This window comes from Strongylocentrotus purpuratus, unplaced genomic scaffold (assembly GCF_000002235.5).
Source record: "Strongylocentrotus purpuratus isolate Spur 01 unplaced genomic scaffold, Spur_5.0 spur5_scaffold_3, whole genome shotgun sequence".
NCBI lineage: Eukaryota > Metazoa > Echinodermata > Echinoidea > Camarodonta > Strongylocentrotidae > Strongylocentrotus > Strongylocentrotus purpuratus.
Genome location: NW_022145609.1, coordinates 33,928,287 through 34,058,999, shown reverse-complemented (window position 1 = coordinate 34,058,999; position 130,713 = coordinate 33,928,287). Strand labels below are relative to the sequence as shown.

Here is a 130,713-nt window from a genome sequence, read left to right as displayed (position 1 = left end):
CCCCCCCCCCCCTCTCTACACACAGATGTAAATATATTTCAGCTGGTGTTAAAGGGTGTTTGAACCCACATCAACAGCTCTCTGCACTCTTCTCAAACATGATAACGTCCCCCTGCCCTCCCCCCTACACAGAGTGTCATCATATATCAGCTGGTGGTAAAAGGGTGTTGTGAACCCACATCACACAGCTCTCTGCAATCTACTCAAACATGACCCCCCACCCTACACACAGGTGTAATCTTATATCAGCTGGTGGTAAAAGGGTGTTGTGAACCCAAATCACACAGCTATCTGCACTGTTCTCACATGACAACCTCCCCCTGCCTCCCCCCCCCCTACACACAGATGTATCACATTTTCAGCTGGTGTAAAAGGGTGTTGTGAACCCAAATCACACAGCTCTCTGCCTCTTTTCAAATGTGACAACCTCCTTCTGCCTACCACCACCCCCCCCTCTCTCTACACACAGATGTAATATATTTCAGCTGGTGGTTAAAGGGTGCTGTGAACCCACATCACACGCTATCTGCACTGTTCTCAAACATGACAACCTCCCCCTGCCTCCCCCCCCCTACACATAGATGTGATCACATTTTTAGCTGGTGGTAAAAGGGTGTGTGACCCACATCACACAGCTATCTGCACTGTTCTCAAACATGACAACTTCCCCCTTCCTCCCCCCCCCTAATCTTATATCAGCCCATACCACAGGTGTAATCTTATATCAGCTGGTGTAAAAGGGTGCTGTGAACCCACATCACACAGCTATCTGCACTGTTCTCAAACATGACAACCTCCCCCTGCTCCCCCCCCCCTAAACAGAGTTGTCATCATATATCAGCTGGTGTAAAGGGTGTTGTGAACCTACTTCCACACAGCTATCTGCACTCTTCTCAAACATGACAACCTCCCCCTGCCTCCACCCCCCCCCCACACACAGATGTCATCATATTTCAGCTGGTGGTAAAGGGTGTTGTGACCCCACATCACACAGCTCTCAGCACTCTTCTCAAAGATGACAAACCCACCCCCCCTCCCCTACACACAGGTGTAAATATATTTCAGCTGGTGGTTAAAGGTTGTTGTGAACCCACATCACACAGCTATCTGCACTCTTTTCAAATGTGACAACCTCCCCCTGCCTACCACCCCCCCCCTCTCTACACACAGATGTAATATATTTCAGCTGGTGTTAAAGGGTTTGTGAACCCACATCACACAGCTATCTGCACTGTTCTCAACATGACAACACCTCCCCCCAGTCTCCCCCGCCCCCCTAAACAGAGTTGTCATCATATATCAGCTGGTGGTAAAAGGTGTTGTGAACCCAAATCACACAGCTCTCTGTACTCTTCTCAAACATGACAACCCCCCCCCCCCCCTACCCACAGGTGAAATCTTTTATCAGCTGGCGGTAAAAGCGTCTCTCAAAATGACAACTTCCCCCTGCCCCCCCCCCCACCAACAAAGAGGTAAACTTATATCAGCTGATGGTAAAAGGGTGTTGTGAACCCACATTACACATCTATCTGCACTGTTCTCAAACATGACACTACCCCTGCCCTCCCCCCCCCCCCCCCTACACACAGATGTTTTCATATTTCAGCTGTGGTAAAAGGATGTTGTGAACCCACATCACACAGCTATCTGTACTGTTCTCAAACATGACAACCTCCCCCTGCCTCCCCCCCCCCCTACACACAGATGTGATCACATTTTAGCTGGTGGTAAAAGGGTGTTGTGAAACCCACATCACACAGCTCTCTGCACTCTTCTCAAACATGACAACCTCCCCCTGCCTCCCCCCCCTACACAGAGTATCATCATATCACTGGTGGTAAAGGGTGTTGTGAAACCCACATCACAGCTATCTCCACTGTTCTCAAACGTGACAACCTCCCCCTGCCTCCCCCCCCCCCCCTAATCTTATATCAGCCCCTACACACAGATGTTTACATATTTCAGCTGGTGGTAAAGGGTGTTGTGAACCCACATCACACAGCTCTCTGCACTCTCTTCTCAAACATGACCCCCCCCCCCCTTCACCCAGGTATAATCTTATATCAGCTGGTGGTAAAAGGGTGTTGTGAACCCACATCACACAGCTATCTGCACTGTTCTCAAACATGACAACCTCCCCCTGCCTCCCCCCTAAACAGAGTTTTTCATCATATATCAGCTGGTGGTAAAAGGGTGTTGTGAACCTACATCACACAGCTCTCTGTACTCTTCTCAAACATGACAACCCCCCCCCCCCCCCCCTAACCACAGGTGAAATCTTTTATCAGCTGGCGGTAAAAGCGTCTTCTCAAAAATGACAACTTCCCCCTGCCCCCCCCCCCACCAACAAAGAGGTGTAAACTTATATCAGCTGGTGGTAAAAGGGTGTTGTGAACCCACTTCACACAGCTATCTGCACTCTTCTCAAACATGACAACCTCCCCCTGCCTCCACCCCCCCCCCCCCCCTACACACAGATGTCATCATATTTCAGCTGGTGGTAAAGGGTGTTGTGAACCCACATCACACAGCTCTCAGCACTCTTCTCAAAGATGACAACCCCCATCCCCCTCCCCTACACACAGGTGTAAATATATTTCAGCTGGTGGTTAAAGGGTGTTGTGAACCCACATCACACAGCTATCTGCACTCTTTTCAAATGTGACAACCTCCCCCTGCCTACCACCCCCCCCCCCCCCCCTCTCTACACACAGATGTAAATATATTTCAGCTGTGGTTAAAGGTGTTGTGAACCCACACCCACATCACACAGCTATCTGCACTGTTCTCAAACATGACAACCTCCCCCTGCCTCCCCCCCTAAACAGAGTTGTCATCATATATCAGCTGGTGGTAAAAGGGTGTTGTGAACCCACATCACACAGCTCTCTGTACTCTTCTCATACATGACAACCCCCCCCCCTGCCTCCCCCCTAAACAGAGTTGTCATCATATATCAGCTGGTGGTAAAAGGGTGTTGTGAACCCACATCACACAGCTCTCTGCACTCTTCTCAAACATGACAACCTCCCCCTGCCTCCCCCCCCCCTACACAGAGGTGTCATTATATATCAGCTGGTGGTAAAGGGTGTTGTGAACCCACATCACACAGCTATCTGCACTGTTTCTCAAACATGACAACTCCCCCTGCCTCCCCCCCCCCCCCCTAATCTTATATCAGCCCTACACACAGATGTTTACATATTTCAGCTGGTGGTAAAAGGGTGTTGTGAACCCACATCACACAGCTATCTGCACTGTTCTCAAACATGATAACCTCCCCCTGCCCCCCCCCCCCCTACACACAGATGTAATCACATTTTAGCTGGTGGTAAAAGGGTGTTGTGAACCCACATCACACAGCTCTCTGCACTCTTCTCAAACATGACCCCCCCCCCCTACACACAGATGTCATCATATTTCAGCTGGTGGTAAAAGGGTGTTGTGAACCCACATCACACAGCTCTCAGCACTCTTCTCAAAGATGACAACCCCACCCCCCTCCCCTACACACAGGTGTAAATATATTTGAGCTGGTGGTAAAAAGGGTGTTGTGACCCAACATCACACACAGCTATCTGCATTGTTCTCAAACATGACAATCTCCCCCTGCCTCCCCCCCCCCCCTACACACAGATGTGATCACATTTTAGCTGGTGGTAAAAGGGTGTTTGTGAACCCACATCACACAGCTATCTGCACTGTTCTCAAACATGACAACCTCCCCCTTCCTCCCCCCCCCCTAATCTTATATCAGCCCCTACACACAGGTGTAATCTTATATCAGCTGGTGGTAAAAGGTGTTGTGAACCCACATCACACAGCTATCTGCACTGTTCTCAAACATGACAAGCTCCCCCTGCCTCCCCCCCCCCCCCTACACACAGAGGTGTCATCATATATCAGCTGGTGGTAAAAGGGTGTTGTGAACCCAAATCACACAGCTCTCTGTACTCTTCTCAAACATGACAACCCCCCCCCCCCCCTACCCACAGGTGAAATCTTTTATCAGCTGGCGGTAAAAGCGTCTTCTCAAAAATGACAACTTCCCCCTGCCCCCCCCCCCCCCCACCACAAAGAGGTGTAAACTTATATCAGCTGATGGTAAAAGGGTGTTGTGAACCCACATTACACATCTATCTGCACTGTTCTCAAACATGACAACCTACCCCTGCCTCCCCCCCCCCCCCTACACACAGATGTTTTCATATTTCAGCTGGTGGTAAAGGGTGTTGTGAACCCACATCACACAGCTATCTGTACTGTTCTCAAACATGACAACCTCCCCCTGCCTCCCCCCCCCCCTACACACAGATGTGATCACATTTTAGCTGGTGGTAAAAGGGTGTTGTGAACCCACATCGCACAGCTCTCTGCACTCTTCTCAAACATGACAACCTCCCCCTGCCTCCCCCCCCCCCCTACACACAGATGTAATCACATTTCAGCTGGTGGTAAAAGGGTGTTGTGAACCCAAATCACACAGCTCTCTGCACTCTTTTCAAATGTGACAACCTCCTTCTGCCTACCACCCCCCCCCCCCCCTCTCTCTACACACAGATGTAATATATTTCAGCTGGTGGTTAAGGGTGCTGTGAACCCCATCACACAGCTATCTGCACTGTTCTCAAACATGACAACCTCCCCCTGCCTCCCCCCCCCCCCTACACATAGATGTGATCACATTTTAGCTGGTGGTAAAAGGTGTTGTGAACCCACATCACACAGCTCTCTGTACTCTTCTCAAACATGACAACCACCCCCCCCCCCACCCGCAGGTGAAATCTTTTATCAGCTGGCGGTAAAAGGGTCTTCTCAAACTGACAACCTCCCCCTGCCCCCCCCCCCCCCCACCACATAGAGGTGTAAACTTATATCAGCTGGTGGTAAAAGGTGTTGTGAACCCACATCACACAGCTCTCAGCACTCTTCTCAAAGATGACAACCCCACTTCCTTCCCCTACACACAGGTGTAAATATATTTCAGCTAGTGGTTAAAGGATGTTTGTGAACCCACATCACACAGCTATCTGCACTGTTCTCAAACATGACAACCTCCCCCTGGCTCCCCCCCCCCCCTACACACAGATGTTTTCATATTTCAGCTGGTGGTAAAAGGGTGTTGTGAACCCACATCACACAGCTATCTGCACTGTTCTCAAACATGACAACCTCCCCCTGCCCTGCCTCCCCCCCCCTAATCTTATATCAGCCCGTACACACAGATGTTTACATATTTCGCTGGTGGTAAAAGGGTGTTGTAAACCCACATCACACAGCTATCTGTACTGTTCTCAAACATGACAACCTTCCCCTGCCTCCCCCCCCCCCCCCCCTAAACACAGATGTGATCACATTTTAGCTGGTGGTAAAAGGGTGTTGTGAACCCACATCACACAGCTCTCTGCACTCTTCTCAAACATGAAACCTCCCCTGCCTCCCCCCCCCCCCCCTACACAGAGTAGTCATCATATATCAGCTGGTGGTAAAAGGGTGTTGTGAACCCACATCACACAGCTCTCTGCACTCTTCTCAAACATGACCCCCCCCCCCCTTCACCCAGGTATAATCTTATATCAGCTGGTGGTAAAAGCGTCTCTCAAAAATGACAACTTCCCCCCTGCCCCCCCCCCCCACCAACAAAGAGGTGTAAACTTATATCAGCTGATGATAAAAGGGTGTTGTGAACCCACATTACACATCTATCTGCACTGTTCTCAACATGACACCTACCCCTGCCTCCCCCCTCCCCCCCCCCTACACACAGATGTTTTCATATTTCAGCTGGTGGTAAAAGGGTGTTGTGAACCCACATCACACAGCTATCTGTACTGTTCTCAAACATGACAACCTCCCCCTGCCCCCCCCCCCCCCCCCCTACACACAGATGTGATCACATTTTTAGCTGGTGGTAAAAGGGTGTTGTGAACCCACATCACACAGCTCTCTGCACTCTTCTCAAACATGACAACCTCCCCCTGCCTCCCCCCCCCCCCTACACAGAGTAGTCATCATATATCAGCTGGTGGTAAAAGGGTGTTGTGAACCCACATCACACAGCTATCTGCACTGTTCTCAAACATGACAACCTCCCCCTGCTTCCCCCCCCCCCCTACACACAGATGTAATCACATTTTAGCTGGTGGTAAAAGGGTGTTGTGAACCCACATCACACAGCTCTCTGCACTCTTCTCAAACATGACCCCCCCCCCCCCTACACACAGGTGTAATCTTATATCAGCTGGTGGTAAAGGGTGTTGTGAACCCACATCACACAGTTATCTGCACTGTTCTCAAACATGACAACCTCCCCCTGCCTCCCCCCCCCCTAATCTTATATCAGCCCGTACACACAGATGTTTACATATTTCAGCTGGTGGTAAAGGGGTGTTGTAAACCCACATCACACAGCTATCTGCACTGTTCTCAAACATGACAACCTCCCCCTGCTTCCCCCCCCCCCCCCCCCCTACACACAGATGTAATCACATTTTAGCTGGTGGTAAAAGGGTGTTGTGAACCCACATCACACAGCTCTCTGCACTCTTCTCAAACATGACCCCCCCCCCCCCCTACACACAGGTGTAATCTTATATCAGCTGGTGGTAAAAGGGTGTTGTGAACCCACATCACACAGCTATCTGCACTGTTCTCAAACATGACAACCTCATACCTGCCAACCTGAGACAAGAGAAATTAGGAGTAAATTTTTCTGGATGGACTACGAGGTCGCGAACCACCGAAGGATTGGGGTAGTAGCCCGTAGATTGGGGGGGGGGGGGCAGAGATGCCAACCCTATAGGATGGCTGTCAGTAACATTTACCATATTTGTCCGTAACAAATGGGGGTCTTTCCGTAACGCAAGACACCGCAGCATAATTTTCGCGCAAAACGTACACAAACACCCAATCACTCTTAGTCTTACTGCATTTCGAACCTACCATATTCAAGTCCAAAATAAAGATGTGCATCAAAACGTTTTTTAAAAATCTGTTTCCAGTCAAAGGATCTCCTTCTCGGGTACTCGCTCTTTTGAGTGAATCCATGATAATATTCAGGAAGAAAACACCTCGTTCAAGCGTCGAATGGCAAATTTGAATCCACAGTCAAATGGCAGAACTCGTATTCTACACACGCACACGTACACTCACCAGTACCACAGACACACCAGCCCAGGCCGCTAGGCCCGGCGTTCATGAACAACAACACACCGTATACCGCACTGCACTTGCAATGCGCCCGCTGAATCACCGAAGTCTTCGCTTCTATATTGCGGGCGCCATGCGCACGATCATCTACCCCCATGCTCCCCTCAAAAGGCACGAACGCACGTAGCATACGTAGCGGCCGTGTTGTTTTGGAATTAAACAAGATGGCGGCGGACGGACCATGTGCGCGAAAGTGCCTATCCAGTGTAGTCAAATTCAGTGAAGCTATGAGTGAATGCGTGCGACATGCAGCGCTGTGTGCGGAGGCTATGTGATAAGGCGGCATTCGCTATATAAAGTACTTTTGTTTATCGTTTCCCCGTAAGGCGTGATCTGGTTATCAGTGCTGTGTTATGCTTAAGTCTTATGCAACAGTCGTTTGTTTTAAAAAATATTTTAAAATTTAAAAAAATCGGAGTTTTGAGGCATGCAATCGGAATTCGGAGTGGGTATGAAAAAAGCGGAGTAACTCCGCCTAAATCGGAGTGGTTGGCAGGTATGCAACCTCCCCCTGCCTCCCCCCCCCCCTACACACAGAGGTGTCATCATATATCAGCTGGTGGTAAAAGGGTGTTGTGAACCCACATCACACAGCTCTCTGTACTCTTCTTAAACATGACAACCACCCCCCCCCCCCCACCCGCAGGTGAAATCTTTTATCAGCTGGCGGTAAAAGGGTCTTCTCAAACATGACAACCTCCCCCTGCCCCCCCCCCACCAACATAGAGGTGTAAACTTATATCATCTGGTGGTAAAAGGGTGTTGTGAACCCACATCACACAGCTCTCAGCACTCTTCTCAAAAATGACAACCCCACTTCCCTCCCCTACACACAGGTGTAAATATATTTCAGCTAGTGGTTAAAGGATGTTGTAAACCCACATCACACAGCTATCTGCACTGTTCTCAAACATGACAACCTCCCCCTGGCTCCCCCCCCCCCCCCCCCCCCCCCCCCCCCCCCTACACACAGATGTTTTCATATTTCAGCTGGTGGTAAAAGGGTGTTGTGAACCCACATCACACAGCTATCTGCACTGTTCTCAAACATGACAACCTCCCCCTGCCTCCCCCCCCCCCCTAATCTTATATCAGCCCGTACACACAGATGTTTACATATTTCAGCTGGTGGTAAAAGGGTGTTGTAAACCCACATCACACAGCTATCTGCACTGTTCTCAAACATGACAACCTCCCCCTGCTTCACCCCCCCCCCCCTACACACAGATATAATCACATTTTAGCTGGTGGTAAAAGGGTGTTGTGAACCCACATCACACAGCTATCTGCACTGTTCTCAAACATGACAACCTCCCCCTGCCTCCCCCCCCCCCTACACACAGAGGTGTCATCATATATCAGCTGGTGGTAAAAGGGTGTTGTGAACCCACATCACACAGCTATCTGCACTGTTCTCAAACATGACAACCTCCCCCTGCCTCCCCCCCCCCCCCCCCTACACACAGGTGTTATCATATATCAACTGGTGGTTAAAGGGTGTTGTGAACCCACATCACAAAGCCCTCTCCACTCTTCTTAAACATGCAGGGGTGATAGTGAGTACTAAAAAAAAAATAGGTTTTTTGTTTTCCCCTCAACCACGCCCCCCTTGAGTAAAAATAAAAGAAGAGGATTCGCGTGGAAAAAATGGCATCCAACAACATTCCCCCCTTTCGAGTAAGAAAATTGGGACAAAAATAGGGCAAAACATGGAAGAATAGAGAAAATAAGAGGAAAATCAGGATAACATAGGGAAGAAAAAAAAAAAAAAAAATATATGATTTTTTTTTTTTAAATCGGGAAGAAAGAAAAAAAATCGGGGAAAAAATCTTGAAAAATAAAAAAAAAATCTGGAAAAATCAAAAAAAAAATCAGCAAACTGATTTAAATCAGGTTTTTATCAGGCCTGCCCTTGTCCCTATGTTTTTCCGTCATTGTATTCCTCGTCTATAGATTCCCTGGCCTGTTGTTCTGTCACTACATTACCCCGTCGCTTTCTTCCCAGAAGTTATGTTCAGTCAATCCTGCTTTAGTGACTACTAAAGAGACATATTACTTGCCTGAGAAGACCACAATTTTCATTTCCTCTGAAATTACGTTTCTTATAGAAAGAACATGTTTAAGTTAACCACTACATAAAGACAACCTACTACCCATCCTCTCCAACCGGTGCTTTAGTTCTCCTTAGAATTATAAAATCAAGAAATATTACCAACAGACTACCAACAGTCCTTTTCTTCCCCCACTCTCTCTGTGTAAAGACGACCTGTTTATAAAGATCGCTCTTTGCGTCTCCCTTGGAGGTCTTTCTACACAGGTTTTACTGTCTTTTCTCATAGACATTGGCTCAAAACAGCTACTCACATCTTCCTCCTTGTACTTGAGGAAGCCTTCTAGCTCCTCACGCTGCAGGGTACGAAGCTTCTCAGCCAGGCCGCTCAAGAAGGTGGCCACTGTCTCTGGTGTCTTGGCCATGCGCATCTCAAGGATGTACTCGGCATGGGTGGAGTAACCTAGTAATTTAGCCAGCTGTAAGAGAGGAGAAAGAGATGCAGAATTCATCAGTTTAGGTGACATAACAAGCTGCCAAGACCATTTATTTCAGGGGGGATTTGTCTCATTCTCGTAGTTCAGCATTATTTGAAGAGTTCTTTGGCCATGTGTGTCTCATTTTTTGTCATAATACATGAGAGAAGATTAAGATACAAAGTCCCTTAAATTGAAAACCTCAGTAATGGGTCAGACTGCCACAATTTTTTCTTATTTTCTTAAATACAATGCAGACATGAACATAGCTATGAAAAAGATATCTATATACATTTAGGAAAAGCAATCTACAAGGGTGATCAATGAAAATGTTACATATTAACTGTTATTCAAGCAAACTAAAAAGCTGGGGATATAAAGGAAGAACCTATGAGAAGTCAACTACAACACTTCTGCTCTTACCTTTGCACGTATCTCCACTAGTTCTTCCAAGATTTTGGTGTTTTCCACCTTGCATCTGTAGATGAATAAAGTACAAGTTGAGTAATGGACAGCCATTGCTACTTGATGCAACTTAGAAAAATGCTTTTGTAAATACCGCTGGTCATTTTGGAAGAGAAACCAACATTGGCCCCTGTGTTAAAGGTCCACTCTTATATACATGTAGTCTAATTTTTTAAGCAATATATAGTATTTCTAACGATGTATTAATAAGAATATGCCCTTCTTATATAGCACATATCATAAATACGTCTCTATGAGCTGTAATGGAGAGAAGGAACTACATTACATCACATACACATTACTAACTCAGCTAATTTGAAGAGCCCATACCAATAGTGGTTGAAACTTTAAAAATAATCACAACTTTTTCAATTTATGTCTGATTATATTCAAACTTTCACCAGTCTGCCTTTTTATTCTTCTGCTTTCTTCTAGAGCAGTTTGCTTCAAGATCGATTACCCTTTAATATTCACCGTTATTATGAATACGAGAGCATTAGTTATTACACTGACACCAATCAAAGAATCCAGAAATATCTCTTCCAACCATTTTGTTTTTCTTTAAAAGATTTTGGAGCTTTTCAAAGACCTACAGGGACCGTTCCAGTATACAAATGATGCACAGGTTTGAGTGCGTCGGTAGGGATTGTGTGCAAATGGTACCTTTGAATGGTTTTAGACCAAATTCAAAGGTACCGCGTGCACACAATTCCACCGACCCACAAATTAAACCTGTGCATCATCTGTTTTATAAGATGGGGCCCAAAATTTTCAAAAATACAAAATGATATTTTAAAGATTTACCAGATGCATGGCTAAATCATTCGTCCGGTAATTAAAAGACGCATGATTTTTAAATTTACATTATTTGTCTTTTGTTACTTAGTGCAATGGATTTAAACAAATATAGAATAACTTAGGCCTAAACCTCAACAAAATAAAATCAGGCCTAACTGACCTTTACATGAAACCATAACAAAAGAAAGTCATTAAATCAATAAAAACTTATTTTGCATTCAATCTAAATTAGAAGAGGTCTGGATCTTGTCCATATCAAGTACAGAAATTGAGGCTTTATGTGTGGTGCTTCCTGGCCCCTCTCGCTTCAGTTTCACCAACACAGCCTCGAGAAATTGAAATTTGTTACAGATATCTAAAGTACAGTGATCCAAAAAGTGGCGTTGTATGCCACAGCGAAGGTACTAAAGTCTAAGTTTACAACTCACCGTCAGTCTATGTACAGAAGCATAGAACTTAGTTTAGAACGATAACAGTTTGTCCAATTCTGGCATAAAAATATCTCCTAAATTGACGTTCTTGATCTGTGCAAACTTTTCCAACTTTGAGAAGCCATACTTTAATTGAAATTTTTATGCTAGTCGGATCTGAATCATCCAACAATTTAGATAATTCTTCTTCTTATAGAAACTGGAAAATCAAATCGCCGCTGCGATTTCGCCATCTTGTTTTGGGTTTGGTTGTTTTTCTTAGTGGAGAAGAGAGAAAGTGCAAGCAATCGGGATATTGGTGTTATCGATTCCAATATCGCATATATCGTGTTGATATCGCGTGCATCCAGTAAAAATAACTACACGGTAATTGACCAATCAGCTTGCAGGAATTCTTCTAACCATCTTATAATATATCATAGATTATCAAATCCCATTATGTATTTATATATAAGCATTGACTGGAAGCCAGTCAATCATTAAGATGTACATGCTGTAGACTGTACCTTGAATTGAAGGCAGTCTCCACCTTGCGTCTTGTCTCTGGGTTGTGTGCCTTTCTCATCACGGGGAAGTAGTCAGGGTACTTCAAGGTTACCTTGCATTTTCCTTCAGGGGTCTAGAGAAGAACGTGTAAGAAACAAAGTAATACGACAGTTAACATCTGAATTATTCATACCCCTTGTTAATTTTGTGTTTTTTGTAACTCAAGAATGAAAGTAACCCTGTAAGTTGGGGCTTTGATCGGATCGGAAGATCGGAGCGACACCCTCGCACCTGTGATCGGTATCGGCAAAAATCAGCAAAACATGCGGGCCGCCATCTTGGATTATAATGTAGGCATGCATTATAATCCAAGATGGCGGCCCACATGTTTTGCCTCTTCTGTTAGACCAATATTATTAATTTCAAAGTCACAGAAAAGGCACTAAATATCAACAAACATGGTCTACATCTTCCAAATGACAAAATAATCCTGGCCATGAATTTTTTTTAAAGCATTTGACAGCTAAAAACTTGAAAATTTTCAGCATTAAAAAAAAAAAATAAATAAAAAATAAATCCGATCATTTTTATTGAACGCGATCGGAAATTATTATCCGATCACCCCTGATCAGCTCATGATCGGCCCCCGATCCAACGATTGGTTACAGGCCTAAATGAAAGGTGTACTGGTTTAATTATGGCCTTTGTTGAATACTTTGAGACGTAAGATGTAAATTGTGTCGCGTTCTCGAGAAACCTAAATCGGGACGAATCAAATTAAGCAAATAAGATACTTACCTTTTCAAGACGCTTGATGATGTCATCTGGTAATCCACCTGCAAGAATCAGAGGAAACATCAAAACCTGTCAACTGCATCCACATGCAAAGTGTCAACCCTTTTCTATACCTCTAATCCCTGACTAAAACATCTTTTCCATCCTTAGATTCCTTTTTGAATTCAGATATTTTCATCAAGGTTCTAGTTGGAAGCAGTGCTCTGTGATTGGATGCTCCACATGTAGCTTCCCTTTTTACTATGCTCTTGCAGCCCAACCACACAGACAAGATTGGCCAAGAATAGACAGAACGAGAAAACAAATTTACTCTGAATAGCCAAGGTTTCGTCTTTTGGCATAGTTACTGAGGTATTACAGGATAATTTACTCAGGTGTCAAGTTGGAATTAATTACAGCAGAAATTTTTCTGAAAAACAGATCAGCGAAAGTCAATATCCTAGACAAGTCAATGCCAATATGGTTGGTCATGGCCAATGAAAATATTCATATGCAAGCTACTATTATTATCATTTATTTATTGCAACCATAACATGAAGTTGGATTTAACAGAACCTTTCAGTTGATTGATAAGCTTTTAACAATTCCTGAGCATTCCAAACCCGTTTCTCTTACCTAGCTCAGCCTCTGCAAACTCCAGGATGGTGTTCTCATCGTTGACGTTCTTGTTGTAGTCAATGCCAATGTCACTGGCTCTCTTCTTCAAGGCCTTGACCTGATCCTGGACGTCCTTGGGTAGATGCAGACCTAGAGGATGACAGGAGATGAACATGTTTAGCCTTCCCATATCCCAATTACCCATAGGTATTTCCAAAGAACCACCTCCTTCCTCCATCTGTTAAAACTGCGTAACTCACTGTTGAGCCTCTTAAGTCTCTGAACCATTTCTGTTACTCTGTTTTATCTTGTACTCCACCTACACAAACCTCTTAGCTTTAGATTTTCACTCATTCTCTGATTATCAAAACTACATTTTCAAAACCCCTCACTCTCCGTACCCCTGAACTATTTGTGCAACTCTGCTTAATCTAGTTCTCCACATACCTATTAACTGCAGGCCTGCCTACATTGGTTCTCTGAAGATAAACACCACTTCAAATAATTTCCACTCTCCTTAAACCCTAAAACTTGTCATTTCTGCGACCAACCATTATTTTCTTCTCAAGGTATCTCTTAGTTTCACGCTTCAGACTGCTCACATCAGTCATCTTATTACCTATTCCTCATGTCCAAGCAACCCGCTCTGCTAAAACATCTGAACACACCATTCCTGTGACCCAGTATGAACTTCTCCTACAGATGTATCTTTGCTTCAGGTTTTCACTCATTTCCATGAATACCTACACTGTATTTCCAAATACACCCACTCTCTCAGCCCCTCAACTATTTGTGACACTATGCTTGAACTTCAGGCCTGCCCCACATTGGTTCTCTGATGTTAAACTTCACTTCCAATAACTTCCATTCTCCACAAAACCCTGAAACTTACCGTTTCTGCGACCAAGCTTGATCTTCTTCTCAAGGTATCTCTTAGCTTCATGCTTCAGACTGCTCACATCCGTCTTCTCTTGGAATGCAACAAGGTTGTCAAACACATCTTGACGCATACTGAAACATGAACAAAAAGCATGTGCATGAAATTTACAATGTAATTTTAGTGACCCCGACATTTGCTTTGGTAACAACTGCTTTGGATTTCATTTCATCAAAGATCAAGACTGAACGGAAACAAAATGCAGACAGGAAATGATATATATTTAGAAATTAGAAAGAGAGACAGACAAATGGGGGAAGGGGGGGGGGGAAGTGTGAGGTGGGAAGAAAGAGAGTGAGTGAAAAGGCTGCACAAACAGGAGAAAACTATATCAAAATAATGCCTCGAGCTACTTTGTAGCGGAGACACACAAAAAAAGGAGGAACTGCAAAAAGGGCACTACTAAACGAAAAATAAAATAAAACAAAATAGCATCTAAGGTCTAAACCACAAAATAGTAACACTCACCTCATTTCGACATCAAACTCTGAGAGGACTTTATCTGCATCGGTGCTTGCTTCCCTCAGCTCTTTACTGGGAGCGACATGTTGAGGAAAGTCCAGCATGTTACGCATAACACCATACTCACAATCATTGTTAGCCAGGGCCTGAACAGAAGAAAGAAATATAAAACATTTACTTTAAAGGTGTCCTAAATTTTGCGAATCCAAATTAAAGAATAAAATATCTCACTAAATTGTTCATCTTAATACAAATCTTCTATTACATGAAGCTTTGAAATTTATGAACCCATCTAAACTTTCATAAAGAAAAAGATTTTTTTTGTTCGAAATAAAAGATATTTCAATCAATCATGAGCATATTTACATGTATTGAAAATTTATTTTTAATGTTTGACAAATTGGCACATCAGAATTTTTCATAAAGAGTAGGGATATCATGTTTATTCAGGGCAGAGCTGGCTTTTTGTTTGTCTGTCGTCATAGCAGGATATTATGAAATTGAAAATGAAACTTTTGGCAGCACTCTGCTACAACAAAGGCTTTCTACAAGAGTATGTACGCTTGTACTTTGCTTCTACAGTTCTCACATGTCATACAAGCTCCATTGATTGTAATGATCAATACAGTTACAGGTATAATAGCTGGCTGGCTGACTAGTCAAACAAAAGCCACTGAAGAGGGGGAGAAAGGGACCCATTCCCCGACCATAACAAGAATGCAATGGAGCATAACATGACAGAGCATTTAAACCCAACGGGCTCTCTGGCATATAGTGTGCGTACACAGTGCGTAGAGGGTACTTGTGTGCACCAGTGGAACTTCTACACTGAGGAATACATCGTATCGGGAGTACTACCATGGAGACAGCTGCCCAGTTTACATTGTTGCTATGGTTACCCATTACTGTCCTTGGCTCACGGTGAAATGCATCTATTGTCTTGGTGATACAGACTCACAATAGTCTCTCATTCATATAGTAGGACAGGCTACGAGTGTCCTTATGAAAAAAATATTGATAATGAAATACTACTGTATGCACTGCATAAGGAAATGACTCATTTACACACAAGAATAAAGTCCAAACCACCATTAGTGGCATTTGCATACCATGCACACAATTGTGTGGATAACCTGAATTGTTAGAAGGATGGATTATAGTTATCTCTGCAAAAATGTGTAACCTATAATTTTTGTTTAATTGCTTGTCAGGTAAAATGGCTTTCTGACAGGTGCTGGCTGCTCCACAATATCTTTGCATGTCCACAAGGTTCTAAATATATACAAGTAATGAATCGAACTTCTTCATTGTTCTTCTATCTGTAGTGTGATTTAAAAGGCCAATGGAAAACAAATATATGTTTTGAAACTGTTACTTAAAAAAGAGGAAGTAAGAAGCTAATTGTTAAAATTATTTTTTTTAAGGGGGGGGGGGGGGGGGGGGGTAAGCGACATCTACTCAATACTAACAATGGCTGTCCGCAGTTTTATATCTTAAAAAGAGAAGTGATACACACAAAATACACAGGAAACACGTAACTTGGTTTCATACTTCATAGACCTTCATTACCGACTAGGGCTGCGACGTGTAGTCGAATTCTCGAGTATCCGCACGGTTGACAACTACTCGGGTACGATTTCTTGTAACCGAATATTCGGCCGCAAAAAAAAAAAAAAAAAAAAAAAAAAATCTGTCCAGGCCGACGCTTACCCGTGCCTGGGTGAGCGGCAGCCGCTGGCATGGTGCCGTCGGTAAAAATGTTTCCCAACTCAAGCACTGTCAAACTCACCACTCAGAAACTGGGACCAAATGTCTGGATTTCTGTTTGGACATGTAGGAAAATGATTATTCTGCCATCTTTGGTTTTTAAAACAGCATTGTTTACCGACATTTATTACCGACATTCCCAATTTCTTATTTTTTCTTTCACCCTTTTTGTTTTCAGGATATATATTCTCTGAGCTTCGGGGAAGGTATCAATAAAATGAAATAAAACGGGGACTGACACAATTAAGGGCGTCATGTCCGTCCTTTGTTTTCTCGAATAATTTCTATCCATTTTACTACCCTCTTTAGAAGAAAAAAAATTGGATTAAATTATGACTTTTTAATATTTAGTTTTGTCTTTTAGTTTTTAAGGGGGGGGGGGGGGTTCAGCGATCATTTTCTTGATGCATTTTACATGCCTGCTTTGTACAGAGACTTTCACATTATGGGCGATAAATCCTCGGAAGGACACACACATCAAAAGTAGACGGTGAACTCAGAGTTACCAAGTATCACGCATGCCATTTGGCGTGATATCACGCATTTCGAGGGTCTGAAAATGTGCACAATGCGCGCGCTAGATTTTGAAAAAACGCTATATCTTATACCCTCGCACTTGCGCTCGTGCGCCGAATCATGAAAATGTCACGCATTGCCGATATTTGAACTTGGCGTCTCTGTGAACTGTTTTTTCGTTTTTCACATCGCCATCGCACGGATACGGAAACCAAGACGTGCAGAGCGCCGAAGAATTTCCATAAAAAGCTGAAACTCAAAGAGTTTTCTTTCTCCAAAATTTACCATTGTATACATGTAGACCTATTGCACCATCACGAAAATAAGTTGACATGTGCGGCGCGGCCGGTGAGCTGAGCACCTCCATTGCATCGCGCGGAGTGCAGTGCCACTCTACGACTACCGAACAAGATAGGAACTCATGGGGTAGCTAGCCGCGTGCCCACGCTGCTGCAGTGGTTCTCCAGGACCAGCTGTGCCCAACTTCTCTACCACCACTTGTTCACGACACAATACTCACTTGAATAATGTTTTCATACGTCACATTTTCCTTTGAAACACTTCCCACAGCATCGTAAACAGCTTTCGTTGTTACTTTGAGCTCTTCAGCACGGGTTTTGATGTCACTTGGGCTCAAATCCCAGCGAAGACGGTTGGATGAGAGATGTTTCGCCATTTCTATCGAGTCTGCATTCACCAATGTGGCTTGAAACTCGGCGGCAGCTAGCGCAGCACGTGTAATGTGATTGCGATTCGATTGGACTGGCCAGCGTTTCTCGAAACCGTCATAACTACAAGTTCACCGACATCCCATTGAAACGCGTGTATTAAGTTTAACACGCGTTTCAACGGGATGTCGGTGAACTTGTAGTTATGACGGTTTCGAGAAACGCTGCCCAGGTTGCCAAACGGACACAGCTGATGATGGCGACAACAGAGGCGGCCCTCCGGGGGGGGGGGGGGGGGGGGGCACAGTGCCCCCCACTTTTTCAGATTTTTTCAGATTTTCAGATACCCCAAAAGTGCCCCCTTTTAGATAGGAAAAGTGCCCCTTTTATTTTGTAAGAAGTGCCCCTTTTACATAGGAAAGGTGCCCCTTTTACTTTGACAAGTGCCCCTATTACTTAGTAAAAGTGCCCCTTCCCCCTTTTCACCTCTGACGAGTGCCCTTTTTATTTTTGACACGTGCCCTTTTTCCTTCGACATGTTCCCATTTTCCTTTGCAATAAGTGTCCATTTTCCATTCTCATCAATCTTGAAATTATCTTGAATAAGTGCCCTTTTTAATCTCTAGTAAGTGCCTCTTTTCAGGTACGAGAAGTGCCCCTTTTCACTTTTAATAATTGCCCCCTTCACCTCTGATTATTGCCTTATTCAAAACTGAGAGGTGCTCCTTTTAATTTGACAACTTCCCCTTTTTTCCTTTGTAAGAAGTGTCCCTTCTCCTTTTAATAACTACCCCTTTTTTAAACTCGGATGAGCACACCTTTCATTTTAACATGTGCCCCTCTTATTTTCGAATAAGTGCCCCTTTTCCTTATGATAAGTGGCCCTATTAAAAAGAGAGAGCTCCTTCCCCTTCTCACAACTACCCCTTTCCCTTTCTAATAAGTGTCCCTTTTCCTTATGATAAGTGCCCCCATTAAAAAGAAAGAGCTCCTTCCCCTTCTCATAACTGCCCCTTTTAAAAATCTGAACAGTGCCCCCTTTTCATTCACCAAATGCACATTTTCCTTTATTATAAGTGCCCCTTTTACATTTTCATAAGTGCCCCTTTTCATATCTGGTCAGTGCTCCTTTTAACTCTGATAATTCCCCTTTTAATAATGATACGTGCCCCTTTTCCTTTCTAATAAGGGACCTATCCCCTTTTCACCTCTTATAAATGCCCTTATCAAAATCTGATGGGTGTCCCTTTTCCGTCAACAAATGCCTATTTCCCATTTTCGTAAACGCCTCTTTTTCATCACTGGTGAGTGCCTCTTTTCAGGTGAAAAAAATGCCTCATTTTCACCCTTATAATTATCCTTTGTACTTTGACACGTGCTCCTTTTCTTTTCTAATAAGTGTCTTATCCCTTTCGATAATTGTCCCCTTTTCATGTAATCATTAAACGTGCCCCTTATTTAAAGCGAATAAGAGCAAAAGTTCGCTCGCTGCGCTCGCTCGCATTTAAAGATGATATAATTATGTTACTTATCAAAGGTCTTTTCAGTCTTCCGTTATGAGAATGTGCTTATAACCCCATCACGATTGGCTTTTTTCCTCTCTATAAGATGTAATTTTTCACACTGCGACCTCACAGATCTTTAAAATTTTTCTCGCTCGCTTCGCTCGCTCGTAAATGCATATTCAGACATCACACCCAACTGTAAAGTATGATGCTTAAGCGATATCTTGTATGATGTATGAAGAGAAACAAATATTGAAATCATCCCTGATAATGTAATCACAATGTAGGGGTATATACCAATGTCTAAAAAATTGTATATTTTCGCTTTGAGATTTCCCACTGTAGGTGCCCTTTTTTCCAGAAAGTGCCTTTTTTGTTGGTGCCCCCCCCCCCACTTTGGAAGTCGCTCGGCCGCCCCTGGGCGACAACGTCGACGATGAAGGCGACGACGAGGAGGAAAACGACGAAGATAATAGTGATGATCAACAACAACAACGACAACAATTTTTTTTTTAAACACAGTTGTGGCGTCAATTTATTATATAATATATTGGCCTAGTACCGGTAGCCTATACATTTTTTTTTTAGGAGGGGGGGAGGGGGCCGGGGGCTGATTTATCTCAAACATGTAGTCAAGCCACAGAAACAGAGTATGAAACCGACAAAATGTAAACACAAGGCCAAGCAAAAAATGAAAAGGGTAATTACATTCTAACGGCACTTGAAAGATAATGGTAATTTACAACTTCCCGATCCAAACGAAAGGGCTTCAATGTCGGAGTGGATAACATCTAATTATGTCATGTATATGTCCTTTATCTGTGAAATTTAAACGTTAGCAGGGTTCTTATATTCAAATTATGCAAGGAAACCCGTTTACTTGCTGGACTTTATGCACTCAGTGTCAGACACTATTGAGTGACTGACTGGCTTTTTCTTCCTCTTTGGTAATAACATAGTACATAAAATGAGCTGTAAAGGGTACATGAGTATTTTGTCGATCTTCATCAATAATCCACTTCTTAATTGTAATGGCCAAAATTAAACTGATTGAATCTTTGCGCAGCATAAAACGTAAGACCATTCGGTACAATGGTCTGAAAATCAGACTATTCCTTACTGGCTCTATAGCTCTTAAGTTGAATCGACAACTAATAGTCGTTATTTTCCCACTTAAAGACGTTTTCAAGCCCCCCCCCCCCTTTTTTTTTTAGGGAAGTTCTAAATTGGTATAGTTATCTTTCAACTGCCGTTGGAATTTAATCTTTTCATTTTTATTGGCCTGCAAATGGGACATAGTACCTTTAAGTGGGAAATAACGATCATTAGTTGTCGAATCGACTTTAATGATTGCCATCACTAAAGTAATAGTCTAATTTTCAGACCCTTAATTGTACCGAATAGTCGTACGTTTTGTGCTGCGCTCTATAAAGCTGCTCTCTCTCCCTCTCTCTCTCTCTCTCTCTCACACACACACACACACACACTCTCTCTCTCTCTCTATCTCTCTCTCTCTCTTTCACTCTCTCTCACTCTCTCTCTCTCTCTCTCTTCCTCTCTCAATATCAACTGGTCTATTAGTATTAATTAAGCAAATAACTACCGTTGGTGAAGGTGATGGGACAAACTATCACTTCCGAGGCGATCTGGATGTAGCTATCTTTCCGAAGCGAAGCTGAGGAAAGATAGCGTATACATTCTGATCGACGAGGAAGTGATAGTTTGCCATCGCCTGAAACCAAAAGGTGATTATTTCCGGGGATTATTTGCTTTCTATCACATCTAAAACTATTTAACTACAAAAAGAAAAGGACGTGTATTCATCTACATAAAAGACAGCTAGGACCAAATTCTCACCAAAAAAGTTAAAAGTTTAATCCAACCTCTTGAGGGTACGGTGCGCGCATGTGTTTTCTTTAATTGCGCCCATTGGTAATGCGCGCTTAATTACGCCTGTTTCAGTGCGCTTTTGGATAATCTTCAGTGAAAGTGCGTTACCCTGTGTAGATAGTACCTCTATCTTCTGTGAAAGTGCGTTGCACTGTACTATCTACACAGTGTAACGAACTTTTTGCTTCTCCCATCAATAATGGGCGAACTATCTTTCATCACGTGATTTACTTTTGACCAATCGTAGAGCAAGATTCTTAGTATGTGGAATATAACTTGAATTATCTTAGTAAAATGAAATAACAAGTCTTGTGGGGCTTCGTTCTGATATCGTATAGCATGTATGATGTATCAAAGAGTGGGAGTTGAAATAACTCACAGATTGCATTCTCGCCACTTCAAAATTAATTAGCTGTCAGTCATCAAAAGAATATCTATTTCAAGTTTTTTATCGGATGATTCCACTTGGGAGACCTAGACGAAGTGCATCTCTCAGGTATCAATCAATGGCTCCTCGAGAATGTGCTAATTGTCTTGTAAAACCAGAAAGCTTGGAAAAACAACCATCTTGATCTTCAGCTGCACAATTACAAAATACTGCAAGAACACTTTTTACACAATTACAAATTTAAAATACAAGTACTTCAATTGTTTTTCGCGAGGGCTAGGAAGACAATTATTTTGTAGTTATTTGTGATGCATTCCTGGGATGATTAAAAAGCGTGTATAGCATGGGGGGAAAGGGTTTTTATTTACAGAAAGGATCTTGATTTCGCAGCCATCTTGATCGGCGATGAATTTGAGATAATGTGAATACTAAATCCAATAGCCCTAAAAGAAAAGGTTAGGGAAGTTATAGGTCTTATGACTCCTTCGTTTGCCTACATTATATCACTCATTTGATATTCTCATAATCTTCTTTCTCTATTATGATTTTCTAAGTCTCTTTGTCTCTTCACGCTCTCTCTTTCAATCTCTTCAATTTCTCTCCTGACGAGAATTTCATGAGGATACCAACTAATTTGTATTTTACCTGTTTATATGCTTGTGTATTTATCTAGTTTGTTTGTTTTATTCTGACCAAAACAGGGCCTCACGGAAGACCACCAAATTGGTGATAATTATGTGCCACCCTGTATAACTATCAGAAATAGAATAAATAAATGTAGGGCGGATCTAAGCGGAGAGGGGGAACTTTTTTGTCGGAAATTTTAGGGAATTGACCCCCTTTTTAAGTTAAATAAACTTTCCATTTTTTTAATTTCTATTTTTGTCCTCTCTCTTTAAGATTTTGTTGACAATTTTACTCCCACTTTTACATAATCCTGCATGAATCCGCCCCTACCCCCGCTTAGAATATTAGTGTACGTCATCAGTCATAAAGCATAAAAATCCAGTAAAACATACGTTACAGTTTATTCATATCACAATGACGATGTGCATTATTTAATAATGATGGAGATAAATAGAAGAAGAATCAGAAGAAAAAGAAAAAGGAAAAGGAAGAAGAAGAAGGAAGAGGAGGATGAGACGAAGGAGGAAGAGGTAGAGGAGGATGAGAAGAAGATTAAGAGAAAATAAATAAAGAAAGAAAGAAGAGAAAGAAGAAGAAGAAGAAGAAGAAGAAGAAGAAGAGGAGAACAAGAAAACTGAAGCAAAATAAGAAGCTGAAGGCAATGAAGAAAAAGAAGAAGAGAAAAAAGATTAAGAGGAGGAGGAGGAGAAGGAGGAGAAGGAGGGGAGGAGGAAGAGGAGGAAGAGAACATTTGACTGTTATCACATAACATGTGACAGGTTGGTTGATTCATGAAAATTGTCACCGTCATGCGAAAACTGACGTTCCGGATGTCAAGACCTTTTAAGTTCCTTGAACTGATAAACGTGCAGTACGAGATGGTATTAATGGTTTTTAAAGAAATTTAATCAACACCCTGATCAGCGCCAGGCTGGCATAATTATGTTGCCCAAATATCACATTTCTATATGTTCCTAATGTCGCGAACTTGCGAAGCGAGCTGGCGTACAACAATATTGCGACCCTTTTATAATGCCATCCAATTAGGTTGGCCTATTTTTATATCAGTTGATAACTTTTTATTTGATTCGTCATTATAATGATAATATTAAAGATAAAAAAACAATACAGAGACAAGAAAAAGTGTCGATGCCTGAATATCAGGTGACTCATGACTGCATAGTGGTAAATTGGATAATTTAAGGGGGGGCTGCAGTTTTTCCTGCTCCACCTCGTTTGCACAGTCATATTGTAAAAGCTTTCGTGTACGCATAAACGGTATAAATGCAACATATAAATAAAGGCCTAGGCAAGTGTATTCGTGACGTGAATTTATTCAAACCTACTGTGAAAACGTACATAAATACAAATCATTACATCAACAATTCATCATAATGTGTATAGGCCTATTACGAGAAAATGACGTACGCAATAATATTTTAGTAAAAAGTAAATTGTTCGAAATTGCGTAGACAATTAGAAGAATACCTATATAACACTCGTATAAAAGTCCAACAAACTTTTCAAACCCGCAATTTCGATTTAGTTTTAATACAGAGCAGTAGCCTCGATTGGTAAAATGTTTGCTGTCATTTTGCAAACTGGACGTCCTTACTGGTCAGAAATGGTGTAAGTTTTAACAGAACATGTGAACATGATAACCCAGTATCTATTTTTGTCAAAAACTCCACGATACATCAACACAATAAATATCTTCTTACCATAATGGTTTTGGAATAATAGTATATTTGGGGGTAAGATAGGTATGACATTGTGACCATAATAATTCTGTGAAACAAACACATCGCATTATTTCCTTTTAACTTTCAGTTTGTTCTTTGTGTAACACTTAATAATAATGATAAAAAAAATAATAGAATATACGGTGTCTTGTGAAATGTAATCCTTTTTACGAGTGAGGGTGATTTTATATGTTTAAATAGACACAGTCACAAAGGAGACATTTATTCGGACGAGAGGATGTCAACGATTTGAACAGTACGAACATTGCGTTGAATAAGTGGAGCACTGCCGCATTGTATTTAGCGCATTCGGAATGACGCATCGTGACTAGGCAACGGCAATTGAATTATGAAGAGATAAAGTGCATGCGCCAGTATTTCAACACAACGTTTGCACTGCATTCAATATCGTAGGATGTCAATCTCACTTGGTGCGTCAAAGACTGCATGCGCCAGGTGTTGACGCAATCCTATATTATATGTCAGCAGTTGACGCCTTGTATCCAACGGGTATACCACAACGTGTCATCTGGATTGCGTTATACCTACATTTATTAAGTCTAATGTGAAGGAAATAAGTGCATGCGCTAGTTCTTCAAAACAATTTTTGCATTATTCATTTTGGATTTCTCTTTTTTTTGTGCGATGTAACTCTCATACTGGTGCGAGAAATGACCTAGAAAATAGTGCCATGCAGCGTACGTTACACAGTCCTCCTAAGATCCGATTTTTAAAGAAATGGCAATAACATTAGACATGAAAACAAATATAACCTTCCAGATTTAGTTTCTGATTGATGAGAAGAGTACTAAGAACCGGAATTTCAGTGCCTTAAAGCCTTATAATCAGAATTTAAATCGTAAGCCATCACATACATTGTCTGACGTCACTTCAATTCTGAGAAGAATTAGCTTCAATTACCATCTCAAAAGAAGCTTGAAATCCCTTGAATTTTAGACATTATAAATTAGACTATTCAGATCCTCGATCATTCTGATTTTAAAATTTGACTATTCATATTATATGCTGTTGCAAAATTCTTCCAGGATCGCAACGTAGTCGGATCGTATAGTGTGCGATGGGCTATACACAGACTGTTCACCAGACATGTGCATTTGTCATAATTTTGGTATATTCGTTCTGAAATGCAATTATTTTTGGATTCGTTCGATGAGGGTGTACAGAAAGGGATTAAGAGAAGAATTGATTGGGAGCACAAAGACAACTAGCCAGGCATAAACGTCAGAGCTGAGGATGATGATGTCAGCTTGGACCAGGATGCCCAGGACAATGATTGGCATCCAACAGAAGAAATCCGTCCCGACGACCAGCAACATCTTGAAAGCCATCCTGACGTCGTCCGAGGAGCCAGCGGCCTTGCGTCCGACCTCCTGACGGGTGAGACGCACCTTGAAGAAGATAGCGATGTAGCTGACGAGAATGACCAAGAAGCTGATCAGGTTCAGGCCAAGAAACACGGCGATGGAGAACTGCCAGGTCGAGATGGAGGATGAAGCGACGATGTTGTATCGGGTGTGACCGAACTGGGAATACGTGTAGGCATCGATCTCGGAATTGAGGTCGGTGAGCTTGCGGATGAGAGGCAGGCCGACGCAGACATCGCTCAAGCTATACGCGTCTGGGTTGAGTTTGTTGACGAGGATGGAGCCGACGGCGAGGAGAATGGATGCGATCCAGATCATAAAGACAGCCAGACGGGCCGATCCTACGGTCAAACGTCGAAGGGTGAAGGGAAAGATGATGCAAATGAAGCGATCAACGCTGATCAGGGTTACCAAGAAGACGGATGCCTCGCTGCTGAGGAAGGACATGAAGCCTGCTATCTGACAAGAAAGGCTAGACCGCCACTCCTGGGCCCTGCCTTCCCAGAAATACGTATCACCAATCACCAGATCCATGACAGCCAATATAACCATGTACACTCCCATGAGGAAGTCCGCCGCGGCCAAGTTGGTGATCAACGTGGATTGGATGGACGCGATGGCCGACGACTTGGATTTTCCGGTGAGTCGCATGTAGATGACTATAGCGTTCCCGATGAGGGCACTGATCCCTAATATCCAAATGAAGACTTTGACGGTGTTGTTTTGGAGGAATGTTTTACGGCAGGTGAAGAGAGGATGGGGTGGCTCAATGATGGTACAGGTTACACCATCAGGCATGATACAGCACATCCGAGGGTCAAAGACAAGTCTATATAAAAAAAAACATATTAATGTCATTAGCCTGTGGCTGTGAAACATGCATTTTCGAACGGGCATGTGATGTTCTCTATTTTACCAGTAGCACAGGGGGTGTACATTCCATTGCGCCATTATTCTAATGCCACTAATTTACGGGAAATATCTAGGCGCAACCTATAGCCTCACAAAAACTTTGGATTCGATTTAAATCGACATCGACGAAACAACCAACGAGGATGGGCGCGGCAATGTGTGTGCAGCCGTCATTATCTGTACATGGCCTAAACTGTCAACTGTTCACAGAGGCACCACTGAATTTGAAAATGATTATAAGCGTAGTGGAATAACGCCTCGTGTGCTAGGATCGAACCCAAGACTTAGAGCTCTTACCTAAAACCACAGTGCTACCACATCAAAAAGAAATATGAAATGGTACTATAAGAAAACAAAGTGACGTCATTTTCCGTATTTTTTGCATTATTTTACTGCAGTGAGCAAGGTCAATCTGACGTAATTGAAAAACAAACAAACCAGTTACGTCCAGGGCCCTCGGGTTGATGCGAAAAAGCATCTATAATGATGCCTGAACTGTAAGCAATTTGCTCACTTTAAGCGTCATTCAAGACACGGTATTGGCTGATGCGTTGACCAGGGTCCAGGGGAGTGTTTCACAAAGACTAAGATTGACTTTAAGTTCGACTTATCTATAGTAGGCCATTCATTCCACGGGTTGCTCTCCCCATTGCTCTCTCAATTCTGATCTTTAGATAATATTTTTCCCTTCAATAATGAACTATCAAAAAAGGTAAATTCTGTAGAAATGTGACCACGATTTATACATTCCTTGAGAGACCAACACCAGTAAATGGTGAGAGCAAACAGTGGCATGAACAACGTGCCATAGTTAACTCCAACTTAACGTCGATCTTAGTCTTTGTGAAACACACACCAGGAATGGAAACCGTCATTTTCATGGACATTCCATTGAAACGCGTGCTAAACCTGTAACACATGTTTGTATGAGGTATCCGAAAAACTAAGAGGTATGATGGCTTAGAGAAACTAGGCCTTGAGTTGAGTCAGAATGCTTTCGCCATTGAAATGGACGGAATAACGCTTTAGCAAACTTCAAGTGTTTCCGAAGAGGTTTTTCCATTTCATTATCATGTTTTCCGTAGCAAAAATATTTTGTATTGAACTTACACTGTTTGAAAACTCGGGCCGAATTTGAAAATTTCCGGATAAAGACTGATGGATTTCGCCGAAAGAAGGTGTCTGCGACGGAAAGGAAAAGAAGAAAAGATAACAAAGTAAACTCGGTGCGAACACAATTTTAATGATTCGTTTAAGGTATTGACTAACTGGGCCCCGTCTTACAAGACTTACGATTGATCCAAATCAATCGCAAGCTTGCAGTCTCATATCTCTAATATGTACATAGTTGCGATTGATATCAACTCTTTGTAAGACGGGGCCCTGATCTTTAGAAAGGAACACAAAACAAGCCATGATGAATTGGATGCAAGAACCGTGCGTCACTGACACGTCAAAGTCGTTAAGACCGTTGGACAGGAGGCGCCATTTTCATTATGTTATTAGTACGCTAATCATACCTATGAAGGCAATTTGCCTATGTGCCAGTAATGAAACGCAATATTCCCTCTATTCATTTAGCATTCAGTTTTTGTTTGATATCACTTTACATGGCAAAGCAAATTTTCCGTATTAGTCACAGCCTCGTAATGTAGCAGGCATAACATCTTTAAAGTTTTAACTATTCTATTAGCCTTTTATGTTATCATACATAATTACAGTTAAAATCCAATATAAATTTTAGGCAGGAGGATTATCTGCAAAAATGATTGATATCAACTCGAGAACAATTATTTTGGTTTAATCGGTCATAATCCGTACTCCATGTGGATCGGTAGGCTAACAAAATTCGACTTTTTCTCATTCGCTTTTAAGCCGGATACTTTGTGAATGTTTTGCTCGTATCACCCAAGGTTATTCATTCATACCTTTCCATTTTTTTACTGCTATGATTTCATTTTGGAGAATAATGGCAATATCAAATGAATATAATGTAGTCTTAAAAATTCTAGTTTCAGGAAAACCAACTTACATGTCCTCGAGGGCTTGCATTTGCGTAAAGCTTTCCGGGGCGATTTCCACGATCGGATTCCCTTGAAAATTCCTGGTTAAAAGAAGTGTATGCAAGAACGTCGTTTTTAAAACATAGTTTTAATTTTTTTTAAAGTTAAGTCATTAAAAGTATGTATTGTCTAATATGTCAATTTAAAAAAAAAAATGCTGAGGATAATATCGAGGGGTCGTGACACAAGACGTAACTTCATTTTGGCCATTTTGAGAAAAAATAGTTTATGTGTCACTGAGCACTTGGGCCTTTAGGAGTTAAGTCTATGTTTCACTACCCATTGACTTCAATCGGGTGTCGAATGGGGTTCAGTTTTTGTAATTCCTGGAAAGCCCACATTTTTATGAACATTTTGATATCAAATACTCATTTTGGCAAAATATGGGGTTACGTCTTTGTGTCATTGAACCCTCGATATAATATTAGCTGATTTCATTCTTGTAAATTCTATTCTATTACAATGTTGTGGTAAATTCATCCTTGAACGAAATACAAAACAAACTGATTAAAATGAAACGTATTTTCTTTTAAGCTACACAAAACTCATAGTATTTCAAGTTCTCCTTTCTAATGTTAGGGTGACAAGCACTGTTTATGGATATCGCAAACTATGTTTATCAATAATAATTCAATAATACGAAACATATCTATAGCGCTTGTGACATATAGAAGTTTCAAAGTGCTGTATACAAATAAAGATTACTTCAAGAAAAATCAATATTACTAATGGAATTAACATTACTTAAATTACAAGAAAATGAAATATTACTAACATAACTGAACAAATAAGCATTACTTAAATTACCAATAAGATTACACATTTATCAACTGAAAAACGAAGTTTATCGAGAAAAAAAATCTGCTCATCGGGGGATAATCATCGTTTGTCAGAATTATTAGGCAGCAAACGTATCACGGGCAGCTAACGACCATATTGCGCTGAAACAATACTTCATTTCAACATGCTAGAATGATTCGCAAGCATGCCCTGTACTGTTCTTAAAACGCCGTCTTGCAACTGTCACGATGTGTGTTGAGCTCATCACGTACTTGGTACTTTCCAATATTGCAGGAACTTCAAATTTGTTAGAAATCATATCTGAGAGCGTAGAAACTACTTACACAACCTGCAGTACATTTTCGAGTCCTGCCAGCAGAGAGGAGTTGATGGATCTGATCAAGTTGGCCTCTAAAGCTCTAAAAACATTCACGAATACAAATGTCTTAATATTATTCAAAAATGGCCCGTTTCCATTTGCCGTATGTTCATTAAAGTTCCTTTTTTGAGTCGGTAAAAACTTTTAACAGGATCAATGATAAATCATATTAACATATTTATGAATGAGGAAGCACGAACTATTCTTTTCTTCTCGGCTGACAACCTTCACCTAAGCAATAAAAAAGTTGTTCAGAGGTTTGGCTTAGATAGGCCTAAATACCTTTGAACCCTATTTTGTCTGTTCCTTAAATAAACAATTATCTATCCACTTTTCAAAAGAAGAATAAAAATGCATTATTAAACAATGACGAAAGATTTTATAGCTGTTTTGATTTAATTTAAATGCCTCTTTATATTTCTTAAGTTGGAAACCCAAATGGAACTCCATCAGAACAACGCAAATAGAGCCAACAAAGGCTAATTCGAACAGGATGTCAATGAACAGACAATTTCTGAAAGAGGGATAATGATTATGGATATCTAGCCATGCTGCAGCCTATTTCACAAAAACATAAACAATCTAGCTTATACTTAAAAATTGAGAATATGAAAATAAGTAAATAACACTGTCTTTGTTATCATGTTTGCGTGAGACAACCACAATCAATTCATGTCATCATTCGTAGGTCAGTCCCAGGTGGAGGGGGGGGGAGGGGGGAAGGGGGGGGGGTGAAAAGGCCGCCCCATTAAGAAAAAAGTGAGACAACAAAAATCGTATTCTGAGAAAGAAAAAAATTCGGGATCTTGTTTCTTTATTTTATTGCTCCTTTTTTTGGTCCTAGCCTTTTCTCCCCCATAAAGAAAGCTTAGAGATAGATATAAATCATACATTATAATGGCTGGGAAAAATTTATGTCAGGAAATCTTCACCACTCCCCCTTTTCCTGATAACCATGGATTTGCCCCTGCAGTAACGATATTTACAGACGTTCCAAGGAGCCACCCAAATCCTCAAAGGTTCCATGTCTCAAATCGCTCAGTTTGTTGCTCTCCAAATCACTGAAAAGATGGAAAAAAGTGAAAACATAAAAGAAAAACGATACTTAAAAAGGAAAGAAGATAATGTACCACCGTAATTGAATATCACTCCCTAATTTTGGACTCAACGATTTTTTTTTCTCTCACAGAAACCAAGTTACAAAATTTTCTGCGAATATTCAGTACTGAATAAAGATGTATGGAAACCCCTATATATTAATGTAGAAGAGCTGTTTTGAAGGAGCAAGGTGAGAATATCTAGATGGCTTTCCCGACCAAAAGAAACAATTTCATAAAGGGCTACGCGCTCGACATTACGTGTCTAATTCAATCTGCTCCAATATATGTTTACCATATTATGATTACAGACAGTGGAAAGACATGATTTAATTGAAAATATATGACAACTTCTTGTAGTTTTATCCAGCGTCATATTCTCCGTATTTTACTAAATCAATTCAGTTGAACCCGACTGCGGGTCTAAGTCGTGCGCGTTTAAAGTAGTCATCCGAAGAATCAAAAGTGTTTTGAATTGATGCAAAATTCATATCATTGCGAAGGGGAAGCCTTACTGATCAAATATACTAACTTCCCTCTTCAAAATCCGTTTGGGGCTTGCAGTAATCATCTCTCAAAAATGCTAATTTTGAGATCCAGATTTTCTGCCTTCAGTGGTCGTCCGTAGAGCTTCAAGATTCGTGACGTCACATGCGAGACACAGCATTATACGACTTTCCATGATATTTATATGATTTTCAAGCAAATTATTCGTGCTTTTCAAGAGAAAATCTGTCCATCCATATATAATTTGTCCATAACTATCAGTTGTCGTGAATTTTCTTCGGGTGACTACTTTCAGAGAGAAAATCTTAGACCTCATTCAAATTTCCCTTACTAAACTAAGACCGAGTTTAGACCCATCATGGAGGTGAAATGCTATATAGGAGAACACCGGCACATGAGTATAACTACTTCACTGTATTGACTTGCTTGTTCGAGTGTGTGTGTGTGTGTGTGTGTTGGGTTTTTGGACCTTTAACGTCACCATCCGAAAGACGTGACTCGGTTTCGAACCTGCGTCCTAGGCTGCGTCCGATGACTTGTTGATAATAAATAGCCTCTTTAAATGGCTTTGAAATCAGTCAGTATTCTTGCTATATGAACAAAATAAAACGATATTCACGGGACGAGTGAAAGAAAGTTTCTTACAAAATGAAGACACTATGGAGACCTCGGAAGCAGCCTTCATCCAATCTTGATATAAGGTTATGCTCCATATACCTAGGAAGTAAATTAAATGCAGTGTTTTGATAATTTACGGAGTTCGATCGAATACCTACCAAGGCACTTACATGTACGTCCAAATTGCCACCATCACCATCATCATTATTAACACTATTACCATATAAAGGCCCTACCATGAAAACACGGCCCTACTATGAAGAAGAAAAAAATATGCGTGAAAATATTGAAACTTGGTATGGAGTCTAGCAAAAATCACAATATAAAATTTCAAAAATTATGTAAACCGCACAGAAAATATAAATCATATCATATTTGAAAACAAGATGAATGCGACTTCGTCTCTAATATTATGCATCCGTCTGTATGATCACTGATTGGTTTGAATTGCTTCAATACTTTCCAAGCTATCGCGGTAACGAAATATTTTTCTGGCATTCTTCAACACTTTTATGACCCTGTGACCTATGAACTTTCCCGCCCAAAACCTAACCTTCTTTCTCAGAGCCCACCAAATCATGACTCCTCTACCAACATGACCAAGGAGCTAACACTCCTTTCCTTTTCATTCTAACTCAAAAAGAATTCAAACTATGTTAGAATGGCCAAATAACAATGAAGCCTTACACTAGTTGCAGACCTACACCTGTATGGTACATGTATACACATATTCAATTCAACCACTGCAACTTGTGTAAGCCATGACTTAAACAATGGTCAACACTTAAATGAGCATGCATGGGCATGGATAAAAGGACATGGACAGTGTATACAGAGAAGGTATGCATTAACCTGCCTAAACACCTGTAGTCATTTCATTACATTTACACAAAACGCAATAACAATATCTCTTAAGAGTTTGCTGTACATGTATATAACTGAGAAGAATTTGAGTATCTTACAAGGCACGAAGATTTGTGAGTCCTTCAAATGTCCCGTTTTCGAGGTAAGTCAGACTATTATTGAAAAGTGCCCTGGATGAAAAAAAGAAAGAAAGAACGATTAAAATGGTGAAGAAAGAAGAAGAAAAGTACTGCCTCCACCACAATCACCAACAACAGCAGGTTCTCCAAACAACACAGCGCTGATTAGATACAGTATCGTATATTTCATTTTATCTGTTACCTTTTACTGTGCCATCCTTTTGTGCGGCTTAATTCGAATCATCGGTTCATCGCGACGGGTCGGGTGATCACGTTACCCGACTTTTAGGCTCGTTTATTCAATAAATGTCGGGAATAATTATTGTGAAATAAACTCCACCTCGGCTACTAATTGTCTGGTATTATTTCCCCGATACTTTGTGAAAACCCTACGGCAAATCTATGAAAGGTCGTGTCCTTAATGCGGTGGTCACATCCCGCCGTACTTGCAAGTGCATGCTGTCTACGTGCAAAAACGTGGGCAAAATGTGGGTATCCGTACGCGATGAGTACCGCCTCCGTACGGATTTGGGAGCACGCAGACACACGGTAGCACTTTTAGTGCACGAGGAACTTTCGCTGCGTTCGGGCTGCTTTCGGGCTACCGATTCACCCCAGTGCGTGTGACGTGCGTGCCCGGTACTGCCAACGAGCGCACAACGAACGCACAGCGCACTGACTCCGTGCGTCTTTTAAAGGCGCACGTGATTAGTGCGTGGTCCGTGCTTACTCGCCACTTCCCCAGTTCAGCTATCCAGTGAGCACGCAGAACTCACGTGGACCGCACCGAGTAAGCACTTACAACGCACGTTGTTCGCACTGATTTATGCAGTATATAGTCTCTTCGGTGGAATGGGCGGCATCTTGAGGCAGCAACAGCTGGGACTTCTGGAGAACATCGGAATGTCGTCATATATAAACACCGAGTTCATCGCACGTGCACGCACTTACAACATGTGAGTGAGTAAGTTTTTCTGAAAACGTAGGGAGGGAGTAGCAAAGGCAGGGAGGGAGTACCGGCGACGCGCGTCACCCGCACTGTGTAAGTACGTGGCCCGCACGACACGCCTGGCCGTGAACAGTTGCGTGCATCGTACGTTGCGCACGTGGTAAGTGCGTTGTACGTGCTTACAACGTGCTTACAACGTACGGACTCCGTGCGGTTGCCACGTTATCGTATGGAGGCCGTACTTACAAGTGCTGCTCACGTACGGTGTCCTTACTCACTCGCATGTTGTAAGTGCGTGCACGTGCAATGAACTCGTGTTCATATAGGACGACATTCCGATGTTCTCCAGAAGTCCAGGCTGTTGCTGCCTCAAGATGCCGCCCATTCCACTGAAGAGGCTATCTACTGCATAAATCAGTGCGACCAACGTGCGTTGTAAGTGCTTACTCGGTACGGTCCACGTGAGTTCTGCGTGCTCATTGGATAGCTAAACTGGGGAAGTGGCGAGTAAGCACGGACCACGCACTTATCACGTGCGCCTTTAAAAGACGCACGGAGTCAGTGCGTTGTGCGCTCGTTGGCAGTACCGGGCACGCACGTCACACGCACTGGGGTGAATCGGTAGCCCGAACGCAGCCCGAACGCAGCGAAAGTTCCTCATGCACTAAAAGTGCTACGGTGTGTCTGCGTGCTCCCAAATCCGTACGGAGGCGGTACTCATCACGTACGGATACCCAAATTTTGCCCACGTTTTTGCGCGTAGACAGCACGCACTTGCAAGTACGGCGGGATGTGACCACCGCATTACGTGCATCTTCACACGATATTCTGCTTTCGTTTTACAAAAGGTTGTGCAACGCGATCACCCTACTAGACGCAATAACCCGATTACTCAAATTAAGCCCTTTTGTGCCATCAACTCTTCAAAAAAGGTCTAAAAATATCATTTAATGAGAGAAGATTTCACTCATAATGTTGTCGTTTTTATTGTTAACTTTCATAAAATATTGCAGATTATCCACAATAGCTGTACAAATAATTAAGAATTATTCTTTGTTAACAAAATATTTGAAACGATACCAAATGGCTTCAATGCAAAAATTGGTTACAGTATAGTGACAAGGTTGATGTTCCTCATGAGCTAAGCATACTTCAATGTCTAAATACTTTTTTGTTGTTGAAAATCTATGGATTAATGAATGAATGCATGAATGAATGAACTAATGAATGAACGAATGAATATTCGACTTCAATGGAAATGAAAGGACAAATTTTTGGGAGAAGAAGAAGGAGAGCTTACATTCGCCAAACTCGATTCTGATCTCGGAATACCCCTGGGGGTAAATACTCCAACTGACAGGAATCCAAGTAGCTGAAATAGATTGAATGATATTAATACATTATGATTGTCTTTCACTATTTTTCACTACGTTGTGTGTTCACGTCGCTTACGTTGTTCTCCACAATTTTTTTGATCACAGACACTTTTTAGTAGATAGTGGTCTAATAGATACGTCAACAGATTATGCATCACACGGTTTGCGGTTCGCCCCTGCAGTAATGTCCTGTAACAAGACATTAAATCTACATTTGCCTCACTCAACCCAAGCGTAGTAAGTGGGTACATGTTAAGAAGAAATTCCGCCGGGAAATTCCTTATGGTAGATCGGCTAAAGTCGGTGTAATAATATCATGACAGGGCCTTCTGGAAGAATAGTATTCAAGTGACTCGGTAACATTATTATAGGTTGAAGAAAAAACTGTGTCATTTTTGTATAAAATGTTACTAATTATATTCCTTCTACTGTACTTACCCTCTAACAGAAAAAAATCCTGAGAAAATTCTCAAACCACAAAGATATTTATGGCTTTCTTTGAAAGCATCACTGTGCAACACCCTGATAAACAGTAAATTTTTGCAACCATTTTTGAATTTTCCCAACCGTTTACCTTGAAAATAAGAAAAAGACAGGCTTTTCAAAAACGTTCAACACTTAAATGTCTGGGATGGTATATAGAGCCAATTCATTGCTTTGTGATGATTTACAGTCACCTAAAATATAATGAAATTGTAATGATATAGTTGGGAGAGTTAAGGAGCCGATCAGATCAGTTTTTTCAAATTTTTATCATTAATCATGGCCCGTTTTCACTCAAACTTTCAGATTATCTTTAATTGTACATCTAGCATTGAAGTCACTACCTTAGCACCAGATTATCTCATCTGAATAATGTTACAAAGTCCCTTTAAAGTTGATGAGGCGACAACAAGACATATCAACACATTCAAGAATTACCATAAATCCTGTACGTAGTAGTTTTAGAATGTGTTGTACAGGATTTTTTTGTAATTCTTTGTGAATGGATTTCAAACAGAGAAAAACAGTAGCACTTCGGGCCGTATGGAGTATCGTCAAAAGGAGGAGAAAAAGGAAGAGAGTTTGAAATGTTTTAAACTTGGAGGGTAGAAGCTTTTGACCTTAACATAATCGGCTTTCTAAGAGTATGAATTTATTCTTCAAAGGGTGGGGTCGGCCCTTACCCCCCCTGCATATAATATGCAGAAGATGGATGGTACCAATTTGATCATCTGCACAAAGTCTGTAAATAGTTTATGACCAGTTTAACCTGAGGACACAAAAAACATACCAAACATAAGATGCTTAATATTCAAGTATCAGCGGGTAATGATTGCGATATTGATTCACGCACAAAAAAAGTGATGGGAAATAGTTCAGCTTCACCTTGAATGTGTGATATATTTCTTATGATCAATGGCGCCACTTATCCGTATCTTAGTAACAAATTACGGTGGTGTCCGCTTTTTAGCAACACAAAACAATCTCTCTCTATTCTTTGGAATTTTATTTATTTTATTTATTTATTCTAATCTTTTGACAGGGTAGCCCATTCACCTACAAGTAGTGCTCTTCCATGGGGCCCTGCATAAACATGAACATATTTACATCGTTTATAACGTTTATTTCAAGTGAATTAAATATCATTCTTAAAAATTCACACTTATTCGTATTTACTACAAGATCAATCATTCAGAATGACTTCTAGCCAGCTTTTTTAACTCTAAAAAAGCATGGGCTGTACTCAAAATTTTGTTCCGGTAGAAGTAGAAAAGACTTCGACTTACAAGGCATGGAGCTGATGGAGACCGTAGAATGATGATACCTCAAGGTTCTCGTATAACGGCGTGCCACTCAGATTTCTAGAAGGTGTAAGATTGGATCACATTATGCCCTTGAGGTTCTAGAAGAATCCCCCAGGCTTGGGCTACCACTTGGACATCTCCCAAACGGTTTGATATTATATCATTTACCTCATATTTCGTTTGATACAACAATCATATGTATATACACATACAGTTAACAACTAAATAAGTGAACGTGATGTATGTGAACAATTGATTTGTCCCGATTTATGTTTCTAGAGAATGTGACATATTAAAGCTTACATGTAAAGGTATTCAACGGAGGTCATATGTCAAACAGTCCACCTTTCCTTTTTTAGTTTGGAAAATTACCCCCATATTTACAAGGGGTAGGATGATTTACTTGTTTGCTGTTTATCGATTGAAATAGAAATAGAAATACATTTACTAATATAATTTTCATGTTGTCGGGAACGTATTGGACAAAAAAGATCTGGGCGAGCTACATTTTATATTGAACATGTTGTAAAAATGTAACAAATGACAGGAAGAAAATAAATCCTACTTTGAAGGAATGAATTAAAGTAAAGAGGCAAATGAAATAAACAAGCTCGAAGTTAGCTCATAATGTTAAACATGAATCAAAATATCCACAGATCCTTTGAACATTATGGAGAGGTCTCTCTTTGTGCCTTTCAGAATGATAACTCTCAAGTTGCTGAAGGTGCTTCATAAAGGAAGCCTTTGTTTCACTTGAAATAATTTTCTATCAATATACCATACACGAATGAATGATTCCCTACGTAGCTTTAATAAGCACACATTAAGTAATTGCATGGATATTCTATACTTTGATTCAACAGACACATCACTGAAATCGACGCAGACCCGTTTCACACGAGGCGTTGGTACCTACGCTAAACAACCCTCTGGAAGCAATCATCTCATACTTCGGCAACTTCAACGCAATTTTGGTCATTTTCGAATTTTACAATTAGTGTTGTGACTTCAGTCTCCAGGATCACAATGCTGTAGCTCACGTAGGCCTTTTCGGTCAGAGATTCGCTGGGCCCAAGTTTCTGGGTCATTCTATGTTAAAACTTCGTCGGTTGTCGAGTGGTGACAAATCTGAGAATAATGACTTATATTCTATAATATTCTTTCATTTCTTGTGTTCCATTCTTTGTCAATTTGTGTACATTTCTTTTTGATTAAGCACTATGGTCGTAATGAACGTTAATTCAGTCGTATGAATGCGATAATGGATATGTAGTTTTCAATCAAATCTTTCAATAACAGAACCATTGTTTGTGGGCCTACAGTGTTACCCTCACATGGTGCTGGAGTGTCTCTGACGCAGTCCTTCGCCAGGTAGAATAATGACGCTTCGTGCGCAACCGGCACTGTTACCAACTAAAAACATTTTAATTTAGCCGATAGTACTAACATTTGACCTGACATTTATTTCCCTTATTTTTTAAAAAGATTTATAAACTCACATGACAGTCGATTTAATCGCAGTATTCTTGGCATAATCTCCGTTCCAGGTGTTGCTACAATTAACCCAGAACGACAGCCATGTTGGTTTGCTACAGGGTTGCGACTGGGGCCCATGGCCTTCATTGAAAGGAGACTCGCCACAGGAGCAACCAGCGGGACATTTTAACGTTTCTGCAGAGACACCGTAGCAAAAAGAAAGTACGACAATATGATAGAATATCTATCCCAGTTAAGACTTACGTACAAAAAGACTTTATCAAGACTAGATACGCCAATATTTTAAAAAAAAAGTATTGTATCGTAATCCTGGTACGGTCAGTATTTGGTTATTCAAGAAATGCAGTGGATGAGTGCAAAGTGATAGTACGCAAACTGTGGCTGATAGTGCTAATTTTATTTTGTGAATACAACATTTATAATACACCAACGGCCTTTAGAGAGTATATTTTTGATGGATGACGGAGAGAGAGAGAGAGAGAGATAGACAGAGAGAAAGAAAACGGGAGAAAGACCCCGTTTTAATTGACAGATCTAGGAAACAAAAGAAATGGTGAGACACAGATAGAAGCGAGATGACACACACACACACGCAAATAGAAAGAGAGAGAGAGAGAGAGAGAGTAAGAAAGAGAGAGAGAGAGAGAGAGAGGATGGAGAGAGATATACAGAGAGGGGGAAATGAAGTTAGGAAAGACTGGGAGAAATAAAATGAGAAAAGGGGGATTGAGAGACAAACAGAGAGAGAGGGGAGAGAAAACGAGGAAGATAAACAAAAAAAAAGAGAAAGAAGGTTTTGGTTGCGAGTTAGAGAGATACATGTAAAAAGCGATATGGAAGGACAGAAGTTCAGAGGTTAATCGGAGCCGCTTAATTACCGCATATCTCCTCGTCATCTCCATGCGGGCAGTCTTGCCATCCATCACATTGAAGTCCAGGTAGGATACAGACATCAGTCTCTCGGCAATGAAAGCTGTCATCCGGGCAAACTGTAATATTCAATACACACTCGGGATTATCATCCTAGCCTGTTCACACCCACACTAACCACCCCACGCTAACACCCAACGCACAAAACACACGCACACATACACACGCGAACACCCACACAGGCGCACACACACACACAGAAAGAAGACAAAAATGTGCACAAATTTTGTCGAAGCAAGGACCTGAAAGATGTTAGAACTAATTTTTGCTTGTCATAAATTTAGCCCCCCGAAATCAAGAGTTGAGAACATTGTAAATCAATTTCATTAACAGTAAATTGCTTGTCTGAGATATTTCGCATAAAAAGGCATTTCAGATTTTTTTTCAATTTTTTTGTCTTATTGCCCTATTATATATTCTCCCCCATCTTTACAAGAGAACCCTGGACCCCCCCCCCCCCCCCACTGAACGTCACTGATTTAATAGTCATCACAGATGAAGAGAATTCCTTACCACCACAACCAACTTCGTCGGAAAAATCATGACAGTCCACAATCATATCACATCGGGAGCTATAGGAAATACTCTGTGTTTCTGATTCACAGATGAAGTCGCCGATATCGCTCTCGTTTGTAGGAATGTCTGCAAGAAAAATCAGAAGTATTCAAATTCAAAATCAAATTTATATTATATTTCAAATTTAGTGCATAGATAAAATTCATACATAAAGGTTCATTCTCAATTTTCAATTTATTAAAGACTCAAAGAACATACAAATTGTACAGTCTAATTGTTGTATTCATACGGTAAAGAGCGTATCTGGACACCTACCCCGTTGACATCCACCCCCGGATAACCACGCCGGTCAATTCCCCCTAGGACATCGACCCCCTAGGGTAACCACCCTCTAGGACGATAACCCCCCGGACAACTTCCCCCAGTCAACTACCCCCTAGGACAACTACCACCTAGAACAAGTACCCCCTAGGGCAACCGCCCTCTGGGACGACTACCCCGGGACAACTACAATCCGGACAACTATCCCAGGACAACTACCCCCTAGGATAGTAGTCCGGGGGGTAGGTGTCCTAGAGGATGGTTGTCGTAGGGGGTAGTTGCCTGGGGGGGGGGGTACTTGACCTGGAGTATAGTTGTCCTAGTGGTAGTTGTCGGGGGGGGGGTAGTTGTCCGGGGGTTGTCATCCTAGAGGGTGGTTACCCTAGGGGGTAGATGTCCTAGGGGACAGTTTACTGGGGTGGTTATCCGGGGGTGGATGTTCACGGGGTCGGTGTCCTAGAACCGGTAAAGAGACAAACAATTAGATACACATCAGTATATACAATATACATATTAATAATGATAGAGTTGAATGAATTGTAGACCTGGTACCCATTTGCCACACCCGTTTTGCAATTTCGATTTCATCTTACAATGACTTACAATATGTATTTTAGTTTTGTATATGTTTATATCTCTCTATATTTTTAATTTGTTTGTTAATTGAACATTTTCAGCCTGCGAGCTGCTTGTTTAATGTGATTTCTTAATAAACCAAACCAATTCAATTCAATTCAACATATCATATAGAGATAACAAAATTCTTTCGTTCACTTACGATTATCTGCGGTAAAGATATTCAAGGCAAAACCATTCAAATCCAGGACTCGGTCACTACAAAAATGCACGCTGAGGTGGCCACTCGCCAAGGACAGTGATGTCACTGCGTTCGTGCCCAGTCGATATGATGTAACAATATTGTCTTGGTGTGAAATGTGGGTAAAACTGAGCATGTCCCAAAACCGTTCGAGCTCGAGTGAATATAGTAGAACGGTCATCTGATTAAGATACCAAAACAAAAACACCTTTGAGGTAAGGTATTTGCCACTCAACGATCGTCGGGTTAATAGATTTAGCTCTTTAATCAAAAGTCCTTCACTTTGTTGTATTGTTCTACGAAATATTTGGCTTTTAATCACAATTCTATACACTACTCACTTTTAACATAATAACTTCATAAACTTGAGTACTTATTTCAGGAAAATTGTATAATTGTACACCATTTCAACTTAGATTATACATTTTATTAATGCCATTCATTCTGCTTTATCCAATAAGAGGTTTAAGAATTTCCGCGTTCTATTAAAAAAAAGATCATGAACCTTGCTCGTATTAGGTATGTGATCACCCTTCCATTTTCAAATTCAAAATTAGACTATTAGACTATCTGTATAAAATAGCCACAAATAATGATTCATGGTTTCAATACATTGAGAATATTCCTGATCTAAGAGGTGCATGAAGACCGGGTAACTGACATTCTACCTTTTCATCAGGTGCGGTTTCCAGGATCCATTCTTGGGTTGTGTCGTAGGGATACGGGTCGGGATAGTTGGGTGATACAAGAGTGGTCAGATACTTCATCTCCCCCACGTCAGGGTTTGCCACAGCCCCTGTCCAAAAATAAAATACAAACAGACACATGAACCCAGGGCATTGAGTCTGAGAGCTGAGATGGAAGAGCAGTGGAAGAGTCGATGTGATAGTGCCCTTTGGTAAGGCATCAATCCTCATTACCAAGTCCCTTGGAGAGAACTCAAATCGTCAGTTCCTGGTTGCCTACTTAAACCTACTTTTTACCTGTAAAGAAAATCAACGCAAGTGTCAGTAGTAATTCAACGTTATGTGTGAGCTGTCCAGTTCACATTCTCCTTCATTTAGGGCTTAATATTAAACAGGGGCGAGAAAAGAAAAAGATCCGACATTAACTTAACCGATGATTTCGGGAATCCATTAGGCCCTCTTAAAGTAGCTGTTCTAAGATTTAAAAAACAAATTTTATTTTCATTATTGCTAAGGTGAAACTTTGATTGGACAATTTTATCAAAATTCAATGTTTGAAACATTCAAAGTAATGATTATTATCAACTACAATACGATTAAATACAACCCTGGCATAGCACCCGAAGAGCTCTACGAACACTGATGGTATATGTGTGACATCACAGGTTGGGCATGATTTGCACAAGTAGACGCTGTCCCATGACACCTCACACATTTCCAGTGCCTGTTTTGATTTGATTTGATTTGATTTGATTTATTGGTTTCTGCATCTTCTTTTTTTCTTCTTTTTTCATCATACATTTTCATGAACATAACATGGCTTGATACAATATTTCAAGTGTATATAATTTTATACAGATAATAAACGATATTAAACAAATATATTGAATTCAAACAAATATATTAAATGCATAATTAAATTCTCTTACTTCACTACCGTCAGGCTAAATGTTTAATCTATTGCTCTAAATCCCTCGGATGGTATTATTTTGATGATAAATGCAGCGATGAAAAATTTAGGAATCCGTCGCTTGTGAACAAAATAAGACGCCATTGTATTTTGGCTGCATACACCGCGGTTTGTTCGGCATTTTGAGAGGGAACATGCTATCATTCCGGGTTTTTTTTTCAATTTGAAAGTGTAGTTTCTTTGATTGTTCATTAACCCTATCCTGTGTATTTACAAACAAAATATTTTAGTTATCAGAATCGGTTTCATATCCCTTTTTGAATTATGTGAAATGCCATCACATTTATATATACTAAATTCATTATAATTTGAGAAATAATAGCATTGCAACTACACTGTTGGTCATAACGGTGGAATAATTATTTTTACCCCAATTTATGGAATGATTTTGACAATGATTTATACCTAGTAGATCTAGATAATAGTATACATTCTCAAATTTTATTGAATATTAATTTGTGAGTGTTTGTTTCGCGTAAATGCTAAATCATGTGTGTGCTAAAATGCTAATCTAGGGGACTTATGTCCTTTAGTCATAACTGACAGTCTCTCTCTCTCTCTAAGTGCCATATCGTTTGACTTTGGCGATCATGCTGTTCCACAACCCTCGGCTCGGCTAGCCATCTGTATTAGTGCCACTCCCAGTTCTTTCACTCCTCTCTCTTCCAACAATTTCTGCAGACTGTCCTTCCAAAGTATCCTCCTTCTTCCCCTACTCCTTCTTTCCACAGTTTTCCCTGTCAAAGCAAGATTCTCTAGGCCTTCTTTACGTGTAATGTGACCAATTAACTTCAACTGCCTAATCAACATCTCACGTATCATTTTCCTTTGCACTCCAGCTCGTGTAAGAACTTCCCCATAACTGACTTTGTCAGTCCAGGGGAGTTTCATCATTTTTCTTAAAAACCACATTTCGCAACTTTCCAAACGCTTTTTAGTATCAGAGGCTAAAGTCCATGTTTCACTACCATACATAAGTACTGGGTAGATGTAACAATTCAATACTCTTATTCTGTTCCTCATACTCATTGTTCGATTTGTCAGAATTTTGCCTAACTTTGAAAATGCAGATTTAGCGAGAGCTATCCTTCTCTTAATCTCTGTCTCACATCTGGCATCCTCGGTGATCATGCTGCCGTTAAATGAGGAGACTTGTTTAATAATCTGTTCTTTCAGTTTCAAGTTACATTTTGGACTGCTCTTCTTGGATACCACTAGGCACTTTGTCTTGGTATAGTTGATCTCTAGTCCCATTCTCTCACTTTCTTTTACAACTACATTCAGGAGTCTCTGGAGATCTCTCTCCAGTGACAGCAATGAGAGTAATGACAGTAATGAGCATTAATGCCTCATAAAAGGGCACTAATAAAGCACATCGACACGGTTTTGATTCTGGGGGCTCACAGTAACGACGCCATTGCTTAGCCACATCAAATCTACAGACCATTTTCGTTATGTAATCGTTATGTAAGTGCCTCGGTACAAATTATTTCATTTCATTTACCGGCTACGAATAATTGTATTAATTCAATGGCCAGAATGGGAATAGCTTACATTCCGTGTTGTTAGGTAGGACGAGCCATACATGTAATTGTCCTACCTAGGAAATATTAATGTATGCAATTCGCATTCCGACGATTTAAATATTTTTCTTGTAACTGGTGAATGATATAATTTATAACATAGCACTTGACAAGATTAATGAATTACATTTGATTGGATAACGAATATCGTATATAGCTTCATTGGCTTCAACATCAGTCGCAAGGCCGATTTTGCAAACAAAACCGTTTGGTAGAGGTTGATTTTTTTCTTTCTAAATTCAAGAATCATTCAGTTTGTTTCAGATCGCGTGTGTTACATGTAACGCTCGTATTTTGAACTTAAAGCCTATTTGCACTACTTTGGCCTGGAGGGATTGGACCTCCCTGCGTGGCCACTGACAGGTGGTTATCTCATCAAATTAGCTCTCAATTTACATAAGAAAAAGGGAATCATGAGGGACCAACGGGTACCGCTTAGGCATTGATTGCTAGAGGGTGCAAGTAGCTACAAGTAGTGCAGTCCCGCTTTAAAGGGCCACTCTTACCCAACTAACAAAGCCTTTCAAAACATGAATACACCTCTACTTATTAATATTCCAGCCTCTGATTTTTCAGAAAATCTCTAAATTGACCAAAATATTAAAATAACCATCCATTTTGCCAGAAATGTACTGGGATTATCAAGTACATATTTCTTTTCCGGTAAATGTCTTTTTTCCAATTAATATCATAGCTTGCCCTTTTAAAGATATTTTAATGTCTAAATCACCCTCCTTTTCACCGGAGAGGTGCCTGCAGTGACGTCATATTCATTTTCACAGTTCTCACGCTTGTTGGGCTACGCCCCTCGAAAAAAGGTTAATACGGTCTCGTGGCCTTCATGACGCATTTGACGTCATTGTGGGCATGTCCGATTTGTCCTGCAACTAAGGATCTTACGTTAGGAATGACGAAATTGCCAGAAATGTACTGGGATTATCAAGTACATATTTCTTTTCCGTTAAATGTCTTTTTCCAATTAATATCATAGTTTGCCATTTTAAAGACATTTTAATGTCTAAATTACCATCCTTTTCACCGGAGAGGTGCCTGCAGTGACGTCATATGCTATTGCGCAATACAGCTCTGAAACACTTTTAAAGCTACATTCAAGAATTATTGCAGATTTCTAAGAAAAATCATTGTCATGTTCGGAATCTCCGTCAAAAATTTTCTACACGTCTTTTTTTTCCTCATTTTTTTTTTTTTTAGCCCGTTTTGGTTAGAGTGGCCCTTTAAGAGGAGCGCTCGATTATTTCATTAAAATTTGTGACTCAGTTCCTATATTCGGAGGGGGATCTTAAAACAACATTTCTTTTTCTATAGAACGTTGTATTGATACACTTTTATGTTTTTAGCCTGCAATAGAGATGCAGTACGTTTAACGTTACTTCACAGTAGTACAACGGAGAATAGTATAATCAAATGATTTATATTTTTTCATGAACCACGTCAACATCCTAATTTAGATGTTTTATTTCTAAGTGTAACAACGCAAAAACGATAAAAACAAACAAATTCTGCAGTCCTCGTAAACCTTAAACATTACCACAAAAATATTGTACCATCGTATACAATGATGATGAGTTGAAATCCGTAATCGCTCGGTAATTTCGAATCATTTTAGTATTTAATATTTATTGTCCATTTCTGGATATTTGATTTTCACTGGTGTAACATATACAGATTAACATTTACTAATAAATTTACAATTTTGTTTAGACATTAACAATAAATAAACAAAGTTTAACATATGATTAAGCACATTTTATAAACACAAATTTAGGACAATAGTTAACATAGTGATTAAAGCAGAGCAAGAGGAGGTGTCAGGTGATCAAACGAATCAACACGTGAGATAGATATACTGAGGAGGTCAGGTATACATGCATTTACGTCTGAAACCAATTAGGGAATTATTAATTGAATATTATATTAAAGAACAACACTGGGTCTTCGAGACATTCCGTTGTACATGTGGATGGAGTTTGGTATGAATGGTTGCCGAGTTCTCACTTGAGCAGACCTGGGCACACACAAACGAAAGCATGACTTATTGTAAATGTATAGTATGAAGCGGGTGGGTGGGGGTCGATCGTTCATGATTCGTTTAAATTTAGCAACTACTCTTTCTTCATATGGTGTGGATACTGCGTGTAGGCTACTGCCAATTATCCGTTGTGCCACTCTCCTCGTACTGTCTAACTTCTTCGTATCTTTTTGAGTTGCATTCCCAAACTAGCATATTATGTTGTATATAGCTATAGTCTCTACCGAGTCTATATCAATGATCTGTAAAAAAAGAATCAGAATTGTTTTTGTCTCCATGCATCTTTCTCATCATTCTCAAGAAGTACTGATTACGTTTTTTTCTAAGCAAGGTAACATTAGATGACCAATCAAGTAAATCAGATACCGTTGTTCCCAAGTACTTATAACTGTGAACTCTTTCCACAGCCGACCCCTGAATAGTAAGCGGTGGTCTTGCTTAAGGACTTCTCCGAAAATCTATAATCATTTCCTTTGTCTTCGAGACGTTTAACTTGAGATAATGCCGTTCACACCACTCAACATACCTTTGAACACTAGTGACACAATCTTGTTCACTTGTGATGTCTGACATAAAGCCTGAGATTATAGTATTATCTGCATACTTAATCATTTGACAGTTTGAGAATGTGCTTACACAATTACTTGTATAAATAGAAAATAATACTGGAGAGAGAACACAGCCATGAGGGGCTCCTTTGTTGATGAATTTAACTTTAGAGTTTGCATTTCTCAAGTGAACATATCGTTGCCTTTCATTTAGAAAATCCTGTATCCATAGAATGAGGGTAGGGTGTGCTTTCATTTCAAGTAGTTTATTAATTAGTATGTGCGGTACAATTGTGTTGAATGCACTTGAGACATCGACAAACATCTTACATAATTACCAACGTGGTCGATGTTATAATAGATATTATGTAGGAATGTCTAGATTGTTTTTCTATCACTTCGAGTCTTAATAATTTCTCTATTACTTTTTTGACGCAAAAAGTTATGGTTCTCTGAGAATAATCTGAATATAATATCTTTCCTGGATTATAAGGATTGTCGTATGAAACTGTCATTTCCTGTTTTGTCAGAATGCTTTTACTGTTGTACATATTGTCTGCTAGCACGTAAATGCAAGGTTCATAGCTTGAGTCCTATTTAATGATAATCCTCAAATACTAACTACTACTGAAATGAGGTTGAGTCTATCTTTATAGAGCAAAGCCCAGCAACTGTTGGAAAAAAAAAAAAAAAAGGCAGATGATTCCCAATACCTAATAGTTACTAGTTTGAATAGAAATATAGAGCCAGACAAGACCGTACAGGTGGAGGAGTTGCCTTATACGCTAAGCATGCATTCAAACCAAGACAGCTCCCCGTTAACGTCCCAGATGATATTGAAGCTTTATGGATCCTCATGAGACCATGTAGACTATACCTCGTCAAGTCTCATGCCTGATTATTTGTGTTTTGTACTATCCACCATGTCATCCAAGTGCTGAAGCTTATATCGATCACATTGTTTCCACAATAGATTCCCTACTTTTGCAGTATCCGGTAGCAGGAATATCCTTAGTCGGTGATTTAAATGACTTATGCTATGGTCACATTACCCAAAAGTAGCCTGCTCGGCGGCCGAGCGGCGGCCGCCCAGACACAGCTTGTTTTTTAGGCATCGCTCGGTCGCTACTGAAGTTTTAAGTGACTCTCACACTCTGCCGTGTAGGCCTACCGTGTGCCACCGTGCGCGAAAATGTCTGCGGACGGTGGAGAACGGCGAGGGCACACGGTGGTTCGTTATCAAAGCGGGCAACACGTTAATAGGGCGTTGGCGCTTATTTACACCCGGTGGGACCCGGCGAAAGTTTTGGGCATGTTCAAAACTTTGGCCGGCTGGCACCGGCCGCAAGTAAGCGGCAAGAGGACGGTGTTGAACGGTATGAGGACGGTATGAATACGTTATGAAAACGGTCACACTGTATGAACACGTTCACAACACGCTCATAACCCGTTGCAGAACGGTGATGGAAAATGGAGAGCGGACTGACCGTTGCCGTTCAAATCGGGGTATTTATGGCAGTCGTGTCATGACGTCAACAGTCCGGGGACTCGCTCACAGGACGCTCCGAGCGGTGAGGGGACGCTAAGTGACTGGTAGGTGGCTGCTACAAACCCGGTGCACACGTTCGAGACCCGGTATGGGCCCGGTATGGAAACGGCCAAAATTTTCAACTAAAGTCAATCTGGGCGGTGAAGACGGTAAAAGCACGTTCAACACCCGGTATGCGCCCTGTGAGAACGGTCAGAAGATGGCAACGAAACGGTGAAAAGATTAATTTTTATGAATTTTTTTTTGCGGCCGGGGACAAGTTCGCTCAAAACCCAACGTTCTGGACTGTTTTTTTTTTAATAGCCCGGCAGGCGGACGGTAGGCCTACACGGCAGAGTATGAGAGCTCCAATAGCGCGGATTTAAAATTCGGGCGGCGCCTGCTCACTTTCACTCGCCACCCAAACTACGCTCGGTGACCGGGCGCCGACCTAATCGAGCGTTCACTTTCGAGCGATTGAGGTCAAAAATCGAAGCCGCTAGGTCAAAGGCTGTCGAGCAGTCGCTGCCCGGTCTCCGCCAGGTCGCCGCTGGGAGATCAGTCGGTCGGCAGCCTTTGACCTAGCGGCTTCGATTTTTGACCTAAATCGCTCGGCGGCGAACGCCCGATTAGTTCGGTGCCGGGGGGCGAACGGCCGGGCACCGACCGTATTTTGGAGCCCCGCCGATTATTGGCCGGCCGCTGTGCAATATCTTTAAAATCATCCGGCGGCCGGTGGGAGACTGCTCGGGAATCGATGGGTCAGCGGTCGGTCTCTGCCGGGACACCGCGCGGAAAAGCTCCGCGATTTCGCTCAGTTTTTACCTAAAAACGACCGGCGACCGACGGGAAATCGACAGGGCACCGCCTGGTCATCGCTGGGGCTCTACACCCTGCTCGACTTCTCCAAAAATCGCTGGGCGATGCCTAAATTTCAGCGGCGACCGAGCAGGTTACTAATCGGTCGGTCGCCGCTCTGATTTGTGACCATAGCTTTAGACGTACAACAAATTCTCAACAACCAACAATTTACGCAGGTAGTCACCCAACCTACGAGAGGCCATAGGACAAAATTATCACGAATTATTCTAGGGTCTGTGCAAGCACAATAATTCTACCACCCATCGCCTCTAGTGACTATGATTGTGTAATGTGGATGCCTGTGAAAAATACAGAAATTCGCAATACTATTCGGAAAAAAATTGTAAGACCCTTAGCAGATAGCGGCCTCCGGGCATTCGGTAGTTGGATAACTAATCATACTTGGGAGGATGTCCTGCAAGCTGACAATCCATCTACAAAGTGTAATATGTTCCTGAAGGAGATCCAATCCCATCTTGAATTACATCTCCCACCCAAGATTATCCGTTTCCACGAAAGCGACAAACCGTGGATTAATGGTGAGATTAAGTCACTTAAACGTCAAAGACAACGGGCTTTTACAGATAAGAAAGAAAATAATTGGCGTTATCTGAGGAACAAGATTATCCAATCCATAGCTGCAGCCAAGAAGCACTATTACAATACAAGAGTTCGCAACCTCAAGGCTAACGATCCCGCAGCTTGGTATAGGAGAATCAAGATACTTACCAACAGTTGCAAAAATTATGTCCCAAGTACGAAACCGGGAGTAAAAGATAACAATTTAAGTTCATGTGAAATTGCAAACCTCATTAATGAACATTTCTGTACTATAGCTGCAGACTTACCAAAGCTTCAGAGATCACACTTACCTGCATTTTCCCTGCCCAATACAACTGTCCCCTATTACAACCATGGCAAATGTATAAATACCTACGTTCTCTTAGTCAAGGTAAAGCCGGAATTACTGGGGATATTCCTGTTCGGATCATTCGCGAATTTGCCTATGAATTGTCAGTCCCACTTACAGATATTCTTAATGTATCATTCCAACAAGCTGAGGTTCCATTACAATGGAAACAAGCAGAAGTAGTTTCTGTTCCTAAGGTGCACCCACCGAAACTTTTGGACCTTAGACCAATAGCCCTGACAAGCTATTTTGCTAAGATAGCCGAATCGTTTATTGCCAAGTGGCTGTTAGAAGATTTAACCAAAAATCTTGATCCTAATCAGTTTGGAAATCGTAAAGGCTTACCGCAACACATTACCTCATTGGTTTGATACACCAGATATTGTAGAATGCAGAAAAGGTGAAATATACATCAACGATATTGACTACATATTATTCGAAAGCCTTCGATAGAAAAAAAACCACAATGTTTTAGTTAAAAAAATCCTCAATCTCGATGTCAGATCATGCCTTATTAACTGAATAATGAGCTTTTTGGATAATCGATTGCAGTGTGTGAATGTAATGGAACAAAATCAAACCGGAATGTCATAAATACAGGAGTTCCACAAGGAACAAAACTTGGACCTTTATTATTTTTTATACTAATGAATGATGCTTGCCAAGATTCCATTATATCGTATTTCAAATACGTAGACGATTTGTTAATGGTAGAAAGCAGGAGTTTATGTAAAGCTTCAACATTACAAGATGAACTTCGCAAACTACAGGAATGGTCTGATAGGAATGATATGAAACTAAATGCCTCTAAATTTTCAGTTATGCAGATCTCCTTTTGTAGGCATGTTCAGTTATGCAGATCTCCTTTTGTAGGCAACCTGTACAACAGGCGGCCTTGTTTATTGATGATACCCAACTATGTAATGTAGAATCTCCCAAAATATTGGGTTTAATCGTACAGAGTGACCTAAAATGGAATAAACACGTGACTGACCTCTGGAAGAGAAGTTATAAGAAGTTATACATACTCAGGAGACTGAAATCATTTAAACTATCCATTGTAGATCTGATCACCATATTTAGAGGATATACAGTGCGTCCTAGATAAAACGAAACCGAGAAGTATCGATGTTCTATCATAACTTAATCACAACTATAATTAATGAATGGTACATATTTGGAAAGCTTAGAGTCTCCTCTTTCATTTGATGCTACTCAGATAATGCATATTTTACGCATGAGGGATTAAAAGCAATTTGAAGGAAGGAAACCAAAAAGACATTTGGCGGGCGGTATCTGAATTTCGAAGAAAAATTCACATTTCTAGAAAGTTGAGTTTCTGCCCTTTTATATGACACCTCAATCAAGAAAAATGAGCTAGGAATGACAAAGTTCTGTTTGTTTAAAGTGGTGCTTGCATTTCCATAATTTATTAAACGAATTCGTTTTCACTGGCTGCCTCCCGTATCAATAAACGAAATTAACAAAAGACTTAACTCCGTTTCGTTGACAATCAGCCGTAGACGAGAGTCTTCATACATGGCTGATTGTCAACGAAACGGAGTTAAGTCTTTTGTCAAATCTGCTTTTTGTTACGGCAGGCACCCAGTGAAAACGAATTCGTTTGTTAAAATTATGAAAATGTAAGGGCTACTTTAAACAAATAGAACTTTGTTATTCCAGGCTTATTTTTCTTGATTGAGGTATCATATGAAAGAACAGAAGGTGAAATATGCATCACGTGAGTAGCATCATCTAAAAGAGGAGACTATAAGCTTTCCAAATATGTATCATTCATTAATTATGGTTTTGATTAAGTTATGATAAAACATCAATACTTCTCGGTTTCGTTTTTTCTGGGACGCACTGTATAAGACCGATTGTAGAGTACTGTGCCCCTGTTTTCAACGGAGCTCTTACAAAACATGCACTTGAATCAATTCAGAAGAGAGCATGTAGAATAATTCTGGGTAGTAGTTATACTTCATACAATGTCGCATTAGAAACATGTAACTTAGTGACTCTTGAGGAAAGAAGAAAACAATTATGTCTTACGTTTGCTCATAATCTGGAAGAAAGTCCCTTTTCATCGAATTGGCTACTTAAAGTCGCTACTGCCTGAGGACAACAACAAAGTACACCCAGTACCATACCTTATAGATCTTCTAAATAATGAATAATTGAAATGCATTTTTACATAATGTATATATTAACAATGTTTGATAAATATTTTTATAATTATCTAATGTTTTAATATGTACCCAGGTATAATTTAGTTTTAACGTAGGAAACTAAATGTTTTACAACCTACTCTGGAATATGTTTATCATTTAACACAGACATAAATTTATAATTATGTACTTACCGTTGATGAACTAGCAACATTTTAATTTTCAATAAATATGAATTGTCAAGGACACAGGTGCAATAATTTCAGTATTAGTATGTTAACTTATTTGTATGTTATGTTTTTAATCACTCATGCGTGATATATACATCATATGAGTTGCATCAAATGAAAGAGGGGAATGTAAGCTTTACAAAAATGTGTCATTTATTTATTATAATTGTGATTAAGTTATGATAAAACATCGATAATTCTCGGTTTTTTTTTTTTTGGGGGGGGGGGGGGTCGCACTGTATAACTACATATTCAATCATAATTTGTTCATAATTCTTTCTTCTAAAAGATAACTCTTTTCATTAAAGGAAATTAATAACCAATTTAATTAAACAAATATATACATGAACTTTAAGATTTAAACCATATTTAAAGTTGAAATGAATTTTATTATATTTATATTTTACACTCAAAAATATTTATATGCAATTTGAATTTTCATTATTTCTGTGCTTTTATCAGTATTGTAAATCAATCGAAATTCAGTCACTACCTGTGGTGAAATGATAATGAACCTTTCAATTCAACTTAAAAATTGTTCTTCTTTATAATAATCAATCATACCTGTTAACAGAGCCGCAAAAATCAGACTTAGCAGTGTCACAGGCATCTTTGTGTGATCTTGAAACCGGCATCAGATCGGATGTAACACTATCCGGATGTTTGCTCCTGCTTCTCGGGATTCGATTGTTTCATCTGTCCTCAATCACGTGAGACAGAGAGAACCGGACTACCGTCAATGGGGAAGAAGAAAAGAGAAACAGACACTCCGAAATGTCTACAAATAAATGGTTAAGTACGCACAAAACACGAAGATATAAGTCTCAATTCATGGTGCTCTCATGACTGGCCGAAGCATGCATCAAGAATAATAACGCCTACGTACGCCTACCCACGATTGGCTGCTGAATATACGTCACGGTCGTTGAATAATAATTTTAATTTCACTTTTAATTTCCATTATTTTATTAAACGAATCCGTTTTACCAAGGAGTTTTAAGAGCTGGCGGCCCAACTGGCAACAATTTATTCCAAGCAGCTGCTGTTTTCTATGGTTGCACAATAGAATCTACTAGTGTGCCGTACCTTTGATGTCCGAGGTTCGAAGCCTCCAATATAATTGGAAAGCTTGAGTAGTGATTTTTGTTCACAAAGAAATATCCTTAATATTTCACTTTTTATTTGAACTAAAAAGGGGAAAATCGAACAGATGATAAAATATGAATAGAAAAGCCTAATTGTGTCAAGAAATTTGCTTACATTGTATGATAACAGTTTTATTTGTGAAAAATAGTAAAATGTTACAGTCCTAAAACCTGTAATTTGACATTTTCCCGATTACTTTCGGCTCACAAAAATAATTAGTAAATTTGTTCATGTACAGTTCTTTATGATGTTATATGTCAGATTAGTGCCCAACACATGCCCAGTCGAGTAATTTTGATTAATATTATAGGAAATTTTCTCCATTTCCTTTAGCTTGCCTCCTGTAAAGGTAAACACTGTGTACAGCTCGTATTATCAGACCAGTGGTAGCGAAAAGTAGTTGTCATTACAAAAGCATATTTCCCTTTGAAAGTGGCGGTTAGTTTGCAGCTAAGCAATATTTTTTTTATCTATGTATCTGCAAGGAAGATTCAGTTAAGCACATGCCTGACATATTTTTTTCCTGGCGGCATCGAAGATGTTAAAAAAGGAACGAGCTAGATATGACTCCATCTCTTAAAACTTCTTGGTTTTACTGGCTGTCTGCCCTAACAACAAAGAAAACGAAAGACTTCACGCAAGGCTGATCGTCAATGAAACGGAGTTTGTTGTTTGTTGCTACGGCAGACAGTCAGCGAAAACGAATTCGTTTAATGAAATAATGGACATGCAATCATTACTTTAAACAAACAAAACTTTGTTATTCCTGGCTCATTTTCCTGATTGAGGTGTCATACGAAAGGGCAGAAAATGAACTTTCAGGAAATGTGATTTTCGCTTTGAAAATGAGATACAGTTCGTTTAATGACTTTCTGGTACCCTTTCTTCAAATTGTTCTTAATACCTCATGTGTAAAAAATGCATCACATGAGTTGCATCGATTGAAAGAAGAGGATCTAAGCTTTACAAATATGTGTCACTTATCAATTAAAATTATGATTAAGTTATGGTAAAATATCGATAATTCTCGGTTTCGTTTTTTCTGGGACGCACGGTAGATACAATTGTATATACTCAGCGAAAAAAGAAAGTGGAAACTCTTTATTGTTCATAATCTGTATCATGATACAGTAATGTTTAGTATTATATCACTCAGATCAAGGCACACGTTAGTGTAAATAGTACAAAGAAAAATACACTGTATTCCTTCTGTTGATTTGCATACAGATCGACAGTTCACCAATAGATTTCATGACGTGCGACTGCCAAAGCGCCGTCATACACTGTTGCCAATATAGATGGTATCATATTTTCCATATCCACTCTTTTAACGGGCGTAATGACAATATATTATTCATCATTGATAGATAAAGTTTGTATCTTCTCAGAAACTTTACTGCTCAATCTCTATGATCCTATAGATTGATAAATTAAGTTTTGAGATCTGGTGTAAAATTCATCTATCAAGAACAATTCATATTTTCAAAATCAATTCATAAAGAGATGTTAAAGAACTTTATTTAAACTTTATGGGCAACAGCATAGATACGACATTTGAAAATTTGCTGCGCTTACTTAATATTCACTGTCTTATATCTGAAGACTATTATCATGAAAGCAAGTAATTCTGTTAGTTCACTCAAAACAGGAATTAAAACAAACAACAAAATGAGAAAGAAACAAAGATGTTGTTAGGAAACATTATTTTTTGAATAATATTTTTGAAGAAAAACTTGAATAAAAAACAAACAGGGAAAAATATGTACAATTATGATATATAACATTCTTTGTCACAACAAGAGCTACAGAAAAATGCAAGTTGTATGCCAGTTGACATGTAACTGCCATGCAATTGCTCTTCGGCGTGAAAAATAACCCCTTGAAATAACCCACTATGTACACAAAACAATAAGAAAAACATAGTGTGGTATGCCGTCTATTAACTTCAACAAGTTTGGCAAGACGTCTTCAGACAAAATAACATTATTTGAGCTCATGCTTATTAACTTTTAAAGCACACTTGAAGCTCGAGATAATTTCAATATCCGATAATCATGAGAAGTTTCGTGATTAGCTGTTTGATTGTCTTCTGAAATGGTTATGATTCACGTAGATTAGAGAGAGCTAAGTTACGAAAGTTTGCTGGAAGTCACGTTGGCCATGCGTGATGTAACCATTATCAAAGCCATATATACACACAGATCGGGCAACTTTGTTACAGTTGGTCACAAAATATGGCATCTATTCTTTTGTTTTGTGCTTGCCCAACAAAGCAGAATTTGCCATATTGTGCCCAACTCGAACCGGTAAGTTGGCCAAACTCTCCTCCATTGTTTTGTACTCAAATCGCAAAAAGTTTTCTGCATTCTCGAAGTGGACCCAGTATTACTTTCGCGGAGGATATGTAAAACTACATATGTTAAGCAGAAGGTCTACTTCACATCTAATCGTATTGAATGCAAAATTTCGTCGAAAACATTATTCGTTACTCGGAAATCCCATGACACTTCTGGTCAGTTTTACCCAAGAACTTCTTAAAAGAATGACCATATATTTCATGAAGTTAAAAAGAGACCGAATATTACATCGAGAAAGGGTTTCCAGACCCCCTAACATCAAAGAGTACTTTGAATAAACTTTGGCTGCCCCCAATATTGGTGTAAAGAAAATACCTTTTCAGGGTCTCGCTCGTCAAGAGGGTCTGTCCTTGCCTTACGTAACGGCAACACAAGGGCATGCGTGCGGCCTTCAACTTACGAAGAGTGGAGTCCCTGGTTTGAGGACAGACTCTGCCCTTCCCTCACGGTCGGGTTGTACCCTTGCTCGGAGGTCGGGCTGCTCGAAAACGGTATAGATATATAGCTCCGTAGACAAGCCGGGATCAAGAAAGCGGGAAAACTTCTTCTCGAGTCTTTGCTGTCGCCATCAAAATGCTAGCGTTCTAATCAAACATCTTATTTATACCAAGTATTAAAGAGCACGATTACTCGACACCAAATATTGAGCTGCCCTTCTTCCTAATATCTGAGTTAATGAATGGAACGAAAATATTTTAAATTCTCTCTTCTGTTACCAATAATTTGTGTGTATGGTTAAGCCGCAATACAGCTTGCATGATATACAGTATATTGAGTGATTAGAGACGAGAGCAATGATATCGACAGTGTCCGTAACATTTTAATGAATTTGTAACAATAATATAGGATTTCCCGGCCAAATTCGCGATTTTGTCATTAATATGAATTTTGTCTTGCGTTCAAATTCGACGGTTTTTAGTGCTGTCATGTATATCTCGGGCTTGTATTCCTTTGTCTAGTTTTCAAATCTATGAAGTTTTCGTTAATATCCATGTATGTTTCATTCAAATTAATGAACAATGTGCTTCTTTCGCTATTTGGTCATTCGATTTGGCGCAACACGATTTTTTTGACATCGCGACGATGTACCTCTAGCATTCTAATTTATTTGTAGCATTCAAATTAGCGTTTTGTGCACTTAAATTGATGTTCAATATATATTTCTAGTTTATTACACACTTTTTATATCTCATTCTTTTTCTTTCAAGATTGTTTTGTTCATGTGTATTTCATCACATTTTATTTTCTTGCATTTATACACTTCATATACTTTTAGATTTATCTGATATTCTTCATCCTTTAAGTTTGATTGTTAAAGGGAAAAAAAAACTTACTTCTACGGACTTGATGGTCAATGTTCATGTAAGGAAGTTGTTTGTCTTGTGTATCATCATAATTTATCACAATTAGTTAATCTGAGAACATTAATATTTACAGTTTTCTTAGCCTATTTCCAGAGATCATATAGTTATATGATACCTTGTAAAAGCTGGAAAATCTTATGAAAATCTTCAAATTTTCGGAGCAAATTCGACCCGTGCAGCTCTCATGAAGCGCACACTCTCAATCTCGCACACTCTCAATGTGGCACACTGTGTCAAATATGTACGACTATGTGGAAGACCAAATGATCTGAAACCCACACTTTGACAATACTGTAATCACAGAGTTAGCACATAGTTAAATACATACCACACTGTGGTAAATATGTGTCACTCTGTGTGAAATATGACCGATTATGTGGTAAACCAAACCCCACAGTGTGACAATACTGTGAGCACATAGTTTTCACATAGTTCAGTACATATCACACTATGTTAAATATGTGTCATTTTGTGTTAAATATGTACGACTATGTGGTAAACCACATGATCTGAACCCCACAGTGTGACAAAACTGTGGCCACAGAGTTAACACATAGTTCAATTCATACCACACTGTGGTAAATATGTGTCACTCTGTGTTAAATATGTACGACTATGTGGTAAACCACATGATCTGAACCCCACACTGTGATAATTCTGTGAACTCAGAGCTAACAGATAGTTCAATACATATACTACAGTGGTAAATATGTGGTACTCTGTGTTTAGTATGTCGGTTTATGTGGATAATATGTGGTAAATCCTATGGTCTGAAACTCCACACTGTGACAACAATGTGAACACATACTGTCCACACAGTTTACACATAGTCGACTATGTGAATATAGTGTGGCAACACTGTGATTGTTCCATAATGGTACTACTGCTACTACTATTACTACTACTACTTATATTGCTGCTACTGCTACTACTTATACTACTACTACTACTACTACTACTACTGCCAATAATTATAAGCCTAATATAGGATTTCCCGGCCAAATTCGCGTGTTTGTCATTCGAATTCATTTACTTTGCATTTAAGTTAGCGCAGATCGGCTTTGCCATGCCAATCATCATTCAATTTTCCAGCTTTTGTATTTAATTTAGGATTTTGGTCGAAGGGTTTCATAGATCTGTCATTCAATTTAGAAACTGCTCAACTAGCATTCAAATTAATATTCACTTGTCGAAGCGTAATTTTTATCATTCAAATTAACACCTGTCATTCGTATTCGTAATATTTTTTATTCAAATTAGGAATGTAAGGGGGAAGAATTGCAACAAACTTTTACAGTATTTAAATAATGCAGCTAAAATGCATGATTTGCCATTAGGGTCTAAACTGTTATTCCATTTAGTTATTTTCAAGACAATGCAGATGGGTGTAGTCAGACATAAAGTAGAGAAGGAGCGAAATCAAGGGATATGGCATTTCTGCACGGACATGTTAATATACCCGGGAAAGGTGGGGGTACCCTCAATCGCCCCTTTTTTTTTACTTTTTTTTTTTTTTTTACTACAGACTCGGAATTTTACAAAAGTAATTCACATCGTCTCTTATACCCAGCACACCCCTCTGTTTTTCTTAAAGAGTTTCATAGTTTACCTGCCCGCCAGCAGATCGATGGCTAAGACATGGCTAAATAATGAATCATGTTCAAATTGTTGACTCTAGTCCCTCACTACTCCAGTCACAATATTATACCCTTCTTCCATAATAAAATTATGATGAAATTATGATCAATTTATGATAAAACATAAGACAAACAACTTCCTTACATGAACATTTACAAATATACTGAGACCATCAGGTCCGTAGATGCAAGTCGTTTTTTTCTTCTTAACAATCAAACTTAAATGCTGATGAATATCAGATAAATCTAATAATAATAAGTGTATAAATGCAAGAAAATGAAATATGATGAAATACACATCAAAAAACAATCTTGAAAGAAAAAGAATGAGCTATAAAAAGTGTGTAATAAACGAGAAATGTATAATGACCATCAATTTAAGTGCACAAAGTGCTAATTTGAATGCTACAAATGAATTAGAATGCTAGAAGTACACCGTCGCGTTGTCAGAAAATCGTGTTGCGCCAAATCGAATGACCAAATAGCGAAAGAAGCATAATGTTCGTTAATTTGAATGAAACATACGTAGATTCTAACGAAAAGTCCATAGATTTGAAAACTAAAAAAGGGAATATAAACCCGAGATATACCTGACTGCACTAAAACCGTCGAATTTGAACGGAAGACAAACTAATTTGAATGACAAACTCGCGAATTTGGCCGGGAAATCCTATATTATTAATGGTACGAAGGCGATCAGAAAATAATACTATTACTCTGGCTTTAGCCCAGCTTAGTCCAAAATCCTGCAGATATAATTTCAACAATCTGCACTATCACGCGATCACCCGGTTCAAGCCGAAGATGGCGTGAAACAAGAATGTGTAGGCCCGGCGAAACGAATTTGTGGATCATGTCATATTCGGCTTGCAGCAGGTAGGGCCTAGGGAGAGGTCCCGAAATCAAATCGGTAAGATTCTGGACTAGTCTACTCAAGGCTGCTGAAAGAATTTGAGGAATAATTACTACCTGGTAAGTACCCATTTACTATACCTTAAGGGGATTTCACACCGGGCCTTGCGTAGAGTTGCGTAGTGTTGCGTACCGACTACGCCGAGCGTAAGCAACCCTACGCCGGCCTACGCAACTGTACGCTGAGGGACGCAAATGGGTACGCGAGATGGACGCATATGTTTAATACATCCTTCTGTGTACAATGCTTCTTACTTTACCAAGACTGGGCCAAATTTATTATGATTTTGATGACTCCGGAACCTTGCATTGCACACCAATACTTACATGCTACATGATCAACTTTTTTCTGATCCATTCCACACCTTTTCCTTCACAATGCCACCGCATTACCAGAATTCACCTTTATGTTTAAGAAGTTGTTTCTATGCTGTGAGTTTGATCAATGTAAAAGTCACATTGCCATAACATTATTCTAAAAGTATTTAAACATAATTTAAAGCACCTTTATTACTCTAAAAAAAAACAGAAATAGTTTGGGCCACATTGTTTTAAAATCGTTTTACGTTCATTGGCTGCATGTATCTCTTTCAATAAGTGCTTGAACTATAACTATAACAATCCCATTTTCATTCAAATTGTATTTAAGATGTCTTGATTTGTAACTTTCCCTTATCAACTACACATGGAGGTAATGAGAGACCTTTGGTGATGGCGTCATTAATCATTCTTATCTTATTAATCAGTTACATCATGACCACAGTTTTGTTAATTGTTACCAAATACAGAGAAGAAGTTACTAAGGAGAATACAAAGCTCTCTGTATGTGTAACATTTTTCATGTTTATGTAAATTATGCAAATGTGTTTAAGGGTCTCCAATTCCTTACACCTTCCCTACCTACTTGGAAGATATTTATAATTATTTTGAAGGAAAATTATATTTTTGTTTACATGTGTGCGTTCTCACATTTACTCTTTTCATGACGAAAGAGTGTTTCTTTGACTTTATTTTGTATTTTTAATTTAACAAGGTAATTTTGACTGATTAATTATTAAATTATTCAATTTGTGATTTTGACATCTCAGGCTGTAGAAATAAAAAAGAAGAAGATAAGATTCCCAAACTGATGCCTCTTGCGAAATGTTATGACGTTTTGTGGAAATCTGTATGTATTTGTGTGGGTTTATTTGCTTGAGTGTACGTTTGTGGTCTTGTTTTTATGTTTGTAACAGGGCTCAAATTAATTTTTTGTCCACGGGGGCTCTTCCCTCCAAAAAAGAACCCCCGTGAGAAGGCTCACGGGGGCTCTTTTAGTACTGACGGGGGCTCTTTTTTTATTCAAATATCCATTGAATTGGTACCTATGATACTCCTCAATTATTTGCTATTTCATCATTATCATTTCAATCAGCATTTTCTCTCTTACAAATTTACAAGCTACATACCTGTTACTGGCCTGTGTATATAATCTATACGCATACAACACTGATCTATATGATGTCTTTAACGAGACATATCTTCTTCTCCCTTTGCAAACGAGAAAGAAAACAAGGTCATTGAATGGGATTAAGCGACGAATAATGATTGTTATTCAAATTGATGCGACTATTTGTTTGAATAAGTACTGCTATTCACCCGAATCTTCTTTGTAAAAACAACTTTTACAAATCTCAGCCATGCTTACTGAGTTGAGACGTTCCATTCAATGTAAAAAATACTCATTAAAGAATACACTTCATTAAAGAATACACTTCTCCTAATCTGAAAGTGATCTTACAACACAGTGGCAGATTTGCATGGCTGAGATTTGTAAAAGTCGTTTTTACAAAGAAGATTCTGGTAAAAAGCATTGCTTATTCAAAAAAATCCTTGCATCAATTTGAATCACAATGATTATTTGTCGCATGATCCTTTTATTAAATAACCTTGTTTTCGTTTTTGTTTGCAGGGGGAGAAGAAGCTATGTCACGTTACGAAATCATTAAGATCAGTTGTATAATGCGTATATACATTTATAATACCAGAACAAATGTTGAGTATCAGAATGTCATTTTGGAATACCTCTACACAAATACCACATTGTCTTTAGCCCGTATCAGTATTAGTATGATCCAATATAAAGCTATTATTCTTTATTTATTTCAGTATAATGCTTTTCCTCAAAAATAGTTTTGCTATTTTTTAGGGTTGAGACGCTAAGAAATGGTTTCAAATGTACATCATTACACGAACCCTGCATGAACCATTGCAAAATGATGGTGGTTCTCTCTCTCTCTCCTTATTTTAATAATGCATTATCAACTACATATAAAGCAGCAACCAAAAACTTAGGGTTATCTGAGATAGGTGAAAGTAAGAGTTAAAAAGAAAGTCATGCTAAAACGGCGCTTCACTCCCCCCCCCCTGAAAAAAATAAAATAGATTAGTAGTCCTCTTCTCCAGCATCCCCCCCCCCGCTTTAATATCACATTTTCACTTGGCAGCCCAAGGGGGCCGGGGAGGGGGGGGGGGGTGGGAGGAGGGGGTTAAACCCCTAACCCCCCCCCGTAGATCTGCCCATGTTACCATATCATTCTACGACATCTTGGTCTTCCTCTTCTTCTCAATAGGGACTTTTAGATTTGCGTGGACGTGCACTGGCAGTCACATGTGACGTCCTTTTAAGCACTGGCACTGCCTTAAAAGGAGGTCACACGTTGCAGTCCACGTTCTCATCGTGCAAATCTAAAAGTCCCTAATATTGATTTACTGGTCGAGGTTTATTATTTGCTGGTCATTTGAAATCACCATATTTCAGCGGGTTAACGCTTTCACAACGAAAAACTTCTCCATGACCATGTTTCTGCCCCTGCGCGATCGCCTCCAGCTCCAGCAGACATGGAGCGGCAGCGTGCACACATACCGCTACTAACGGCGCAGTAGGCCTATAACCACTGCTGACGGCGGCACTGCACTGCGAGCTGAATCGGTAATAATAATAATTTTTGAGCGGATGAAATCACAGTGCAGTGGCGGATCCAGGGGGGGGGGCCGAAACGGCCGCGGCCCCCCCTATTGGCGGCGCAAAAAAAAAGAGAAAAAAAAGAAAGGAGAAGAGAAGAAAAAAAGGAGAAGAGAAAAGAAAAGAGAAGAGAAAAGAAAAGAGAAGAGAAAAGAAAGAGAGAGAGAGAGAAAGAAAAAAGAAGAAGATACCCCCCCCCCCCCCCACCTCACTCCCACTCCGGGGTCGGAGGGACCGATTTTGTGTTCCCAAAATTTCCGATAAAGGGTTACTTTTCACGCAACAAAGTCCGGCCCGTAATACACACAAATCCGGCCCGCTCTGACTTTACACACCGAAGATAAAGGGGTGCTTTTAAACTAAGAGAGGGAACATACATGCGCGTACCCTAGATAACACTGAGTGGGTGGGGGGGGGGGGGGGGGGGGGGAGGGGGAAGGTGGGAAGGGGAAGAAAAAAGTCGGGTGAGAAAGGGGGAAAGACAAGGAAATGGCGCTAAGTGACAGTAACGACGAATATTAGGGAAAAACTGTAATCGGGAGATTTGGGGTCATTCCAGAAGGCTTGGAAAACGTTATTGAATAGAGGGGGCCGGGCCGGCCGCATAAAATCTCGAGCCACGGATTCAAAGTTAAACGTTACAAACAGCCCCTGCTTTTTGAAAAAAATTTAAAAGGGCACAATATTTTGGATGTCTTTCAAATAGAAGCTATATACTAAACAGTCAAATTTTAAATTAACGGTAGGGCCGCTTCACAACTCTTATTTTGCCCTTCATTTGGATTCAGCTCATACCAACTCGCTTGTGCTTATATTTGAACTCATGTTGGTAGTGATAATGGACAGCGGCGGCGATCCTGGGCCCGATAGAGGGACACGTCCCCCCGGAAATTTAGATATTTAGCTAGAAAGAAATATACATGTAGCGGAAAGAACGTACATATTGGACTAAAGGATTTTCTAGAATGCATAATTTCAGCATTCTACATTGCAAAATCTCGCTTGGTCGCCACGCCCCGGCCCTCGCCCGATAACACAAAACTAAGATATGACGCTCCCGGTTGCGATTATTTCATGGTTGGTGTATAAATAGATCTTTTTTTTCCCCTTTCATTTCTACTGACCTTATTGTATGCTATCACAATCATGTTTGTTTCATTTTCCCTTTAAAGCATGCGTAGCTAGGGGCGGTAGGGGCAGTAAGAGGACATAGGACGAAAAAAAGGGGCAGACAAAGAAACATTTTTGACAAGTCTAAAACGGTACAACAAATCATCTTCTTTCTCTAATAATTTAATGGAACATTAAGCTTCTGCGCTTTGCGCTGGAGGGGGAAACTGAATTCAGAGAAAGATTAAGAGTCGGGAATGGAACAACGAATTATTTTCTTTCTCTAATAATTATGAAAGGTCTAAGCTTCCGCGCCTCGCGCGGAAGGGGGAAAATGAATTCGAACAAGGATTAAGAATCGAGAATGGGACAACGAATCATCTTCTTTCTCTAATAATTTAATGAAGCGTCAGAAGCTTACGCGCTACGCGCGGGAGGAGGAAAACTGAATTCAGACAAGGATTTAGAGTCGAGAATGGAACAACGAATCATCTTCTTTCTCTAATAATCAGGGCTCAAATTAATTTTTTGTCCACGGGGGCTCTTCCCCCCCAAAAAGAGCCCCCTGATCCTTCTCACGGGGGCTCTTTTAGTGCTGACGGTGGCTCTTATTTTAATACAAATTTACATTGAATTGGTAACCATGAAACTCCTGAATTCCTTGGTATTTAATCATTATCATTTATTTAAGTCGGCATTTTCCCTCTTAGAAATTTACTTGTTACATAGCTGTATACTTTATCCCCGTGATCAGTGGCGGATCCAGGGGGAAAAAAGAAAGGAAAAAAAAGGGGGGAAAGATTTTTTTTTTTTTTGCTGTTGAAAAAAAAGTGTTCCCATCCCACTTGTATCACAGAGAAACAACAGTTTAAGTTAAGTCTAACGTTAACGTTAAATTTGTTATTAAAATGTAGAGTACAGCCCTTGGCCTTAGGCCTAATTTAGGTCGTAACTGTTACTGTTTGAAAATCTAAAGTAAAATTAGACGGTTTTCATGGTTATAGACCTAGTAAGTGAGAAAAAAAAAGTTTACCCGTCACTGAGACCAGGTCAATCAATCTTTTAGATCCATTTTTAGGGTCTAACGTTAGTAGATATAATGTAGATACAGGCGCGGATCCAGCGGGGGTGAGCGGGCCTTGCCCCCCCCCCTTTCCGCAAAAGAGAGAGAGAGAGAGAGAGAGAGAGAAGGAAAAGAAGGGAAAGGGAAAGAGCAGAGAAAGGGAAAGAAAGAAGATGAAGAAGAAAAGAAAAGGGGGAAGAAGGAGATCGGGGGGGGGGGAGTACGAAATGGTCTTGCCTCCCAGGCTGTTGCCTCCCCCCGCCCCTGCTAAAAAAAAAGAGAGAGAAGGAAGGGAAATGAAAAAAGGAGAGCTAAAAGGGACCAAAAAAGAGGAAGAAGAAAAAAAAGGGTGAAAAGAATTTCGATGCGGTGTTCGAGTAGAATTCTGTAAGATGATGATATACTTTCTCGTAGCTTGATGTGACGAGATGTCTCTATCCAGATATCTGTTGATAGTATTATAGAATATAGAAGCCTGAAATGACCTTCTGCTCGTAACCGACAAGTCACCGCATTAAAATTAAATTGCAAATAGTGTTCAACAACACGATGGTGAATGAAACTTTCTAATATTCGAAGATATATGACCTTCAGACCATATTGTTTCATTATTTTTTATTCAATCAATCAACGTCAAAGAATTGATTTATCATCGCTCTTCAATTTATTATTTCACCTTTTAATGTACTTTCATTCTTATGAATCACGAAAGAACACTGAATTGCATTCTTCAATGTTTGTTTTGATTAATTTCCTCCCCTTTCCTTCTCCCTGTTTAATACTGATAAAATTTCAATTTTTCTTAATCAAGGCAAAATATTATTTTCATATTTTCTTTATGCAAGACAGGAAGAGAGAGAGAGAGAGAGAGAGAGAATATGTTAAGTGAGAATTATCGAGTACAACTATGAATTGCATCCTTTTCAATATTATCCAATTCGCTGAAAATATTCAGAATATGAATATGATAAATCCTCAAAATACACCAACGCTGTTCAACGCATCCAACGCTCCAACCATAGCCCATACGCCAATGCACCATATTTCTCAATATGAAAAGATTTTTAAATGAAATTTGAAGAAAAATCAAATTTACAATGCACTGACAGGCATCAGTTGAAATCATGAATTCTCTGTGACTCGCTTAGCACTAGTTTCTGAGGGACCAGTCACTAAAGAGGAAATAAAGGGAAGGAAAATTTAGAAAGAAGTAAATAAAAGAAAGGGGATATCAGTTGCAATTTTCCCGCCAACAAGTTGCGGATCGGGATGGGGGTGGGGCAAAAGGCCTTTGCCTCTCCCCGCCCCCGCTAAAAAAAGAGAGAGAGAGAGAAGGAAGGAAAAGGAAAAAGAGGAGAGCTAAAAGGGACCAAAAAAGAGGAAGAAGAAAAAAAAGGGTGAAAAGAATTTTGATGCGGTGTTCGAGTAGAATTCTGTAAGATGATGATATACTTTCTCGTAGCTTGATGTGACGAGGTGTCTCTATCCAGATATCTGTTGATAGTATTATAGAATATAGAAGCCTGAAATGACCTTCTGCTCGTAACCGACAAGTCACCGCATTAACATTAAATTGCAAATAGTGTTCAACAACACGATGGTGGATGAAACTTTCTAATATTCGAAGATATATGACGTTCAGACCATATTGTTTCATTATTTTTTATTCAATCAATCAACGTCAAAGAATTGATTTATCATCGCTCTTCAATTTATTATTTCACCTTTTAATGTACTTTCATTCTTATGAATCACGAAAGAACACTGAATTGCATTCTTCAATGTTTGTTTTGATTAATTTCCTCCCCTTTCCTTCTCCCTGTTTAATACTGATAAAATTTCAATTTTTCTTAATCAAGGCAAAATATTATTTTCATATTTTCTTTATGCAAGACAGGAAGAGAGAGAGAGAGAGAGAATATGTTAAGTGAGAATTATCGAGTACAACTATGAATTGCATCCTTTTCAATATTATCCAATTCGCTGAAAATATTCAGAATATGAATATGATAAATCCTCAAAATACACCAACGCTGTTCAACGCATCCAACGCTCCAACCATAGCCCATACGCCAATGCACCATATTTCTCAATATGAAAAGATTTTTAAATGAAATTTGAAGAAAAATCAAATTTACAATGCACTGACAGGCATCAGTTGAAATCATGAATTCTCTGTGACTCGCTTAGCACTAGTTTCTGAGGGACCAGTCACTAAAGAGGAAATAAAGGGAAGGAAAATTGAGAAAGAAGTAAATAAAAGAAAGGGGATATCAGTTGCAATTTTCCCGCCAACAAGTTGCGGATCGGGATGGGGGTTGGGCAAAAGGCCTTTGCCTCTCCCCGCCCCCGCTAAAAAAAAAGAGAGAGAGAGAAGGAAGGAAAAGGAAAAAGAGGAGAGCTAAAAGGGACCAAAAAAGAGGAAGAAGAAAAAAAAGGGTGAAAAGAATTTCGATGCGGTGTTCGAGTAGAATTCTGTAAGATAATGATATACTTTCTCGTAGCTTGATGTGACGAGGTGTCTCTATCCAGATATCTGTTGATAGTATTATAGAATATAGAAGCCTGAAATGACCTTCTGCTCGTAACCGACAAGTCACCGCATTAACATTAAATTGCAAATAGTGTTCAACAACACGATGGCGGATGAAACTTTCTAATATTCGAAGATATATGACCTTCAGACCATATTGTTTCATTATTTTTTATTCAATCAATCAACGTCAAAGAATTGATTTATCATCGCTCTTCAATTGATTATTTCACCTTTTAATGTACTTTCATTCTTATGAATCACGAAAGAACACTGAATTGCATTCTTCAATGTTTGTTTTGATTAATTTCCTCCCCTTTCCTTCTCCCTGTTTAATACTGATAAAATTTCAATTTTTCTTAATCAAGGCAAAATATTATTTTCATATTTTCTTTATGCAAGACAGGAAGAGAGAGAGAGAGAGAGAGAGAGAGAATATGTTAAGTGAGAATTATCGAGTACAACTATGAATTGCATCCTTTTCAATATTATCCAATTCGCTGAAAATATTCAGAATATGAATATGATAAATCCTCAAAATACACCAACGCTGTTCAACGCATCCAACGCTCCAACCATAGCCCATACGCCAGTGCACCATATTTCTCAATATGAAAAGATTTTTAAATGAAATTTGAAGAAAAATCAAATTTACAATGCACTGACAGGCATCAGTTGAAATCATGAATTCTCTGTGACTCGCTTAGCACTAGTTTCTGAGGGACCAGTCACTAAAGAGGAAATAAAGGGAAGGAAAATTTAGAAAGAAGTAAATAAAAGAAAGGGGATATCAGTTGCAATTTTCCCGCCAACAAGTTGCGGATCGGGATGGGGGTGGGGCAAAAGGCCTTTGCCTCCCCCCGCCCCCGCTAAAAAAAAAGAGAGAAGGAAGGAAAATGAAAAAATGAGAGCTAAAAGGAACCAGAAGAGAGGAAGAAGAAAAAAGGGTGAAAAGAAGGGGAGATAGAAAACCTAAAAGAGAGAGAGAAGGAAGGGAAAGGAAAGGGAAAGAGGAGAGAAAGGGAAAGAAAAAAAAAAGAGAAAGAAAAAACGTAGGGGAGATCACTTGCCAACAAAGTGTAAATCAGGGGGGGGGGGGCACTGGCGTACTAATTGGGGAGGGGGCTCGGGGAAAATAAAATTCAAACGTGGTTTATTTCTAATTCCATAACGGTGGTTTACACATAATACTGAAATGACATAATTTTCCGAGATTTTTTAGTAAATTATACTTTTTTATGCGTTTGTTGTAAAATGACACATTCCTTAATTTACAGCCAGGCAAGAAATATGCTTCTTGAGATGCCTAGGGGCCTACACGTCAGGGCCCGCGAAACGGCGGGGATCGGGAGCCTTGAGGTCCCTCCCCCCCTCCACTTTTTTTGAAATAGTATATAAAGAGAAATGGAAAGAAAGAGAGCAAGTAAGAAAAAATAGTTAACTGCCAGTGTCACAACAAAATAAGGTATTAACCGTAACTAAACGCCTAAAATCCCTGAGCTTCCGGGGCTCTGGCCCTAGACCCAACCGAGGGCCCTAAGTCGGGCCTCTTGATACCCAGCTGTCCGTAATTTAGTGCCTAAAACCCTTGAGCCGAGTCGAGAACGGTACAGCGAATCGTCTTCTTTCTTTAATAATTTTAATGAAACGTCAAAGCTTTCGCTTCGAGCGGGAGGGGGGGGGGTGGAACCGAATTCAGACAAGAATTAAGAATCGAGAATGGTACAACGAATCGTCTTCTTTCTCTAATACTTTAATGTAACGTCAAAGCTTCCGCGCTTCGTGCAAGAGGAGGGGGGTGGGGCTGGCTTCAGACAAGGATTAAGAGTCGAGAACGGTACAACGAATCGTCTTCTTTCTCTAATGATTTAATGAAATGTCAAAGCTTCCGCGCTTTGCGCGGACGGGGGGGGGGGGTAAAATGAATTCAGACGAGTTTTATTTTCGAGAACGGTACAACGAAACGTCTTATTTCTCTAATAATTCAATGGAACGTCAAAGCTTCCGCATATCGCCCTCGAGGGGGAAACTGAATTCAGACGAAGTTTATGAGTCGAGAATGGGCAACGAATCGCCTTCTTTCTCTAATGATTTAATGAAACGTAAAAACTTCCGCGCTTCGCGCGGCAGGGGGTAAACTGAATTCAGACGAGGATTATTTTCGAGAACGGTACAACGAATCGTCTTCTTTATCTAATACTGTAATGAAACGCCAAAGCTTCCGCGCTTCGTGCAAGAGGGGGGGGGGGGGGTAAACTCAATTCAGACGAGGATTATTTTCGAGAACGGGCAACGAATCGCCTTCTTTCACTAATGATTTAATGAAACGTCAAAGCTTCTGCGCTTTGCGGAGGAGGGAGTGGGAAAATCGCCCCTCCCTGCACCCCCCCCATTACGTCAATGCCGGTCACCATTACGTACCAATATTTGGCTCACATAATTTCAAATTTGCCCCCCCCCCTAAGAAATCCTGGATCCGCGCCTGCCCGTGATGACATTCTCTCCATTTCTTCCCGTTTTGCACATAATGTCCTCTTCATTATTCGGAGCAACCGTATTTACATTCTTTCTTTACTTTTAGTCTTTACCATATCCTTCCAAAACACAGGGGCGGATCTAGCTTTTTGCTAAGGGTGGGGGGGGGGGGTAAACCAAATACGATGTGGAGCATCGTCCACGAGCCGCGAAGCGGCGAGGCGATTTTTTTGGTGCTATTTTGAACACCCGTTAGTGATGTTTTCCTGGCATCTACTGAAATCTACTACTACTGTGTAGGTCTGGACACATGAGAGCATTTTTCTATGCACATCACATTTTCACTTGGCAGCCCAAGGGGGATCGGGGGATTAAACCCCCTAAACCGCATAGATCCACCCCTGCAACATCTTTGCTGATCTTCTTCTCAATATTGATTTATTGGTCGAGTTACATTATTTGCTGGTCTTTTAGAACAACCAGATTTCAGAGGATTCACACTTTTCACGACGAAAAACTTCTCCATGTTTCAGTCCTTGCGCGATCGTCTCCAGCTCCAGCAGATATTGGGCGTCAGCGTGCACACCGGTACGTACTACCGGCGCAGTATGACGGCCGCATTAGCTGTGCACTGCGAGCTTCCGTTGTTTGTATCGGTAATACTCATAGAGATGGGAGAGAAAGCGCCATCTAAGTTCCATTTCATTGGTTTAAGGTTTGAAAATTGATACTCAATATTGTGTTAAAGTTATATAAGAAAAGATAATCTTTTTTTTATAATTCCACGGGGGCGATTTTTTATTTTGCAATCGCCCCCGTGGGCAACCTGACGGGGGCGATTATGGAGCTCACGGGGGCCAATCGCCCATCGCCCCCGTGCATTTTGAGCGCTGCTAATAATTCAATGAAACGTCAAAGCTTCGAAGCGCGGAAGGGGGGAAACTGAATTCAGACAATGATTAACAACCGAGAACGGTACAACGAATCGTCTTCTTTCTCTAATAATTTAATTAAATGTAAAAGCTTCCGCGCTTCGCGCGGGAGAGGGGGGGGGGGGGGGGGGGAGCTCAATTCAGACAAGGATTAAGAGTCGAGAACGGTACTCTTTCTCTAATGATTTAATGAAACGTTAAAGCTTCCGCGCTTTGCGCGGGAGGGGGTATGGAAACCGAATTCAGACAATGATTAAGAATCGAGAACGGTACAACGAATAGTCTTCTTTCTCTAATAATTTAATGAAACGTCAAAGCTTCCGCGCTTCGCGCTGGAGGGGGGGGGGAAACTCAATTCAGACAAGGATTAAGAGTCGAGAACGGTACTCTTTCTCTAATGATTTAATGAAACGTCAAAGCTTCCGCGCTTCGCGCGGGGGGGGGGGGGGGGGGGGTATGGAAACTGAATTCAGACAATGATTAAGAATCGAGAACGGTACAACAAATCCGTCTTCTTTCTCTAATAATTTAATGAAACGTTAAGCTTCTGCGCTTTGCGCTGGAGGGGGGAATCTGAATTCAGAGAAAGATTGAGGGTCGAGAATGGAACAACGAATTATCTTCTTTCTCTAATAATTTCATTAAACTATGAAAGGTCAATGCTTCGCGCGGGAGGGGGAAAACTGAATTCAGACAAAAGGAATAGGAGTCGAGAATGGTACAACAAATCGTCTTCTTTCTCTAATAATTTATATCAATTAATGAAAGGTCAAAACTTCCGCGCTTCGCTGTAACTAGTCAGGTAATAAGAGACTTAGTCAAGAATGATGAATTCACTAACCTCCTGGATGCCATTGTTAGTAAAGCTATTGATAAGAAAATGGGTGAATTTCTTACTTCAATTGAGAAAATCCAGGGAGATATGTTTGATGTCCTGAAGAACCTTGAGGAAGAACCTTGAGGAGAAAGAGAAAGAAGTTATACACCTGAAAGAAACAATTGTTCATCAACAGCATGATATCAACCGAATGGAATCTGCCATCAATGCAATGGAACAGTACTCTAGACGATCAAATATCCGGATATTTGGTCTGCAAGAAAAGAAAGGGGAAAACACAGATGCCCTTGTAGCTGACGTCATCACTCGCAAGCTTGGTGTAACCTTGGATCCAGTGAGAGACCTAGATCGCACTCACCGTACAGGAAGGCTGCATGATAACAGTGAGCCATCAGCACCAGGTACATCGTTGACTGATGCTTCATCAGCTAGGAAGGCCCGATCACGTCCCATAATTGTCAAGTTGACAACCTACAGGAAGAGGAGAGAGGTCATCTACAATAGAAAGAAATTGAAAGGAACAGGGATAGTAATTGTCGAAGACTTGACAGTTGAGAATCAGAAACTTCTGTCTGCAACACGTAAGACTTCAGGTGTCACAGCTGCATGGTCTTCCGACGGTCGAATCATTGCTCTTATCAACGCAACCGGAGGTAAGAGCATCACCAAACTTATTGCAAGTGAAGGAGATCTGAAAAACATTAAAACACATTCATGATGTACTGTATAACACCTTGTTGGAATGTCTCACTTCTACAACTCATGCAGCTTTTTTTATAAAGCAGACTACTAAAATATACCAATCCATTCCTCCGATACCTATATAGGCATTTTATTTATTTTACATATTCCATTTTTATGTCCATTTTTATGTACGGTTTTAAATACATTTTTTAAGTACATTTTTAAGTACATTTTTAAGGTGACTTAGCCTTTGTTCAGTACTGTTTGTTTGTTTTCTTGAACATCAATTTTTTTATTTTTTTTTGTGGCTGTTGTTAAATGTCTACCTGTAACAATTTGAGAGAATGCCTAAGTAAATGCAACCATGACTTAAACACCTTGCATGAATTTTTATCGCTTGATAGTATTGATTTTTGTCCTTGTAAGAAATATTTTACACCTGATGAGTTTAATACATACATTACAAACAAAGCAAAATCTGCAAATCCACTTTCATGTATCCATTTTAATTCAAGAAGTCTTCTTCATAGTTTTGATAATATCACTGAATTCTTAAACAGTGTGAAACTAGAGCCTACAGTACTATGTGTCACAGAAACCTGGTTCCAGGAGCACACCATACACCCTTTGTGTAATATAGATGGTTATGAATTTGAAGGCGTTAGCCGCTTGTCAAGAAGGGGTGGAGGAGTTGGGATTTTTGTAAACAATAATGTGCAATATATAAGACGTCCCGACTTAGAACAGACCGATAGCTGTATTGAAAGTGTATTTGTGGAAATTGTCAATAAGAATTCTGGTATAATTGTTGGGTCAATTTATAGGCCTCCGGATCAGTCTGTTGATGATTTTTTAGAGAGATTCTCAAATGTTTTTAGCGTTGTAAATAGGGAAAATAAAATAATTTATTTATTAGGTGATTACAATATCAATTTATTGAATGTAGGTAAAGTGCAACATGTTGATAATTTCATCAATTTACTATTGTCGCATCATATGTATCCGTTGATAGACCATCCTACCAGAATCACTGACGACACAATTTCTTTGATTGATAATGTAATTACTAATAATGTAGACAATGTTGAATCAGGAATATTTATAACAGACATCAGCGATCATTTACCTGTATATTGTATTAGCTGGAATGATATTCAATCTCAGCCAAATTTGAATAAGCCATTAAGAATAATCAATGATAAAAGTATAAATTGTTTTTTAAGATCCCTTCAGATGGTCCAATGGTCTTGCCATAATAACAATCCAAATGTAAATTATGTGCAATTTTTAGAGAGGTTTTTAAATGTATATAATCTGTGTTTTCCTTTAGAATGTTTGAAAAAAACACCCCAAAAAAATAAACCATGGATCAATCCTGATATTCGTAAGTTGTCAAAGAAAAAATGTCGTTCATATCGACTTTATCTGAGAAACCCAACACCGTATCGAAAAGAAGTGTACAGAAAATGTCGGAATAAAGTCAATAATATGATTAAACAAGCTAAAAAACACTATTTCATGGAAAATTTGGCAACAGCCAAAGGGAATATGAAAAAGACTTGGAACATAGTTAATTGTGCAATGGGTCGTGTAAATAAAAAGTGCAGTATTAATTTTTTGATATCTAATGATCAGGTGTTACATGATACCTCCAAAATTTGTAATGTATTTAATGAATATTTTATTAATATTGTATCTGAATTGAAATATCCTGTTGATCAGGGCAATAATTTAAATTTGAATCCTTGTCGTTATTTGGATAGGAATTCTAGTACGTGTTATTTTAAACCAATCACATGTTACGAGATCATTGATATTGTGTCAAATATAAAGAGAGATTGCAGTCCGGGGTACGATGATATAAGTATCAAGGTTATAAAGAAATCTATACATATTTTATGTCAACCCATCTGTGCAATATTCAATCAATGCTTAGATTTAGGTATATTTCCTGATGAATTAAAGATTGCTCGTGTGGTTCCTGTATATAAAAATGGTTCAAGTGAAAATGTTGCAAATTACAGACCCATATCAGTCTTGCCAATTTTCTCTAAAATTTTAGAAAAATGTATGTACAATAGATTATTTGATTTTATAAGCAAGTACAATATATTATCTTTGAACCAATATGGTTTCCGTCCTGGACATTCGACGTCATCGGCTCTTATTGATTTTGTTCACACTGTTGTTAATGCTCTTGATAACAAGAAATATATGATTGCAATGTTTTTAGATTTGAAGAAGGCTTTTGATACAGTAGATCACGCTATTTTATTACACAAACTTGAATTATATGGCATAAGAGGTATTGTACTTAAATTATTTGAAAGTTATTTATCAAATAGAAAACAATATGTTGAAATTTCTAAATGCAAATCACAGCAAGGGACTATCTCATGTGGGGTACCACAGGGTTCTATCTTAGGACCACTGTTGTTTCTTTTATTTATAAATGACCTTAGTAAAGTATCTAAATTATTACATTGTATTATGTTTGCTGACGACACCAGTCTGTTTTTATCCCATCCTAACTGTCAGGACTTACATAATCTATTCAATTCTGAACTTGAATTAATATCTGAGTGGTTTTACGCAAATAAAATGATAATCAATGTAGCAAAAACCAGTTATATTATTTTTAGTAACTTATTGATACCAGATTATCTTTCAATTAGAGTGTGCAATACAGATATTAAGTGTGTAACGTCAGTAAAATTTTTAGGCATTACAATAGATCATAAACTTACATGGAAAAATCACATTGATAGTCTGTGCAATAAGCTGGCAAAAAATATAGGAATAATGTATTGTTTAAGATCATTTCCAAAGGAGATTTTAAAAATGATTTATTATGCAATTGTATATCCGTATCTTAATTATGGTATTCTTGTCTGGGGTAATGCAAGTAATAATCTCATTGATAGATTGTTTATTTTACAAAAACGTGCAATACGAAATATGTCTCATGCACCTTACCTTGCCCATACCAACCCTTTATTTATTGAATCAGGTGTTTTGAAATTTCATGATATATATGTATTTCAGGTGCTTATATTTATGTACTTATGTAACAATCACCTCTTGCCAGACTATATTAAAACATTCTTTCAGTTCAATAATGAATATCATGGATACAATACAAGAAATGCTAATGATTTTCATTTACCCAAACCGAGGCTCTCATCTTTTAAAAACTCAATATTATTTCAAGGACCCCAAATCTGGAACTCTCTTTCTTCAGATATTAAACAAGCAATTTCGTTAAATGTTTTTAAGTCAAAATCTAGGCACTTTATTTTAGACAGGTATTCACCAAGTTTGTTTGTTTAAATGTATAGGTATACCCCCCCCCTTATGTTGTTGTAAGTGATTTGTTATTTTTTGTAGCGTCCTTAATGTATTATGTTACAGGGTCAGCTAATCACAAGGCTTGTTCCTTTCTTGCTGTCCCTCTCATACTTAATCCAAATGTATACTTTGTTATCAATTTTTCTTGTGAATTTTATCCTTTGTATCATGTTGATTTATGAATGTTTGCACGTGTTTTCTGGATTTTTATGAGCAAATAAATTGAAATTGAAAAAAAAATTAATGGGGGGGGGGGGGGGAGGGGGAGGGGAACAGCGAGCTGCCCGAATATGAATTTGTTATATCTTTTCTCGTATATTTTGCTAATAAATAACACTTTCACAAAATACATATTATCCTCAAATTTTTGCTCGCTCGCTTCGCTCACTAGCCAAATCGTGAAACTAGAAAATTACTTTTCGGGCGAGAGGCTTCAGCCCCCCCCCCGATGAAAATGTCAAAAAAATTACATATGGTGCTTCTAATATGACATTGTCAGTTTTGGTATGTTGAGTTGAAAAACGGTCTGCGCAATTTTCAAATTTCCGGCCCCCCCTATTGGAAAATCCTGGATCCGCGCCTGCAGTGGACGGATGCTCGATGGATAGAGCGTATGTGTCACAACTGGGTAAAATCAGGTGACTTTAATTCGTGATCTAGTTAAACTCTCTAATCGTCTCACAGGAAGATTAACACAATAAACAAAGACTTCAAATTCTGTTAAGTGTATCAAAGAATATCATTTTCTTCTTATCTTTATTACTTTACTTCTTATCACAATAGAAATACATATAAAGATATAAAGAATATATCGAACCCAACCCTGAGGTTGTAGTCTTAGCTGTCGTAAAAAAACACATTTGTACAGAGTATCGACACTAAAAATGGTCGTAGGTTTATCGTACGTTTGGAGATATAAATAAAATAACCCACTTTAGTGATGCAATCACTCTCAAGATGTGATATTTAAATATTGTTCATGGGAATAAAGAAACCATAGCTGTTACTGTTGCTGGAACTTGTCCACCGTAACGAAGGGGTTCCTCTAGCTGTAATGAAACCTTCATCTCTCCTTAGTCGTTACAGGTAGAGATCCACCCATTGTGGCATGAAACTTGGATACAGGACTTGCTCTGTACGTCCTAGCCGGAACACCATCTAAAAATTAACATTAACCCAGGCTATTAATAGTCTACGGAATAATACTAAATTATTCATCATCTACTTAATATCTTTTAACGAGACTATAATCATCATCAGGCAATACAATAAAATACATTACAGAAAAGGCTTCTATCATAATGATTTACATTGCATTACAAATATCCTTTCAACATTCGAAAGAGCCTGAATTACTGAGTGCAAATCCTGCGAACATGTACTTTCATTTATTATTCAAAAATGAACAAAATAATGTATAAAGAGTTACATTATTACTTTAGAGAAATGATTTGCAGTCTTCATTACTAATCCCTAATTCAAAGGTTCACTTGTGACCTTGACTGTCTCAATGACAAATGAACACGCCCAATGTATCATTATAAAAAGGAATACAAATATGGATTAAACTTGGATTAAACTTACAGTTTGACTGGTTGACTGAAATGCAGAAAATCGGGGCAGGCCTCAATGTCGGTTCTGGTGATCTTGACCCTCCATGAAAATTGGACTTGCAGCGCAAAATGCTATAAACAACTTTCATTCACCTCCAACCCATAGGTCCTATGAAACAACTTTCATTCACCTCCAACCCATAGGTCCTATGAAACAACTTTCATTCACCTCCAACCCATAGGTCCTGCCTGTATGACTTGTGTGCAGATAGTGACACTACACTGCTAGGTAAGGCAACCCACCCACCATAGCTATGCATCACCTGTTGGAGCTACAATGTATGTAGAGTGCAGTGGAGCTTAACTACCCAATGCATTCAACCCAATTCTGTAATCTACATAACAAATATAAAGCGGGTAGCATTGAGGGGAAAGGTTGAATCCTAACAGTATGAAACACGTATGAAATGAGTACACAACGGATGCATAGCGTTTTCCGACGGATGGCAAGATTTGTTTACGTTTTACATCCTCTTTGAATCAGTAGGGTGCTTTAGTAACGAGACGGAAGGCAAAGAGGACGGGAGAAATCACTCAACCGAGATCAAATAATGTATGCAGTTAAGATTCTGTCTATTGAAATACTATTATTCGTATCAGGTGAATGAAATAATTTGTATTGAGGCACTTCACAGAGACGTATGCATTTAATTTGGTTACATTACGAAAATGGTCTATTGTACGGCGATACAACTCTTCCGTCGAGTTTAGGGAACGAACGCTATTATGGCTGAGACAGGTCGTGAAAATCAACAAGACGGAGACAATTCTGGTTCGCACATGCGCAGATTGATTATTTTGCTCGGTTACCCTCGTCTTTGCCTTCCGTCATTTTCGTAATGTAACCAAATTTAATGCATAAGTCTTTGTGAAGTGCCTCAATACAAATTATTTCATTCACCTGATAAGAATAATAGTATTTCAATAGACAGAATCCGAACTGCATACATTATTTGATCTCGGTTGAGTGAATTCTCCCGTCCTCTTTGCCTTCCGTCTCGTTACTAAAGCGCCCTAGTAAGTGCAGTGGGACCGGGCCTTAAGCGCAAAAAGTTTTGTGCTGCACAAAACTTTTAGAACGGATGAACTTCCGCCGTGTACGATGTAAATCCGCGACAAATACGAGCAACAAACGTTCTATGTCCGTTATCATCCGTTAAACGTCCGCTGTATCCTCTCTGCATCCTCTGGGCATCCTCGCAACTCATATCCGCTGGAGCTGAAAACGGAAAGAGAGAGGAAAGATAAGGTACATGGAACGTCTATACATCGTTAGTAGCACGGAAATAGAAAGGATGTAAGCGTATGCATCTCTTATATAAAGTATTCAAAGTTGTCATCCACTTCCATCCGCTTTCATCCGCTAGGCTTCCGATGAACATCCGTTTAACATCCCCGCTACATACTACCCACGTCCGTTATTTTCCGTTCTGTTTTCGCAAGTTTTCGCCAATTTTGTCCATTTCTGGAGCGGATGAAAACGGATGGAGCCACCCTCGAAATTTTGCTCGTCCGCTGTGTTCCTTTATGCATACGTTTTGTGTCCATCGGCCAGTGGGACCGGGCCATTATGTAGACTTCACGGAATCGTCGTTTTCGTCGATAAGCATTTATTGGTCCTAAACTCATTCCAACCTTTAAATACTTCTTTGTGTTTACCTTGTTCTGCGGTTAATCGTACTTTGCTCGTGATTAACCTTATTTGACCGTTTATAAAAATGTTTTATCTACATGTTATAGTGACTATCAAGCATTTTTACACACAAGCGGGACAATAACCGGAGGTAATAAAGAACTCTGATGATATGTTAGTCGTTATCTACGTTCATAATTCTTAATCAAGTCACATGATTCTCATCTCCCTTGCTGTGTCACTGAAGGTACACCAAGTCGCAGAGCGAAGATTCAGTTACTATAGTCGATGAGGAATAATTCACAGGTAAATCGCCAAAGGAATTTTAGTTAAATTACCTTTAACTGGATATACACTTGTGTGTTCTAGTTTTGATCGCTCTTTGACCCATCACTGAACACCATCAGTCTCCAGAGTCATGAGCTAGTGCTACAAATAGGCCGTGAAACAGTAGGATTTACTTAGTAGGTTCGGTCGATTAGATTTGATGATTTTTTAAAATATTTTTTACTATCCTACCTGACTGACAGGTATTAAGTGATGTGGTCTAGGGGATGCGTCATCGGACTGCGGATCAAATGGTTCGCATCCCAACTGCGCAGTTCTAATGTCTTTGGCAAAGCATTAATCTGCATTTTCCCACTTTCAACCCAGGTGTACAAAGTGGGTACCTGTAATTCACTGAATACTTTCAACACCTTAGGGCAATTTAGCTAACGGAAATGACGCAGTGGCGCTCTGTAGGAGCCGTGACATACACAAGGGTAGATATTTGCCCAATAATATTTAGCTATTTTTTTATCATCATGTCTTTTATACAGAGTTATCTAACATCCAGTCCTCATTGCCATGGAAACGGTCACCTACACCGGTGATGATGATGACACCATCATCGTTGTGGAGGAGCAGAAGGAAGGCGACCATCTCGCGGAGGTTCAGAGAGAAGCCAGAAAGAGAGCAGACTCCATCTTAGGAAAGTTGACGAGTTCGATGACGTATAAGCTAGCTGATAGACCTCCCTGGTATTCAACAATAGTCCTCGCGTTCCAAGTGAGAACAAGTGTTATTTAAAGAGAAAGTTGAGTTCTGGGAAAAGTCAAAAATATTTTGCGAGCTTGTCCATTCTTTTTTACGTAAATGTGGAAGAGTATCATTTAAAAAAAAACTGTTCAAAAGCCCTCATATTCGAAATATCACAGGTAACAGGTGAATGTTTGTGCAATCCCATAGTGCCTGTGACTTTTAGCAGGACTGGGCGAATTTTTAAAATCATTTTGATGATTTCAAAACCTCAAAGTATACACCAATACTTCTGTGCTACATAATCACATTCCCATCGCTTCCACACAGTTTCTTTCATAATGAAATCGCTTTATGGTATACACTACATTGTAAAATAAACCGTCTGGAAGCAATTGAGCATGTTGGGAGAGATTAATGTACTACATAGGAAGTGACTTATACAGTGAGACGAGTTCTAGCATAATCAAAGTGAAAAGAAACCGATTAAATCTTACTGAATATCAAACGTTCTACATGCAACAAAAGGGTATAAGGGAAAACACCAAAGTGTGGCATCGACACACTATTTTTCCCAGACTTGGGGATTATCGAAGCAGACTGATATAGCAAAGATGCTGAAACATTACCATACGTAAACATTATTATGAGTGAAACACAACAGGTAAGATATTTGTCAGTTATTCTTTTTCAAAGTTACATCGAATTGTGGAGTAATATATTTACTAACCTCAAAGTTCGAATGGAAAGTAAACAATGGGCGATAAAAAAGTAAATCCACAAAAATAATGTTTGCAGTGAACGCTGGCATAAGCATACATGAACCGTTTCGCCGGAGGGGGAGGTGGAGGGGGCAGGACTGATGTCTCTTGCCCTAATATAAACTTTCCATTTAAGGGGGAGGGGGGGGGGCAGGATTGATGTCTGTTGCTCGAATATCAATTTTCCAAATATTAATTTCCAAATATTGCGATCTAGTGAAGCGAGCGAGCAAAATATTGAAAATTAGGCAAAGACAATGTATACTAATGTTCGGCGGTCAAAATCCTACACCAACTGAACTCCTAACTTCGACCCTAGACCCAACTCTTTACCTGTTAGTAAGTCACTGATCACCTTCTTGTCCTGATGCCTGTAGGCCCGTCAATTGAAAACGTCTGAATTAGATCCCGCCTCTCTGCTCTGTCAAGGGCCAAGTACCTCATTTTCTCGTGAGCTTTCTCTTCTCTTTGGGTGATATCTTTAATTTGGTCTTCCTATCTCTTTCGCGGTCTTCAAATATCAGTGGCGGATCCAGGGGGGGGGGGGGGGCCCGGGGGGCCCGGCCCCCCCCCCCTTGAGAAAAAAATCATGTAAAATCACGTGATTTTTACCTTTTTTTTTTGGGGGGGGGGGTGCAAATTGAAATTTTTTTGAGGATAAAAAAAAAAAAAAAATGTGCTCACTCCCCCCCCCCCCCCCCCCCCCCCACTGAGCGAATTTTCGGCCGGCGCGATTTTCAAATTTTCGGGAGCAAAAAAAAAAAAAAGTTGGGCCCCCTCCCCTAAGAAATCCTGGATCCGCGCCTGTCAAATATGTCTTTCCTTTTCGGTTCCTAACCCTAACCCTAACTAAAACACAACTGCAAACAATACCCGAACCCTATTCCTATGTATGAAATATAGCCTTGACCAATTGCAGCCGGAGCAAATACCATATTTTAACAAAAGATATCGCTTGCTCTAATTCTTGATGTTTCATTAATATGATACCTCTAGCATTTTCTAACAATGTTCGGTGGATGCCTTGCCATACCCTTTGTGTTGGGACCAGCTCTATGCATCGAGGGGAAAGTTATTCTCCTCTCCAAACTCCTCGCCACTATCTGCTTTCTATCTGGAATCCAGACATTCATCATGACGACCTTTGGTGTACGGTAAGCACACCTATGTCCTTTCCTGCAAAACAACAACACGACAATTACTAGTACTATGGTACCAGTACTACTACTACTACTACTACTACTACTACTACTACTACTACTATAATACTATTAGTACTATACTATTTTTCTACTTCTACTATTTCCACTACTACTACATGTACTTATAATAATAATACTTATACTAATACTACTGCCGATGATAATAATGTTATTCTTGATGATAATAACAGTGATATATCTATTTACATAATGCAAGCTGCCATACCAATATAGTCTATCGAGTTTTACAAAGTATCCTATTATTACATCGGCTCTATCAGAGATACCATGATTCGGCGCTGACTCCCAGCCTTAATAATTAAAAGAATATCATTCTACCGAGTACCATTTACTTCACATAAGTGGAGAGCGGCAAATTTAGATTTAAGTATAGCAAAACGACACAAACGCCATTCTAGGGAGTGGACGAACCATGCATCATGCGTTCCATATCACCTCTATACATTACGTTGTATATATTATTTTGCTTTGAACGTTCCCGAATTGACCGAAATATTTTTAGAAATAGTGTTTTTTCAATTTTTGTGAAAATTTCCGACCTCATGATACGGATGTACTTTTTCCAAGAGAGTGAAAGTGATACATGCAAAATGTACGTGTTTGAATTCCATGACCACGATGACTGGGGTAATATATTTATAATGTTTTGTTTCGTATCAAGCTCACTCAATTTCTCAATGTAATTTATGATGAAACCATTTCTTTCTTATCCTACTGAGAAAATGGTCAATTATTATTTCGTAAATGCAAACTGCACTCCGACCCCAGGGAAGTATGGACTTAAGCATCCCGCAGCTCATGCTGTTGAAAATTACTTTTAATACATTTCCCCTTTCTCTACCATTTTTTCCATGACGTAGACTTCCCATTGTCCAGGGACCCTCGTTTGCTTTTGTTGTTCCGTTAATCTCTATGATGAATGTGCGAGAGGCCTGTCCAGCTGGAGGCGGTAAGTCATCCTAAAAGAGCATAGTAGTGTTTCCCCCTGTCCCATGATTGTGATTAGTAAGGTATAGCAACAGTGTTAACAGTACAATGTGTTAAAACAGTTCAAACTCTGGGTGGAGACAGTGGTGATCACACTGAGGGAACAGTGGGAATATAGTGTGGAAATCGTGTGAAACCTCTAGATGACAGCTTAGAGAAAACTTAGTGAAGAAACGGTGTGACAACAATCGGGACAAAGAACACAAAATGTGAACCCAGTAACGAGAAATAGTGAAAACAACGAGGAAAAGGCTGAACAGTGTGAAGACTTTGACGAAACGCAGTGAGCTCAGTAGGAAAGTGTGTTAAGAGTAGGAAACAGTGTATAAATAGTGTGAGCACAAAGTGGAAAGTTTCAAAACTTCCCACAGTTTTTGCACCCTCTGTAACTTTTGTTGTTATTTTACTTTCTATGGTTAATATGCGAGCGGCTCGTCAGCTAGAGATGGTAAGCAGTCTTGAACTAAGTGCCCCTCACTGTCACACAGTTAAATCTGAAAGCAGTCGTTATGATGAAATTGTGGCAATACAGCGTGGCACCAGTGTGGAAACATAATGAAAGTGGTATCAGCATTGGGAAACACGTCTGAATATTGTATGGAAAAAGAATGAATGAAGTATTAATTTGTCCGAACTCTAGGCCGAAATTGTGCGGAAACAGTTTAAAATAAGTGTGGAAACGTTTTGAACATAGCGTAAACAGGGTGAAAATAAGTCCTAGTGTGTGAGCACACATTCTGTTTACACTGTGGTCCCCGATAAAATCATGTACGTGTGGATAGTTCATCTACGAAGTGCGTAAAGGTTAGCATGTATTGTGATGTTTTAATAGCATCACAGTAATTACCTGTTAAATATTGCTAAATAATCACAAGAATAAAAATAGATGAACACAGGCATGGATACATTGGACTACATAAATGTTTTATATGAGAATTTGGTGCAGAGTTTAAGACTTATTTGTAGCCATTTGTTAAATAAGAGAGCTCTCTAAAGCAACTTGTTCCATGGGACATAGCTACTACGAGGTTCTTCTAAATAGGAACAGAATAAATGATGAAGCTCTTAATTGATTGATTAAATCTCTTAAAGAACTCGAGCTTGTCCTCGATACCAAGAACCATATTTTCGCGTCCGTGACATACATGTACGTTTGATATAACATTTGAATGTTAACATCGAACGTGAACAAAACACACATCGCTCTGAACGGCTGTAATTGTCTATTTCTTGTAAATTAATTCAATGAGCAGCAATAAAATGAGAACGATGATTCGATGAATCGATGATTTTCCGTGAATCTAGAAAAACATTGCTTTTGCATAAGTGATAAAATCTTGAAAGGGTGCATTATGAGTAAATAACATTTAAAAAACCCTTATATATCAATTTTTTAGAAGGATAAAAGCTAAGTATCAGTAGTACTATTTCACTAGCAATCAATACACTTTTTCCTTCAGTTTTTCTAATGGATTTTGTCTATTTCTCTCATTCAGATAACTCAACGAATGTTGAGGATAATGCAGAGTTTTATAGTCGCATGCAAGAGGTAAGATAAACTACTATATTCGGAATCATCCCTTTATTTCACGTGCCAATATTCTAGAATAGAGATAATCAATATAATTAGAAACACCAGAAACATATCTCGTCAGCATTATACAATGAATAAAAAAACCGTTATATTTCATGAAAATCATAACTCATCCTTACAGATTATTTCCAGTAATTGATTTATAATTAATATCATGACTAATGCAATAAATAAGTTTGATATTTTAGATTTCAAACAATATGCTATTCCCTGTTTTAAATCTAGAAGGGTCGAGTTTGTTTTAATTCACATGGTTTGTGATGGGAGTATGTTTGCAAGAATCGTAACGTAAACATGTAATCTAACAATACAAGGATATCTGTAATTGCTTTACATAAATAAAAGAAAAGGAAAAACAATGCATAATGGAGCGAGGTCTATGCAGCGTCCGCATTAAGCAAATACGTTTATCTAAGCGAAGGCTCGTCTTCGTTAAAGGTAGACCAACTTAAGCCAGACCACTGATTTTTGGAGCGCCGAGTGTGAAACTCTTCATGTTATACACATTAATGTCATTCTGTTAGGACAAAATAAAATCGATCTTTTTCCTATACTTGCAGACTCAAGGGGCCCTTATAGTGTCTTCTTTTTTCGAGATTGTTCTTGGTTTTACTGGAATCATCAGTATCCTGATGAAATACATCGGGCCTCTAACCATAGCACCAACGGTTACTCTAATAGGTCTGTCCCTCACACCCGTTGCAACAGAGAAGTGCAGTGTCCACTGGGGAATTGCAACGTTGTAAGTATTCCATATACAAATTCGCTCTGTTGACTTTCAAGTTTGCTCAGTCGGTAAATTTGGCTTCCTGTCGAACCAACGATCGTGGGTTCAAATCCAACCTCAGTGGATTACTGAAACCTGTGTTGTGTGCTAACGTGCCCATCCCCCGTTTCATAGACACAAGCAGGTTTCCCAGGAACACACTCCGTCCCTCGGACAGGATGTTAAGAAACAATTGCACTTTTCGTATAAGAGTAGGGGAAACCCCGGTGTGGTGGTGCACCTGCACATCCAAATCAGTTATAGAGGGAGGAGAGACAATTCACAGTCATTCAATTTGCTCTCCGCCTCCTCGGCACAGGTGACGCCAAATACTTAATAATATGATAGTAATATTAATGATGATAATGATAACAATAATAATGATAATTATAATAATAGATAACAATAATAATAGTAATGATAGAAACAATAATGATAATAATAATGCCAGTGGGTTGTACAACAAATACTTATTCTAACTCCAACCAAATTCCTAACTTAAACCCAATCCCAATTATGTACATAACCCTAAGCCCAAATACAATATAAAGCCCTCCATATTTCACTCTATCCTAAAGAGATAAAAGTCCAAGTCCATGTTCAAGTCTAATACAGTTAAACCTGTATACAACACAAAAACACCCATTGGGAGGTAAAACAGAGGCCTTTACGAGTGAGAGATCATTGGAAACAGATGCCTTTTTTCCACATGAGAAAACATTGAATTTTATTGTTTATTGTTCCTTGTTCAAACAAAACAGTTGTTGGTACTTATTTCTTTTATAATACATTTTACAAGAGATCAAACGATATACAGTATTCTTTTATGTAAGGTGTCTAGAACATTGATAAAAGAGAACAGCACGTGTAGAGGATTACGTCTAAATAAATATCACTTTGGTTGTAAATCGTAAAACTGTTTCTTTACTTAAATTTGTTTTAAGGTTTGTGCACTCGTTAAGGACGATTTGAGAGGAGAGAATATAACACGGACAGTTCGCCCTTTTTACTTTTTAGTAACGATGTTGTGAGTTTGAATCCCAGCCTAAGTATAGAGCCCCAGAACAGATAGCCATGGCCGATAGAACATATAAAAAATACATATATATTTCTTTGCACAGGGAAGGGTACAACTATTAAACAATTATTGGTAACGGTATTACACGGAGAAGTGGTAATTGTCATGATCGTGGGCGTAGAAAATGAGAGAATAGGGCGGGGGGGGGGGATTATGTTTCCTCCCCATAATTTTAGGTGGGGAGAAAGAGTGTACAGTATTTCCCCAGGTTGCAGTGCCTCTTTTATATGTGGTGATGTGAGAATAGTTCGCGCTTGACCTAAGTTCGCTATCTCAAAAATCGGAAGGATTTCGAAAATCTGATATCACCAATGGAAATAGTAACATAAGATTACTCAGAGACGAATTTTCCTTGGAATTGGGTATGGAATTGTGGAAATATTTACAAAAGATCGGCAAATTTTGCAGTCATGTGCGTCCGTTCCGAAAAATTATGAACTTACTGATAAGGGTCTGGTAATCTTCATTTTGAGAGCAGATATCCTCAAAATTGTAAGTAAAAAGTGGTAAAAACTGATTGTATGCTATTTCGCATTGAAAGTTATGATATAACCTTATTTTTGATGGATCACATTTTATGATAAATCAGTTGTAAACTATAAACACTCGTGCGCTAAGTATTAAAGGTCTCGTTGTTTTGATGACTTTTTGTTAGTTGCAGCGCGCACGCCGATCCGAAATTGAATTTTCTCGATCGCAATATCTCCTGAATCCTTTGACGATGAATGTTCTAGTTATTTTTTTTTTTTTTACATGTTTACACTTTATTGTTTTTTCATTAATCATCCCTCAAAACTGAGGACCTGTCTTCGGCACTGGCCATAATGAATTAACATTTTCAATTTGAAAGGAAAAAAGACGATCTGAGTTCTTACCACTTCAGCCAATTTAATTTCTTTGAAAATGCTGCTCTGCTCTTTCTGATTCTTTGTGAGGAAGACATTTATTTTTGCAAAAAAGAAGAATGTTGATATATTTTAGATTTGTGTTGCGTTTCGTCCATATGGAATTGCCATATCATGTGATTTTCTTAACCCCTTTGTTCCCTCTGTCTGTTTCACAGCACGATGGCGTTAATCATTCTCTGCTCTCAATACATTGACCGTCTCAAGGTTCCCTGTCTAGGGTTCAGCAAAAGCAATGGATGCCATGTCTTTAGATACCCCCTATTCCGCCTTTTCCCGGTAAGTACGAACCATTCTACCTCAAAGCAAAAGAAAACATTTAAACATTATGTACTGATTTTTTGCAGTTTCGGATTGGAATTTTTTTTTCGGGGAGCGGGGCATTTAAATGATGATAATAATAAAATATAATATTGTTATTTATATGGTGCCGGTATCCGTCAGGTTCTGACGCCCATGGCGCTTTACACATATTACACTCGTTAGATCTTCACGGAAGTCTTATGCCACCTAAAATTGTCTAAAGTCTTTTACGAGTGGTCCAGATTAGCAAAGTTCTCCTGCTTCGAAATGATTGAACTACAATACTGAATTTTCGATTGCGTAGAAGAAGTTTCTAGTAGGCCCAAGGCTCGTGAAAATTCCTGGTTTTACAATAACCAATTGACACATATTAAAGATAAAGGTGAGTTCTGGTAAATGCGATTACATTGTGAAATAAAAGGTGTGGAATGGATTAGAATCAGTTGATCGTGTAGCATGTAAATATTGGTGTGCACTGCAAGGTTATGGAGTCATCAAAATCAAAATAAATTTGGCCCAGTCTTGGTAAAGTAACAAGCACTGTACATAGAAAATGCATATGGGACTACACAAATAGTGCCGGTGCTAGTACTACCTTGATTTCCTTATCTTTCTTTGCTCATTACTCAGCCAGTACACATTTTCTTCCAAAATTGTTTAGCACATGTCATTTATTTGTAATTTTGCACACTCAGTGTAAGTTTCGTTTGATTCTGTGAGAATTATTATTATTATTTTTTTTTACCAGAACTCAAGTTTATCTTTAATACATGGGGCAAATGTGGTACAGGGAAGGTTTCAAGGAATCGCCCTATATTTTTAGCAGTCACATTTTTATGGTTGTTAAGTTTCGTCTTGCATAACAAATCCTTTAATTTGTTACACATTGATTGCAGATCTTCATCGCCGCAGTCCTTTCGTGGCTACTCTGTTTTATCCTGACTATCACTGATGTGTTCCCAAATGATCCTAGCTCACCTAACTACAGGGTTCGTACCGATGCAAACAGTGAAGGCGTGGCTAATACACCTTGGTTCTATTTCCCTTACCCAGGTGAGAAATTTTTTTTTAAAAGTAAACGAGGCAATTGACCACTTCGAATAGGGGGGGGGGGAGAGGGTGTGGAAACAAAAATGCAATTAGTTTCTTACCTATGCTAGCAGTGATGTCGTGACTAAAGCACCTTGATTTTTTCCCTTACCCAGTGGTAAATCAGGAATTGTAAGAGGGGAAGGTCCAGAACTTTGTCTTAAAAATGGGCGAAAGGCCTAAAAATATTGTACAAGCAAGACAAGCGAACAATCATGCAACAAAAACAAACAACAAGAACAATACTTATGATAACCCTTAAAGACTGAATATCAGGTCGAAAATATGAAGGTATGGCGTACACCTAAGACTTATAATTACAAAAAGGTAGGGGGGGGGGGGCAAACAGCTTGTGAGCGTCAAGTAACGCCCGGCTGGAATGCTCCCCAGGGAGTGGAGATTGTGCACACAGTGTGTGCGGGCAAGCACTGAATCCAATGACCGGGGTAATAGTATATTTGTAAAGCGGGCAAGCACTGAATCCAATGACCGGGGTAATAGTATATTTGTAAGCGGGCAAGCACTGAATCCAATGAACGGGGTAATAGTATATTTGTAAGCGGGCAGGCACTGAATCCAATGACCGCGGTAATAGTATATTTGTAAAGCGGGCAAGCATTGAATCCAATGACCGGGGTAATAGTATATTTGTAAAGCGGGCAAGCACTGAATCCAATGAACGGGGTAATAGTATATTTATAAAGCGCTAATAGAGAAATTTGTATTAAGCGCTATATAAAAATGTAATATTATTATATAATAGAAAATTAGAACAAACAACAAACCCCACAAATCTGAAGAGGTGGCATATATGTTTTGGTTAGGTACTCATTTCATTTGGCCATCGGGTTTTAAAAGTGGATGGTATGGGCAGGTTCTAATCCCTTTACCTGCCAGCGGTTTTACGAGAAAAGATGAAACAAAATGGCGTAGTCTGAGGGAACTAGTAAGACCTATGGATTAAAAAATGCAGTGCTTTTCAACCTCACACTTCCGACTGCATTACAAGTATAACTTATTACCTAATACTTTGTATGTTTGGTCTCAATAAGTACAAGGTCAAAATAGCTGAGTTTTAGGCATGGCCCTGGCCTCTGATGCGTAACTCAATAACAAGCAGTGCATTTACCTTTCAGAAGCGGCATCCAACACCCTCTTCTTCATAAACCCTGAAATTGTAAAGGTTTTTTGTTGACAATATTGATTGTCGTTCAGTCTCGGAAGATTTTGATTTCACCAACATGATTTAATCTTGCCAAAAATTAAAAAATCACACCCTAAAGTGATGTGCATATAATTATGTGATTGCATTGACCTTTACCGTCAAAATGTGGTCCATAGATGTGAACAGTTTCTTGCAAGATGAAGGATTAGGATAATATAATATTAATACCATGCTTTTCTATTTAGGAATGACATTAAATATTTAACCAACAGAAATTAAATCTTGGTTTGTTATGACAGGTCTGTTACTGGCATTCGATCTTGTGAGGCACAGATATGGGTGTATTTGACTACATTAGATGAACAAGTTAAAATCTATTTTCATTCTTCTCTTTAATCTTGGAAAGGACAATGGGGAGCGCCCTCTTTTTCTGCAGGAGGTGTGTTTGGGATGAGCGCCGCCGTTCTTGCCTCCATCGTTGAGTCCATTGGGGACTACTACGCATGTGCCAAACTATCCGGAGCACCTAATCCACCCGATCACGCCTTGAATAGAGGGATCGGCATAGAGGGCATTGGCGGTTTCCTCGCAGGGCTTTGGGGCGCATGCGTCAGCGCCACATCGTACTCGACCAACATAGGGATGATCGGATTGACAAAAGTAGGCATATCAAAACGTTTTTTTTTTTACATCCATCTCCATTCTGCTAAAAATACCACATATTTGGCAAAGATTGACTAGTGTAATATGGAAAAGACTATGTTCTTTCTACTATAGTAAAGCAAACAAATTACACTTTCATTTTGATTTACTAGTGTTGTTTTATTTGTTAAAGTAGTCAATTTATTGTTATTTTCAGCTCGTTTTCTGTGTAGAATCAAATGAGTCGGGCGACAGAGCTTTATTACCATGTCACAATTTGGCATACCGCCCTCTGCTACCGTTTATGATAATGATAGGCCTAAATTACCTAATCTGCACAACTGCTGCTGCCGTACCACGGTAACTGATGGCGACATAGAACAGAGGTGTCATGGTCCCGTGGAAACGTCGCCGGATGGTGGATCATTTGGTTCGCGGTTCGAGTCCCACCGCAGCACTAGTGTCCTTTGGCAAGACATGTATCTACATCTGACCCTCACTATGCAAGTGAAGTTAATGGGTATCCAGTAGGAGAAAAAAAATCCTTGAATTCTTTAGCGCATTATTTTGGCGGCTCAGCTACAGCTGTGGTAATAATATGATACTTCATATTAAGTGCAGTAGAGTTTATTCATATAGTTGCCGCGCTATATAAACAGACCGATCATTATTATTATTAACAGAGAATTCATTCAACATTAGTCATCTCTGATTGCAAGCTTAAAGACCGAAGCCCGTATTTTTGTAATGAGATAGATTTGTCGCAGCGCAAAAGAAAGGCCTAGGTTACGTATAAATACATATAGATCCCTGGTATAAGGTCACAATGTCTTTTGTTGATGTGGGCAAAGATCCATCTCTTATACAGCCAAATTAAGGAATAAGGCATGGTGGCTCAATGGTTAGAGCGCCCGCCTCATGAACGGGAGGTCGTGGGTTCGAACCCCGGTCGAGTCAAACCAAAGACTTATAACAATGGGACCTTCTGCCTTCTAGCTAGGCGCTCAGCATATTAGATTGGAGAAGGGTAATAATAACAAGTGGCTACCCGGGGTAAATAAAACGTTATTATTATTATTATTATTATTATTATTATTATTATTATTATTATCATTATTATTATTATTATTATTATTATTATTATTTATTATTATTATTATTATTATTATTATTATTATTATTATTATTATCTTTTATCTTTGGTGTCCTACCGTTTGTAGGTGAGCAGTCTCTTGGTAATTCAAGTGATGTCCACTTTTCTTGTAATGATGGGAATACTTCTCAAGTTTGGTGCTGTATTTGCGACTATTCCCGAACCAATCATCGGTGGCATCATCGCTGTATCTGTAGGTAAGAAAACACTGCTCCCTACCATTTCTTTTGGCTTCTTCCGTTGTACTATTTAACTCGGGGGCGGAACAAGATTTTGTTTATAAAAAATAAGGGAGGGATGTGATGCAATTCCGACGACAGTAGCAACGTAGTTCCCCATACGAACTTCAGTCTCAGTCCGCCCCTACGGGTTCCCCCAAGTTCCCCCAAGTGTCCTCTTGTACTCACATTTTATGAGAGGGATTTGTGCGTAACCATAAACAGCGTCATCTACGACAAGGAGAGCTTAAAGTCGACGAACGCTAACCAATATTGTACCACTTATAGAAAAAGAACAGTTGTTCAGCTTCAGATTGAGATAAATTTGATTGGTCCATTTGGAAATTCAGTTGTTGACATTACATAAATCACATGAACAATATACAATGAAAAATAATATACACAAATAGATAATACACATTAGCAAAGTTACAATGACATAGTCATATGGAAACACGGATATCAAACGTTTTTACATAGTGGAAATATTCATATTGTTGTGGTCGTTGTTATTATTATTACTACAGTGCACTTATTTTAAACGTTTCTTTTTTTGGATACAGTTCTTAGATACTGATTCTTACTGATACTCAGGAACTGATTTTTTTTAATTGTATTTGTGGAATGTTAGTTTTTAAAGGGGTGAGAAATAAATGGAATTAAAAGAAAATGTATGGGAAACGAAAATCACAAGAAATTCTTTCTGTTTTTCAGGGATGGTGACGTCAGTCGGTATCTCGAATCTTCAGTATGTGGACATCAACTCTCCAAGAAATCTGTTCATTGTTGGCTTTTCTCTGCTGCTTGGAACAAGCCTTCCAGATTACATGTCGAAAAATCCGCATGCTATCCAGACAGGTGTAATATATTCAGTACAGATTTTACGTCAACCACGATCGCAACTAATTTCGAAAATAATCAACCTAGGTGACTTTAATAGCCTCGTTCGTCGCCTTTTGTAATGAACAAACTTGAAGTTCACCTTCTACGCATTCCGTACATGGATTTAAAGCCCCACTGTCCTACTTGTAGCTACTTGCTCCCTCTATATAGAAATCTTCCCCAATCGGTGCCTGTTGGTCCCTCATGATCCTCTTTTTCTGATGTTGAGAGCTGAGTTGATGAGATTAGCCACCTGCCAGTGACCTGGCTGGGTGGTCTATTCCATGTTGGCCCATTAGTAATGACGGTCTTTAAAGGTACTTAAAATAAGGTTTAAATTAAAATTGCCCGTGAATTGATTCTTTTTCGGAAGTAGTTGCAATCGGGTTTTCACAATAATCAGCGGATTAGCGTGAGTCCACCCACTGGGCTAGGTATTGCACAGAACACTAGCCCCTGTTTTGAAGACGTATTAGATATTAGTGTTAATTTATAAGGGTCCAAAGGCCTGCAGGCTCACTGAACGCGAAAAAACTAAACTTATAATATTATTTGGCTTAATACATGTCTTTAAGCCCTTCACAAGTATTATTTTTTTACCCTGTTATCATTTCACATTCCCCACTCCCTATGGAGTATTCCAGCCAGTCGCCATTTTACAGAGGCTCACATTGCTGAGAAAAATACAACGACTTCCGCATTATACCAAATACCCATTTAACAACTTGGTGGAGAGTGAATTAGTGTCTAAAAGAGTGTTAGTGCCAAGGTTGGATTCGAACCTTCAACCCTAGGATTGAGAGTAAAATGAAGAATATACTATGACACGACATCTCCAGATCACGAAATGAAAAAAAAAAAAAAAAAACTTAAAGGGATCCGTTAACTTTGTCTCAGATTTTGAAACACGATCCTGGATTTAGCTCATGCTGCAATGATAATTATAAACCTTTAGGTCAGTCAGGAACCCTATGACTTTTACAAGTCGATCGCTTGGCCTATTATCAAGATATTTATGATTTGAATTACAAAATTTTCATAACACTACCGTCTATTGGGGAAAACGAGTATGGTAAAACCGGTCACCCAAAGATTTTTACTTTTTTGAGGCACTTCTTGATCAATTTTTTAGGGCTTCAATATTACACCAAATCACAGACACTGACAACACGTAGGACCGTGCATCTCAGATTTAACATTGTTAAACGATCCTTTTAGCGTATTCACTTATTTGTGTGTCAGTTCAATGTCGATAACGCACTTACCCTGAGGGCGCGTGCATTTTCGCTATGGGCACTGATTAACTAACTTGGTGCACTGGCCCTGCCCTAGCATACTCGCAATATTGCATTATTTGTTTTATAAGATGGGTCGCGATCGGTAATATATTCTTACAATACGTTATTACACTCAGACTAAGGCAAATGTTAAGTGAATCTGAAAATGTAATTTGCATCTCTGAACGTGATGTTAGGCGATGTTTTGGGGCACTTCAGACTAATAAAGCCCCGGGGCCTGACGGTGCTGTACAAAGTACTCAAGCTTTGTAGGGATCAGTTAGCCGGGTTATTTAGTGAACTTTTCAACCATTCACTGGAAAGGGAATACATCCCGACTCTTTAGAAAACATCCTTGATAAGAACAATTCCTAAAGGGAAAAAAGTGAAGGAGCTTAGTAATCTTCGACCCTTTCACTCACTTGTAGTGTCATGAAATGTTTCGAAAATATCATAATGAAGTACCTTCTTGAGTACACTTCCCTTTATATTGACCCCATGTAGTTTGCATACAGATGTAAGCGAGGAGTTAATGATGCAGTATTAACAGACCTACATATGGTATACGCCCACTTAGACAATGCTAAGACCTATGTAAGATCCACTTTCGTGGATTTTTCCGGTGCTTTCAACACTATTATCCCCACCTTCTGATAAACAAACTCTTTTATATTGGACTCCCACCCAGTTAAGTCTGTGGATACAGAGTTTTTAAGTGACAGACCACACTAAGGTAACGCCTAATCCTGTCCAAGAATTGTGAATACAGTGGCGCCCCAGGGCTGTGTCATCTCCCTTGCGCTCTTCTCCTTCTACACAAGTGACTGTCAATGTAATGTAAGAGAGTGTAGCATCATCAAATATGCAGATGATACTGTTATCACAGGTTTTCTTTCTAAAGATGTAGACCTATCAGTTAAGGTTATAGATGAGTTTGTAAAATAGTGCAATGACCACTTCATAATACTAAACGTAACTAAAACAAAAGAGATCATAGCGCAGTGGGTTTTTAACCTCTTTCTAACATATTTATTGCCGCTGTTCTGTCCGTAGGATCAGCGACGGTTGATCAAATTTTTGCAGTCCTTCTTGGTACTAGCATGTTCATTGGTGGATTAACAGGCTTCATCCTCGACAACACAATACCAGGTATGCAAACAAACTATAGAACACAAAGTCATATTGAGTGTCTAATATCATCGTCATTTAATTTTCACGGACATGGACGTATATATATATATATAATATATATATATATAAAAGTGCGTATAAAAAAGTGTATCCAACTTAGGTAGCTCTTAATTAAGCAGTCATAACCATTATGACTTTAATATTGGTTTCATGATAAAGAATAACTTATTTTCTGTCCAATGATACCGTATTCATAATATTTCTGCCACGGGTAAATGAGCACGAGAGTCTTTAAAAAGTGTTGTCAAAATGGCCTTGTTCCAAGTTTGGGTTTAAGGAACTAATGTTTTAAATCCTTTTAAAAGTCACATTTTGCCTCGTGCTTCAGTGCTTCACTGTTTAAACTGATGCAATGTACCGATGCTTTCTAGGAGCCTTGTTTCAATCCACAGGGTAACCTCTAAATATTTTAAACAGTCTACTAACTTCTTTAACTTGTTTCATGATATCTATATAAGGCCGTTCTGCTCACTTGTCCACTGCGCTATTTCACGCGCGTAAGGAGCATAAGGTGTTTATCCCGAATGGCGTAAGAAAACTCAACGCTTGCAAGATAGAGGAAATATCAGTCCAGTTCAGATCTGTTCAGTTCAGTTTATTAAGTTTTCCCAAGCATACAAACAATATTATAGTATTTACAAAAAAGGCAAATACACATAGTAGGAGAAAAAACGGTAACTACAAAAAAGTTTAAAAATACTTGTATGGATTAGTTCCTCGTAAAGGGACAATTTACATGGTATAAACAATTGCAATAACAAAATACAAATTATGCAGATTGATCAGTAACAAACTTTACCAAAAAACATCAACAATCATACAAGAAGGGTGGGGGGGGGGGGAGGGGTAATGGTAATTGTAAATTTAATGAAGATTTATTTTTATTTTTTATAATAATCATCAATGTATAACCTTTTCAACTTTGGTTTAAATTAAGTTATATATGTTGAACTCTTTATTTCCTCTGAGAGATGATTCCACAAGCGTGGACCACTGTGTCTTAATGAATTAACTAAACACTGTGTATTAACTTTAGGATAATGAAATTTATTACTTGAACGAGTATTGTGATAGTGGACTAAGGTTCAGTGACACAAAGAGGTGTACTCACATTTTGCCTAAACGAGTTTTGATATCAAAATGTTCAGAAAATGTGGGCCTTCCAGGAAACACAAAGACTTAACTCCACACAACACCCCATTGACGTCAATGGCTAGTAAAACATAGTCGCCTTAACTCCTTAAGACCTAAGTGCTCAGTGACACATTAACCACTTTGTCTCAAAATGTCCAAAATGGAATTACGTCTTTGTGTCACTGACCCCTCGATATGATGATAAATATCAATTAAATTGACAACAGACTTTCATTTTAAAAAGATCACATCCCAATTAAACACTATCCATTTTGTATCACTTAATGAGAACATTACCTTAAACAGGGGAAGCGAGGGAAGCGAATGAAGTGAAGATTGTAATCATCATAAACAAAGAGAATGTAATATTTGTGCTAGATTTGGCACAGTTGAAGCGAGGTTCGTTATGCAGTGTTTAAAATGATAATAAAAGAGGAAAAATTGATAAAAACAAATAGAAACTAATTGGTTGTGGTTTCCAATATAAGCTTTAATACAATTGTGTATAAGCGTAATTTTAGTAATTTTGTTGCCATTCTTCAATGATAACGATGAAATAGATGTTGATGTTGATTATAATAATAATCATCAACGTTATTATTATCTGAATAATGTCAAGTACACAATGGCAAATATCAGAAGACAGATGCTTGGTATATGTGAGAAAGGTCTAGCAATCACAATAATCATAAATCATTCATGTCCGATCGAAAATAAACTGTATTATTGCCACGATGCCTAAAGCATATCTATCCTCTGAATGATAGTGTTTAACAAAATATTTAAGCGAAAAACGCTTACTTATGAGGTCGTGCTAGATGGTGAGTTACGACCGCTACATTGTGAAAAATTCATTATTTTCTGAAAGAGCTGAAGAAATCATACACACACGCAAATATGGCAAAGTTCAAGCAAAGTTATGTGATACACAGTTTACAGCACTTAGCATGCGTGGTAAGAGAAGGAACACGGTCATCCATACAATAGATAATGATAATGATAATGATGAAACAATTTTGATCATACTGATGATAATAATGGTGATGGTGATAATGTTAATAAATAATGGTCACATTATCACCATCAATCTATTAGCATTTCGTTCCAATATTTGCATGATTTTAAGAGAATATACTTAAACCTTATTCCTCTGTATACCATTGCAGTCATTAATTAAAAAAACAGTTTACATGCAAAAGGGATACTACATTCAATACTGAATTCACCCAGTCATTTATTTTACTACACGGGACACACTACATGTGTTACATACACAGTACATCTAATGAAGAGAAGTGCATGAGAGCGGAACATGACGTCTGGAGTATTTAACGACGATGTTATTGTTATCTGATTAATGTCATATTATGCGTTCAACCAAGTAACAATGCAATCAAGCCTGTTGTGTGAGAAGTTTAAAAGTAACTATTAATAGATGAGGAAATTTGAACCAAGTTGCTTTCTAGGGCATCCTAGGTCACTGCATGAGCTACCTCACGCGGATCATGACGGCTCATTACCCTTGATGAAAAGAACTATACATGATCAAAACAATTTCCGGGGAAGAGAGAAGGGTCATACGAGGTAGTCTAGCTGGGGGTTACTTTTCCAAGCTGCATTGTCCTGGGGGTAATACGCGAGTTCGTAAATACATGTTCGATATTCAATTTCTACCTAGCAACAACTGCCTTTGAAGGTGTCTACATAGCTTGACTTTAAAACCTCAATAAAGTTTGAGTTATCCTCAGTTTGGAGGTCATAGGCTTAGGAGTGATGTAGTGACATTTGACCTTTGTTTTGTTTTACTGCCAGCCTCATCAAGTGTTATCTTTAGGGAACCAATTCCCTGGATTTGCACATGGCCACTTTCAACTGTACCACCCATTAACTTTTGTGTTAGTGCATACCACGTGCAGCTCACTGTGGTAATACGTATATGCAGCCATGCACTGTACTCACACTGATTTTTTGTTTGACCTAATTGACTCCTGTGCTGTGTTGTGATGTTTTGATGCTGTATATTCACTAGCCTAGCCACAGTTTATTTCCGTCATCTTTATCACCTTATTCTTGGAATTGGGAAACCCGTTACCATGCCTCCTGCTAAAAAATACCCCCCGCAGAGATTGCTCGCCATGTAATGACCGAGCTTGGAAATAGTGATTTGTTGACTAATATCGTGGAAAAGGCAGTGAAAAAAGCAGTATCAGAAGCGGTCGCTGGCCTAGTCGTCCGTCTCGAGGAGCAGGAGGGGAGAGTTCTGGAGCTGGAGGGGCAGGTTCGGGCTCATGCGGAGGAAATTAAGCGCCTCACGAAATCTGAGGAAAGCTGCAGGGATGCTGTTTCCCGTCTCGAGCGGAAGGCTGACATCCAGGAGCAACACTCCCGGCGCAACAACCTCCGTATCCATGGCATTAAGGAGCGCCCACAGGAGTCTACGGATGATGCCATCTGTCGGTTGGCTGATCAGCTGGGGTTTGCGATCACTCCAGCTGACATTGACCGCTCCTACCGCACATCACCTGGAGGCGGCAACGGTGCAGCAGTGGACCGGTCGAAGGATCGGCCCATAGTTACAGTTCGGCGCCTACCGCACAAAAGTCAACTTTACTCAAGCCCGTTCCAAGCTCAAGGGAACGGGTATATATATAAATGAGGATTTGATTGCAACAAATCAGAAACTTTTTCACAAGGTGCGTCACTCGGAGAAAGTCTTGAGGGCGTGGAGCATCGATGGCCGCATATTTGCTGGCATCAAGGACTCACATGGTGGTTTCATCAAGAAACTAGTTACATGTGAGGCAGATATTGCCAAACTATGAACTCGTTTTTCCTATTGCTCTGTCTTTTACGCACTTCTCTTTTCTCTCCTTTCGATCCAACATTGTTCCATACCACATTTCTCATGGCAAATTCTGGCTGGCAGTAAACATGTTCCAGTGTTCTACTGCTTGTTTCATTTATGTTTATCTTTTCCGCTCTCTATCCCTCTTCCGCTGTTTTTCTTTCTCTTGCCAATTTTTCTCTCACCTTTTCCATGTTTTATCCTGTTCTTCCTATGCCTATAATGCATATTTTTGAGTATACTCAACCGTTTTTGTTGTACATATTTATGTCCTTTTCTTTTGTACGTAGTAGGCTGCCTTTCTATGTCAATCATTGTCAATTATATTGCACTCTATACATGTATGAATCTTTAAATGATGATCACAAATGATGATGATATACGCAACTATTTTGAATCTAGCGCAGACTCGTTAGAGTATGATCTTGGTGAAGGCAATGACGCTGTCATGAGTCACTGTAGTTATTGTACAGAAAGCCAATTCTCTCAAAAGATTGGTAATTCTGGTGATAACGAGCTTTCTTTTCTTTATTTTAATGTTCGTAGTATGCAAGCAAACTTTGATAAATTAAATGTATTTTTGCGGAACATGTGCTACAGTTCTATGGTTATAGGAATTTCTGAAACTTGGTTATCAAGTGAAATTGAAGGAAATGTATTTTCTCTTCCAGGAAGTAATATGATTATGAATAATCGACAAGATAGGAGGGGAGGAGGTGTCGCATTGTATGTCCCCACACAGTTGAATTACCGAGTTTTAAATGAAGTTAATGTAATGAATGATTTAATGGAAAGTGTTTTTGTAGAATTTTTTTTTCCGGGCAGACGAAATGTTATAATTTGGGTCGTTTATAGACCACCCCAAGGTAGTGTGAATTTGTTTATAAATGAAATGCAAACTGTGTTATCAAATTCAATATTTTTACATAAAACAGTCTTTGTCATGGGTGATTATAATGTTAATCTTCTTCAGCACGATGTGAATGCATACGTTTGTGACTTTTTAAACATGTTTATATCTTTCTCTTTATTGCCCTTAATTACTAAACCTACCAGAGTTAAAGACACGTCTTCTACTCTCATTGATAACATTTTTTAGTAATGTACGACCTTTACCAGATGCGGGTATTATAATTTCTGATTTGTCAGACCACTTTCCAGTATATGCGAGGATGTCTTTTGGTAGGAATATCCGTAATATTTCTAGTAATAGATATGTTCGAAAAAGTAATCCTACCAGTATTGCTAAATTTAGAGATGAGTTGTTAGCAAGTGATTGGAGAGAAGTATTACGTGATTATGATGTTGATAGCTCATATGATAAATTCTTAAATACATTCTTTTTGCTGTATGATAAAAATTTACCTTTACGTAAATGTAATAGTAGAAATCGTAGAACAACCCCTCGATTGCCATGGATTACTAATTCTATATTGAGGTCTATAAACAGGAAAAATAAGTTGTACTATAAGTATAAGATAAGTAAATCTCAGTCTTCTCATAGGAAATATACTATTTATCGGAATACTCTTACTTCAATCCTACGTGCTGCTAAGAAGCAGTATTACTGTGCTCAATTTCAGGCGACTCATAATGATATAAAAGGGACATGGAAAGTGATTAGGAATGTTTTTAAGCCAAAGCAGAAAGCGTCTGATGTAAGTAAATTAAACATTGATGGGAATGTAGTTGATGATCCAGAAGTTATTGTAGATAAATTCAATGAATATTTTTGTAATATTGGCCAGAATTTGTCGCGTGTCATTCCAGAGTCTCAAAAAACATTTCGATCCTTTTTAGAAAACCCTAATCATAATAGTTTATTTTTATTGCCAACGAATGTAGAAGAATTATGTGATATTGTACATTCTTTAAAGAATAAGAAAAGTCCAGGTTGTGACTATATAACAAATGAGTTGATAAAAAATGTAATTATTGGTATTGTAGAACCCCTCGTACATATATTTAATATATCAATGACCACTGGTGTTGTACCCATGAAAATGAAGATTGCAAAGGTTGTGCCCATTTTTAATAAGGGGGATGCCCTTATCTTGAATAATTATCGTCCTATTTCTTTGTTGAATTCCTTTTCTAAAATTCTTGAGAAGCTAATGTATACTCGGACGATAAAATTTCTGATGAATGCTAACATTTTGTCAAATTTTCAGTTTGGTTTCCGTGAAAAACACACTACAACTCATGCTATTCTACACTTGGTGGATAAGATATCCAGTGCCTTAGATGCACGCATGCATACAGTTGGTGTCTTCTTAGACTACTCTAAAGCATTTGATACTGTAAATCATTATATTTTAATAAATAAACTGTGCCATTATGGTGTAAGGGGAATAGCATTAGATTGGTTTAGAAGCTACTTAACAAATAGGAAACAGTTTGTTACTTTAAATGGAATTGATTCAGATATGCGGGACGTCACTTGTGGGGTCCCTCAGGGATCCCTTCTAGGCCCGCTTTTGTTTATTGTGTATATTAACGATTTTCAACTTTCCGCAAAGATGTTATCATTCATTTTATTTGCAGATGACTCAAGTGTATTTTTCTCTCACAGAAATCCACAAACTCTTTTGCAGACTGTAAACTCCGAGTTGACTTATGCGACTTTGTGGATTCATGCAAACAAGTTGTCTTTAAATCTAAAAAAAACTAATTATATGCTCTTTAGTAATTCTTTGAGTATATTGCCTGGCAATGTAATGTTTGATGGTGTTGAGATTGAAAGGGTATCTACAATTAAATTTCTTGGCTTGCATATTGATGAACATTTAAATTGGAAGTACCATATTAGTAAGCTTTGTAAATTATTGTCACGAAATACTGGTGTAATTTATAAATTGAAATCTGTGTTCCCGCTGAATATTTTACGTATGTTGTACGCAACTTTAATTTTGCCATATTTGCACTATGGTGTGCTAGCTTGGGGCAACTCATTCAAATCTCAAATGGATAAATTACTACTGGTACAGAAAAGAGTAATACGAATTGTTTGTAATACTCACTATCTTGCGCATACAGATGTTCTTTTTTGTACTAGTGGTGTTTTGAAAGTTGAAGATATTTATCATTTACAACTAGGAGCTCTAATGTATGAATTGAATGCAGGTCTACTGCCCGTAGCCTTGGCTGGAATATTTAAGAAAAATAACCAAGTTCATAGTTATTCCACACGACAGGCGCAAGCATATCACTTACCTCTTGTTAGAACGCAATTTGCCCTTACTACTTTGGGGTCCACTGGACCTAGGTTTTGGAATTCCCTTGAACCAAGAATAGCGCAATCGGTCAGTATTTATGTATTTAAGCGCAAACTGAAGTTACTGTATTTGAGTCGATATCGTCTAGATTTATAGTTGTGATCAATATTTAAGAAAATTATTTGCTATATAGGTCAGCATAATTCTACTCCCGTTTCTAACATCCATTCATCTGTCTGTCTTGTTTAGTTTTTGTCTGTATTTCATTCCTGTTGCTCGTAGTATATTCCTGTTCCAGTTGTTTATAGCCATTATTTAGTACTCAGTAGATTTTATTGTACTTATTTATACTTTATCAGTTGTTTAGTTAGTATTAGTTTTGTAAGCATTTAAACGTACACATTATTCTTATCTGACGAGTTTGTTCTTTTAGGACATACTCATGAACTACTCATGAGGGACCTTAAATCCACAAGCCTTGCTTTCAACCAAGGTCACCTCATCTTTCTATTGTAACGCCATATTCTGTTCACTCTTTTATATTTATGTCATATTTGTAATGTGTGTTATGAAAGAAAGATAAATAAACTTGAAACTTGAAACTTGAAACATGTAGCTCTGGAACGCATGACCCCAAAATATCCACAGATCTTTTACACGATGGATACGTCCCACATGTGCATTTTAGAATAATCACTGCCAAAGGGATGGAGGTGCTTCATGAATACCTTTTGTTTGCCTCTTGAGAAGAATACTTCCACATGTGTATCAGATAAATGTACTGTTGGTGCATAAATGAATACTGATTACATACATTTCATGTGCACGATCCGAGTATTCGTCTCAATGGTTTTACAATTTGGGTACGAATGACCTTTAGCTGCCCATGCGCAAATCCTAGTCACGAACTCGCTTATTGACCGGGGATAATAGTCAAGGGGATGGTCCTCCAAGAATCAAATAAAACATCAGATTAGATTATATAGGTTGCACACCAGTATACAAAAGAGAAATTCTGGGTATTTTTGGAAATTTACTTCGACGTTTTAAATCCCGGTACTATACTCTCCAAACTCTCTTTACAGGTACACCTGCTGAACGCGGTATAGGAAAGATGCTAAGCATGTACAGCTCTTCCAAAAACGACGACGACAACGATGACGCAATCGGAGACGATAACGAGCTCAAGACCGAAGTCTCTCGCCTCGTCAATCAATGTTATGAATTACCCTACGGAATGTCTTACATCAGAACCTGGGCGTGGACATCGAGGCTTCCATTTTGTCCGACATTTTCTGGTCTTGACTGCAACTGTAAACCCAAGGATCAACTCTGGAGGCGGAAACCAAGGGAAACCGACGGAACCGACACCAAAGAGAAATAAGAACACACGACAGATATGTGCGAAGATATTCCGTCGTCTTTCTGTCGTGCGCGTTTGCATACGCGGCGTCATTCCGATTGCATTATCACCTGCGCTAATTGAGTCTGTAAATGAGAGGTGTGTATCCTCTCTAATTCACTTAAGTATTCCCTCAATGGTCATTTTGCATTCCCTTGTTGTACGGGGTCACTTTCTCAAGGCGCGTCAAGTACTGACGCAGTCCTATACGTCAGGCAACTGAAGCCTCATGTGTAGATTATAGGTTCCCATAAATAAAACTAACATTTGATTGAAGTGGTTGTAATGGTGAAGGACGTAACAATAATATTGGGGCAAGAAGGCCTTGACATGAGATGATATACAACGTGAAACAAGCAAAAATAGCAAAAATAGCAAATACAGCAAACAAATTAATTTGTTACAAAATAAATGACACGATAGTCACTTTAAAATATCGAGGTCATGGAACGAGGTCACTCGAGCGAGGCAGTAGACATGCAAAATCATGAGACAGTAATGTATACAATAATATATAGGCCGTCGTAGCCCAGACACAATCCAGTTTCCAACATGCATTCAAACCCATGCACGTCTATGGCGCGCCATTTGACCAATAATTCAGATAAACACTGTTTATCGCCGAAAAACAGTGTTTATCGAGCGATAAACAGTGTTTATCTGAATTATTGGTCAAACGACGCGACGATAAACTCTGTTTATCGATAAACATTGTTTATCGAAAAGCAGATTTATTTGTATTTCGTCGGGAGTGGGCGCTTTTCCAAGTTGCACTCAAAGAGATTCGATCACACGTAGTATGTCCTCCGGAAGAGGACTAGAGGGGCAGCTTAATTGTTAGCTTTGACATTCTATAGCTTTGCATGGGATGCATTATTATTTGAACGATTTTGGACGGCCAATGTTTATGAGCAAGGCCTTACAAAAGACGCCAATTGCTGTTTGTTGATTCGTTATCAACAAAATGTTTTACAATACTAATAACGATAATTATAATGATAATATCTGATGAACAACAATAATAATGGTACAAAGTAATAGTAGTAATAACAACAATAATGTTATGTTAAAAAGTACTCGTAAAACTCAGTAAATACCTGTGCTTTCCATAGGATGTTGATAATTGAATGAATCATATGAATTTCATTTAAAAATATTCACATTTCTAAATTTATTAAAGAGAAACAGCCCATTCTTGGGTTAATTTTCTCATTCGATGTAATATAATGTTATGTTGCATTTATAAAGATCATTATATAAATAAATATGTCGATAAATGAGTTCATAAATGTTGATAAAAAGACTTAGTACTGATGCTTATTTCGTGTCTTTTCATTTTCTTATTTTGTGAAAGATATGTGATGATGGTGGTGATTATGATGGCACTCTGTAATCATAATGCTGTATGACTGAGGTGTGCAGGCGCGCCGGAAGCAGTTTGGGGATGGGTGGGGGGGGGGGGGGGGCAAATATTCCAGGGGGCTCACCTTCCAGGGGCAGTGGCGTAATGAGCAAAAACGTTTGGAAGGGGGGTGGCAGATGAAAAATCTGCATCACCACCACTCTTACACGTTACATGCAGGCCCCGCGGAACGTTTTTCAAAGTGGAGTATTAACGATCAGGTAGAGCATAAAGTGGCGTGGGGTCCAGGGCCTGAGCCCCGGCAGGGGGTCAAGGGGCTAAGCCCCCGGAAGCTTAGGGTTTTTAGGCATTAAATTACAGTCAGATAAGCATATTTAGATACCTTATTTGTGACACTGGCAGTTCACTAATTGGGGACTCTGCCCCATGGACTCCCCGGAAGCTCAGGGGTTTTAGGTATTTAATTACGGTTAGATGAGCATCCAGGGGCCTGCCTTAGGGCCGTTGGTGGGGTCCAGGGGGCAGATCCCCCGGAATCTCGGGGGTTTTAGGTATTCAATTACAGTCAGATGAGCATATTTTGATACCTCATTTGTGACATTGGCAGGTCACTTTATTTGTTCTCTCTTTCTTTCTTTTTCTCTGTAACATACTTTTTCAAAAAGTGAGGGCGGCTCTAGCCCCCCGAGCCCAGCCGTTGTGCAGGCCCCGACGTGAAGGCTTCCTAAAAAAGCATATTTTTCGTCCGACTGTAAATTTGGGAATTTCTAATTTTAACAAACGCATAACAACATATACCTATGGGCGGTGATTGATACTACATTCCAGTCTAGACTTGTTCATTATGTTGCGTATGTAGTGCGTCGAAATATCAGTTCAATGATTGGTAGGCTCTGCAATCAGGCGAAAATTTGAGCTTGTTTAGTAAATTAATAGTTTAAACATATAACAATTGTCTATCGTATACCTGAAGGGGGCGCTATTCCACTTTTAATCATTGTCATCGTCATTTAAAACCAACAAATCATCATCATCATCAATATCGTCATTATCGTATTTATGAATATTATCATTAGATCATCATCGGCACACTTTCATGATACAAAAATAGCATACGTATCACCTAATTCGTCAAAGTTACGAATTTAAGTCTAGTATTTATTTTGTTTCTGTATGGAAGAATTTATTATTATTCTTCCGTAAACTTGTTCACAGGATATCTCAATAATGGAACCAGCCATTGTCATGAAACTTGGCCTGAAGATAGATCTTAGTCCAACTTAGAACTGCCTGACTTTACAGCGACGCCAGGTCATCGTGAGGTCATCATGACGTCAGTATGTGAAATGTCATTAATGGTCGTACCTCAGCCATGCAATATCAATTTCAATTCAAATTTGACATAAAATCATGCTCAGGTCATGCGTCAGAATTTTAGCCCACGCACATGCGCCTTCCATTTCAAACGTGCGCTTACGCGCGCGTCAAAAAGAAATAAGAATTTAAAGTGCTTAAAACCCCAAACCAAGTTATCTTTTATACGTTTCAGACAATTGTAAGCGTTTCAAAAATTTCCGCGCGTGCGGATCTGTCCGCGTATTTGCGCGCATAACGTACGTGGAACGGAGAAATTCCCTTTTTTGCATTTTTTGGATTCCTGATACTTTCCTCAACAAATCCTGTAAATTTCAGTCAGTTTTGACACATAATGATGGAATAAGCGGGCGTCAAAGATAACAACACGCGCGCGCACATATTTGCAATTTTAAAACAAAAACATGCCTATGTTTAATTGGTCATAACTTCTATAAGTGCCCGGATAATCCAATTTCTTTTAATAACTGGATTAAGTATGAGTTGTATATATTATTTCATACATCTTTTTGGCTTATCGGATTTTCCGATATCATCATATTGCTCGTTCAAGTCAAAACTTTTAATTTTAATAGATTTTAATTGATTAAGTAATTAATGACAATGCACGTTGGACCATATATTGTTCATCTTTATTCGAATTTCTCCAAAAAAAAAAAAATTATTGTGTTGTTGCTGAGGTTTTTTAAATTACTTGTGACATTTATTTTCCATTTGAATGACGGGATCATGACGAAATTTGTGGTCAAAGACGACGAGTCCAAATCAAACTTCAGTTTTTACACGCACTTGTGATGACGATCGAACTCAAATGATCGCAGTAAAATTGTAAACGTCCCACAGAAGTCTGCCATCACTATAAACGCGTCTTAGATTGGTCTTCACTTGTGCTCGTCATTAATTGTCTTACCGCTGGAGACTTGGAGATGTCTTTTCTCTAACTGCTTTTGATTCTTTTTTTTATGCTTCAAATTTGTCAGATCAAAATGGGATAAAATGACCCTTCGCAAGTCTGATCTTAAATTTATCGACCGTTGATACTCCAGACCTACAGGCAAACGATTTAGATGACATATTTTATGATCCCACGGGCAGTGGAAACTACCTCGCACTTTTGGTCATCTTAACGTGTATTCTTTGTTCAAGCCCCCAATTCAATTCCAAATTTCCAACGTTATTTAAATTACACGAGGGTTTGTATCTTTCTACAAAATACACGATAAACAATTAGCCGAAATAACCTCGTGTCAAGTTTAGCTGAATGAATGCGGGTATTATTCGATGGTAAAAAGTTTGTAAAACGAATTTGAATTAAAGGGAGACAAAAATCTTTTCTCAAAGTTTGTTTGTTGATTCAGGGAAGCAGGGTGGGATCCAGCCGGGGGCGATTCTCAATAACATGAAGCAAATAGTAAGCATCTAAAAACTTCAGATGCCTGTTTGATTATGATTTAAATTTGACTGTATGCCTCAATCATATATAGAGAATATAACCACTAATTTCGCTGAAACGATTCTCCTCCTCCCCGTTCTTCTTCATCTTCTACTTCCTAGTTGTAGTAGTTGGAGTAGTAATAGCAGCAGTATCATAATAATCATTGCTATATTTATAATTATAGTAAATATCGTAATTATAATCATTATTATAGTAAGTGTGTGTTATTGTTATTATTCTTATAGTTATTTGTATGCTTTTTCTTCTGATCATAATTATCGTATACACAATACGTCATGTGCCAATAATTTATTGCTATGATACATCCAAGATGTCTACCAAAACTGTCAATTCGTTGCTGAAATAATCAAGCCAAAAGAAGGAACATTAGAATTTCTACTTTAAATTGAAATAAATTATATAGGAGAAATAAATAGAAAATACAATCATGATTTTGGAACTAGGGGATTAACATGGACATAATGCACTTGTTTACATGACCACAATATCTCTTATTCATTCTACCTCCAATTTTTCAGACTGTTTTCAAAACAATATCATGTTTGTCGATCATAGTTCTATGTAGCTTGATGTCTCATGGTAATTTAAGCAATCTAAGCAACAATTTCTGAATTTTAGCGACAATCGTTCGCCTTTGCTGCTCTTTAAAGGTGAAATTCAAAGAAAATCACAAATATGTCAACTAATGTATCACTAGAAACTGGTAAGCTAACAGATTGCCATCGTACAAGTTTTAGGTCAACTACATATCGGGTGATTTACAAAAATACAAATACAACCACCTCCATAGCAGCTGGAATATACGAGAGATTCGCCGGAAAAATAATGATGTTTTAATGACGTCACTATATGGACCAATACTGCCCAAGCAGACGACATCCCAAAAAAGAATGAACATAATTGCAAAGCTATTATTTGTCAAATTATAATGAGTTTAGTGTATATAAATGAAATGGCATGTCAAACCATTCAAAAGGGATATGACCCGATTCTGATAACTAAAATCTTTTGCTTGTAAATACACAGGATAGGGGTTAATTAACAATCAAAGAAACCAGATTTTCAAATTGAAAACCCCCCGGAATGATATTAAGGACGGCATTTTGTTCCCTCTTGAAACGCCGAACATACCGCGTAGTGTGCAGCTGAATATACAATGGCGTCTTATTTTGCTTACAAGCAACAGATTCCTTTATTTTTGTATCGCTGCATTTGTCATCAAAATAAACCATGCGCGGGGTTTAGAGTGAGGCAATAGATTATATATTTAGCCTGACGGTAGTGAAGTAAGAGAAAGAACTCAAGAGAAGATGAAAACACAGGCACTGAAAATGTGTGAGATGTCATGGGACATCGTCTGCTTGTGCAAATCATGTCCATACTGTGATCTCACACATCTCAGCAGCGTTCGGAGAGCTCTTCAGGTGCTATGCCGGGGCTGTATTTAAGCGTTTTGTAATTTATAATAATCATTACTTCGAATGTGTCCACGCATTGAATTTTGATAACCTTGTCGAATCAAAGCTTCAACTTTGCAATAATGAAAATAAAGTTAGTTTTTAAAATCAATGAATATCTACTTTAATACTATTATGACGTGCAGTAAGAAATTGAAATGTCAGAACTCATGATAAATTCATTTAATAGTTGATTCCACTTGGTTGATTCTATTGTTCGGGTTATTTAGCAGAACGAGATAGAAATTGACATTCTCATGGCTAACGTTTTATCGTTAGTAGTTGTTTATCGTCTCTACAATGCTATTTGAACAATATTTGGTGACAAAAGACGGCATTTCTTTGTAGCGTCAAAAGACGGCATTTCTTTGTAGCGTCAAAAGCCGTCAAATAACAAAACATGGCACATAAAAAGATCCTCAGTACTGGGTCTGATTTAAAGGAAACTTAATTTGAACCCGGCCATATTCTGTCTCTCTCTCTCTCTGTCGCTCGCGTTTGTCATTGCCTTCATTTTCCCTCGCTTACTTCATTCTTACCACGGAATATGTAATGTGTATGCACGTGTATGCCTCAATCATTGAGAATATACTCACTAATATCGCTGAAATGATTCTTCTCCTACCCCTTTTTGTTCATTTACTTCTTCTTAGTAGTTGTAGTTGTAGTAGTAGTAATAGCAGCAGTATCATAATAATTATTATTATTATCATTGTTATATTTATTATTATAGTAAATATCGTAATTATAATCATTATTATAGTAAGTATGTGTTATTGTTATTATTCTTATAGTTATTTGAATGCTTCTTCTTCTTATCATTATTATCGTATACACAATAAGTCATGTGCCAAGAATGCATTGCTATGACACATCCAAAATATCTACCAAAACTGTCAATTCGTTGCTGAAATATTATCAAGCCAAAAGAAGGAACATTAGAATTTCTATTTTAAATTGAAATAAATTATATAGGAGAAATAAAGAGAGAATACAGTCATGATTTTGGAACTAGGGGATTAACATGGACATAATGCACTTGTTTACATGACCACATTATCTCTTATTCATTCTACCTCCAATTTTTCAGACTGTTTTCAAAACAATATCATGTGTGTCGATCATAGTTCTATGTAGCTTGATGTCTCATGGTAATTTAATCAATCTAAGCAACAATTTCTGAATTGTAGCGACAATCGTTCGCCTTTGCGGCTCAATACTATTATGACGTGCAGTAACAAATTGAAATTTCAGAACTCACGATAAATTTTGTTAACAGTTGATTAATAATAATAATACATATAATTTATAAGGCGCCAAATCCACTTGACAGTCAAATGCTCGAGGCGATTACACTCGGTTGATTCTATTGTTCGGGTTATTTAGCAGAACGAGATATAAATTGACATTCTCGTGGCTTACGACTTTGCATTAGTGTTCAGCGTCTCTTCAGTGCTATTTAAACAATATTTGGAGACAAAAGACGGCATTTTTATGTAGCGTCAAAATCCATCAAATAACAAAAACATGGCAGATAAAAAGATCCTCAGTACTGGGTCTAATAATTTAAAGAACACTTAATTTGAACCCGGCCATATTCTCTCTCTCACTCGTTTGTCATTGCCTTCATTTTCCCTCGCTTACTTCATTCTTACCACGGAATATGTAATGTGTATGTGTAGGCCTCATTATGTTAATTAGGGTCAATGGTCAAATTGTCTCAATATATCTTCCATACATCCATAATTATCAAGGCTAAACAGTAGAAACTTGACATATGGATAGATCATAATGGGAGAAGCATTTTATATAGCAATATGACATCGTGAAAATGCATACTTCATTATGTAAATCATTAGCATACGTATCACCTAATTCGTCAAAGTGACGAATTAAAGTCTAGTTAGGTGATACGTACGAAGTCTACGTATCACCTTTTGATTTCGTCAAGATTTTTCTTTATTATTTATTAGGTGATACGTACGTAGACGTATCACCTTTTGATTTCGTCAAGATTTTTATTATTTATTTATTTATTTATTATTTATTATTCTTCCTCGAATTTGTTCGCAGGATATCTCAAGACTGAATAAAGCCATTATCATGAAACTTGCCATGATGATAGATCTTAGTCTTAGAACTGCGTGACTTTTTAGAGGGTCAAAATTATCGTGACGTCATCCAGGCGCCATATTGTGAAAATCAACTTATGATCATATCTTCATAACGGAAAGAAATTTCTCATTCATATTCATCATGATTAAGATCAATATCCGTCCGGTCAATTTCAGGTCAATAAATGCGCGCAAATGCGCGCGTACGCGTTTGTGCGCGCGTTAATGCGCACGTAAAATTTTAAATTGCTCAAAATCGTCTTAAATTTTTTTGCATACGTTTCAGGCCATTTAGAGCATTTGACAAAAAATCATGCATACGCGCATGCGCGCGCGTTTTTTTGCGCGTACTAGCATTTTGCAACATAGAATCGCCGAATTTTCTCTGTTTTCATATTTGGCACATTTTTCAAAGCATTTTGATAACTTGTTCACCTTTTAATAACGCAATGAGCGTCCGTCAAGGTTGACAGCGCGCGCGGACCTGCGTTATCTTTATCCACAATACATGAGCAAAAACATGCCTATACATGCCTATATTCTGAAGAGTTACAAAGACATTTTTACCTCTGACATTTTTACCTCTGACATTTTTACCTCTGACATTTTTACCTCTGACATTTTTTCCTCTTACATTTTTACCTTTGACATTTTTACCTGGCACTATGCTATCTAAATCATTCCTCATTTTTTAAATTAGATATCAGGATCACGCTCATGATCATGATCATTATCATCATGATCATCATTATCATAATGATGATAATCATTTATCAATTACATTTTCATTTCTTTGAATAAGATAAAATCGTCAAAATGTGTTCTTCATGATGTAAATTAGAGTCAAAGGTGTAACTAGTTACTGTACAGGGTCAACGGTCATATATTGTTTTAATCTATCTTCCCGAGATCCATGATGATCAAGGGGACACAATTTTAACTTGACATATAGATAGATCATAATGGGAGAAGCATTTTATAAAATAATATATCGTGTAATACATTATTCGTTATTTAAACCATTATCATACGTATCACCTAATTCGTCTAAGTGACGAATTAAAGTCTAGTTATTATTTATTAGGTGATACGGACGAAGTCTACGTATCACCTATTGATTTCGTCAAGATTTTTATTAGGTGATACGTACGAAGTTTACGTATCACCTATTGATTTCGTCAAGATTTTTTTATTTTTTTATTATTCTTCCTCGAATTTGTTCGCAGAATATCTCAAGATTGAATAAAGCCATTATCATGAAACTTGCAATGATGATAGATCTAAGTCTAACTTAGAACTGCGTGACTTTTTAGAGAGTCAAAATCATCGTGACGTCATCCAGGCGCCATTTTGTGAAAATCAACTCCTGATCATATCTTCATAACGGAAAGTAATTTCTCATTCATATTCATCATGATCAAGGTCAATATCTGTCTGGTCAATTTCCGGTCAAAAAATGCGCGCAAAAATGCGCGTACGCTTTCGTGCGCGCTTTAATGCGCGCGATTTTTTTTTTAAGTTGCTCAAAATCGTCTTAAATTTTTTTTTTGCACACGTTTCAGGCCATTATAAGCATTTCATAAAAAATCGCGCAAAACACGCATTTTTGCTCGTTTTCGTTCGTGACGGCCGAACGAAAAATAATTCCTCCGCAAAAACTTTTGACAGAATATTCCTCATATTTTTCCAAACAATTTGATACCATGTTTATCTCTTCATCACTATTAATAACGGAATGAGCATCCGTTCAAGATAACCGTCCGTACGCGCGATTTTTGCAATACATAGCATATATGGGCAAAAACAGGCCTATAAAAAGTCCATTGGGATGAACAAAGACTGCCATTTTTTTGTTCATATTTAGATAGAGTATGAGTCGGAGGTATGATTTCATATCTCATTTGGTCATTAAGTACATCTTGACGTCATCATAATGGCCTTGCAAGTCAAAATACAAAAATGCATATTATGACGTCATTATATTTATGGACAAATTAGTGTATTTCTCTCAATATTCCTCAATTTTCTTCTATATTTTAAAATATTGTAGTTGGGGCAATTGTCTACAAGATCAATACACATAAAATTTCATTTTAATGACGTCATCATAGTACAAAATTCAATTCAAGGCCACATGTCAGAATTTGCTCAATTTGCGTGTTATGTCTATGGAAGGTGAATTTTGTTCACATCATGAATCTACATGAGATTCATCTTTGAGCACTATCTATCTTATTTGTGCTCTGTTTTCTCCCAAATTCGGGTATGTTATAGCTTAGACCATGGGCTATAAAAACGGTGCTCTTAGTTTTTTGATCAGATGTCGATATCCTTTCGAAATTTTCAATTGAAAGTTGGAATTGCAAATTCTTCAGAACTTTGCAGTAAAAAGGAATATGTCACTTATGTCTTATTTGTGAAATGTTAGCGTTTGCAGTGTCCTTGTATTGAATTGAATTGATAATGGTTTTTATTGAGAATAAAAAGAACAACAATGCATTGCGGCCTAAACGGCCGAATTGGGCAATGTTTTACAAATGTAAAATACAATATATAAAAACATTCATATCGTTTGTAACGCACGCGGATCGAATATCTTCCTTTTTTGCTCGTTTTGAAATAATGATACTCTCATTAACAATCCCTGTAAATTTCAGTCAGTTTTGACTCAAATTGATGTCATATGCGCGCGTTAAAGATAACATCACGCGCATACGCACATTTCCAGAAATTAAAAAAACATGACTATGTTTAATTGACCATAACTTCTTTAAATGATCGGATACCCCAATTGTTTTACGATATGTGGATAGAATATATGTTGTAGATATTATTTCCTACATATTTCTGGCTAGTCGGATTTCCCGACATCATCATATTGCCCGTTAAATCATTTGAGGGCGCTTTTGAGGTATCAAGACACCTTTTAAGTCTCCTCCGTGCAACTACTTTAAAATCCTGTGAAATCTTCGATTACAGAAACCTATCAAAGTTGGAATATTGAGGAAGACATTGTTTTATTAAAGTGGAGCTTTTGGTAACGAATCTATCGGACTGGACATTTATTTGGTGAATATTTTGGACTGCGTTTTAGGAAACCACACCCTAACTCTGACTTGAAAAATGGCGGCGTCCACTGAAGCGACATACGCCACGAAAGCGGGCAAGGAATTTCCTTCTCAGAACGCTATTGGAGGTAAGCCCGTATTTATCAGAAATAAGGATATCCCGTCAGTGCGAGAAAAACAAATGTCAAACGAAGAAATGTACAAATTTGTAATTGGTGCCGTTAATGGACGAGAAATTAAAGGTATCCAAAAAATCGGCGGCCTATGGAGAATTTACGTAGAGACCCAAGAAAGTAGAATCAAACTCATTTCAAACGGCATGAATGTAAGGAATGTAACCGTAGCTGTCTACGACAAAAACCCGTTCATCCCAGGTGAGAGAGAAAACAGTCTCCGTGTCTTCATTAGGAACATTCCTCTGTCTGTTCATGAGTCGCTAATCATTGACGAACTCGAAAAACTCAAGTACAAGGTCATTGGAACTGTGACCTACCAGCGACTACGGGTCGACGGGAGGCTGACAGACTGTCTTACTGGAGACAGAATTGTTTACATCGAGCAACCCTCTCAGCCCCTCCAACGTGACATGACCTTTGGCATCTTCAGGGCCAAAATTCGCCATTTCGGTCAGACAGACTCGTTCACTAGATCGGCCGTTGTATGCTCCAAATGTCTTGCTGAAGGTCATCATCGATCACAGTGCAGCGGCCCAGTAGTCTGTCGGCGCTGTAAAAAACCAGGCCACATGCAACTGGACTGCAGCAGCTCCTCTGTGACCCCGCCCACCTCGCCGTACAGAGCTCATACCAACGGAGCTGTACCATCGCTAGCAGCCGCCAACGCCCCTTCGGCACAGCGATCAATCGAGGAGCTGATTTCTGCAGGTCGCAAAGCAGCGGAAGCAGTGATTGTAACACACCGCACCATGACAACCAGACGCGAGCTGTTGCGCAACCCAAGATTACGCAGTACTTGGCTGAAGATCGCGATGCATCGCACACTTCACAACGACAGTCTAATGTTAGCACCCCGACTCCAGCACCGGCACACGTCAACACCATTCATCAATCAGCTGATAGCCTGGCAATGAGCGATTCTCGCGCACACAATGACACGTCAAGCGAGGAATCACAATTATTGAGCGATGAAGAAGGAGTGGACGATATGTCAGAAATATCAGTCGAATCACCGGAGCTATTGAAACATCCCCTGAAAGGAAAGAACGTGAAACAAAACAAACGAAAGCAAAAGACATCGAAAAAAATGCCAAAGAAGAAATAGAGCAGATCTGCGATTAGTATCGTGTGTAGTAGTTTTGTTTATCTCTTATATTTTCTATAATGGTAAATTGTCATGTTATTAGTTTAAATGTACGAGGTTTGAGAAATAAGGATAAAAGAAACCAGATATTTCGATGGTTTAGACATCATAAATCAGACATTCTCTTCCTTCAAGAAACTTACTGGTCTAGAGATATTGAAACAATTGTAAGAAGTGAATGGCATGGTCCATGTTTTTTTGCTCATGGAACCAATCACTCACGAGGAGTATCAATATTTTTCAATGATAAATTAAATGTACAAACTATTGCAGTAAAATGTATGCTAAATGGCCAACTTTTGATGCTACAAGCCAAAGTTCATGATATGGATTTATTGCTAATAAATGTGTATGCGCCCACCCAAAAGCAACATAGGGAAGGATTCTTTCGAAAGTTAAATTCTGAAATGAATAAACATTATAACCGTGACCGTGAATTAATTCTAGGGGGTGATTGGAATTGTGTGCTAGACATGCACAAGGATGTACGAGGAACGGAAAACAGATATTACAAGACACCCGTAAACCTCAAAAAGTTTGTTAAAAGATATGCTCTATGCGATGTCTGGAGACTAATGCATTTAGATATCAAGCAATACACATGGAGAAACATATCTCTCAAGAGGGCTTCGAGATTGGATTTTTGGCTTGTATCTAAACAAATGAAGGTAAAAACATTATGTACTGATATCCGTCCTGCCATCAGAACTGATCACAATGCTATAACACTTAAATTTTGTATCAAACAAAATGAAAGAGGACCAGGGTACTGGAAAATGAATACCGATATCTTAGATGATGTAAATTACAAAATGAAAGTTTCCGAAATGATCTATTCCTTTTGTGAAGATGAATACCCTTCCTCACAAAAAAGGTGGGAAATGTTCAAGATTAGAATTCGTGAATTTTCACAACAATTCTGTAGAACAAAAGCACTCGATAAGAAAAATGATAAATTCTCATTAGACAAGAAATTGTGTGAACTTGAAAAACAAATTGATGTCAGTGTACCTGATAAAGAAATAGAAAAAGAGTACACCGACACAAAGGAGAAGTTAGAGAAGATTTATAGACATGAATCTAGAGGAGCTGGAATCAGAGCTCGTATTAGGTGGATGGAAGAAGGAGAGAAAAGTACGAAGTATTTTTTGGGTTTAGAAAAGAGTAATGCAAAGAAAAAGGAAATTTCACAATTAAAACGTGGAAATGATAGTCGAATCGTTAGCAAAAATGAAGAGATTATGGAAGAGGTTGTAAAGTACTATTCAAATTTGTATAAAGAAGAAAAGCATGATACCAAGAATATGAGCAATTATATTGGTTTTCAAAACATTAATCAATTATCTAACGAAAACAAAGAATTGTGTGATGGATTAATTACCGAAGAGGAATGTAAACGTGCAGTATTTGCAATGCAGAAAAATAAGACACCGGGATCAGACGGAATCTCTATTGAATTCTATCAGGTGTTTTGGCCACAGGTAAAAACATTGGTGGTTGAAGCGTTGAATGAGTGTTATTCAACAGGAGTTATGTCAGACACACAAAAGAAAGGGCTCATCACATTGTTATTCAAGAAAGGTGATGCTCATGATTTAAAAAAACTGGAGACCAATCACTTTGCTTAATTATGACTATAAAATAATGGCAGCGGTTTTAGCTGCAAGGGTACAGAAAGTCATTGGGGAAATTGTACATGAAAATCAGACAGGTTATATAAAAGGTCGTCTGGCAGCCAGTAACGTAAGGTTGACAAAAGACATCATTGAATATTTTACTAAAAATGGTCAAACTGGAGCAATTATGCTAGTAGATTTTTCTAAAGCATTCGATGTCCTAGATATACAATTTCTTAACTCATGCCTAGAAAAGTTTAACTTTGGTGAGTCATTTCGCAAATGGATCTCTGCCCTATATAAAAATATTTCAAGTTCGGTATTGGTTAATGGTTGGATTTCCAAAAGTTTTGACGTTGAAAGAGGGATACGACAAGGATGTCCATTGTCAGCACTGCTGTTTATTTTAGCTGCCGAGCTCATGGCAAACAAAGTGAGAAAAAATAATATTATTAAACCAATAGAAATGGTCGGGTATGACCTTAAACTAAAGTTGTTGCAATATGCCGACGATACATTATTTTTTGTGCCGGATGAAACTTCATTAAATGGAATTTTACATGAACTGAATCAGTTTGGCGAAGTAGCAGGTCCAAGAATAAATAAAGAAAAGACAGCCATGATATGGCTAGGAGACACTGATAGAAGTTGGAATTTAGAGAATCATGATCTGAAATGGTCCCACAAACCTATAAGATACTTAGGTCACTACATATATTTTAATAATAATGAAGCTCTAAAGATGGACTGGGAGCAGAAGTTGATAAAATTGAGGAAAATTCTTGATAGCTGGACAAAAAGAAGCTTAACCATTTTTGGAAGAGTCACGGTACTGAAAAGTCTAGCACTCAGCCAAGTTACTCACTTGATCATGGTTGATTCCATCCCTCCAAACTTTTTGAAGTTGATAGAAGGCATTATATTCAAATTTATTTGGAGTGGGAAAACAGAAAAAATCAAAAGGGTTTCTCTTATGGAAGACTACAGTAAAGGTGGTATAAAATACTTGACATACAAAGGCAATTGTTCAGCTTCCGACTGAAATGGTTAGGTAGATTTTTCAATGAGAGTAATGGAGCGTGGAAAACATTTTTTTCTTACTGGTTCAACTTATTGGGAAGCATCAAGCTACTGCTGAACTGCTCTTATAATATAACCACACTTAATGATATTCTAGTTCAAAAGAAAATTCCGTCATTTTACGTAGAAATCTTAAAGGCATGGGAAATGATTAGATACTGCACTACAGTGAAAGATGTTTGTATATCTATACATGAACCAGTTAAAGTTTCAGATCAGATTATTTGGCACAACAAACATGTGGTGTATGATAATCAGTCGCTCTTTTATAAAGGCTGGTATGACAGTGGTCTAGTATATTTAGGAGACCTTTTTACGAGAGATGGCTTTCGGTCAACAGAATATATTAGATCGCAGGTGCATTCCAAACGAAAATGCAATGCAATGTTCGACTATGCAAGACTTAAACGAGCGATACCTCCTGTATGGGTCAATAGTTTAAAAGAAGAATTTATGCATGATTATACTAGACAAGAAAATGAAAACAATGTTCCACATCTGTTGGTGGCAAATAAGGTAAAACATGTTACTGATATAAGTAGCAATCGTTTCTATAAACTCATTCCTTCAAGAACTGTATTAACTAACACATGTTGCCTTTATTGGGAAAAAAAAACTTAATGTAGATATTGATTGGTCTAAGGTATTCAAGCGTAATCTTGCTCAAATTAGAGAAAGCAAATTACGAGAGTTTAATTTGAAATTACTGTATAACCTATTGCCAGTAAGAAGTAATCTTTTCAAATGGGGAATATCCAATGACGATGTATGCCCAACATGTAATATAAAAGAGGATATGAATCACGCATTTATAGAATGCAAACTAATTGAGCCCTTCATTAAACATATCAAAGAAATATTAAGAGATATATACAAAGTAAGGATACTGACGCTCAATATCCAACACCTACTCAAAATAGATTGTGAAAGTCATTGTATATTATTCTTTACAATAGCATTTTGGACCATTTATAAATTGATTGTTAAACGAAATATAACTGGGATAGACAAGAGAAAAGTTGCTTCTAAACAAAATCTCCATAGAGAAATTATAAAAAGAATGGAAAGTAAATCAAACTTAAAGATGAACAGAAAGCTTTTACCAAAAGAACTGTTGGGTGTTATTTAAGAAAGAAAGAAAAAAAAAGAAAAAAGAAAAAAAGAAAGGGAATCAAAACTATCAGTATAATTTGTATGTTAATTATGATTCAATTGCTTTGCAAAGCAAAACTTAATTTCAATTCTTTGTTATGACAATAATAATGTTTTTGCGATTATGTAAATTTGATTTGTAGTATTGTATCTTTGAATGTAACCATGTATATATAATCAATAAATCCTCTGATGAGGCAAAGAAAAAAAAAAATATTGCCCGTTAAAATTAATATATTTAATTTCAATCGATTTTAATTGATTTCGTAATCAAGGACAATGCACTTTCAACCACATATCGTTTATATTTATTCGAATCTCTCCCAAATTCTAATATGTAGTAGCTGAGGTTATGATCTAAGTTCCAAATACAACTTATATTCTTTCTTGATGACGGGATCATGAAGAAATTTGTAGTCAAAGACAATAGGTCAAAATCAAACTTCCTTTCTTTTCCCTTCTTTTTTTTACCATCCTGGCCTCGATTATTGCTAAGCTCCTTTCCCTTCCGAATAATATCTTCAGCTGTCTACATGTCCATGCATTACTTGAAGAAAAAAAATCAACACTCCCTGCCTCTCATTCTTTCTCTTTCCTACATTATTTCCTGTTAATCCAAATCTGGTCTAATCCACATTCCTTATACAGTGATAGTTTATATCCATCCGATATTTAAAGATTTAATATCAAGCAACTAGCGAATCTCACGTCGACAACTAGAAATGATCGTTAATGTATTCCCACATTTATTTTGACTTTTAATTTACGCCGGGACATCGTGACGTCATACACTATTCACTTTTTATTATTCAGGCATAAGCTCTTATTTATCAATTTCATTTTCATTTCTTTGAAAATGAGTTCTTCATGATGTAAATAAGAGTCAAAGGTGTAATTGGTTACTGCACAGGGTCAATGGTCATATATCGTCAATCTATCTCCCTAGATCCATGATGATCAAGGAGACACAATTTAATCTTGACATATGGATAGATCATAATGGGAGAAGCATTTTATAAAAAAAAAATATCGTGTAATGCATTATTCGTTATGTAAACCATTATCATACGTATCACCTAATTCGTCAAAGTGACGAATTAAAGTCTAGTTTTTATTCAATAGTTGTTGTTATCATTATTGCAAAAATGTCATTGATCATTAAAGGATGGTTGAGTTCTGTTTTCAGACCGAAAATGCCTTCAAAGTGCATGGTTATTGCTCTTATTCTTATCTATGACATTTATAGTTCCCTTTTAGAACCTAAAATTGCTATGAAGGTAATTTTAGACCCCAACATGTGTGAAATTTAGCCAATACGATCATACCAATTCAGCTCCACTTTAAAAAAGAACACGGTGACCATTAATTAATTATTTAATTAAAAATAACAAGACATGAGCCGGCTAATTGTGGGTAATATAAGCAAGACGAAAATGCCCAACAAAAAAGGCCAAAAACGGCATTGGCTGAAATACGACGTAAAGGCGTTAATTCGTTTTTTTCAACGGTTTTGTCAAATTTATCAAAATATCTAATATTTGTGGTGGTACACAAGTATTAGAAATCGTTATATTTCAGCCGTTTCTGAACCGATTTTGATCAAACAAAGATGATTTTGTCTTTTAACTCATGGCCTGCCATGAGGGTGCATGCACACTATCGTTATAGTGCTATGTACATACAAGCTATTGCTACGCTGCCATGTGCGTGCGTGCACACTTTCGTATTAGCAGTTATTGTTCATGCTCATTGGACTGTGCTATGTGTTTTGCACTCGCTATTCATAGAACCATCGCGTTATTAAATAATCAGATTATCTCAATATAAACTTGGCACTCCGTGATTTGGGGCTTGGCACAATGGGGATTAGCCCTGTGGCATGATAAGAGTTAAATATTAGGTTCTTTCAAATTTGACACTCAGTTTTTCATTATCTCACAAAAACATTATTTTGTGTAGCGCCCTCTGCAACAGAACTCAACTATCCCTTTAATAAACATTGACCCTCCAATATCGTTAAAATGGCACAAATAATAATGCATCCCATGCAAAACCTAAGGAATGTCAAAGGTAACAATTTAGCTGCCCCTCTAGTCCTCCTCCGGAGGACATACTATGTATGATCGAATCTCGGTGAAATACGAATATAACTCTGCTTATCCAGGGATAAACATAGTTTGTTCTCGATAAACAATGTTTATCGCTCGATAAACAGTGTTTATTTGAGTTATTAGTCAAACGGCGCGCCATACACGTCTGCTCCCAGAGAGCCCCAAGACACACAAACGCATTCACCTGCGCCACGCGTCCCCCGCAATATCACCTGCATGAACCAGTTTATTTACTAGACCTCACTGTCAGACACTATTTAGTGACTGACTTGCTTTTGTTCTTCTTTGGTAATAACATACATAAAATGAGCTGTAAAAGGTACATGAGCATTTGTCTACATCAATTAATAACCCACTTTTTGTAATGGCCAAAATTAAACTGATTGAATCTTTGCGCAGCATAAAACGTTCGACCATTCGGTACAATGGTCTGAAAATCAGACTATTTCTTACTGGCTCTATAGCTCTTAAGTCGAGGGGCTCTTTAGGGGGATTGAAAAGGTGGGGGCACTGTACCCTCTCCCCCGGGCGCGCCACCTCTGCTCGCACAAGTAGTTCGGGCTCCTATTCATTCATGCGTCGACGATAATAAAACAATCTGTCGGTGGAATTCGTTTCAACGCTCAGAGTAGTGATAAAATAGAAGTCGCGAAATAATCCGGAAAGGTTTGGTGCACTATCGAACAAACCAGGAGGAAACGAAAGGACAGTGTCAGAACAGAAATAATAATAAATAGTAGTGTCAGGACAGAATAAAGGAAGCGCAAAAAGAGAACAAAATGGCAAACAAACTACTTGTACTTCTCGGTGCTTGGATGATTCAATTCTTCGAGATAGGGACCATCAAATCGTTCTCTGTTCTCGTCAATCACATCGTGAAAGACGTCGACACAACAATAAGTCAACTTGGAATGTTCATTGGTATGTTTCATGGAGGCATTCTCATATTTGGTAAGACATAATTTACTAGACTAAGTCCTAAATTCCATCGGCATTGATTACAGTTGGTCCGGAAGAAAGGAGAATTGCAAGGCAAAAATATTTATAATTCTCAGTTTCTCGTCCCCTACTTTTCCCTTATTCTCCCTTTTTCAGTTGTTGTTGTTATTTGACAAAGAATCTGGGGACATCAAGTCTGTCACAAGTCATCCCAAATCATTACTATAATGCAATTTCGCCTTGTTTGAGCCCCTAAATTACATGTACATATTAAATGCAGATGCATTTAGAAGAAAATTTTAAATTAGAGTACAAGAGAAATATATCAACTAACACATAAAAAGGAACATTTTCGAAAAATGCAGACAGGAAACCAAAATTCAATTTTACTTGTCCTAAATTCCATCGGCGTTGATTACAGTTGATCCGGAGGAGAGAAGAATTGCAAGGAATGACTTCCGACAGATATGTAATTTTTGTATAACTGTTTGAAAGCTTGAAGATCGGTTAACATATCACAAATTCCAGCCCTAATAGTCCATGGGATGACCATTTTTAATTCCCGTGGTCAACGATTTCGCCCCACCCAATAATTAACAAGCCGTAAATGTAACTAAAAAATACAAAAACACTCATGACATATGTTGCCATTTGCAAAGCGTGCACATTACGTCTAAATTGATTAGTTTGTAAGACATATCTGACCTCCAAAGTTGTCAATAACATCATTCTCACCATGTACTTAACACATGCGCTGTGTGTGGGTGTGTGTTTATGAGAGTCTGTGTGGTGTGTGTTTCGTGTTTGTTATGTACATGGTTTATGGTGCTCCACTATCCCTGTTCACGGTAAATGTATGTACATGTTTTTGCCATTCGATTGTATACCATTCCGCTGAAATACACTAACACCTTCCAAATAATTCTGAATACATTAAACCAATAACTAAACACTGTTAGAACCTGGATCCATTGAAACAAGTTGTCACTTTATTTAAACAAGACACATTTTATTTCATTCAGAAATACAATTGAACGTTTACCAGGACCAATTACTAAATAATATATATAAACAAATTATATATATAATATGATAAGCCTCAAATTTCTAGGAGGAAAAGACTGTAAGCACATGAAGAGGGACTATATGTGTGCAGTTCGCATGGATATATATATATGTATAGTACCCCGTTGTAACAAAAAGTCTTTAGGACACTGGTGTTCATGACACCGGTACCTCGAAGTGTACGTGTTTTAAGGGCCACTCTAACCAAAACGGGCTAAAAAATGAAAAAGGTGATGTAGAACAATTTTTGTCGGAGATTTCGAACATGACAATGATTTCTCTTAGAAATCATCAATAATTCTGGAATCTAGCTTTAAAAATGACGACTCGGAACGCGCAGACAAAAGCCCATATTCGCTGATGACGCATTTGAGGTCACTGTAGGCGCCTCTCCGGTTAAAAGGGAAGGTGATTTAGGCATTAAAATGTCTTTAAAATGACAAAATATTATATTTAATTGAGAAAAAAAGACATGTATCCGAAATATAGTATGCACTTGATAATCCCAGTACATTTTTTTGGCAATTTCGTCATTCCTAATTATGAAATTATGAAATCATCAAATCAGACATGCCCACATATGAACAAATTTGACCCACATTCGGCCAAAAGATCAATGAGTCATTGTGTGTACTTCCCACACAGACGACGAACGTTCGAGTGCACTAGAGCGTAACACCAAGGTACCGGACTCGTCGATTTTTATGAAATAGGTTTTTTTTTGTATAAAACTCGTGAGAGTGTGAATGTCAACACCGCTGTGCGTGCGTTACTTGTCAACACTCTCCCTCTCTTTCTCTCTGTTTCTCTCTCCCCTCTTCTTCTCCCAAAAAAGGAAAACAAACCGGGAAAATATATATGTATGTCTAGTAGATACAGATGCACATCACAATGCATAAGTCCAGGGCTCAAATTAATTTTTTTGTCCACGGGGGCTCTTCCCCCCCAAAAAGAGCCCCCGTGAGCCTTCTCACGGGGGCTCTTTTAGTACTGACGGGGGCTCTCTGTTATACAAATATCCATTGAATTGGTACCTATGATACTCCTCAATTATTTGCTATTTCATCATTATCATTTCAATCAGCATTTTCCCTCTTACAAATTTACAAGCTACATAGCTGTTACTGGCCTGTGTATATAATATATACGCATACAACACTGATCTTTATGATGTCTTTAACGTGACATATCTTCTTCTCCCCTTGCAAACGAGAAAGAAAACAAGGTCATTAAAAGGGATTAAGCGACAAATAATGATTGTGATTCAAATTGATGCGAATATTTGTTTGAATAAGCACTGCTATTCACCCGAATCTTCTTTGTAAAACGACTTTTACAAGTCTCAGCCATGCTTACTGAGTTGAGACGTTCCATTCAACGTAAAACACTCATTAAAGAATACACTTCTCCTAATCTGAAAGTGATCTTACAACACAGTGGCAGATTTGCATGGCTGAGATTTGTAAAAGTCGTTTTTACAAAGAAGATTCTGGTGAAAAGCATTGCTTATTCAAAAAAATCCTTGCATCAATTTGAATCACAATGATTATTTGTCGCATGATCCTTTTATTAAATAACCTTGTTTTCTTTTTTTTTGCAGGAGGAGAAGAAGCTATGTCACGTTAACCCTAATAAGGCCGGGCTATTTGAGGTCTTAGTATGGCCGGGGGGGGGGGCATTATGGCCACCCCCCTTAGATCTCGACCGCGAAGCGGCCGATCGCCGCGAAAATTTGCACGCATATCAAGTGAAGTGTATAGAATAATATAATTTCAATTTTTTGAAAAATTCACTCATTTGCATATTTATGGTAATTTATGCAAATAAAGTCATAAAAATCACATTTTTACCCATAAATCATATATTATTCATATTTAAGCATTCTTTTTCACTACATATATTCATTAGACCATTCTGAATAATAATATGACAAAAAAATTTGGAAGAGCCAGCTTATTTATTATGTTATCCCTTGTTTTGATAATTTCTTATGTATTTCATTGTATTTTTAACTTATGTATTTCATTGTTTTTGTTGTTTTATTTCATTTCTTACTACAATTCAACTATATTGACTCCCAAAACAACCACCTAAACTTTAAACAAGACCCAATAACCCATGTTTGATCTGTTTTTAGGAAAAATGACTTTTCCATATGTTTTGTACACAAATCACGAAAATGAGCGATTTTCGGGCTGACATGCAATGACAAAAGGTCACTTGACCTTCTAACCGTAGGTCCGATTTTCAAAAAAATTCTTTTAAAAGTTGCGCAAGACTCGAAAGAAAAAAGTCAGCGAGCGGCGGGGCGCCATCCATATGCGTTCCCGAGCAATCGGAAAAATCGTGGAGGGGGGGGGGGGGGCCATAATGGCCCCCCGGGCCCTATTAGGGTTAAGAAATCATAAAGATCAGTTGTAGTATGCGTATATGATACCAGAACAAATGTTGATTATCAGAATGTCATTTTGGAATACCTCTATACAAATACCACATTGTCTTTAGCCCGTATCAGTATTAGTATGATCCAATATAAAGCTATTATTCTTTATTTAATTCAGTATAATGCTTTTCCTCAAAAATAGTTTTTGCTATTTTTTTAGGGTTGAGACCCCGCCCCCCCCCCAACTCAGTGTTTTTTAGGGTACGCATTTTTCCTTTTAAGCACTGACACTGCCTTAAAAGGAGGTCACACGTTGCAGTCCACGTTCTCATCGTGCAAAACTAAAAGTCCCTAATATTGATTTACTGGTCGAGTTTCATTATTTGCTGGTCATTTGAAATCACTAGATTTCAGCGGGTTAACGCTTTCACAACGAAAAACTTCTCCATGACCATGTTTCTGCCCTTGCGCGATCGCCTCCAGCTCCAGAAGACATGGCGCGGCAGCGTGCATACGTACCGCTACTAACGGCGCAGTAGGCCTATAACCACTGCTGACGGCGGCACTGCAGTTGCGAGCTGAATCGGTAATAATAGGCCTACTCATAAAACGAGAAATCTTGCACGCTAATCTAAGTTCCATTTCATTGGTTTAAGGTTTGAAAATTGAAACTCAATATTGTGTTAAAGTTATAACAGAAAAGATAATCTTTATTTTATAATTCCACGGGGGCGATTTTTAATTTTGCAATCGCCCCCGTGAGCAACCTGACGGGGGCGATTATGTAGCTCACGGGGGCGAATCGCCCACCGCCCCCGTGTATTTTGAGCGCTGCATAAGTCCATTGTCATCCCTCCGTCTAAGATGGGCGGGATCACCCTGCAATATGAATACGCGATTCCTTCACTATACACTGTTAGAAAAAAATTAAACAAGTTGTTTAAAATTTTAAACAACCCCGAGTTAACCGGTGAATCGCTCAACGTTGTTTAAAAATTAAACAAATTAAGGTTGTTTACATTTTGAACACTTAGTTGTTTAAAAATTAGGAAACCTTTTAAACAACAGTTGTTTAGTAATAAAATTGCACAACTCGGTTGTTTAAAGCAAGTTGTTTAAATTTTAAACAATAATGTTTAAATTACTAAGCAACTGTTGTTTATTCAGTATTACTGCACAACTGGGTTGTTTAAAAGGAGTTGCTTAAATTTTAAACAGAACTGTTTAATGGTTATTATCTGGTTGTTTGAATTTGTGAAATGACCTACTGGAACCACTCCTGCAATAATCACAACGATTTATACACTGCAACATGCAGAGCTTGTTGCCAATTTACTTCAACATGTGTTCATCATATTCATGGCAGTGACAGACAACATTATTATTTGTCTCAATAACTTCACCTAAACCCCATCGGCGAAGCCGAGAAGAACCAAGTCGTCGCCTTGCCCTTGTTCCGCCATTTTCGTCTGCACTGCACTGCACTAGCACTTGCACTGCACACACTAGCACTGCATGCTTGCATGCATGTATTATGTACGTACTTTGTGCATATCGCATGTGTGTGCGCAAATAGCAATCGCGTATCGAGAAAATATCAACGACGCCCCCGGGACTTTTTAAACAACTCTGTTTAATTAAATATTTTTGTCTTTTAATACATAGTTGTTTAAGCCAATCGAGCACTGATTTTTCGATTTTGAACAACGTTGTTTACTTTTTTAAACAACATTCTTTTAAACAGTGATATTTTAAACACCGTTCTAACAGTGTATAGCAGATCGACCATGAATATTTAGATCTGCTCATGCAGTGAGTTCTGAGTGCCATTAATTTGCTAAATTTCAGGAAAATTAAAGAGTCCAGTGTCTCGTGAGAGATATAATCTAATCCCTACACACCTGTTTTGTAAAAGATCGTCCATAATATCTAAATTCCCTTCATTAAATTGCTAAAATCAACGTAAAATGTGTCTTTTCCATCGCCGGAGCCGACTCAAATTTGGTGGTAGAAATACGCACGGCTGCGAGCACGGTGTGTAAGCCTCATTGTCCGCTGTGTAAAAACTTCGCTTACGCACTTGCATATATTATAGAGGTCGATGTGTAAGTTTGTAAAAGCTATTTTTTATTGGATTGAAATTGGCCCTACTTTCTCGACAACCAATCAAATTATGTATTACATCAGTAGGGGATTACATATCCTCTGTTTTGGCGCCCAAGATGGCCCAATAACAAGTCGCAGTTAGGAGCATTATCTCGTTGAAGTACACAACCCCAGTGGAAAAGGCGAATTTTCCTGTGACCTCCATAGAGAAATCACAAATTGAATGATTGTTGTCCATTATTGAAGACGAAAAGGCCCTATTTTCCAGTCTACTAATCAGTTCGAAATTGGTATCAGTGGAAAGAACAATATTTGAATATGTTATTTCCACCCGAGATGGTGTGGATTCAAAGTTTGTTTTCCTTGTAGGAGCATTTCTTTGCATACTTAGCGCATTTTCAAAGACGATTTCACGTGTTGTAGACCGCGGAGCGAGACCGCGTGAGCAGATGCCCGAAATTTGTTCATATGCAATGACGTCAAATGCGTCATCGAGCCACGTGCCCGTATTACCTTTTTTAGAGGAACGTAGCCCAGCAAGCGAGAGAACTGTGAAAAATTGATGGTATTATCATTTTTGGTCAATTTAGAGATTTTCTGAAAAATCAGAGGCTGGAATCTTTAGGCTGACATTCTAAGACAATCCCAAATATTAAGACAATTACATCAATAGAAAGATCATAACCCCCAGAATAACACTAAATGGTGTCCAACCGACAGAACAAGTTCAGAATGGTAATTTTCGAAATTTCGTAATACCTCGAAGTCTGAAACACGGAATTGCACGTAGAGTCTGGCCTCTATTCCTGACGTCAATCATGAGCTGAGTGAGAGTCAATGGCAGGGACAGGCGCGTACACAGGGGGGGGGGGGGGGGTGTTGGGGGGTTAAACCCCCCCTTTGGTATTTATATGTGTGTAAACCCCCCTAAAAAAATCCCTAAACCCCCCCCCCCCCTTTGGATTTTTTTAAATTTTTTATTTTGTTAATTATTCAAAAAAAAAAAAAAAAAAAAAAAAAATTACCCCCATGGCTGACCTAAGAAAGGTGACTTACACCCCCCCTCCCCCCCCCTCCCCCCACCCCACTGAGCGACTTTTTGGCCGGCGCGATTTTCAAATTTTCCTGAGTCGTTGCGAAATTTTGGACCCGATTTTAACCCCCCCCCCCCCCCCCCCCCCCCCCCCCCTTGAAAAAATCCTGCGTACGCCACTGGGCAGGGATATGCCGATGTAAATGCTATCCTGTCAAATTTGTTGTTGTTAATGAGTATATGTGATGGATTTTCTGTTTTTCATTTGAATGAAGAATAACGAAGCAACATTTCCAGTAGCTGATTTCTTTTTATGTCCTCACATTCTCCTTTTTGGTTAAGTTTTAAGACAAGTTTGCTGCTCGAGTTTACTGAATAGGCGCGGGTGCACATTTACATTATCTTGTCATCAGATAAGGTACAGGAGCAGTTATGTAAAAACGAATAGGCCTAGAACTTATCATAGATGTGTGTGACTGCCTCAAAAAAGGATACAGTACCTGTTAAATGTTTTATTTTTAATATATCAAACTTGAACGAGATCTTAATAGCTGACGACGTCTATGATTAGTACTGATTGAACGATATTCATCCGCGAGTGGAGTGATGCGGCTCTTGCACGAACGTTCGTTAAGCGAGCGGAATCGGCAGGTAAGACCAGGCCGCTGCTTTCGGGGGCCTATGGAACATACGTGCGCTTGCAGTATCTGCATATCGGCATTTGCAAGAGAATGAAAGCGACGTTACCAGCTAAGGACAAAAACTAATAAAGACCTGCTCCTCAGTGACTAGCTGTGTCAGAATTTGGAAGATCGTCCTCGTCTGCACTCTCGACCCTTTCTCCTTCATCGTTTTCATCATCTTCCTCCATAAACTCTTCAAAACCCATAAAAAGATCGTTCTGGTCAAATTCACCAGCCATTATCCGTACGTGTATAAAGCTAGCTAGAGCAAACGGACCGAATGCGAAAAGTATAAAGGCAAACGACCGGATCTAAGTTACATAACGAGCTAGATAGCTAGCGCACGCACAATCTCACCTAATTGATTTCAACACACAAACACACACATACAAAAAATACATGGTGAAAACATTGACTAATAGCACATCGTTGGCATGTATATGTCATAATTCTAAAAAGGGGAATTGATATTAATACTATGAAATATTAGGAGAAGGCAGGCGCGGATCCAGGGGGGGGGGGCGAGCGGGACTTGCCCCCCCCCCGCAAAAAAAAGGAGACGGAGAGAGGGAAAAGAAGGAAAAGGGAAAGAGGAGAGAAAGGGGAAAAAGAAGACGAAGAAGAAAGCAAA

At 38.8% G+C, this 130,713-nt stretch overlaps 3 protein-coding genes across 4 annotated transcripts; 1 reads left to right on the top strand and 2 right to left on the bottom strand.

Moving 5' to 3' along the window:
- Window positions 1-9,082: 9,082 nt before the first annotated feature.
- LOC594682 (neurolysin, mitochondrial) lies at window positions 9,083-17,757 on the bottom strand. Its single transcript, XM_794115.5, has 8 exons — window positions 17,510-17,757; window positions 14,713-14,852; window positions 14,200-14,318; window positions 13,326-13,457; window positions 12,714-12,751; window positions 11,936-12,048; window positions 10,159-10,213; window positions 9,083-9,738 (listed from the first exon to the last, which is right to left on the bottom strand). Exons 1-8 carry the CDS (start codon window positions 17,663-17,665, stop codon window positions 9,418-9,420), a joined length of 1,074 nt encoding a protein of 357 aa, XP_799208.2. The 5' UTR covers window positions 17,666-17,757; the 3' UTR covers window positions 9,083-9,417.
- Window positions 17,758-23,385: 5,628 nt separating this feature from the next.
- On the bottom strand, window positions 23,386-53,081 carry LOC594685 (G-protein coupled receptor GRL101). Its single transcript, XM_794118.5, has 15 exons — window positions 52,828-53,081; window positions 41,395-41,522; window positions 40,688-40,907; window positions 39,586-39,714; window positions 39,021-39,131; window positions 38,145-38,316; window positions 36,628-36,702; window positions 34,783-34,854; window positions 32,513-32,584; window positions 31,578-31,649; window positions 30,315-30,389; window positions 29,294-29,368; window positions 28,139-28,210; window positions 27,217-27,288; window positions 23,386-26,023 (listed from the first exon to the last, which is right to left on the bottom strand). The coding sequence occupies exons 1-15, from the start codon at window positions 52,871-52,873 to the stop codon at window positions 24,961-24,963; spliced, it is 2,454 nt and encodes an 817-aa protein (XP_799211.2). The 5' UTR covers window positions 52,874-53,081; the 3' UTR covers window positions 23,386-24,960.
- A 6,461-nt stretch (window positions 53,082-59,542) lies between these two features.
- Window positions 59,543-105,057, top strand: LOC592004 (solute carrier family 23 member 1). Of its 2 annotated transcripts, none has more exons than XM_030996162.1 (13): window positions 59,543-59,739; window positions 79,734-79,962; window positions 81,690-81,847; window positions 82,777-82,865; window positions 84,400-84,452; window positions 85,058-85,239; window positions 87,405-87,525; window positions 88,446-88,602; window positions 90,210-90,463; window positions 91,666-91,795; window positions 92,531-92,674; window positions 95,029-95,124; window positions 103,446-105,057. In XM_030996162.1, the coding sequence occupies exons 2-13, from the start codon at window positions 79,762-79,764 to the stop codon at window positions 103,742-103,744; spliced, it is 1,884 nt and encodes a 627-aa protein (XP_030852022.1). In that variant the 5' UTR covers window positions 59,543-59,739; window positions 79,734-79,761; the 3' UTR covers window positions 103,745-105,057. The 2 variants fall into 2 exon arrangements, with proteins under 2 accessions (XP_030852022.1, XP_030852021.1); XM_030996161.1 differs by lacking the exon at window positions 59,543-59,739 and adding an exon at window positions 79,076-79,218.
- Window positions 105,058-130,713: the final 25,656 nt, after the last annotated feature.

Bases quoted from the DNA above. Each gene is read 5' to 3' on its own strand.
- LOC594682 (XM_794115.5), bottom strand. From the start codon at position 17,665: ATGGCGAAACATCTCTCATCCAACCGTCTTCGCTGGGATTTGAGCCCA. The intron at 14,319-14,712 runs GTGAGTGTTACT...TTCATGTTTCAG, and splicing joins GAGTTTGATGTCGAAATGAG to TATGCGTCAAGATGTGTTTG. The intron at 13,458-14,199 runs GTAAGTTTCAGG...GTCATCCTCTAG, and splicing joins CAAGCTTGGTCGCAGAAACG to GTCTGCATCTACCCAAGGAC.
- LOC594685 (XM_794118.5), bottom strand. From the start codon at position 52,873: ATGCCTGTGACACTGCTAAGTCTGATTTTTGCGGCTCTGTTAACAG. The intron at 38,317-39,020 runs GTAATTAAGCGG...GTGTCTCTGCAG, and splicing joins AGATGACGAGGAGATATGCG to AAACGTTAAAATGTCCCGCT. The intron at 27,289-28,138 runs GTAAGTTGGTTT...TTTCCGTCGCAG, and splicing joins ATGCAAGCCCTCGAGGACAT to ACACCTTCTTTCGGCGAAAT.
- LOC592004 (XM_030996162.1), top strand. From the start codon at position 79,762: ATGGAAACGGTCACCTACACCGGTGATGATGATGACACCATCATCGTT. The intron at 81,848-82,776 runs GTAAGCACACCT...TCCATGACGTAG, and splicing joins ATGACGACCTTTGGTGTACG to ACTTCCCATTGTCCAGGGAC. The intron at 84,453-85,057 runs GTAAGATAAACT...CTATACTTGCAG, and splicing joins TTTATAGTCGCATGCAAGAG to ACTCAAGGGGCCCTTATAGT.